Source organism: Crinia signifera, chromosome 5, assembly GCF_055691185.1.
Source record: "Crinia signifera chromosome 5, ASM5569118v1, whole genome shotgun sequence".
Taxonomy (NCBI): domain Eukaryota; kingdom Metazoa; phylum Chordata; class Amphibia; order Anura; family Myobatrachidae; genus Crinia; species Crinia signifera.
In genome coordinates, this window is record NC_139221.1 from 250,611,694 (window position 1) to 250,755,872 (window position 144,179).

A 144,179-nucleotide genomic window follows, 5' to 3' on the forward strand; every position below is an offset into this window, starting at 1 on the left:
TCCTACTTCTTTAATATGATTTGTTGTGATTATTTGATTATTTATAATTTTCAAATCTACATCCAGAAATGTAATGTGAGAAGGGTGAGATGTGAACGTGAACTGTAAATTATAAGAATTGGTGTTGAGAGAATTAGCAAATAATTGTGCTGAGTGAAGGTCCCCATCCCAAATAATAAATAGATCGTCTATGTACCTGCCATAGAGGACCAGGCTCGGCCCCCAGCCGCCTCCCCACACATGGAGTTCCTCGAAGTCCCCCATGTATAGGTTGGCGTAGCTGGGCGCAAACCTGGTCCCCATGGCGGTACCCATCACCTGAAGATAAAATGTGTCCAGAAATAGAAAATAATTGTGTTGTAAAATAAATTTAATAGAATCGTGAATAAAGGTTTGGGTCTCTACCCTCAGGTCATCATCCTCTTCCAATTTTTTAGCAATTGATTGTAATCCCAAATTATGGGGTATATTGGAGTAAAGACTTTGGACGTCTAAGGTTATAAATCTGTACGTGTCCTTCCATTCAATATTCTGTACCAGTCTTAAAAAGGCAGTGGTGTCCTTTATATGTGACCTGAGGGCAGAGACCCTAGGTTGTAAGAAGGTGTCAACAAAAAAGGAAAGATTGGACGTGAGGGAATTAATGCCTGAAATAATAGGGCGCCCGGGAGGTGAGGTGAGTGACTTATGAATTTTAGGTAAGTGATAATAAATGGGTGTGACTGGGTACTGGGAAAACAAAAAATGATATTCGTCTTTGGAAATAGTTCCCTCCATTTGTGCACTATCCAAGAGGTTTGCTAGTTCTAACACATATCCCGGAGTGGGGTCTTTTTTTAATTTAATATAAAAGGTCTCGTTGTTAAGCTGCCTGTTGGCTTCATCGATATAGTCACCACGATTTTGTATGATTAGCCCCCCCCCCTTATCGGCCTCTTTGATTATTAAATTAGTATCCGCCATAAGGGTCTTAAGAGCTCTTTTTTCATGTTTATTAAGATTTGATTTAATGGTATTTTTGTTGTTTTTGTTATCTGCCTGAATCTTGTCGCACATATTTTTAAAATCATATAGAGTAGTCTTATAGAATGAATTTATATTTGGGCCTTTACTTTTGATGGGGAAGAACTCTGATTTATTTTTGAACTTGTTCCTCCTAATATCATATATTTTTTTGAAGTCAATGGAAACTTCATTTTCTGGTTGGTTTTCGTTTTGTAGGTCAACCAGCATGTCTAATGCTGGTTGGTCAGTATTGTCCAAGAGGATATGGAGTGTTTGTGTCTCCTCTTGGTCTATATTTTTATTTGCGAAATATTTCTTTCTGCATAACGTTCTTACATAGCGATTAAGTTCAACAAAAAGCTCAAACAAATTAGGGGTTGAGGTGGGGGCAAATTTCAAACCTCTGGCTAGTAGGGATTTTTCTGCTTCTGTTAATTTTTTTGAAGAGAGGTTAAAGATGGTGGCTTCATTGAGTTTCTTATTAGTCTTCCTTAGTTTTTTTAATGTCTCCCTCCTGCCTCCTCTTCTTCCTCTACACTTTGTCTGCGTCTTTTTGGTGTCCCTTGGAATCTGTCTCGATTCGGCCGTGATGGAAGTGGGTAGCGTGGGCCTAAAAAATGTGTATCATTATAGTCAATATCATGGTGTCTGGTGTCTTGGTTCGATTCTCTGTCCTTAGGTCTGGCCCCTAGTTGGTCATTTCTCCCTTTGATCTCAGTCGGGTGTACTTTTTTGGGGGACCTTCTGGGGGATGTTTCATCTGGTTGTCGGTAAGTGGGGCGTCTTTCTGGTTTGTAACTGTCTGGTCTTTTCTGATACCTGGTGGGTTCTAGGGGATATCTGTCTTCCCTATAGCTGTCTGTTCTTTTGTGGTATCTGCTGGGTTCTGGGTATACTCTATCTTGAAATCTAGGTCTATAATCCCTTCTCTTTAGGTGGTGGGGTGTATTGGCTGCTCTTTCTTCGTAAGGTCTCGGTCTGGGGTTAAAGTTATTTCTCTTATCCTGGGATCTATAGGATCTAACTTGGTCGTTTTGATAGTCCTCTAGATCCCTTCTAAATTTTTTGCATTTGGCATCCAAAAGGGTCTGTTCATATTTATCCAGTTTTTCTGAGAGTATTTTATCTCTCTCCTGGAATTCCTTCAGTTCCTTCTTGGATGCCAAAGCGGTTTTCAGAGCCTCAATCTCCTTGACCAAGTTTTCCGCTTTTTCTTTCCTATAGCGAATCACCAGTTCAATGAGACTTACGGAACATCGATCCAAAATACCTTCCCATTCTAACTGGAAGAGTTCATCGTTTTCAAATACTGACTGCTTAAACATCCTAAGACCTCTGGGTATAATTTTAAGGTCTAGATACTTTTGTAAGTTCGTGCTATCTAGCCAGTGTCTCATTTCAGATTTTAACATATTCTCTAATTTAGAAAATTCGTCTCTTAGTTCATAATCAGGTTTTTCTAAATTAATATTAGTTGAAACATCCCATTGGGATAGATAATTTTGTCTCCTCCTCATCCTTTCATTAAATTGAGTGAAGCAGCTCATGTTTTGCAGCCCCAAAAAAGACTGGGCCGTCTATAGACAAAATGGAAAAAGAAATTGGGTTCCTCTTCTTGCTGTGAGGCAAGGGAGGGATACCCTAGGGGCGCTAGATCTGACCTGCTTCACTCAAGAGCAGCTGCAATAAAATCAGGTATGTCGGACCTGAAAATACAAAGAATACAAGACAACAAAAGGTTTGCAGCGCTAAAAATTAGAATTAATAAAAAACCAGTTGGCAGTTGGATTGACTTTACAGTTTTATATAAGAAAAATGATCATAACAATTTAATAGGCCACATGGCCACACATATACATAAAATATTGATAAAAAGCATGGGTTGGTAGCAGAATGGGGATAGACTGGGGTAACTGTCCGTTCCTATATTGCCTAGATTGGTGTTATTAGGACCGCCTTTAGTGACCAGAGCAAATAATTATAATTACCGTCCACTTTGCTCACTTGAGGGGGGGGGATGGATCCTGATGGAATAGAATTTCCCTTGGTATGTCCAAAGTCCCTTCTGAATCGAGCGTGGAGTGGGGCTTGCCACTTGGTGTTGAAGGAATGCTGGTATTCGGGTCCTTTTTAGGCTGGTTCGGGCAGTTGAATTGGCAGAAAAAGAGGAATAGGTAGAGCCAGTGCTCCTGCTTCTGCATCCAAGAATAAGTGTCCACCTGACGCGTTTCGCTTGAAACAAGCTTTATCAAAGGTATAATGGTTATGGAGAGGTAGGCAACTGGCCTGATATTTATACCCCCATGCATACTGGTTAATACATTGCAGCTGGTAGCTAATTAGTCAATCCAACATAAAAAATTATCAAAACGATTGTATATGAAGGTGAGGAGGAGACATACACAACAGCTTGTCAATAAATTGATTAGATATCTAAAACGATTTTTCATTCACAAAAAATAAAACATTAAAAGACGGAGTTTGTTTATTATAATTTCCGGATACACTGTAATTGGATAGTGCCTGAGCATGTGACTATGTGGAAACGAGTCTTGGCTTTAATCTGGCCATACATATATTCAATTCACATAGAGGCTTGGCTGTTTAGACGCAATGAGCGTCATGTGATCAGAGAGACCTGGCTGGCAAGCGTGACAAATGTCACATGATCAGGATGTGACGTCCGTACTATTAGCCTCCTCGGAAGAAAGCCTGCATTGTATATAGCAGGCGCTTCCGGGTGCTGACACGCAACTTGCGTTCCAGATGATGGATACTTCCGGGTTTTAATATGATGGATACTTCCGGGTTTTAATATATAACCTGCGCTCCAGGCACACAGGACGGAACCCCCGTCGTCATCTGTGTGTGTGGGAGGGGATTCCAGCGTCAGGCTCTGACGTAAATTGTGTGATGAGAGTTTCCTAGTGTGTTACTAGGAAACAAAAGATGCACCCGTACATCCCGCAGCCTGTATATATGGCTGCTAGGTAACGCTGATCCAAAAATATGCTAATATAGATTGAGACAGCGCTTAAGCTAGGATATTGTTAGTGACCTTCCCTATATAGTTTTTTTACGTAAATACCAACATTCTAAGTACACAAATATGCTTGTAGTTCTTTCTTCTACATACTTGAAACACAGAGGTCTCAGGATTATTTTTATATATATATATACAAGTCAGTAATTCTATAGACAGACCAGACATTAACCCCTGATGGTTTGTATAGACATTAACCCTTTGTGGTTAAATCATAGGTCCCGCAGACAGAGTATACATTAATCCTTTAAGGTTTATACTAGAAAATGAACTTAATATATCGGAATAAAAGAAAATATATATATAAATGTGTATTATGGAAGGGGAAAGAATCCCTATCATAAGATGTGTTACCCACATATCTTATCCCCTGTGATAAAACATATAATAGGTTTATAGTTATTAAGACTCATAACCAGAACAATCCACAAAGTCATAACGTCCTATAGTTTCAGTACATCCTATGCTTGCATAATTAAAGCTCTTGGAGATATACTAGTATGATTGTTTGGTCCTATAGATAAGGTTTGGGCATTCCTATCACTATTTTTCTTCTTTTCCTGATAATATAGGGGGGGGGGGGGAAAGGGGGGGGAGAAGTGTAAAGGGAAAATGGTTTTATGCTGATAGGTGGGGGGGAGGGGATTTTGATGATACAAAGAGGAAGATTCTTATATCACAGTATTAAACTCAAGTGCTTCGTTCAATCCATCTGGGTACAATGAACCAAGTTGGTGTATCCAGTATACCTCCTGTCTACACAGTCTTCTGTGTCTATCCCCCCCTCTCATGGTCTGTGCAATATGTTCTAACCCCAGAACTCTTAGACAATCTGGGTTGCCCTGGTGGTATTCAGCAATATAAATATTAGGCCAGTTGCCTACCTCTCCATAACCATTATACCTTTGATAAAGCTTGTTTCAAGCGAAACGCGTCAGGTGGACACTTATTCTTGGATGCAGAAGCAGGAGCACTGGCTCTACCTATTCCTCTTTTTCTGCCAATTCAACTGCCCGAACCAGCCTAAAAAGGACCCGAATACCAGCATTCCTTCAACACCAAGTGGCAAGCCCCACTCCACGCTCGATTCAGAAGGGACTTTGGACATACCAAGGGAAATTCTATTCCATCAGGATCCATTCCCCCCCCCCTCAAGTGAGCAAAGTGGACGGTAATTATAATTATTTGCTCTGGTCACTAAAGGCGGTCCTAATAACACCAATCTAGGCAATATAGGAACGGACAGTTACCCCAGTCTATCCCCATTCTGCTACCAACCCATGCTTTTTATCAATATTTTATGTATATGTGTGGCCATGTGGCCTATTAAATTGTTATGATCATTTTTCTTATATAAAACTGTAAAGTCAATCCAACTGCCAACTGGTTTTTTATTAATTCTAATTTTTAGCGCTGCAAACCTTTTGTTGTCTTGTATTCTGAGTATGCATCAGGGCCAGACTGGCCATCTGGCTCTTCTGGCGAATGCCAGAAGGGCGATGACCAGCTGTTCCGATTTTGTCCTAGTGCTAGTGTGTACTGACTGACACTCAGCAGCAGTGAGCACCGCTTCCTGGGCATCACTGTGCTGAGTGGACGGCGTCATAATTTGCATATGGCGTCATGACGCAGCTGCGTCATGACGCGCCCATATTGAGCCGTGTGGGATGTTGGGTGGGTAGGTGTATAGATAGTGAATCATTAGATAGACTGATAAATGGGCAGGTGGGTGGATAAATGATAAATCATTAGATAGATAGTTGGGTGGGTGAATCTCAATACCTGTAAAAAAATATGTGGGTGATCCCTCACTCCTTGTGTTATAGTGCAGCTCAGCCAGCAGGGAGTTGCTATCCTTTGGGCCCCACATATTTTTTCACTGAGCGCACTAACTGTAGATAGATAGATAGGTAGGTAGATAAATGGGAGGATTGTTGGGTAGGTTGGATAGCTAGTGAATCATTAGATAGACAGACAGATAAATGGGTGGGTGAGTAGATACATGGTAAATCATTAGATAGATAGGTGAGTGGGTGAAGCGCAATACCTGTAAAAAAATATGTGGGGGATCCCGCACTCCTTGTGTTATAGTGCAGCTCAGCCAGCAGGGAGTTGTTATCGTTTGGGCCCCACATATTTTTTGACTGAGCACATTATCTGTAGATAGATAGATGGGTAGGTAGACAAATGGGTGGGTTGTTGGGTGGGTAGGTGTATAGATAGTGAATCATTAGATAGACAGATAAATGGGCGGTGGGTGGATAAATGGTAAATCATTAGATAGATAGATAGTTGGGTGGGTGAAGCTCAATACCTGTAAAAAAATATGTGGGTGATCCCTCACTCCTTGTGTTATAGTGCAGCTCAGCCAGCAGGGAGTTGTTATCCTTTGGGCCCCACATATTTTTTCACTGAGTGCATTAACTGTAGATAGATAGATAGATAGATAGATAGATAGATAGATGTTTAGGTAAATAAATGGGTGGGATGTTGGGTGGGTAGGTGTATAGATAGTGAATCATTAGATAGACAGATAAATGGGCGGGTGGGTGGATAAATGGTAAATCATTAGATAGATAGTTGGGTGGGGGAATCTCAATACCTGTAAAAAAATATGTGGGTGATCCCTCACTCCTTGTGTTATAGTGCAGCTCAGCCAGCAGGGAGTTGTTATCCTTTGGGCCCCACATATTTTTTTCACTGAGCGCACTAACGGTAGATAGATAGATAGGTAGGTAGATAAATGGGAGGGTGGTTGGGTAGGTCAGATAGATAGTGAATCATTAGATAGACAGATAAATGGGTGGGTGAGTAGATAAATGGTAAATTATTAGATGGATAGGTGAGTGGGTGAAGCGCAATACCTGTAAAAAAATATGTGGGTGATCCCTCACTCCTTGTGTTATAGTGCAGCTTAGCCAGCAGGGAGTTGTTATCCTTTGGGCCCCACATATTTTTTCACTGAGCACATTATCTGTAGATAGATAGATGGGTAGGTAGACAAATGGGTGGGTAGGTGTATAGATAATGAATCATTAGATAGACAGATAACTGGGCGGTTGGGTGGATAAATGTTAAATCATTAGATTGATTGATAGTTTGGTGGGTGGATTTCAATAACTGTAAAAGAATATGTGGGTGATACCTCACTCCTTGTGTAATAGTGCAGCTTGGCCAGCAGGGAGTTGTTATCCTTTGGCACCCACATATTTTTTCACTGAGCAAACTAAATGTGGATAGATAGACAGATAGATAGGTAGTTAGATAAATGGGAGGGTGGTTGGGTAGGTGGATAGATAGTGAATCATTAGATAGACAGAAAAATGGGTGGGTAGATATATGTTAAATCATTAGATAGATAGGTGGGTGGTAGAAGTGCAATAGCTGTAAAAATATATTTGGGTGATCCCTCACTCCTTGTGTAATAGTGCAGCTCGGCCAGCAGGGAGTTATCCTTTGGGACCCACATATTTTTTAACTGAGCGCACTAACCATAGATAGATAGATAGATAGATAGATAGATAGATAGATAGATAGATAAATGGATGTGTAGGCACATGGATAGTAAATCATTGGATAGACAGATAAATTGGGTGGATAGGTAGATAGATGGTAAATTATTAATTAAATAGACAAATCATAGCTAGAATAGTTCATAAAGTAGAGGCATGGATAAAGAGGTGAGGGATCCCTCTAATTTTTCTAAAGCCCCATAAACGCTACTCAAAAAGAAAAGTTATCGCTCAGAATGGCATTTTTGAGCGATCTCTTTTCTTTAAAACAAATCTGTAATATTGATATTCTCAATATAGTTAATGATGTGTGCTCCCGCGCATCCTTAATGACCACCCTCCTGCCCCTTCACCTGAACATACAGGTCATCTTTGGCCATATAGCCTATGACCCGCATGTTCAGCAGTTCACTGGGACATCATTGAATGATATCGGTAACAGATTTCTTTCAGTGTGAATAGTGGAACCACAGATATAGTTGACTATATAGATGGTGCCCCTAGACTCCCAGTGTGTACAGGGCTTTAGGGTCAATGTATACTGAGAACATATTATCATGCCTATTTCCATTTTTTAGGTGAGAATTCTCCATAAAACATATGATGAGGTCATAACAGCTGACTACTGCAAAGTGACCTGGACTGCAGAATCCTCCTCAAGTCAAAAAACAAAGATTAAGCACAGCAACAGGAGACCGAAGTCAGGTAATTAATGAAAATTAATTACTGATAATATGTTTTTGGTATACATTTGGTCTTCACAAATAGGACTTCTAGCTATGAACTCTTCTATTATTGTACTTTGTGATTACTTAGTGTACAGTTAAATAGATAGAGATAGGTAGAGATAAATAGAAAGAGTAAAAGATAAACTGATACCTTCCTCCACTGTCCGCTAAGGCAGCTTAACGGACATGGGGGTGGGAGGGAAGTCAGTAACCCACTTTTTTTCAGTCAGCAACTTTCTTCCCTTTGTAATGTTGCAGCTTGACCAGCAGGGAGGGTGAGATATGTGGGTGATCCCTCACTCCTTGTGTAAAAGTACAGCTCGGCCAGCAGGGAATTGTTATCCTTTGGGACCCCTTTTTTTTTACTGAGCACATTAACTGTAGATAGATAGATAGATAGATAGATAGATATATGGATAGATGGATAGATGTTTAGGTAAATAAATGGGTGGGATGTTGGGTGGGTAGGTGTATAGATAGTGAATCATTAGATAGACAGATAAATGGGTGGGTAGATAAAAGGTAAATTATTAGATAGATAGGTGGGTGGGTGAAGCTCAATACCTGTAAAAAAATATGTGGGTGATCCCGCACTTCTTGTGTTATAGTGCAGCTCAGCCAGCAGGGAGTTGTTATCCTTTGGGCCCCTCATATTTTTTCACTGAGCTCATTAACTGTAGATAGATAAATAGATATATGGATAGGTAGATGGTTAGGTAGATAAATGGGTGGGATGTTGGGTGGGTAGGTGTATAGTTAGTGAATCATTAGATAGACAGATAAATGGGCGGGTGGGTGGATAAATGGTAAATCATTAGATAGATAGTTGGGTGGGTGAATCTCAATACCTGTAAAAAAATATGTGGGTGATCCCTCGCTCCTTGTGTTATAGTGCAGCTCAGCCAGCAGGGAGTTGTTATCCTTTGGGACCCCTTTTTTTTTACTGAGCACATTAACTGTAGATAGATAGATAGATAGATAGATAGATAGATATATGGATAGATAGATAGATGTTTAGGTAAATAAATGGGTGGGATGTTGGGTGGGTAGGTGTATAGATAGTGAATCATTAGATAGACAGATAAATGGGTGGGTAGATAAAAGGTAAATTATTAGATAGATAGGTGGGTGGGTGAAGCTCAATACCTGTAAAAAAATATGTGGGTGATCCCGCACTTCTTGTGTTATAGTGCAGCTCAGCCAGCAGGGAGTTGTTATCCTTTGGGCCCCTCATATTTTTTCACTGAGCTCATTAACTGTAGATAGATAAATAGATATATGGATAGGTAGATGGTTAGGTAGATAAATGGGTGGGATGTTGGGTGGGTAGGTGTATAGTTAGTGAATCATTAGATAGACAGATAAATGGGCGGGTGGGTGGATAAATGGTAAATCATTAGATAGATAGTTGGGTGGGTGAATCTCAATACCTGTAAAAAAATATGTGGGGGATCCCTCACTCCTTGTGTTATAGTGCAGCTCAGCCAGCAGGGAGTTGTTATCCTTTGGGCCCCACATATTTTTTCACTGAGCATATTATCTGTAGATAGATAGATGGGTAGGTAGACAAATGGGTATGTTGTTGGGTGGGTAGGTGTATAGATAGTGAATCATTAGATAGACAGATAAATGGGCGGTGGGTGGATAAATGGTAAATCATTAGATAGATAGATAGTTGGGTGGGTGAAGCTCAATACCTGTAAAAAAATATGTGGGTGATCCCTCACTCCTTGTGTTATAGTGCAGCTCAGCCAGCAGGGAGTGGTTATCCTTTGGGCCCCACATATTTTTTCACTGAGCGCACTTACTGTAGATAGATAGATAGATAGGTAAGTAGATAAATGGGAGGGTTGTTGGGTAGGTTGGATAGATAGTGAATCATTAGATAGACAGACAGATAAATGGGTGGGTGAGTAGATAAATGGTAAATCATTAGATAGATAGGTGAGTGGGTGAAGCGCAATACCTGTAAAAAAAATATGTGGGGGATCTCGCACTCCTTGTGTTATAGTGCAGCTCAGCCAGCAGGGAGTTGTTATCCTTTGGGCCCCACATATTTTTTCACTGAGTGCATTAACTGTAGATAGATAGATAGATAGATAGATAGATAGATGTTTAGGTAAATAAATGGGTGGGATGTTGGGTGGGTAGGTGTATAGATAGTGAATCATTAGATAGACAGATAAATGGGCGGGTGGGTGGATAAATGGTAAATCATTAGATAGATAATTGGGTGGGAAAATCTCAATACCTGTAAAAAAATATGTGGGTGATCCCTCACTCCTTGTGTTATAGTGCAGCTCAGCCAGCAGTGAGTTGTTATCCTTTGGGCCCCACATATTTTTTTTCACTGAGCGCACTAACGGTAGATAGATAGATAGATAGATAGATAGATAGATAGGTAGATAAATGGGAGGGTGGTTGGGTAGGTCGGATAGATAGTGAATCATTAGATAGACAGATAAATGGGCGGTGGGTGGATAAATGGTAAATCATTAGATAGATAGATAGTTGGGTGGGTGAAGCTCAATACCTGTAAAAAAATATGTGGGTGATCCCTCACTCCTTGTGTTATAGTGCAGCTCAGCCAGCAGGGAGTTGTTATCCTTTGGGCCCCACATATTGTTTCACTGAGTGCATTAACTGTAGGTAGATAGATAGATAGATAGATAGATGTTTAGGTAAATAAATGGGTGGGATGTTGGGTGGGTAGGTGTATAGATAGTGAATCATTAGATAGACAGATAAATGGGCGGGTGGGTGGATAAATGGTAAATCATTAGATAGATAGTTGGGAGGGGGAATCTTTATACCTGTAAAAAAATATGTGGGTGATCCCTCACTCCTTGTGTTATAGTGCAGCTCAGCCAGCAGGGAGTGGTTATCCTTTGGGCCCCACATATTTTTTCACTGAGCGCACTAACTGTAGATAAATAGATAGATAGGTAGGTAGATAAATGGGAGGGTTGTTGGGTAGTTTGGATAGATAGTGAATCATTACATAGACAGACAGATAAATGGGTGGGTGAGTAGATACATGGTAAATCATTAGATAGATAGGTGAGTGGGTGAAGCGCAATACCTGTAAAAAAAATTTGTGGGGGATCTCGCACTCCTTGTGTTATAGTGCAGCTCAGCCAGCAGGGAGTTGTTATTCTTTGGGCCCCACATATTTTTTCACTGAGTGCATTAACTGTAGATAGATAGATAGATGTTTAGGTAAATAAATGGGTGGGATGTTGGGTGGGTAGGTGTATAGATAGTGAATCATTAGATAGACAGATAAATGGGCGGGTAGGTGGATAAATGGTAAATCATTAGATAGATAGTTGGGTGGGGGAATCTCAATACCTGTAAAAAAATATGTGGGTGATCCCTCACTCCTTGTGTTATAGTGCAGCTCAGCCAGCAGTGAGTTGTTATCCTTTGGGCCCCACATATTTTTTCACTGAGCACACTAACTGTAGATAGATAGATAGGTAGATAGATAGATAGGTAGATAAATGGGAGGGTGGTTGGGTAGGTCGGATAGATAGTGAATCATTAGATAGACAGATAAATGGGCGGTGGGTGGATAAATGGTAAATCATTAGATAGATAGATAGTTGGGTGGGTGAAGCTCAATACCTGTAAAAAAATATGTGGGTGATCCCTCACTCCTTGTGTTATAGTGCAGCTCAGCCAGCAGGGAGTTGTTATCCTTTGGGCCCCACATATTTTTTCACTGAGCACACTAACTGTAGATAGATAGATAGATAGGTAGGTAGATAAATGGGAGGGTGGTTGGGTAGGTTGGATAGATAGTGAATCATTAGATAGACAGACAGATAAATTGGTGGGTGAGTAGATAAATGGTAAATCATTAGATAGATAGGTGAGTGGGTGAAGCGCAATACCTGTAAAAAAATATGTGGGTGATCCCTCACTCCTTGTGTTATAGTGCAGCTCAGCCAGCAGGGAGTTGTTATCCTTTGGGCCCCACATATTATTTCACTGAGCACACTAACTGTAGATAGATAGATAGGTAGATAGATAAATGGGAGGGTGGTTGGGTAGGTTGGATAGATAGTGAATCATTAGATAGACAGACAGATAAATTGGTGGGTGAGTAGATAAATGGTAAATCATTAGATAGATAGGTGAGTGGGTGAAGCGCAATACCTGTAAAAAAATATGTGGGGGATCCCTCACTCCTTGTGTTATAGTGCAGCTCAGCCAGCAGGGAGTTGTTATCCTTTGGGCCCCACATATTTTTTCACTGAGCGCACTAACTGTAGATAGATAGATAGGTAGGTAGATAAATGGGAGGAAGGTTGGGTAGGTTGGATAGATAGAGAATCATTAGATAGACAGACAGATAAATGGGTGGGTGAGTAGATAAATGGTAAATCATTAGATAGATAGGTGAGTGGGTGAAGCGCAATACCTGTAAAAAAAATATGTGGGTGATCCCTCACATCTTGTGTTATAGTACAGCTCAGCCAGCAGGGAGTTGTTATCCTTTGGGCCCCTCATATTTTTTCACTGAGCGCATTAACTGTAGATAGATAAATAGATATATGGATAGATAGATAGATGGTTAGGTAGATAAATGGGTGGGATGTTGGGTGGGTAGGTGTATAGCTAGCGAATCATTAGATAGACAGATAAATGGGCTGGTGGGTGGATAAATGGTAAATCATTAGATAGATAGTTGGGTGGGTGAATCTCAATACCTGTAAAAAAATATGTGGGTGATCCCTCACTCCTTGTGTTATAGTGCAGCTCAGCCAGCAGGGAGTTGCTATCCTTTGGGCCCCACATATTTTTTCACTGAGCGCACTAACTGTAGATAGATAGATAGATAGATAGGTAGGTAGATAAATGGGAGGGTTGTTGGGTAGGTTGGATAGATAGTGAATCATTAGATAGACAGACAGATAAATGGGTGGGTGAGTAGATACATGGTAAATCATTGGATAGATAGTTGGGTGGGTGAATCTCAATACCTGTAAAAAAATATGTGGGTGATCCCTCACTCCTTGTGTTATAGTGCAGCTCAGCCAGCAGGGAGTTGTTATCCTTTGGGTCCCACATATTTTTTTTACTGAGCGCACTAACGGTAGATAGATAGATAGGTAGGTAGATAAATGGGAGGGTGGTTGGGTAGGTTGGATAGATAGTGAATCATTAGATAGACAGACAGATAAATTGGTGGGTGAGTAGATAAATGGTAAATCATTAGATAGATAGGTGAGTGTGTGAAGCGCAATACCTTTAAAAAAATATGTGGGGGATCCCTCACTCCTTGTGTTATATGGCAGCTCAGCCAGCAGGGAGTTGTTATCCTTTGGGCCCCACATATTTTTTCACTGAGCGCACTAACTGTAGATAGATAGATAGATAGGTAGGTAGATAAATGGGGGGGTTGTTGGGTAGGTTGGATAGATAGTGAATCATTAGATAGACAGACAGATAAATGGGTGGGTGAGTAGATACATGGTAAATCATTAGATAGATAGGTGAGTGGGTGAAGCGCAATACCTGTAAAAAAATATGTGGGGGATCCCGCACTCCTTGTGTTATAGTGCAGCTCAGCCAGCAGGGAGTTGTTATCCTTTGGGCCCCACATATTTTTTCACTGAGTGCATTAACTGTAGATAGATAGATAGATGTTTAGGTAAATAAATGGGTGGTATGTTGGGTGGGTAGGTGTATAGATAGTGAATCATTAGATAGACAGATAAATGGGCGGGTGGGTGGATAAATGGTAAATCATTAGATAGATAGTTGGGTGGGGGAATCTCAATACCTGTAAAAAAATATGTGGGTGATCCCTCACTCCTTGTGTTATAGTGCAGCTCAGCCAGCAGGGAGTTGTTATCCTTTGGGCCCCACATATTTTTTTCACTGAGCGCACAAACGGTAGATAGATAGATAGATAGATAGATAGATAGATAGATAGATAGGTAGATAAATGGGAGGGTGGTTGGGTAGGTCGGATAGATAGTGAATCATTAGATAGACAGACAGATAAATTGGTGGGTGAGTAGATAAATGGTAAATCATTAGATAGATAGGTGAGTGGGTGAAGCGCAATACCTGTAAAAAAATATGTGGGGGATCCCTCACTCCTTGTGTTATAGTGCAGCTCAGCCAGCAGGGAGTTGTTATCCTTTGGGCCCCACATATTTTTTCACTGAGCGCACTAACTGTAGATAGATAGATAGGTAGGTAGATAAATGGGAGGAAGGTTGGGTAGGTTGGATAGATAGAGAATCATTAGATAGACAGACAGATAAATGGGTGGGTGAGTAGATAAATGGTAAATCATTAGATAGATAGGTGAGTGGGTGAAGCGCAATACCTGTAAAAAAAATATGTGGGTGATCCCTCACTTCTTGTGTTATAGTACAGCTCAGCCAGCAGGGAGTTGTTATCCTTTGGGCCCCTCATATTTTTTCACTGAGCGCATTAACTGTAGATAGATAAATAGATATATGGATAGATAGATAGATGGTTAGGTAGATAAATGGGTGGGATGTTGGGTGGGTAGGTGTATAGCTAGTGAATCATTAGATAGACAGATAAATGGGCTGGTGGGTGGATAAATGGTAAATCATTAGATAGATAGTTGGGTGGGTGAATCTCAATACCTGTAAAAAAATATGTGGGTGATCCCTCACTCCTTGTGTTATAGTGCAGCTCAGCCAGCAGGGAGTTGCTATCCTTTGGGCCCCACATATTTTTTCACTGAGCGCACTAACTGTAGATAGATAGATAGATAGGTAGGTAGATAAATGGGAGGGTTGTTGGGTAGGTTGGATAGATAGTGAATCATTAGATAGACAGACAGATAAATGGGTGGGTGAGTAGATACATGGTAAATCATTGGATAGATAGTTGGGTGGGTGAATCTCAATACCTGTAAAAAAATATGTGGGTGATCCCTCACTCCTTGTGTTATAGTGCAGCTCAGCCAGCAGGGAGTTGTTATCCTTTGGGCCCCACATATTTTTTTTACTGAGCGCACTAACGGTAGATAGATAGATAGGTAGGTAGATAAATGGGAGGGTGGTTGGGTAGGTTGGATAGATAGTGAATCATTAGATAGACAGACAGATAAATTGGTGGGTGAGTAGATAAATGGTAAATCATTAGATAGATAGGTGAGTGTGTGAAGCGCAATACCTTTAAAAAAATATGTGGGGGATCCCTCACTCCTTGTGTTATATGGCAGCTCAGCCAGCAGGGAGTTGTTATCCTTTGGGCCCCACATATTTTTTCACTGAGCGCACTAACTGTAGATAGATAGATAGGTAGGTAGATAAATGGGGGGGTTGTTGGGTAGGTTGGATAGATAGTGAATCATTAGATAGACAGACAGATAAATGGGTGGGTGAGTAGATACATGGTAAATCATTAGATAGATAGGTGAGTGGGTGAAGCGCAATACCTGTAAAAAAATATGTGGGTGATCCCTCACTCCTTGTGTTATAGTGCAGCTCAGCCAGCAGGGAGTTGTTATCCTTTGGGCCCCACATATTTTTTCACTGAGCACACTAACTGTAGATAGATAGGTAGGTAGATAAATGGGAGGGTGGTTGGGTAGGTTGGATAGATAGTGAATCATTAGATAGACAGACAGATAAATTGGTGGGTGAGTAGATAAATGGTAAATCATTAGATAGATAGGTGAGTGGGTGAAGCGCAATACCTGTAAAAAAATATGTGGGGGATCCCTCACTCCTTGTGTTATAGCTCAGCCAGCAGGGAGTTGTTATACTTTGGGCCCCTCATATTTTTTCACTGAGCGCATTAACTGTAGATAGATAAATAGATATATGGATATATAGATGGTTAGGTAGATAAATGGGTGGGATGTTGGGTGGGTAGGTGTATAGCTAGTGAATCATTAGATAGACAGATAAATGGGCGGGTGGGTGGATAAATGGTAAATTATTAGATAGATAGTTGGGTGGGTGAATCTCAATACCTGTAAAAAAATATGTGGGTGATCCCTCACTCCTTGTGTTATAGTGCAGCTCAGCCAGCAGGGAGTTGCTATCCTTTGGGCCCCACATATTTTTTCACTGAGCGCACTAACTGTAGATAGATAGATAGATATGTAGGTAGATAAATGGGAGGGTTGTTGGGTAGGTTAGATAGATAGTGAATCATTAGATAGACAGACAGATAAATGGGTGGGTGAGTAGATACATGGTAAATCATTAGATAGGTGAGTGGGTGAAGCGCAATACCTGTAAAAAAATATGTGGGGGATCCCGCACTCCTTGTGTTATAGTGCAGCTCAGCCAGCAGGGAGTTGTTATCGTTTGGGCCCCACATATTTTTTCACTGAGCACATTATCTGTAGATAGATAGATGGGTAGGTAGACAAATGGGTGGGTTGTTGGGTGGGTAGGTGTATAGATAGTGAATCATTAGATAGACAGATAAATGGGCGGTGGGTGGATAAATGGTAAATTATTAGATAGATAAATAGTTGGGTGGGTGAAGCTCAATACCTGTAAAAAAATATGTGGGTGATCCCTCACTCCTTGTGTTATAGTGCAGCTCAGCCAGCAGGGAGTTGTTATCCTTTGGGCCCCACATATTTTTTCACTGAGTGCATTAACTGTAGATAGATAAATAGATAGATAGATGTTTAGGTAAATAAATGGGTGGGATGTTGGGTGGGTAGGTGTATAGATAGTGAATCATTAGATAGACAGATAAATGGGCGGGTGGGTGGATAAATGGTAAATCATTAGATAGATAGTTGGGTGGGGGAATCTTTATACCTGTAAAAAAATATGTGGGTGATCCCTCACTCCTTGTGTTATAGTGCAGCTCAGCCAGCAGGGAGTGGTTATCCTTTGGGCCCCACATATTTTTTCACTGAGCGCACTTACTGTAGATAGATAGATAGATAGGTAAGTAGATAAATGGGAGGGTTGTTGGGTAGGTTGGATAGATAGTGAATCATTAGATAGACAGACAGATAAATGGGTGGGTGAGTAGATAAATGGTAAATCATTAGATAGATAGGTGAGTGGGTGAAGCGCAATACCTGTAAAAAAAATATGTGGGGGATCTCGCACTCCTTGTGTTATAGTGCAGCTCAGCCAGCAGGGAGTTGTTATCCTTTGGGCCCCACATATTTTTTCACTGAGTGCATTAACTGTAGATAAATAGATAGATAGATAGATAGATAGATAGATGTTTAGGTAAATAAATGGGTGGGATGTTGGGTGGGTAGGTGTATAGATAGTGAATCATTAGATAGACAGATAAATGGGCGGGTGGGTGGATAAATGGTAAATCATTAGATAGATAGTTGGGTGGGAAAATCTCAATACCTGTAAAAAAATATGTGGGTGATCCCTCACTCCTTGTGTTATAGTGCAGCTCAGCCAGCAGTGAGTTGTTATCCTTTGGGCCCCACATATTTTTTTCACTGAGCGCACTAACGGTAGATAGATAGATAGATAGATAGATAGATAGATAGATAGATAGATAGATAGATAGATAGATAGGTAGATAAATGGGAGGGTGGTTGGGTAGGTCGGATAGATAGTAAATCATTAGATAGACAGATAAATGGGCGGTGGGTGGATAAATGGTAAATCATTAGATAGATAGATAGTTGGTTGGGTGAAGCTCAATACCTGTAAAAAAATATGTGGGTGATCCCTCACTCCTTGTGTTATAGTGCAGCTCAGCCAGCAGGGAGTTGTTATCCTTTGGGCCCCACATATTGTTTCACTGAGTGCATTAACTGTAGGTAGATAGATAGATAGATAGATAGATAGATAGATAGATAGATAGATAGATAGATGTTTAGGTAAATAAATGGGTGGGATGTTGGGTGGGTAGGTGTATAGATAGTGAATCATTAGATAGACAGATAAATGGGCGGGTGGGTGGATAAATGGTAAATCATTAGATAGATAGTTGGGTGGGGGAATCTTTATACCTGTAAAAAAATATGTGGGTGATCCCTCACTCCTTGTGTTATAGTGCAGCTCAGCCAGCAGGGAGTGGTTATCCTTTGGGCCCCACATATTTTTTCACTGAGCGCACTTACTGTAGATAAATAGATAGATAGGTAGGTAGATAAATGGGAGGGTTGTTGGGTAGGTTGGATAGATAGTGAATCATTACATAGACAGACAGATAAATGGGTGGGTGAGTAGATACATGGTAAATCATTAGATAGATAGGTGAGTGGGTGAAGCGCAATACCTGTAAAAAAAATTTGTGGGGGATCTCGCACTCCTTGTGTTATAGTGCAGCTCAGCCAGCAGGGAGTTGTTATTCTTTGGGCCCCACATATTTTTTCACTGAGTGCATTAACTGTAGATAGATAGATAGATGTTTAGGTAAATAAATGGGTGGGATGTTGGGTGGGTAGGTGTATAGATAGTGAATCATTAGATAGACAGATAAATGGGCGGGTAGGTGGATAAATGGTAAATCATTAGATAGATAGTTGGGTGGGGGAATCTCAATACCTGTAAAAAAATATGTGGGTGATCCCTCACTCCTTGTGTTATAGTGCAGCTCAGCCAGCAGTGAGTTGTTATCCTTTGGGCCCCACATATTTTTTTACTGAGCACACTAACTGTAGATAGATAGATAGGTAGATAGATAGATAGGTAGATAAATGGGAGGGTGGTTGGGTAGGTCGGATAGATAGTGAATCATTAGATAGACAGATAAATGGGCGGTGGGTGGATAAATGGTAAATCATTAGATAGATAGATAGTTGGGTGGGTGAAGCTCAATACCTGTAAAAAAATATGTGGGTGATCCCTCACTCCTTGTGTTATAGTGCAGCTCAGCCAGCAGGGAGTTGTTATCCTTTGGGCCCCACATATTTTTTCACTGAGCACACTAACTGTAGATAGATAGATAGATAGGTAGGTAGATAAATGGGAGGGTGGTTGGGTAGGTTGGATAGATAGTGAATCATTAGATAGACAGACAGATAAATTGGTGGGTGAGTAGATAAATGGTAAATCATTAGATAGATAGGTGAGTGGGTGAAGCGCAATACCTGTAAAAAAATATGTGGGTGATCCCTCACTCCTTGTGTTATAGTGCAGCTCAGCCAGCAGGGAGTTGTTATCCTTTGGGCCCCACATATTATTTCACTGAGCACACTAACTGTAGATAGATAGATAGGTAGGTAGATAGATAAATGGGAGGGTGGTTGGGTAGGTTGGATAGATAGTGAATCATTAGATAGACAGACAGATAAATTGGTGGGTGAGTAGATAAATGGTAAATCATTAGATAGATAGGTGAGTGGGTGAAGCGCAATACCTGTAAAAAAATATGTGGGGGATCCCTCACTCCTTGTGTTATAGTGCAGCTCAGCCAGCAGGGAGTTGTTATCCTTTGGGCCCCACATATTTTTTCACTGAGCGCACTAACTGTAGATAGATAGATAGGTAGGTAGATAAATGGGAGGAAGGTTGGGTAGGTTGGATAGATAGAGAATCATTAGATAGACAGACAGATAAATGGGTGGGTGAGTAGATAAATGGTAAATCATTAGATAGATAGGTGAGTGGGTGAAGCGCAATACCTGTAAAAAAATATGTGGGTGATCCCTCACTTCTTGTGTTATAGTACAGCTCAGCCAGCAGGGAGTTGTTATCCTTTGGGCCCCTCATATTTTTTCACTGAGCGCATTAACTGTAGATAGATAAATAGATATATGGATAGATAGATAGATAGATGGTTAGGTAGATAAATGGGTGGGATGTTGGGTGGGTAGGTGTATAGCTAGTGAATCATTAGATAGACAGATAAATGGGCTGGTGGGTGGATAAATGGTAAATCATTAGATAGATAGTTGGGTGGGTGAATCTCAATACCTGTAAAAAAAATATGTGGGTGATCCCTCACTCCTTGTGTTATAGTGCAGCTCAGCCAGCAGGGAGTTGCTATCCTTTGGGCCCCACATATTTTTTCACTCAGCGCACTAACTGTAGATAGATAGATAGATAGATAGATAGATAGATAGATAGGTAGGTAGATAAATGGGAGGGTTGTTGGGTAGGTTGGATAGATAGTGAATCATTAGATAGACAGACAGATAAATGGGTGGGTGAGTAGATACATGGTAAATCATTGGATAGATAGTTGGGTGGGTGAATCTCAATACCTGTAAAAAAATATGTGGGTGATCCCTCACTCCTTGTGTTATATGGCAGCTCAGCCAGCAGGGAGTTGTTATCCTTTGGGCCCCACATATTTTTTCACTGAGCGCACTAACTGTAGATAGATAGATAGATAGATAGATAGATAGGTAGGTAGATAAATGGGGGGGTTGTTGGGTAGGTTGGATAGATAGTGAATCATTAGATAGACAGACAGATAAATGGGTGGGTGAGTAGATACATGGTAAATCATTAGATAGATAGGTGAGTGGGTGAAGCGCAATACCTGTAAAAAAATATGTGGGGGATCCCGCACTCCTTGTGTTATAGTGCAGCTCAGCCAGCAGGGAGTTGTTATCCTTTGGGCCCCACATATTTTTTCACTGAGTGCATTAACTGTAGATAGATAGATAGATGTTTAGGTAAATAAATGGGTGGTATGTTGGGTGGGTAGGTGTATAGATAGTGAATCATTAGATAGACAGATAAATGGGCGGGTGGGTGGATAAATGGTAAATCATTAGATAGATAGTTGGGTGGGGGAATCTCAATACCTGTAAAAATATGTGGGTGATCCCTCACTCCTTGTGTTATAGTGCAGCTCAGCCAGCAGGGAGTTGTTATCCTTTGGGCCCCACATATTTTTTTCACTGAGCGCACAAACGGTAGATAGATAGATAGATAGATAGATAGATAGGTAGATAAATGGGAGGGTGGTTGGGTAGGTCGGATAGATAGTGAATCATTAGATAGACAGATAAATGGGTGGGTGAGTAGATAAATGGTAAATTATTAGATAGATAGGTGAGTGGGTGAAGCGCAATACCTGTAAAAAAATATGTGGGTGATCCCTCACTCTTTGTGTTATAGTTTACAGCTTAGCCAGCAGGGAGTTGTTATCCTTTGGCACCCACATATTTTTTCACTGAGCAAACTAAATGTGGATAGACAGATAGATAGGTAGGTAGATAAATGGGAGGGTGGTTGGGTAGGTGGATAGATAGAGAATCATTAGATAGACAGATAAATGGGTGGGTAGATATATGTTAAATCATTAGATAGATAGGTGGGTGGTAGAAGTGCAATAGCTGTAAAAATATATTTGGGTGATCCCTCACTCCTTGTGTAATAGTGCAGCTCGGCCAGCAGGGAGTTATCCTTTGGGACCCACATATTTTTTAACTGAGCGCCCTAACCGTAGATAGATAGATAGATAGATAGATAGATGGATGTGTAGGCACATGGATAGTAAATCATTGGATAGACAGATAAATTGGGTGGATAGGTAGATAGATGTTAAATTATTAATTAAATAGACAAATCATAGCTAGAATAGTTCATAAAGTAGAGGCATGGATAAAGAGGTGAGGGATCCCTCTCATTTTTCTAAAGCCCCATAAACGCTACTCAAAAAGAAAAGTTATCGCTCAGAATGGCATTTTTGAGCGATCTCTTTTCTTTAAAACAAATCTGTAGTATGTATACTCAATATAGTTAATGATGTGTGCTCCCGCGCATCCTTAACGACCACCCTTCTGCCCCTTCACCTGAACATACAGGTCATCCTTGGCCATATAGCCTATGACCCACATGTTCAGCAGGTCACTGGGACATCATTGAATGATATCGGTAACAGATTTCTTTCAGTGTGAATAGTGGAACCACAGATATAGTTGACTATATAGATGGTGCCCCTAGACTCCCAGTGTGTACAGGGCTTTAGGGTCAATGTATACTGAGAACATATTATCATGCCTATTTCCATTTTTTAGGTGAAAATTCTCCATAAAACATATGATGAGTTCATAACAGCTGACTACTGCAAAGTGACCTGGACTGCAGAATCCTCCTCAAGTCAAAAAACAAAGATTAAGCACCGCAACAGGAGACCGAAGTCAGGTAATTAATGAAAATTAATTACTGATAATATGTTTTTGGTATACATTTGGTCTTCACAAATAGGACTTCTAGCTATGAACTCTTCTATTATTGTACTTTGTGATTACTTAGTGTACAGTTAAATAGATAGAGATAGGTAGAGATAAATAGAAAGAGTAAAAGATAAACTGATACCTTCCTCCACTGTCCGCTAAGGCAGCTTAACGGACATGGGGGTGGGAGGGAAGTCAGTAACCCACTTTTTTTCAGTCAGCAACTTTCTTCCCTTTGTAATGTTGCAGCTTGACCAGCAGGGAGGGTGGGATCCTTAACTGGGTAGGTAGGTAGATGGTAAATCATGAAATAGAAAATGGCTAGGTGGTTGAAGTGCAATATCTGTAAAAGATATGTGGGTGATCCCTCACTCCTTGTGTAAAAGTACAGCTCGGCCAGCAGGGAATTGTTATCCTTTGGGACCCCTTTTTTTTTACTGAGCACATTAACTGTAGATAGATAGATAGATAGATAGATAGATAGATAGATAGATATATGGATAAATAGATAGATGTTTAGGTAAATAAATGGGTGGGATGTTGGGTGGGTAGGTGTATAGATAGTGAATCATTAGATAGACAGATAAATGGATGGGTGGGTAGATAAAAGGTAAATTATTAGATAGATAGGTGGGTGGGTGAAGCTCAATACCTGTAAAAAAATATGTGGGTGATCCCTCACTTCTTGTGTTATAGTGCAGCTCAGCCAGCAGGGAGTTGTTATCCTTTGGGCCCCTCATATTTTTTCACTGAGCGCATTAACTGTAGATAGATAAATAGATATATGGATAGATAGATAGATGGTTAGGTAGATAAATGGGTGGGATGTTGGGTGGGTAGGTGTATAGCTAGTGAATCATTAGATAGACAGATAAATGGGCGGGTGGGTGGATAAATGGTAAATCATTGGATAGATAGTTGGGTGGGTGAATCTCAATACCTGTAAAAAAAATATGTGGGTGATCCCTCACTCCTTGTGTTATAGTACAGCTCAGCCAGCAGGGAGTTGTTATCCTTTGGGCCCCACATATTTTTTCACTGAGCGCACTAACTGTAGATAGATAGATAGATAGATAGGTAGGTAGATAAATGGGAGGGTGGTTGGGTAGGTTTGATAGATAGTGAATCATTAGATAGACAGACAGATAAATGGGTGGGTGAGTAGATACATGGTAAATCATTAGATATATAGGTGAGTGGGTGAAGCGCAATACCTGTAAAAAAATATGTGGGTGATCTCGCACTCCTTGTGTTATAGTGCAGCTCAGCCAGCAGGGAGTTGTTATCCTTTGGGCCCCACATATTTTTTCACTGAGTGCATTAACTGTAGATAGATAGATAGATAGATAGATGTTTAGGTAAATAAATGGGTGGGATGTTGGGTGGGTAGGTGTATAGCTAGAGAATCATTAGATAGACAGATAAATGGGCGGGTGGGTGGATAAATGGTAAATCATTAGATAGATAGTTGGGTGGGTGAATCTCAATACCTGTAAAAAAATATGTGGGTGATCCCTCACTCCTTGTGTTATAGTGCAGCTCAGCCAGCAGGGAGTTGCTATCCTTTGGGCCCCACATATTTTTTCACTGAGCGCACTAACTGTAGATAGATAGATAGGTAGGTAGATAAATGGGGGGGTTGTTGGGTAGGTTGGATAGATAGTGAATCATTAGATAGACAGACAGATAAATGGGTGGGTGAGTAGATACATGGTAAATCATTAGATAGATAGGTGAGTGGGTGAAGCGCAATACCTGTAAAAAAATATGTGGGGGATCCCGCACTCCTTGTGTTATAGTGCAGCTCAGCCAGCAGGGAGTTGTTATCCTTTGGGCCCCACATATTTTTTCACTGAGTGCATTAACTGTAGATAGATAGATAGATGTTTAGGTAAATAAATGGGTGGTATGTTGGGTGGGTAGGTGTATAGATAGTGAATCATTAGATAGACAGATAAATGGGCGGGTGGGTGGATAAATGGTAAATCATTAGATAGATAGTTGGGTGGGGGAATCTCAATACCTGTAAAAAAATATGTGGGTGATCCCTCACTCCTTGTGTTATAGTGCAGCTCAGCCAGCAGGGAGTTGTTATCCTTTGGGCCCCACATATTTTTTTCACTGAGCGCACAAACGGTAGATAGATAGATAGATAGATAGATAGATAGGTAGATAAATGGGAGGGTGGTTGGGTAGGTCGGATAGATAGTGAATCATTAGATAGACAGATAAATGGGTGGGTGAGTAGATAAATGGTAAATTATTAGATAGATAGGTGAGTGGGTGAAGCGCAATACCTGTAAAAAAATATGTGGGTGATCCCTCACTCTTTGTGTTATAGTTTACAGCTTAGCCAGCAGGGAGTTGTTATCCTTTGGCACCCACATATTTTTTCACTGAGCAAACTAAATGTGGATAGACAGATAGATAGGTAGGTAGATAAATGGGAGGGTGGTTGGGTAGGTGGATAGATAGTGAATCATTAGATAGACAGATAAATGGGTGGGTAGATATATGTTAAATCATTAGATAGATAGGTGGGTGGTAGAAGTGCAATAGCTGTAAAAATATATTTGGGTGATCCCCCACTCCTTGTGTAATAGTGCAGCTCGGCCAGCAGGGAGTTATCCTTTGGGACCCACATATTTTTTAACTGAGCGCCCTAACCGTAGATAGATAGATAGATAGATAGATGGATGTGTAGGCACATGGATAGTAAATCATTGGATAGACAGATAAATTGGGTGGATAGGTAGATAGATGTTAAATTATTAATTAAATAGACAAATCATAGCTAGAATAGTTCATAAAGTAGAGGCATGGATAAAGAGGTGAGGGATCCCTCTCATTTTTCTAAAGCCCCATAAACGCTACTCAAAAAGAAAAGTTATCGCTCAGAATGGCATTTTTGAGCGATCTCTTTTCTTTAAAACAAATCTGTAGTATGTATACTCAATATAGTTAATGATGTGTGCTCCCGCGCATCCTTAACGACCACCCTTCTGCCCCTTCACCTGAACATACAGGTCATCCTTGGCCATATAGCCTATGACCCACATGTTCAGCAGGTCACTGGGACATCATTGAATGATATCGGTAACAGATTTCTTTCAGTGTGAATAGTGGAACCACAGATATAGTTGACTATATAGATGGTGCCCCTAGACTCCCAGTGTGTACAGGGCTTTAGGGTCAATGTATACTGAGAACATATTATCATGCCTATTTCCATTTTTTAGGTGAAAATTCTCCATAAAACATATGATGAGTTCATAACAGCTGACTACTGCAAAGTGACCTGGACTGCAGAATCCTCCTCAAGTCAAAAAACAAAGATTAAGCACCGCAACAGGAGACCGAAGTCAGGTAATTAATGAAAATTAATTACTGATAATATGTTTTTGGTATACATTTGGTCTTCACAAATAGGACTTCTAGCTATGAACTCTTCTATTATTGTACTTTGTGATTACTTAGTGTACAGTTAAATAGATAGAGATAGGTAGAGATAAATAGAAAGAGTAAAAGATAAACTGATACCTTCCTCCACTGTCCGCTAAGGCAGCTTAACGGACATGGGGGTGGGAGGGAAGTCAGTAACCCACTTTTTTTCAGTCAGCAACTTTCTTCCCTTTGCGATGTTGCAGCTTGACCAGCAGGGAGGGTGGGATCCTTAACTGGGTAGGTAGGTAGATGGTAAATCATGAAATAGAAAATGGCTAGGTGGTTGAAGTGCAATATCTGTAAAAGATATGTGGGTGATCCCTCACTCCTTGTGTAAAAGTACAGCTCGGCCAGCAGGGAATTGTTATCCTTTGGGACCCCTTTTTTTTTACTGAGCACATTAACTGTAGATAGATAGATAGATAGATAGATAGATAGATGGATAGATAGATAGATGTTTAGGTAAATAAATGGGTGGGATGTTGGGTGGGTAGGTGTATAGATAGTGAATCATTAGATAGACAGATAAATGGATGGGTGGGTAGATAAAAGGTAAATTATTAGATAGATAGGTGGGTGGGTGAAGCTCAATACCTGTAAAAAAAATATGTGGGTGATCCCTCACTCCTTGTGTTATAGTACAGCTCAGCCAGCAGGGAGTTGTTATCCTTTGGGCCCCACATATTTTTTCACTGAGCGCACTAACTGTAGATAGATAGATAGGTAGGTAGATAAATGGGAGGGTGGTTGGGTAGGTTTGATAGATAGTGAATCATTAGATAGACAGACAGATAAATGGGTGGGTGAGTAGATACATGGTAAATCATTAGATAGATAGGTGAGTGGGTGAAGCGCAATACCTGTAAAAAAATATGTGGGTGATCCCTCACTCCTTGTGTTATAGTGCAGCTCAGCCAGCAGGGAGTTGTTATCCTTTGGGCCCCACATATTTTTTCACTGAGTGCATTAACTGTAGATAGATAGATAGATAGATAGATAGATAGATGTTTAGGTAAATAAATGGGTGGGATGTTGGGTGGGTAGGTGTATTGATAGTGAATCATTAGATAGACAGATAAATGGGCGGGTGGGTGGATAAATGGTAAATCATTAGATAGATAGTTGGGTGGGGGAATCTCAATACCTGTAAAAAAATATGTGGGTGATCCCTCACTCCTTGTGTTATAGTGCAGCTCAGCCAGCAGGGAGTTGTTATCCTTTGGGCCCCACATATTTTTTTCACTGAGCGCACTAACGGTAGATAGATAGATAGATAGGTAGATAAATGGGAGGGTGGTTGGGTAGGTCGGATAGATAGTGAATCATTAGATAGACAGATAAATGGGTGGGTGAGTAGATAAATGGTAAATTATTAGATAGATAGGTGAGTGGGTGAAGCGCAATACCTGTAAAAAAATATGTGGGTGATCCCTCACTCCTTGTGTTATAGTGCAGCTTAGCCAGCAGGGAGTTGTTATCCTTTGGGCCCCACATATTTTTCCACTGAGCACATTATCTGTAGATAGATAGATGGGTAGGTAGACAAATGGGTGGGTAGGTGTATAGATAGTGAATCATTAGATAGACAGATAACTGGGCGGTTGGGTGGATAAATGTTAAATCATTAGATTGATTGATAGTTTGGTGGGTGGATTTCAATAACTGTAAAAGAATATGTGGGTGATACCTCACTCCTTGTGTAATAGTGCAGCTCGGCCAGCAGGGAGTTGTTATCCTTTGGCACCCACATATTTTTTTCACTGAGCAAACTATATGTGGATAGACAGATAGATAGGTAGGTAGATACATGGGAGGGTGGTTGGGTAGGTGGATAGATAGTGAATCATTAGATAGACAGATAAATGGGTGGGTAGATATATGTTAAATCATTAGATAGATAGGTGGGTGGTAGAAGTGCAATAGCTGTAAAAATATATTTGGGTGATCCCTCACTCCTTGTGTAATAGTGCAGCTCGGCCAGCAGGAAGTTATCCTTTGGGACCCACATATTTTTTAACTGAGCGCACTAACCGTAGATAGATAGATAGATAGATAGATAGATAGATAGATAGATAGATGGATGTGTAGGCACATGGATAGTAAATCTTTGGATAGACAGATAAATTGGGTGGAAAGGTAGATAGATGTTAAATTATTAATTAAATAGACAAATCATAGCTAGAATAGTTCATAAAGTAGAGGCATGGATAAAGAGGTGAGAAATCCCTCTCATTTTTCTAAAGCCCCATAAACGCTACTCAAAAAGAAAAGTTATCGCTCAGAATGGCATTTTTGAGCGATCTCTTTTCTTTAAAACAAATCTGTAGTATGTATACTCATTATAGTTAATGATGTGTGCTCCCGCGCATCCTTAACGACCACCCTCCTGCCCCTTCACCTGAACATACAGGTCATCCTTGGCCATATAGCCTATGACCCGCATGTTCAGCAGGTCACTGGGACATCATTGAATGATATCGGTAACAGATTTCTTTCAGTGTGAATAGTGGAACCACAGATATAGTTGACTATATAGATGGTGCCCCTAGACTCCCAGTGTGTACAGGGCTTTAGGGTCAATGTATACTGAGAACATATTATCATGCCTATTTCCATTTTTTAGGTGAGAATTCTCCATAAAACATATGATGAGTTCATAACAGCTGACTACTGCAAAGTGACCTGGACTGCAGAATCCTCCTCAAGTCAAAAAACAAAGATTAAGCACCGCAACAGGAGACCGAAGTCAGGTAATTAATGAAAATTAATTACTGATAATATGTTTTTGGTATACATTTGGTCTTCACAAATAGGACTTCTAGCTATGAACTCTTCTATTATTGTACTTTGTGATTACTTAGTGTACAGTTAAATAGATAGAGATAGGTAGAGATAAATAGAAAGAGTAAAAGATAAACTGATACCTTCCTCCACTGTCCGCTAAGGCAGCTTAACGGACATGGGGGTGGGAGGGAAGTCAGTAACCCACTTTTTTTCAGTCAGCAACTTTCTTCCCTTTGTAATGTTGCAGCTTGACCAGCAGGGAGGGTGGGATCCTTAACTGGGTAGGTAGGTAGATGGTAAATCATGAAATAGAAAATGGCTAGGTGGTTGAAGTGCAATATCTGTAAAAGATATGTGGGTGATCCCTCACTCCTTGTGTAAAAGTACAGCTCGGCCAGCAGGGAATTGTTATCCTTTGGGACCCCTTTTTTTTTACTGAGCACATTAACTGTAGATAGATAGATAGATAGATAGCTAGATAAATAGATAGATATATGGATAGATAGATAGATGTTTAGGTAAATAAATGGGTGGGATGTTGGGTGGGTAGGTGTATAGATAGTGAATCATTAGATAGACAGATAAATGGGTGGGTGGGTAGATAAAAGGTAAATTATTAGATAGATAGGTGGGTGGGTGAAGCTCATTACCTGTAAAAAAATATGTGGGTGATCCCTCACTTCTTGTGTTATAGTGCAGCTCAGCCAGCAGGGAGTTGTTATCCTTTGGGCCCCTCATATTTTTTCACTGAGCGCATTAACTGTAGATAGATAAATAGATATATGGATAGATAGATGGTTAGGTAGATAAATGGGTGGGATGTTGGGTGGGTAGGTGTATAACTAGTGAATCATTAGATAGACAGATAAATGGGCGGGTGGGTGGATAAATGGTAAATCATTGGATAGATAGTTGGGTGGGTGAATCTCAATACCTGTAAAAAAAATATGTGGGTGATCCCTCACTCCTTGTGTTATGGTACAGCTCAGCCAGCAGGGAGTTGTTATCCTTTGGGCCCCACATATTTTTTCGCTGAGCACACTAACTGTAGATAGATAGATAGATAGATAGATAGATAGATAGATAGGTAGATAGATAAATGGGAGGGTGGTTGGGTAGGTTGGATAGATAGTGAATCATTAGATAGACAGACAGATAAATTGGTGGGTGAGTAGATACATGGTAAATCATTAGATAGATAGGTGAGTGGGTGAAGCGCAATACCTGTAAAAAATATGTGGGGGATCCGTCACTCCTTGTGTTATAGTGCAGCTCAGCCAGCAGGGAGTTGTTATCCTTTGGGCCCCACATATTTTTTCACTGAGCGCACTAACTGTAGATAGATAGATAGGTAGGTAGATAAATGGGAGGGTGGTTGGGTAGGTTGGATAGATAGTGAATCATTAGGTAGACAGACAGATAAATGGGTGGGTGAGTAGGTAAATGGTAAATCATTAGATAGATAGGTAAGTGGGTGAAGCGCAATACCTGTAAACAAATATGTGGGGGATCCCTCACTCCTTGTGTTATAGTGCAGCTCAGCCAGCAGGGAGTTGTTATCCTTTGGGCCCCACATATTTTTTCACTGAGCGCACTAACTGTAGATAGATAGATAGGTAGGTAGATAAATGGGAGGGTGGTTGGGTAGGTTGGATAGATAGTAAATCATTAGACAGACAGATAAATGGGTGGGTGAGTAGATAAATGGTAAATCATTAGATAGATAGGTGAGTGGGTGAAGCGCAATACCTGTAAACAAATATGTGGGGGATCCCTCACTCCTTGTGTTATAGTGCAGCTCAGCCAGCAGGGAGTTGTTATCCTTTGGGCCCCACATATTTTTTCACTGAGCAAATTATCTGTAGATAGATAGATGGGTAGGTAGACAAATTTGTGGGTTGTTGGGTTGGTAGGTGTATAGATAGTGAATCATTAGATAGACAGATAAATGGTCGGTGGGTGGATAAATGGTAAATCATTAGATAGATAGATAGTTGGGTGGGTGAAGCTCAATACCTGTAAAAAAATATGTGGGTGATCCCTCACTCCTTGTGTTATAGTGCAGCTCAGCCAGCAGGGAGTTGTTATCCTTTGGGCCCCACATATTTTTTCACTGAGCGCATTAACTGTAGATAGATAAATAGATATATGGATAGATAGATGGTTAGGTAGATACATGGGTGGGATGTTGGGTGGGTAGGTGTATAGCTAGTGAATCATTAGATAGACAGATAAATGGGCGGGTGGGTGGATAAATGGTAAATCATTAGATAGATAGTTGGGTGGGTGAATCTCAATACCTGTAAAAAAATATGTGGGTGATCCCTCACTCCTTGTGTTATAGTGCAGCTCAGCCAGCAGGGAGTTGTTATCCTTTGGGCCCCACATATTTTTCACTGAGCGCACTAACTGTAGATAGATAGATAGGTAGGTAGATAAATGGGAGGGTTGTTGGGTAGGTTGGATAGATAGTGAATCATTAGATAGACAGACAGATAAATGGGTGGGTGAGTAGATACATGGTAAATCATTAGATAGATAGGTGAGTGGGTGAAGCGCAATACCTGTAAAAAAATATGTGGGGGATCCCGCACTCCTTGTGTTATAGTGCAGCTCAGCCAGCAGGGAGTTGTTATCCTTTGGGCCCCACATATTTTTTCACTGAGTGCATTAACTGTAGATAGATAGATAGATAGATAGATAGATGTTTAGGTAAATAAATGGGTGGGATGTTGGGTGGGTAGGTGTATAGATAGTGAATCATTAGATAGACAGATAAATGGGCGGGTGGGTAGATAAATGGTAAATCATTAGATAGATAGTTGGGTGGGGGAATCTCAATACCTGTAAAAAATATGTGGGTGATCCCTCACTCCTTGTGTTATAGTGCAGCTCAGCCAGCAGGGAGTTGTTATCCTTTGGGCCCCACATATTTTTTTCACTGAGCGCACTAACGGTAGATAGATAGATAGATAGATAGATAGATAGATAGATAGATAGATAGATAGATAGGTACTGTAGATAAATGGGAGTGTGGTTGGGTAGGTCGGATAGATAGTGAATCATTAGATAGACAGATAAATGGGTGGGTGAGTAGATAAATGGTAAATTATTAGATAGATAGGTGAGTGGGTGAAGCGCAATACCTGTAAAAAAATATGTGGGTGATCCCTCACTCCTTGTGTTATAGTGCAGCTTAGCCAGCAGGGAGTTGTTATCCTTTGGGCCCCACATATTTTTTCACTTAGCACATTATCTGTAGATAGATAGATGGGTAGGTAGACAAATGGGTGGGTAGGTGTATAGATAGTGAATCATTAGATAGACAGATAACTGGGCGGTTGGGTGGATAAATGTTAAATCATTAGATTGATTGATAGTTTGGTGGGTGGATTTCAATAACTGTAAAAGAATATGTGGGTGATACCTCACTCCTTGTGTAATAGTGCAGCTCGGCCAGCAGAGAGTTGTTATCCTTTGGCACCCACATATTTTTTCACTGAGCAAACTAAATGTGGATAGACAGATAGATAGGTAGGTAGATAAATGGGAGGGTGGTTGGGTAGGTGGATAGATAGGGAATCATTAGATAGACAGATAAATGGGTGGGTAGATATATGTTAAATCATTAGATAGATAGGTGGGTGGTAGAAGTGCAATAGCTGTAAAAATATATTTGGGTGATCCCTCACTCCTTGTGTAATAGTGCAGCTCGGCCAGCAGGGAGTTATCCTTTGGGACCCACATATTTTTTAACTGAGCGCCCTAACCGTAGATAGATAGATAGATAGATAGATAGATAGATGGATGTGTAGGCACATGGATAGTAAATCATTGGATAGACAGATAAATTGGGTGGATAGGTAGATAGATGTTAAATTATTAATTAAATAGACAAATCATAGCTAGAATAGTTCATAAAGTAGAGGCATGGATAAAGAGGTGAGGGATCCCTCTCATTTTTCTAAAGCCCCATAAACGCTACTTAAAAAGAAAAGTTATCGCTCAGAATGGCATTTTTGAGCGATCTCTTTTCTTTAAAACAAATCTGTAGTATGTATACTCAATATAGTTAATGATGTGTGCTCCCGCGCATCCTTAACGACCACCCTTCTGCCCCTTCACCTGAACATACAGGTCATCCTTGGCCATATAGCCTATGACCCGCATGTTCAGCAGGTCACTGGGACATCATTGAATGATATCGGTAACAGATTTCTTTCAGTGTGAATAGTGGAACCACAGATATAGTTGACTATATAGATGGTGCCCCTAGACTCCCAGTGTGTACAGGGCTTTAGGGTCAATGTATACTGAGAACATATTATCATGCCTATTTCCATTTTTTAGGTGAGAATTCTCCATAAAACATATGATGAGTTCATAACAGCTGACTACTGCAAAGTGACCTGGACTGCAGAATCCTCCTCAAGTCAAAAAACAAAGATTAAGCACCGCAACAGGAGACCGAAGTCAGGTAATTAATGAAAATTAATTACTGATAATATGTTTTTGGTATACATTTGGTCTTCACAAATAGGACTTCTAGCTATGAACTCTTCTATTATTGTACTTTGTGATTACTTAGTGTACAGTTAAATAGATAGAGATAGGTAGAGATAAATAGAAAGAGTAAAAGATAAACTGATACCTTCCTCCACTGTCCGCTAAGGCAGCTTAACGGACATGGGGGTGGGAGGGAAGTCAGTAACCCACTTTTTTTCAGTCAGCAACTTTCTTCCCTTTGTAATGTTGCAGCTTGACCAGCAGGGAGGGTGGGATCCTTAACTGGGTAGGTAGGTAGATGGTAAATCATGAAATAGAAAATGGCTAGGTGGTTAAAGTGCAATATCTGTAAAAGATATGTGGGTGATCCCTCACTCCTTGTGTAAAAGTACAGCTCGGCCAGCAGGGAATTGTTATCCTTTGGGACCCCTTTTTTTTTACTGAGCACATTAACTGTAGATAGATAGATAGATAGATAGATAGATATATGGATAGATAGATAGATGTTTAGGTAAATAAATGGGTGGGATGTTGGGTGGGTAGGTGTATAGATAGTGAATCATTAGATAGACAGATAAATGGATGGGTGGGTAGATAAAAGGTAAATTATTAGATAGATAGGTGGGTGGGTGAAGCTCAATACCTGTAAAAAAATATGTGGGTGATCCCTCACTTCTTGTGTTATAAAGCAGCTCAGCCAGCAGGGAGTTGTTATCCTTTGGGCCCCTCATATTTTTTCACTGAGCGCATTAACTGTAGATAGATAGATAAATAGATATATGGATAGATAGATAGATGTTTAGGTAGATAAATGGGTGGGATTTTGGGTGGGTAGGTGTATAGCTAGTGAATCATTAGATAGACAGATAAATGGGCGGGTGGGTGGATAAATGGTAAATCATTGGATAGATAGTTGGGTGGGTGAATCTCAATACCTGTAAAAAAAATATGTGGGTGATCCCTCACTCCTTGTGTTATAGTACAGCTCAGCCAGCAGGGAGTTGTTATCCTTTGGGCCCCACATATTTTTTCACTGAGCGCACTAACTGTAGATAGATAGATAGATAGATAGGTAGGTAGATAAATGGGAGGGTGGTTGGGTAGGTTGGATAGATAGTGAATCATTAGATAGACAGACAGATAAATGGGTGGGTGAGTAGATAAATGGTAAATCATTCGATAGATAGGTGAGTGGGTGAAGCGCAATACCTGTAAACAAATATGTGGGTGATCCCTCACTCCTTGTGTTATAGTGCAGCTCAGCCAGCAGGGAGTTGTTATCCTTTGGGCCCCACATATTTTTTCACTGAGCACATTATCTGTAGATAGATAGATGGGTAGTTAGACAAATGGGTGGGTTGTTGGGTGGGTAGGTGTATAGATAGTGAATCACATACCCGCCGAGCTGCACAGCGCCTAGGCAGCCATCAGTGGCGCCGCTGATGGCTGCCTAGGCGCTGTGCAGCTCGGCGGGTATGTGTTACCCACATGTAATGTCTTAATGTAATGTATGTAATGCCTTCACCCCCCCACCTTCATCCCTGCTTGATGCTGCACTGTAAATCCACAAAAAATTCCTAGTGTGCGCAAGCATACATGGCCAATAAAGTTGATTCTGATTCTGATTAGAAAGACAGATAAATGGGCGGGTGGGTGGATAAATGCTAAATCATTAGATAGATAGATAGATACATAGATAGATAGATAGATAGATAGATAGATAGGTGGGTGGGTGAATCTTAATACCTGTAAAAATAACTACGTGGGTGATCCCTCATTCCTTGTTTTATAGTGCAACTCGGCCAGCAGGGAGTTGTAATTCTTTGGGCCCTACATAGTTTTTCACTGAGCGCATTAACTGTAGATAGATAGATGGGTAGATAAATGGGTAAGTTGGTGAGTGGGTAAATGTATAGATAGTGAATTATTAGATAGACAGATAAATGGGTGGGTGGATCATTAGATAGATAGGTGGGTGGATGAATCTCAATACCTGTAAAAAAATATGTTGGTGATCCCTTACTCCTTGTGTAACAGTGCAGATCGGCCAGCAGGGAGTTTTTATCCTTTGGGATCCACATATTTTTTCACTGAGCCCATTAACTGTAGATAGATACAGATGGAGCCGGGCTCTTCTTTGCAGGGGATGGCGATGGCGACGCCATCCGACATCCCCCGCCACCCGCCATCTGTATTTGCAAAAGGGAAAGCGCGCGCACGAGATGCGCAAGCATCCCCTTTCGACGGCTTCCCCCCGGGGTCCCCGCCGGCTCGTCGGCGGTCACCCGGGGTCCCCACCGCCTCCCCGCACCCCTTCCAACTTAAGCGGAGATGGACAGGGTCCCGTTGCCCCGGCGCACGGACACACACACACCATCTCAGTCAGATGGCGGATCGACAGCGGTGACGTTCTGGCGATTCGCCAGCAAAGATGAGCCCGGCCCCATCTGTAGATGGGTAGGTAGATAAATGGGTGTGTTGTTGGTTGGGTAGGTGTATAGATAGTGAATCATTACATAGACAGATAATTGGGCGGGTGGGTGGATAAATAGTACATCATTAAATAAATAAATAAAAAGATAGATAGATAGATATATAGGTGGGTGGGTGAATCTCAATACCTGTAAAAAAAATATGTGGGTGATCCCTCACTCAATGGGCGGTAGTCAATGAGGCTGATTCGCCATGTTTTTATGGCGATTTTGTGCTGTAAGGCGAATTTTTGACTAAAACGGTGAATCACCCTATTCAATGACCAGATGGCGAATACATTTCAAGGTTTTTTTCGCCATGATTCACCGAGTAGCAATCGCTATCTTTTTATGGTGAAGTGGAATGTGAACTTTTAAAATAAAGTGTTTTGTTTTTTACATTTGGTGTAAAAAAATCAGGAATTTTATTCTGAGGAGGGGCATGCTATTTTTATTCATGTGCTGTAAGCACATGAATATATATTTAAAAAAATATATATATATTTTTTTTTACACAGACCAGCCAGCAGGGGGCCGGAGCTGAGCCGCTCTTTAGATATTCATATATTCACTGCACCCGATCATTACATATGCATGATCGGGTGTAGTGAATATACCCGGTCCCCTGCTGGCACCCCCAGGGGGCAGCCTGTGCTGCCTGGCACCCGGGGAGCCCACCTCTCCCCCACAAACGTTCTGGGGCAGGCAGGGAGACTTCCATCTCCCTGCCTGCCGCCGTCCTCAGGCTCCCTGCGGCATCGCCGCAGGAGTTAAAATTCGCCAGTCAGGGGCAGTGAGCCCCTGACTTGTTGAATACTGGAGCCGGCGAGGCTCCGGAACGCAGCGAGCAGTGGCGAATGTGCAGCGAATCCTAAACAGGATTCCCTGCACGTCGTCAGTATTCTCATTGAATACTGCCCATTGTGTAATAGTGCAGCTTGGCCAGCAGGGAGTTGTTATCCTTTGGGTTCCACATATTTTTTTCACGGAGTGCATTAACTGTACGTAGATAGATCGATAGGTAGGTAGATAGATGGATAGGTAGATAAATGGGTAGGTTGCTGAGTGGATAGATGTATAGATAGTGAATCATTAGATGGACAGATAAATGGGCGGGTGGGTAGATAAATGGCAAATCATTAGATAGATAGATAGATAGATAGATAGATAGATAGATAGATAGATAGATAGATGGGTGGGTGAATTTCAATAGCTGTAAAAAAAATATGTGGGTGATCCCTCACTCCTTGTGTAATAGTGAAGCTCGGCCAGCAGGGAGTTGTTATCCTTTGGCACCCACATATTTTTTGACACACCCCTTTGCTTGAGGCCATGCACGCCTGTCCCTAAGCTCCGCCTTTGGCATGGCAGGTCCTGTTCAACAATTACAAAAGTTGGTAGGTATGGCATATTAACATATATACACTCAGCTTCTAGGGCAGGCATGTCCAAAGTCCAGCCCGGGGGCCAATTGCGTCCCGTGCTGTCATTTCAAGCGGCCCGTAGCCTCCAGCCAAAAGCGGGTGGAGCATCAGATGCGGAACACACAGCACTAAAGGTGGGGCCCTGGCGAGCGTGCCTTTACCTTACCGGCAGCAGTGAGGAGGTACCGGCCGCCACAGTGAGATGTGTTTGGCGTCTTTTGGGTGAGTATGCATCAGGGCCAGACTGGCCATCTGGCTCTTCTGGCGAATGCCAGAAGGGCGATGACCAGCTGTGCCGATTTTGTCCTAGTGCTAGTGTGTACTGACTGACACTCAGCAGCAGTGAGCACCGCTTCCTGGGCATCACTGTGCTGAGTGGACGGCGTCATAATTTGCATATGGCGTCATGACGCAGCTGCGTCATGACGCGCCCATATTGAGCCACCCTCCGGCTTCCAGTGTGAGCAGCTCCGGCTTGAGTGGGGAGGTGCCGAGGCAGAGCTGATTGGCGTCAGGGCAAGGGCAGAGCTAAGAGGCATCTGTGGACATCGGACTGACCATCTGACGTTATGGCGCAAGCCGCTGCACGCCGCCTACCTTCAAAGTACCTTAAGTGTGGAAAGAGGTACTTTGCCCCATGGAGAAGACCCGGACGACCACTGCTGTAGGGAGAGTGCTGCCGCTTTGCCTGAGGAATGGAAAACCCCACCACCACTGACACACTGTGTGGGAGGTAAATTTGTCAGGGGTAGGGGATGAACTGTGTGTAAAAGCAGGGGTAGTGCACTGTTTAAAAGCAGGAGGCAGAGCAGTGTGTGTGTATTTGGGGGCTGGGAGGCCTTTTTGGAAGAGCTGTGTGTGGGGGGATTTTGGCCCCACTGATGGGACTTGTAGTTCTGCTGTGGGATAGCATTTTTTTAATTCTATAGAGTGACTGTGGTCCCCTAAAGTGTTATTCAGGAGGATTTGCATGTGTATTAACGATATATATCCATGATGAACCAGGAATTATTACCTTAAGTAGATGCACAATGCTTAATGGGCATGCATTTTAAAGTGTGTGCCACCAATGTGTAACGGGCATAACGAATTGTGTAGCCTTATATGTAATGGGCATTACAGTATGTGTCATAATGTGTAATGGGCATAACAGATTGTCATATTCTGTAATGGGCATTATGGTGTGTTCCATAATGTGTAATGGGCTTTATGGTGTGTTCCATAATGTGTAATGCCTCCTTTTTCTAATGCCATGCCTCCTTTCCATGAGACCACGCCCCCTTTTTGCTGCGCGGTCCCACCTACTGCATGTGGGCCAGTGTGCTCAAAATGCTGGGCCCGATTTCTGGTCCCAGTCCGGCCCTGGTATGCATCCAACCCCTGCAGCTACAATTGTAAATCACCCTCCTCCGCAATCACAGTGACAGCAGTGTGTGGGGAGGGGGTGCAGCAAGGGGGAAGCTTGCTCCCGTAACATGCAGAGTGGAGGGGGGCGGTAGCGGGAGCCCAAGCATCTCCTGTCCTTGGAAGAGCCAGAGGACGGAGAGGGGGGGGCAGTCTAGGAAATATACAGTGAAGGGGCAGGCTGGGGGACATAAAGTGAATAAGGGCAGAGTGGGGGACCATTCTGATGCAATTAATAATTCAAAGAATGTCAGGCTGAATGGTCGGCCAACCGCATTTTCACCTCACCAAAACTGGCCCTCATCGCAAAAAGTTTTGACATTCCTGTTCTAGGGTTATATGGTCATTTCTACTGTGTCTGAGTAATGATACAAATTAATTTATTTACATTTTCTAAATAAAAATATACAAATTCTAAAAATTAAAAATCTAAAATGTTCCAGCCATATGTGGCTACAGTGTAGGACTTTTTCAAGGTGTCCCACTAGTTGCACATAAGCTCCTTAAATACCAGAATAATTCCCGCACCGCAGCTGGACTCCTAATCAAAGCAGAAGACTACAAGTCCCATAGTCCTATGCTTTGGCGCAGGCTTCCTGTTACGCCATTGTCAAGGCCTTCCAGGGTATCCACGGCAACACCAGCCTCTGATGCAGCAGAGCGCTGGGTGCCGATACGTCATACCCGGTCTGGCGTCTTCCTAGCTGTATATGCGCGGCGTCTCCAGCCTTTTGTTGTAACTAGGCACAAAGTGCCGATACGTCATTTCCGGCCTGGATGTAATGGGAGTAATGTTCTTAGCTTCCCTATATTTGGCCGCCGCATCACTTCCTGATTACGTATATTGTATACTTGGTTGCTAGGAAACGCGTGCCGGACTTCTCAAGTAATATCCATAGATCTATACAGAGAATAAACCAGTAAACAGATGGTTATATGGACAATGTATTTGAATGGGTAATAAACAGATGACAAATGTTTACAAGAACCACTTAATCTTGAAATCGGAGTTGAGGCCAGCGGGGATCATAGTATTTAATTCATATATTGTCTGCATTTCTGCTTTGGCCAATTTTTTGGCCAATCCCTGCTGTCTCCAATTCTCCTTCACTTGTCTCAAACCACAAAACCGTACAACTCCTGAAGGGCAACTATTATGTTTAACTCTGAAGTGCTCAGACAACGCATGCGTCATCACACCTTTCCTTATGTTCCTCCAGGTTTTAAGTTGTCTGGACATACGTCCCACATACCACAGATCACATTTGTACCCTATAGAGTAGATGACATTGCTACTATTACAAGTGACAAAATCTCTCATTTTAAAGACTTTGTTATTATAGTCACTTCATTAATTTTGGAGGAATCTCCTGGGTTCCCTCTACAACCCAAGCATACTCCACACCTGAAAAAACCTTTTGACTTTATAGTCGTCATGGACTTTGCAGGTGGGGCAGCACTTTTTACCAGGCTAGTCCTGATGGTTGGTGCTCTTTTGTAAATACATTTGTGTCGTTCTGGTATTGGTGTGATTAGTGGATGGGAACAAAAGAAGCGCTGGACACATATACATACATTTTTTTTTGCCTTAAAGTCTGATTTGTGCAAATGTTCTAAACAGGGTGTGGCCACGGCAGGGCGGGAGTGAGGAGACGTGGAAAGGAGAGCTCCCTGGATGTAATCCTGCAAAGCATATCGTTGCCCAGAAAAAACTAACCTTGTGGGGGGTGATGTTGGTCCTAGCCTGCACACGCTGATCTTCCATTGCTGTCGGCCGTGTGTGAGGCTGTTACTCCCTTGCTGCTGCCTGTGCGAGATTGGAGAGGGAGCCGGAGTGTGACGTGAGCCTCCCTGATGTGCGGTGGAAAGCGCCGCTAGAGCCCGGGCGCCTAGAGGTGACGCGAGTGGTCGTGACGCGGTGGCCTGCTAAAGCACGCACCGCCGAGAAGCCGGAGTGTGCCTCCCTGACACGCGGCGGAAAGAGCCGCCAGGGCACGGGCACACAGTGAGGACGTGAGTGGCCGTGACGCAGTGGTCTGCTGCGACACACACTGCCGAGAAGCACAGGAGCGCTGTGCAACCCTTTGGAGAGAGCTGCCAGTGGGAGAGGAGGTCCGGCGTTTGCGCCAGGAGGAGGACAGCAGCAGGAGAAGGGAGCCTGTCTGTGGGGGCTCCTCACTGGCCTCAGGCGGCCTGACCATCTGGGGAAAATATCCCCTTGGAAAAAGCTCTGGAACCGGGGTGCCGGAGGGAGAGACCCCATGGTATAAAAACCCCACAGGGACGATTGCTGGTCAATAAATTCTCAGGTAATATCGTTTTATATCACCTGTTCTGACTTTTGTGGGGACTGTATCACCAGAGACATTTTTCCAGCCATAGTTAATAAAAAGGAGATAAAGGTGGTGTTAACACCTGCCAGGCCAAGGAAAAAGAAACACACTAGGACCTTCCCCTGTGCGCCCTTATTTTTGTATACCACTGAGCAGTTGTTCTTGCACCGTAAGCAGGCACCATATAAACTGTCCATACGCCTATACACCACTATCTGAGATGGGCAAAACCGGGAACGCAAGTGCGGCAGCCCGATTAAAAAGGTATGCCCGCTCTCAACATACCACAAAGACCCCCACAACTACCCCTATGTCAACTCCGGTAAAAAGTAGTAGCTCGCAGGAGGAGCATGAAATTACACTACAACAATAAATGGAGGCCATAAAAGGCTCTGAGCAGAGAATTATGGAGAAGGTCTCAGACATCCAAACAGATGTGGCCAACATAAGGCAGGATTTGAAAATAGTAAAAGAACAAATAAAAGAGGCAGAATCCTGGGTATCAAAGCTGGAAGATAGCAGCAACAAAATGGAGGTGAAAATTGATTTGTTGTCCAACCAAATGAGAGAAATGAAAAATAAAATCTCTGATTTAGAGGGGAGGAGTCGTAGAAACAATGTGAGGATTGTTGGACTGCCCGAAAGGGAGGAAGGCACCGAGCCTATAAAATATATGGAACAATGGTTAAGAGAAAAGTTTGGAGCTGAATCTTTCTCCAAGTTTTTCTCAATAGAAAGAGCTCACAGGGTGCCCCTTAGGCCATTACCTCCAGGTGCCCCACCAAGAACGATGATAATCAAAATGTTGCACTTCCAAGACCGCGATACAGTAATTCGACTTGCTAGAGTAAAAAGCCCTATTGAACATATTGGGGCTAAAATATCAATCTTCCCTGATTATACAGTCGAGATACAGAAGGAAAGAGCGAAATTCATTGAGATAAAACGTAGACTACGTGAAAGAGGCCTTAAGTATTCTATGGTGTACCCCGCCAAGCTGAGGGTGGTGGCGGGTGGGGAAACCATATTTTTTGTGAATCCAAAAGAAGCAGCATGTTCGATCGATAAATGGGCTCCAGGAAAGCATCAATTGGCAGACAGCGAGACTTTAAATTAATTAATGATGTTTCAGGGGGGCTCCCCGCCCGTTGGTGGCTAAGTGAAGTTAAGCCCCTAGGGAAAAGAGCAAAGGGAAGGGAATTTAAGTATACCTTGGGGGGGGGGGGGATTGGTATACAGGGAGGGGGAGGGCGTACGAAAGGGATGGGGATTTTTGTGTATGTAAGTGTTAAGTGTTGTGTAAATTTATTTGTCGTCGTGTGTGGGTGCTTAATTTGTATACAGCTGGTTCGCTACAGGGGAAAACATAAATCGTACATATTGGTAGTATATTGGAGGGGCTCTGTGGGGACAAGGAAGTCCCAGGCCCGTTTTATGAGAATAGTGATGGGAAAGTACAGCTATTATGCCCTCAGGTTTGATTAAAGCACTCGCGTGGAATATCCGCGGGATAAATGATAAGATAAAACGTTCCCTTGTATTGAACCAGCTTAAACATTATGGGCTGACATTATATGTCTATCTGAAACTCACCTAGAGGGGAAGAAACTCCTGGCCCTTAAAAAATCCTGGATCGGCCATGAAAAAGACACACACTAGGACCTTCCCCTGTGCGCCCTTATTTTTGTATACCACTGAGCAGTTGTTCTTGCACCGTAAGCAGGCACCATATAAACTGTCCATACGCCTATACACCACTATCTGAGATGGGCAAAACCGGGAACGCATGTGCGGCAGCCCGATTAGAAAGGTATGCCCGCTCTCAACCTACCACAAAGACCCCCACAACTACCCCTATGTCAACTCCGGTAAAAAGTAGTAGCTCGCAGGAGGAGCATGAAATTACACTACAACAATTAATGGAGGCCATAAAAGGCTCTGAGCAGAGAATTATGGAGAAGGTCTCAGACATCCAAACAGATGTTGCCTTTTCTAGGATTGACCTGATGTTGGTTTCCATGGAGTTTGCGCCAAAGGTCCGCAAGATCGAGTATAAAGCGCGGGGTATATCGGACCATTCCCCAGTGTGTATGGAATTTGAGGCATCTAATGAAAGGGGAAGTAACTTTTGGAGATTTAACCCCATGTGGTTGCGCAGTATTGATCAAAATATTGATCTTGCGGCCCAGTGGCAGAACTTTTGGGAGAGCAATGAGGGCTCAGCAGGCATTCCCATAGTTTGGGATGCCTTTAAGGCGTATATAAGAGGCACCCTCAGGAAGTGCATTGCTGAAGCCAAAAAAAAAAGTAGAGATGGTATCTTGTCTTTAGAGAAGAAATGCGTGGATTTGGAAAGGGAATACTGCATAAATAATTCAGAGGATGCATATAGGGACTGGCAGGAGGCCAAAGGGAAATGGCTAGAGGCGATTAAGAAGGTCAACCAAACTATTATGATGCATAGGGCAAATTTGAGGTACCAGAATGAAGACCGAGCAGGGAAATATCTTGCCTTTTTAGCGCAATGTGAGAAAACATCCAATATTATATTGGCGGTTAATAATCAAGAAGACACGGTAGTAAATACCGCCTCCCAGATAGGGGAAGCATTCGCAACATATTTTAGGCAACTATATGCTAGTAAGCTCCAGTTTAGCGAAGTGAAAATAAAACAATATTTGGATAATATTAAGCTCCCCAAATTAGACGAGGCAGGTACAGTATATGGGAACTGAAGGCCCATTTGAAGATGGAAGAAGTCATCGAGGCAATAAAATCATTACCCTCAGGAAAAGCCCCAGGCCTGGACGGTATACCTGGCGAGGTCTATAAACAATATATTGATATCCTGGCCCCTTTTTTGTATAGAACCCTCGGGGAGGGATTTGCCACGGGGGCTATCCCAAAATCTATGTCTGAAGCCAAAATTATACTGATTTTGAAACCAGATAAGAACCCATTAGATATGGATTCATATAGGCCTATTTCACTTATCTCTTTTGAGGCCAAAGTGATTGCTAAAATATTTGCCAATAGACTCAATAAACATATTACTAAACTAATTCATACCGACCAGACAGGTTTTATTCCCGGGAAGGAGACGAGTATAAATATCCAAAGGCTCTACTCGCATCTGCAGCTGAGGGGCGCTGATGAGAGCAAAGGGGCAGTGGTCTCATTAGATGCCATAAAAGCCTTTGATGTGGTGGAATGGGCCTATCTATGGCAGGTCCTCCGGGCATATGGATTTGGTCCAAATTTTTTGAGGTGGCTTCAATTGTTATATTCCGAGCCACTGGCTCGAGTATCCGTTAATGGATGGACATCACTGCCCTTCAGTCTCGGTAGGGGAACACGGCAGGGATGTCCGTTATCCCCGGCCCTGTTCGCCCTGGCGATAGAGCCGTTGGCCTGTCTGATTAGGCAATATCCGGAGGACATAGGCTTCAGGGTAAAAGATCAAGGGGAAAGGATAACGCTATATGCGGACGACTTGTTAATATTTTTAAAGGAATATAAGACATCCCTCCCGTTGATTTTGAAGATGATAGTGGAATACGGAGATTATACGGGCTTTAGGATAAACTGGGCAAAGTCAAGTGTCTTTCCAGTGGGTAACCTGGGCAATTACATACAAGTATCTTCATTCCAACTGAAATGGGTGTCCGTCTTCAAGTATCTTGGAGTATATATATCTCGAGACCCAAAGGAATATATAGATTTAAATATACGCCCCCGATGGAGTGGTTAAAAAAGAAAATAAAAACATGGAGTAGATTGCCCCTGATAGCCACTGGAAGGATAAATTTGGTAAAAATGACTATTCTTCCGAAATTTCTGTACATATTACACCCTTCGCCGTTTTTTTTACCCAAATCTCTATTTAGAAAACTTAACAGTATAGTAAGTTCCTTTATCTGGAATGGTACCCGTTCAAAGATCAAAATAAATGATCTAATGATTCCAAAATCAAAAGGCGGGTTAGGATTGCCGGATTTCAGGCTATATTATATAGCAACACAATTGGCACAATAAAGGCCGTGGTTTAAGGAAGAGGAGGCTAATAGCCATTTGATAAGTGAACTGGTAAAGGTCTCTACCCCAAATACACCCCCAAAATTCAGATTAATTCAGTGCAAAAAACACCTGGGGGATTTACCATTGGTCGTGCAGGCAGTAAAAATATGGCAGGAAGCAAATCAAATAATGGATAAAAAATTACCTTGCAGTAATAAGTAGACACACAAATTAAAGTTAGAAAGTAATTCCGGTAGTTCCGGTGGGCGGAGCATCGCGATGGCCGCATTTTAGAAAGCTCTCCAGCTCCCACACCAAAAATCCTCATCCATCCACCCTCTACCCTAGCAAAAAAAGGGAAAACTCAACAACACCAAATAGAGGAAAGTCTGACCTCTCCAACAAGAGGTCTACTGCAGAGATACAAGCGGAATAACCACCGGAGCCTGGCCTGCACGTTTCTGAGGCCTCCACGCCGACAGAGACAGAGACGCCATTACCACCGGCGCCTAAAGCAATACCAACCCCCCGAGGCGAACCCTCCCCACCCCGGTGCCTCCTTGCAGCAGCCGTGAGAAGCCGCCGAAGACCTCGACGGGACGCTGCCGGAGCACTCTGAGCGGCGCCCACAAACACCAAACAAGCGGGGACCGCGGCGCGCACGGGAGAGACCAGACGCGGAGATCAGAACAACGCTGCAGATAGATGCCAGCGGACTCCGCATACCAGCCGGTGACGCTGGTTAACACCTCAAGGAGAAGCCTGCACCCGTTCTGGCCGTCTACATCACCGCTGCACAAACAGCAACAGGTCTGAGTGAGTACAACTGCCCCCCACAAAACTGCCAGGTGACGCAAAACCCCCTGGACGACCCGGGAAGGGGGCGCTGGGACGGGGAGAGAGGGTGCTGAGACTGCACAGGGGAGACCGATACAGAGGCCTGGCTCCCAGGTGCGGTGCCTGAAGGACCGCAAAGTGTACCACTGGGCGCCCTCACCTCAAATAGCACGCCAGCCATAAGAACTGCCCTGACAAATCCAGCGCCCTTCCCCCGCTGCACATTCCCCCCTGCCACCAACTCCACAACCTGCACAAGGTGACCAAAATTGTCTCAAGAGACGGAGAGAGATAGACACTCCATATAGCACTGAACATCAGACTTGCTATAAACCCAGTGGCTTGATACACCTACAATAAATCTGGACCCACTGGAGGACAGATAAAACTACTGCCCCCCTATCTCCGCTGTACTCCTACAGACACCCAACATCTGGCTTGCCACTGCAAAATAACCAGGCTGAGACAACATCGGACAGAAACTAAGACACTCAAAGGACAAACCCTGTATATTAAATCAAAACAGCCCCATAAACGGTAAAGCATTCGATCCAACAAGCTCAACTGTACCAAATACCTCTACCACTCTCCCCTCCCTGCCCCGCTCCCCCCTTTCAACATATAAAGCACAATGTACCATTGATATTGGGGTCTGTACCTTTACTGCGAGCTCTGTGACCAGGAAAACACACTGGGTTATAGCCTACACGCCACTACCATCTAGTGGTCAACTCGCAACGGTGCACCTGCTTTAGCCTCAGCTAAAAACAGACCTTCTGTTTCCTTTATAATTCTATGTGTCGCACCACCAGGACACCCATATAGAAGTACTAAAACCAACATTTTGGGCTCCTCCACAATATTGAATCACTTACTCACCCTTTAAAGAAACGCATACACTGATAAAATAAAATGTAGCAAATGACTTGCTGACCATCCAATGTTCCATTGAACATCATACCAGTCTACATGAGTGCCACAAAATGCTCGCTGATATAGAAGAGGATCTAAACTAGCCTGCTAGCAATCAAACCTACAAACTCTCGCTCTCTAGGGTATGGACAAATTCATACAGAAACCATATCACATACCTCAAAATATGGTTAAACCAAACAAACCAGGTCCCAAACCACAGCTCAAAAACCCACTAGCCCAACAAACCACTACCACGGAAGAACCACACTCTCCGTCTCCAGGACCAGAACCTACCTCAGTACAATCTGATTCCCCTACCCCAGAAATGTCATTCTTCCAACAACTGGAGAAAAAAACTGGACACTATGCAAGCCTCTACAGATGCAAAGTTGAACTCGATTCAAACATCTTTGGACTCTATTGTCTCCAAGATCGACAAAAACACAAAACGCATAGTAGATCTAGAAACCAGAATAAGTGACTTGGAGGACACTACACTTTCTCTCCAAAACACAATAGACCCCATCTCAGCGGCGCTGGAAGAAATGGCGCTTAAAATAGATGAACTGGAGAATCGCAAAAGAAGGTGTAATCTACGGTTTGTGGGAATTCCCGAATCAATTAAGGGAGGGGACCTACAAGATTTACTGAGCGTAGATCTAGCACATGCCCTAAAAGTTCCAACACCCAATGGAACCATTCAAATTGAACGCTCACATCGCATAGGACCGGAAAGGGCGCCAAACACTTCAAAGCCCAGACAGGTCATAGCAAAATTCCTGGACTTTAGAGACAAAGAGAATGTCCTTCGCCTCTACAGGAAATCCCGCACACTAACACTCAGAGAATTTCCAGTGCTGATATTTCAGGATTTCTCTGCAGCAGTATCAAACAAGAGAAGAGAATTCAGCCCTATATGCAAATTTCTGTATGAAAACAAATACAAATTCACACTACAGTACCCAGCAAAGCTGAGAGTTCTGATAGATGGAAAATCCCTGCTGTTCACTACTCCCCAAGAGGCGAGAGAACAACTCAACCTCCCCCCAAACGACTGAAATACTCACGGCACAATTGTAACTCAAATATTTAATGGTTCAGCCGACTGGGGCACAAGCAGGGCCGTCTTTCCCATTGGGCTGAATGGGCAGTTGCCCAGGGGCCCAAGGATTGTAGGGGCCCAGCCCACTGGGGAAGACGGCACTGCTCTGGGGAATGGCGGTGGGCGGCTGGGATGCGGTCAGCGGCTGTCAGCGTCGACTCAGCGGTGGCGGCGGTGATCCAGGCAGCGGGGGGCTGGGATCTTGATGTAGCAATCTGGGCGGCATATGTCGGGGATGCTCCGGGCAGCAGCTGTCAGCGTTGTCCATACAGGCAGTGGTGACTCAGACCTTGCTGTAGCGCTATTTGCCGCCGGGCGGGAAGCGCTGCTGATTCTGAAAATTCTGGCCGGACGTTGATTGGCCGGACGCTCAGCCAATCAGTGTCCGGCCAATCTTTTCAAAATCTGCAGCGCTTCCTGCCCGGCAGCAAATAGCGCTACATCAAGTTCTGAGCGAGCTGCCTGGACAGACAACGCTGACAGCTGCTGCCTGGATCCCCACCACACACCGCTACATCAAGCTCCCAGCCCCCCCCCCCCCCACTGCCTGGATCACCGCCGCCACCGATGAGTCGCCTAGACAGATGCCGCTGCCCGGATCCCCGCCACACAACTCCCAGCCCTCCTCTGCTGCTGCACATAGGTGGGTGGAGGGGGGCCCTAAAAATTATTTTGCCCAGGGGCCCAGTAGATTGTTAAGACGGCCCTGGGCACAAGGGTTTATTTCTAGCCCTGCCCTGTTGGATGTTTCCTTTCCAGGAACATATGGTCGGCAGGTTATGGTTAAAGTGTTTAGAAAAATATGTATGCACCTTGGTTAATTGTTTTTATGTTTACCTTGTCTCTCCCACTCTATCCTTCCTTTTTCCCACCTTTACTTTCTGCTCCTTGCGCTGGATCTCTGGGGCGAAGCTACATAGAAGAAAAACAGGAACATCTGGCTTGCTGGGACCAGGTGTCTCCTTCAACACACACAATAGAATTGTCAGATCGACATCGAAAATCAGGTATCGGATAACACACCATACACACCAACAATGACTAACACACTACAAACTAAACGAGACTTCCGCATCCTATCATGGAATGTGGCGGGGTTAAACTCGGCTATAAAACGCAAAAAAGTACTAGCACATTTAAAATCTCTTAATGCAGACGTTATCCTTCTACAAGAGACGCATTGGATTGCAGGGCCCTTTGCTAAATTAGCAGGACCCTGGATAGGAGAATGCATCGCAGCACCATATACAAGCAAAAAGCGAGGAGTCGCGATACTCATTCATAAATGCCTGCAATACGAGATACTAGACACAGACATTGACCCTGACGTATGCTACATACTACTATCCCTAAAGATACACGGAGAAATTTTCACTATTATGAATATATATGCTCCCAACATATCATTTTACACCAAAATCTCCAACATATTATTGGCAAAAAACACACAAAACCTCATAATAGGGGGCGACTACAACCTTACCTACGACTCCACACTAGATAGATCCCCACCACTCCCACAACGCACCAATAGGAAACGGGACGGAATAACTATATTAACGTCCACACATAATCTAATCGACCCTTGGAGAACACTGCACCACAAGGAGAAGGAATATACATTTTTTTCCCACGTGCACCAACTCTTCACGAGAATTGACCACATACTCATTAGAGACTCCATTCAACCAAGAGTTACGGAGGCAAAAATTGAAAATATATTAATCTCTGACCACGCCCCTATCCATTTAAACATAAACTTCCAGAACCCTATAAACTCGAACTTTACTTGGAAATTCCCTTCTTATCTATACAAACAGGATGACTTTCGTAAATTCCTAGAATCAAAGTGGAGTGAGTACTCTACAAATAATGATTGTCACAAAACAAACCCTATCCTCTTTTGATCTGCCTCAAAGGCAGTTATGAGAGGGCATATTATTGCCTACATATCCCGTAGAAGAAAAGAAAGGAGAAATAAACTCCTAAATCTTTCTACAAACCTAAACAAAGCTTATCGAGCTTATGTAGACGGACCAACAGAGGATAACAAAATGGAATATTCCCGACACAAAACCCTCATGGAAACCTATTTAAACCATGAAGCCCAACTGAAAGTTGACTACAGCAAACAAAAATATTTTAATTGGGGAGGAAAATCTGGTAAACTACTGGCATATATGGTCCGCCAACAGCATAGAAAAAGATATGTAACCTGCCTAAAAACACAAACAGGTTATGACACTTCTCATACAGTTATCGCAAACCAATTCCACACATTCTTCTCAAACTTATACTCACCGCCCCACGCCCCCACATCCCCGCCATCTCTTCTCTATGAGGAGGCTGGACTCCCAAGGCTATCGGAAGAGCAGATATCACTCTTAGATGCTGACATATCAGCAGAGGAACTAAGCTCAGCAATAAAAATCCTAAAACTAAACAAATCTCCGGGACCAGATGGGTTCAGTGGAGAGTACTACAAACTTCTAAAACCCGATATAATGCCTACCCTTTTGGAGTTGTTCCAGCTTCTCCAGAGAGAACACCCAAACTACCCAGACTTCAATGAAGCACACACCATTTTACTCCCCAAACCAAAAAAAAGACATGGAAAAAGTAGACTCCTACCGCCCCATAACACTGCTAAACCAAGACTTTAAACTGCTGGCAAAAATAATGGCGACTCGACTACAATCTTTAATGCCAAACATAATAACACATTCCCAATTAGGCTTCACACAAGGCAGACACTCCGTCCAGGGAGTGAGATCTGCAATAGCGGCCATAGCATCTGCTACAGCCAACAATCAAAAACATAACATCTTATTAAGCCTTGACGCAGAAAAGGCATTTGACAAGATAACTTGGGAACATCTGTATGGAGTATTAGAGCACAGGCACTTTGGCACGAGGTTTGTAAATACCATACGACTTTTCTTTTCTATGCTTTAACCCGACCACAAAACTAATAGTTAACGACCTAATTGGGGAACCAGTCTCTCTACATAGAGGCACCCGCCAGGGATGCCCCCTATCACCCCTCCTTTTTAACCTTTCCCTAGACCCCCTACTAAGACTTTTGGATGGCATGCCCGAATTCCAAGGAATAAATATTGGCAACAAATCACTCAAAACCCTGGCATTCGCAGACGACCTACTGCTGTTTTTCGGTAATCCTGAGACCAGTCTACAAACTGTGATCTCAAAAATAGAACAGTTCGGATCTGTCTCAGGCTTCTCGATAAATGTACAGAAATCTACAGCCCTATCCCTCTCAAACCAGACTTGCCCCGCCTGGGCAAGACCACTTAAACTAACATGGGCCACGACCAGCATCCCCTACTTGGGAGTCCAGCTCCCTAAAAACCTAACCCTACTTTATAAACTAAATATAACGACAATAATAGAAAAAGTCATCTCTGAATTACGTCACTGGCAAGACCTGCAACTATCCTTTCTGGGACGAGCTCACCTCATAAAAATGATATCATTTCCAAAGCTTCTTTACCCCCTCCAACTTCTCCCAATTATACTATCAAACAAAGATGAATCTCAAATCAACAGTGCCTTTAGCAAATTCATATGGTCAGGCAAAAAACCCAAGATGAGCCTAAAAATCCTCCAAAAAAGTAAGAAAGAGGGAGGCATAAACTTCCCACATTTAGCACTATACAACCAAGCGGCAATATGCAGATATATAAAAGACTGGCTAAACTCCACAAGCAGCTACGCCAACTCAGCATTAGAGCAGCAATTACTACCAAATATACATCTTATAGCTTTCCTACACATAGATAAAAGAAACATTCCCCCCTCAATACAAGACAACCCTTTCTTGATGTCCACCAGAACAATATGGTTTAAAATCCGTAAAAGCTGGAATTTAAACCCCCAAAAATCCCTGCATCTCCCACTTTTACGTAATCCAGCGTTCCAAGAGGGAAAGTCAGGCCCCCCGTTCAACAGATGGACAAAAATGGGATTATCTTCTATAAAGCACCTCACTAACACCAAAACACTAAAACCTCTCAACATATCCCAGATTACAAACAAGTATACATTTACCAGTTCACATACACTAGCAATGCATCAAGCACAACACTATACACAAGCAGTCCTTAGGGACCTAACAAACAGAGACTATTCTAACCCACTAGACGCATGCTTTGCACTACCCACCGATACACCCAAACTCATATCTCTCTTCTACTCCATCATTAAGACACCCCTATTCTCAAGAAGTCACTCTACAGGTATACATAAATGTATTGAAATTTTCCCACATTTAACCTACCCAGACATACTGGAATCACTACAACAATCTTTCCAAAATATGCCAAATATCTCCTATAAAGAAATGACATATAAAATATGTTACAGAAGCTATATTTCCCCATCAAGAGCCGCCCAAATAGGCATTACCCCCTCACCCTCCTGCCCTAAATGCGCCCATACACGTGCAGACCTAAAACATTGCTTCTGGGATTGCCCTAAAATACAAGAATTCTGGACAAAAATCACCGCTTTTATTAACCACACAATGAAAATACGGTTCACCAGCTCCCCAGAATGGGCGATCCTAGGGGTTACAAAATCCTACCTACACAATAGCCCAGAGGAAAAAAGAATCCTCTCTATACTTGCTGGCGTGGCTAGAAAATACATCCTGCAACTATGGCTATCCCACCTCCCTCCCTCCTTACAAATTTTCGAAGATAAACTTTTCATGTTCTTTAAATTGACGTGGTTGGGAAACCACACAAGCACCCAACATACCCACGTAAAATTCCTCAATTTATGGGACAACTACATCAAATCACTCTCCCCATACGTAACACATCAACTACGCATATGTATACCCCAATAACATACACACCCCAAACAATTCCAGATACCTAATCAAAACAGACATAATTTACCTCAAGTCCTGGCTGTAGTGGAAGACTCCCGGGACAAAAACTACTGACACAAGTCCTGTGGCTCCCCTGGAGACCCAGCGCAACACCTCTCCCTCTCTACATCTTTCTTCCTCCCCCCTTTCTCTCTCTCTCTCTCTCTCTATTCTCTCCCCCCCCTTCCCTCCCTCATTATCTCTCAATACTACACATACCCCCGCTACCCCACACCCCTCCCCTCTCCCATGAATCAACTCCCGAACCCGTCCTTACAACCCCCTCGCTCTTCTACCTTTCAACCTACAACCTCCTAAGTAAGCTTAACTGTAATCTTTTAAAAAATGTTATCTGTAATATTTTTGACACAGAAAGTGTTTGTGTGTAAGTCAAAACCTGACTATATCAAAGCGTATACCCACACGATAAAGAAATCTCACACACTACGAAACAACAAAAAAGAGAACGTGCTCTGCTGTGTCATGTTAACAAATGTTTATTAATGTTAAATGTTAATTGTTAATTTCAAAAACTCCATTGGTATATGCATGACCTTGGATCACAACTGATTTGTCATGCACAAGACTGAGTACAAGAACTTTCTGTGAAACTTTCACTACACAGATGAAACGAAACTACTAAGAAATGGTTAAAGTGATAAATCAACTCTGTTATTTTACATGATGTACTACCCAACGTGTAATGTACTCATACAACCTTTGTATCCAAAAAGTTTGTAAACAGATAAGAAGTATTACCAAATAAAAATTCATGATTATAAAAAAAATAGAAAGTAATTCCACGTTAAGGTAGAGTAAATAAACACTATAAATGTAAAAGTATATATAACTGTGACACTACGAAGGTGTTCTTTAACTTAGGAAATTAATATTATTTTTTTGGGGATTGTTGTTTGATATCCCTGTAATGGTGTACGCAATGGAAAAGAAGTTATCCCTTGATATTATATGCCTTAGATGGAGGATCCAATAGGGGAGAAGCAATTGAATATAGATGAGTCGACAGAAGGAGATAAAACTGCAGATGATCATAAAGATAAGGGCAGAATGGTCAGCTATAAAGAGGGGAAAAAAAAGAGTAGTGAATACGGCACATAGCACTTTAATAAGATGTTAACACAGGTATGATTGTTCTTGTGTTGGATTGTCTGTACCATGTTGTATGTCTAATGTAATGTAATGTAAGGTAATGTTGTTTGTAAGCATTTATGAATGTAACAAAATGTCTGTAGAATGTATGTAATATAAAACTTAATAAAGAATTTAAAAAAAAAAAAAACAGCAGATGTGTACATATGGAGGTGAATCAATGCAATGTAAAGACATAGCACACAGCACTGACTGCAGCACTGATGATGTAACAGAGCGTGTAGCAGTTATTCCTGTGACATGATGCAGAGTGACAAATACACACAACATGACACTGGCCACAGCAATTACACTCTTAGTGATGTCACAGACACAACTACTGGGACACCAATAACAGGTCTGATAGTGACACTATGAAGGTAGACAGCAGTGATGCAATGCACAGTGTGGCAGTGATACTATGCCCCATTGCAGAGCGACAGCCACACAACCATACTGTACCTCCCAATATGACCCTCTCCAGGTAGGACACAATTCTCTATTCCTAGATTTCCATTTTAATGTATGATTGCCATCACCTGTGTCGAAGCACCTTTCTTAGAAATGAACCTGTTTAACACAGGTGATGGCAATCATACATTAAGAGGGAAATGCAGGAACAGAGCATTGTGTCCCTCCTGGAGAGGGTCATGTTGGGAGGTATGACACAACCATAATACTGACATAGGCAGGTATTTAATGGGTAGAATTGCAGCCAGCAGCGAATCCTGTTTAGGATTCGCTGCACTTGTGCCGCAATTCTCCCTTCAGGGAGATTCGCCTGGCAGCCACCCCTCCGCCCTATTCAACGCCTCAGGGGCTCTCTGCCCCTGGCTGCAAATTTTAACCCCCCTGGCGAATGCCGCCAGGGAGCTGGGGGACGGCTGCAGGCAGGGAGATGGAAGCCTCCCTGCCTGTGCCGGACACTGTGGGGGTGAAGGAAGGCTGTCGGGGACACAGGGAGAGCCCCCCAGAGCTGGCAGGGGGCTGTGTTAGGGAGCCGCTACACTCACTGGTCCCGATCGTGCATATGTAATGATCGGGACCAGTGTGCAGTGAATAAATGAATATTAATGAGCGGCTCCCGCCCCCTGCTGGCGAATGTGTAAAAAAAAATTGTTTCAAAAAATTAGATCATCAAGATATCTTGCGGCCTCTTATTTATTTCTTAAGGTGCGTACACACTTACTGATTTTTCTGTCTGATCTATCTGGTGGGAACAAAAACCTGGAAATGTATGCATATGACAATAAAAAATTCCACCCAAATGCAGGAAAACAGAAAAAAATATATGCTTTGATAAACTTGTTATATCAGAATGATTTAAACAATTTGACTGATCACTATCTGTTTTGAAGCGTTTGGGAACTATTTTTTGATTGTCATTTGTCCATACTTGCCAACCCTCCCGCATTCAGCGGGAGGGTCCCGCTCTTTGCTTGATACTCCCGCTGCCCCGCAAAGCCCCTCATACCTCCCGGTTTCTGGGATTATTTTCTGGACATTCGGACTGCGCATGTGCGCGTCCGTACTGGCGGGGGGGCGGGCCTGTATGGGGGGAGTCACAGCCGGCCACCGCGGTGTTATGGGTAGCAGTGACCAGCTCCTGTGAGTACAGACCGGAAGTCTGTGCATCAGGTCATCTGGCACTGCAGTCGGGGCTTCCCTGAGGCTGGGCCCGCCCCCACGCTCAGCTCCGTGTTACACAGACCAGCTCTTCCTGCCTCTCCACCTCTGCCTCCCTTCTTCACCACATGGCTGGTTCCCTGCAAGTCCCTGACATGAGCAACAACACAGCCAGGTGAGTGCTGTGTGCACTGAGGAAATGGGGGCTGGTGTATTATGTGTGTGTACTGTGTAGAGTTTTATTTTGGGGATCATATATCTCTTAGCCCAATAATAATTATTGAGATTGAGATATTATTATATAAAATATATTTATTATATCTTGTATTGATATAACACATATATTTAACATCTGCAATTATATTCTAATACTTGCAATAACCCGATTCCCAAATATAAGAGTTCATGACTTGTAATTTTAGCTCCAATTGGAGGATTTTATTTATAGGCAAAACAAACCATACAGAATAATTTTAACACAGTAATTGATGTATATGCTATTATATATATATTTATATACACCTCCTTGCTTATATTACATAAAACGACATTAAACAATTGACAGACAGACTGCTACAATACTGACATAACTTATACCTCTACCCATTCATAACTGCCATATTTACTGTCAGTCTCTCACTCCAGCCCATTGCTTCGGTTCCGTTCTCTCTCCTGCTACTGTCTCACATCTCTCCTCCTGACTCACTGAATGGGTTTCTTGCTGACTGTCCGTGTGTGTCTGTGAGTGAATGTCTACTCTATCTCTCTCCTTATATCACAAATACATGGATTGAAGTTCCCTGTTCTCATGACGTTATTGAATTTATGGATGCTAATGGTGACAGGGTCTCCTGCTTGTCTGGATGCTAGTGGTAATCTCCATTGCGAGATCTCCTGTTTCTGGTCTCTCCCTGTGCATCAATCTATTTTACACTCCTGTTGTCAAAATACAATAGTGTCCTGTCCTGCAATGTAACTTGGATGATGTACTAGCAGTCTACATTCTCCAGAAAGGAAACCAGATGGCTGGAGTCTGGCCCATAGTGTCTATATAATATTGCTTAATTAATAAATATAGATATATCTGGGGAGGGTAGCAACACTCTATCTGCTTAATAGTATGCCTTAGACATTTTGTCTCCTAAATGAATTCAGTTGCATTTGATATGTTACAAAGTGGTCATTCATATTATTTAGTAAACCCAAAAGCTATACTACGATGTCTAAACATTAAACTCTGATGTCCTAATTATTAAGCTATTCCTATTTTTATATACACATACATAATATATACTATGGTTAAAATCACATTACATTAATGATGGTATAAAACAATATCTATATGCCTATATGGTAACAACTGGGTGTAATATGGGGCTGCTATGTATAATTTAATATGTTGTGTGCAATGTGCTGCATGTACTAGCTGTGTGTAATGTATTATGGTGTTGTGTACATTATGCTTTGTGCACAGGGTGTAATATGGGGGGGGGGTGCTGCTGTGTATATGTAAATGGATGTAATATGGGGGGAAGCTGCATGTGATATACTATGGTGTTTTATACAATGTGCTGTGTCTACTGTGCAGGGTATAATATGGGGGAGGGGGTGCTGTGTATATGTAAATACGTGTTATATGGGGGGGAATCTGCATGTAATATACTATAGTGTTTTGTACATTGTGCTGTGTGTACTGTACAGGGTGTAATATGGGGGAGGGGGTGCTGTGTATATGTAATGGGTGTAATATGGGTTGAAGCTGCATGTGATATATTATGGTGTTTTGTAGAATGTGCTGTGTGTACAGGGTGTAATATTGGAGGGGAGTGCTGTGTATAATGTCTTATGATGTGTGGCTGAGTACCCCGGTGGCCTGCAAATTGAAGCGCAGCTCCAGAAATCCCCTAAGCCGCCTCCTTTCACAATATGGACTCTGCATGCACAAGTCAAAAACGAACAGGGACAGGCTTTAAAAGGAAGGCTGGTAGTACTGTGGGAAGGGACACAGCATGTGGCCCCCAGCCCAAGCACCATGTCTGTCACCATGTAGCTGAGATATCAGTGTGTGTAGCCAGTACTGCACTTTGTACTTTACTTTTTACCTGCCACTGCGGGGCACACCCCTGAGTGACAGTAGACACACCCTTTGGGTAAAATGTGGTACGCCCCCTCAACTGCACTCCACACGATGCCCTACAGTGTGATCTATAATCTCCCTGAAACGACTTTTCAAAAGTAGGCAAGTATGCATTTGTCCCATACATTTCCAGGTTTTTGTTCTTACCAGATAGATCAAACAGAAAAATCTGTACATGTGTACGCACCTTTTTTTAGAAATATGTGTTTATTGATTTCAATAACATAACAGTACATGGAGGTAACATAAATTTGTCAGGTCTCCGTAAGATAAGCAAGGACATGTGGAGTTGAACAATGTACAATAGTTAAACATTTCAACCAGTATTCATAAACATCAGCATATACATTATATCTCCTAAACATGTCAAGGGTGATTGAGGTCTATGAGTTTTTTATTTTTATTTTTATGTTTTATTTTTTAGGTTTGCTAGAATGGTGGGTGGCCCATCTGTAGGGTGGAGATATTGTACCACGTTGTTAGGTATACTGCTTGCCTAATTTTGTCCTTCTCTGTAATAGTTAGAGTATTTAAGTAAGGTAGCCATATATCAAAGAATTTTGACGATCTTGATTCGGCGTCTAGCAAGCAGTCAATCCAGTCCATCTGGAATATATATTTTAATTTGGACCACATGAGTTGTATGGGTACCCTCTCAGGGTGTATCCATTGTGTCAAAATAGTTTTCTTGGTGGCCCCTGCAATCTTAGCCAGTAAACATTTGTTAGAGTGGGTTAGTGTGTTTGGGGTATTAGAGGGATGAATATTCCAGAGTGCCCAAAGGGCGTTCACAGTGAATGATATTGAGAGAGTGTGGGTGATGTATTGTTCTATCTCCAACCAAAACACTTGTATAATTTCACATGACCAAAGGCAGTGGTAATGTCAGCCTCTGGAAGGGAACATTTAAAGCAATTTGAGTTATCTGTGGCGCCTGTTAGAAAACTGAGCTTCAGTGTATAATAGGCCCTGTGTAAAATTTTTAGCTGCATTTCCATAAAGGAGGCAGAAGTGAGTTGTTTAGTTAACGATACTGAGGCCTTTACAATAGTTTTCAACGGGGTGTCAGGGAAGGTCTCGCCCCATCTGGCAATCCCCTTGGTGATCTTTGAGAGGTCTAGGTTAGATCGGGTATAATTGTATAGTGCAGAAGTGGGGGTCTGTCTTCCCTTCAGATTGAGTATCATAATGTCAAAAGATCTATCAGAGTTGGTTGTTATCAATTTAGGGAATATTTTTGATACATAGCTCCTCGTTTGAAAGTAGGCGAATAATGGTATTTGTAATTGTGGGTGTCTTTCTCTCAGTTGATGGTAAGGGGGCCCTGTTTTCTTCATTTAAAATTTGGTGTATAGAACTAAGACCCCTATGATGCCAGCTAAAGAAAATGGGATCTGGTTTTCCCTTCTGAAATTCACTGTTATGAATTAGTGGTAGATGAAGTGATATATTGGTCGGTAGCTGGAGCTTTTTACGAGTGTTTTGCCAGGCCCGATATGGTGAGTATATTAGAGGATTGTTTTTAAGGTGTCTTGGAATGACTGATCAATAGAATTGGAGGTCTAATTGTCTACACCTCCTATCCAGTCCCATGCATATCTTAGATTAGATGCTTGGGCATATTCCTGGATACAGGGTAGATTGATGCCTCCACATAGTGGCAGTTGTTGCCGTTTCAACAGTGATATACTGGGTCGTTTGCCTGCCCAAATGAACTTCGTAATTGCTCTGTTGATATTCAGTGTATCCTGTTTGGATAAAAGGAATGGGAGCATCTGTGTTACATAAAAAAGTCTTGGGAAAGAGACCATCTTGAAAAGATTTGAGCATCCTATATAGGAAAGTGGTAGATGTTTCTATCTGTTAATATCTGTCAACATCTGGGAAATACAGTGAGAGTAATCGGTACTTATGTATTATCTGGGCTGCCGATTTTTTGATTGTATGCCTTAACTTGAGGCATACAATCAGATGCGATGCGATGAGATATCGCATCGCATCGCATATGGCCATATCGCATGTGATGCGATGCGATGCAATGACCTGATTTTTCCATAGGATTCAATGTTAAAATGGACTGAGTCCATTTTAACATGGAATTCAATGGGAAAAAGGGGTCCTTTTCATACCCCTACTATCCAAGTGGGCATGGAGCTGAACATAAACCTGTGGCGAGCGTAGCGAGCCACCGAGCCCGAAGCGTGGCGAGCGAAGCGAGCCCCGCGAGGGGACGGTATTCTGTGTCCCCTCGCCACGCTTCGGGCTCGCCACAGGTTTATATCCAACTTCATGCCCACTTGGATAGTAGGGGTATGAAAAGGACCCCTTTTCCCATTGAATTCCATGTTAAAATGGACTCAGTCCATTTTAACATTGAATCCTATGGAAAAATCGGGTCCATCGCATCGCATGCGATATGGTCAGATGCGATGCAATGCGATGGACCCGATTTCAAAATCGGCAGCCCAGTTAGTACATAAGTACTGAGTAATTTATTGAGTAGAGGTCGTAAATATCCCCAGAGAATCGAATGCCTTGATATTTTAGTTGCCCCTGGGTCCATCTAAAGGGGAAGGAGGTTCCCCATCCACTTTGAGCTTCGCGGTAGAGGGGTAGAGCTTCAGTTTTTTGGCAGTTTGTATACGCACCTTTAAGGTGCCCATACACTGAGCGATTTGCTTTGTGTATTTTTAACTAGATTGCATCTAGTTCAAAACGCATTCAATGTGCTACAGCAGTGTGCGTTTTATACTAGATGTGATGCGATCTAGTAAAAAACAGGTGGGCGTGGCCTGACTGCCGAACAGAGCGGACGCAGCATAGTGGAGCTCCCGCGGCCCGGAGCTCTTTCCCACCGCTAGTGGCTCAGTGTGCACCGGAGCTTCACTAAACGGCCTCCCTGCACTCCCCGTCGTCCTGTACAGCGGTGCCGTGGAGCCGGGGGACGTTTTAGGACGTCCCTGCGGGTTGCGGACGGGCGAAGCCGGGGCCTCAATTTGTGAGCTGTGCCCGGAGCAGGTGCCGCGTCCATAGTGGCGGTGAACGCCGGGCCAGTGACATCAGGGGAAGGAGAAGCCTCTCACCTGGAGGTGGTGGATCCCTGCTGGGCACAAGGAGATAGAAGAGGAGGGCGAGCTGTGGCACCGGAGCTCTCTACTGGAGAACCTGGTGAGCTGGGGTCCACGGGGAGGAAGTGGCAGCCATCTTAGAAGATAGCCTAGCAGCTTGCTACACGCGGAGGCTGGCACAGTTACCCCCTCCTGCCTAGAAAATCGGGCCAGTCATCTAATGTACACAGTAAGTGGGTTTAGTCCCTCCACTATAAATTTCCTGCTGTAACTGCTAATGTGTCTGCATTGGCAGTTTGCTCTCTTATTGGGACACTGACACAAATCAGCTCTGTGGAGGAGCTTACTACCTCTTGCTCCTATCCCCCCCCCCCCTGGGGTACTATGTTTGCCTGACCTACCCCCCTTATTGGATTTGACATGTTGGGAGAGTGCAGACCTAAATAGGATACCCCTGGTCCTGTTTCAAAGGAATACCTCCCTGCAAAAGATCCCACTAAAAGGGAGACATTTCTTACCCTGTTATCACAACCCTGGTCCCTACGCTCCATCTTGTGGACAATTCTGTCATTGCAATTCAAATCTTAACCCACAATTTCTCATTACTGTGTGGCGCCAGCAACTGAACAGAGAATCATTCACCCAAAGACATTTATCTTACTTATATCCATGCTTCCTGTGTGACGATACCTTTTGCGAGTCTCTAAGGTCTCACGTTCTAGTGCACATGCCCTTGGGGGCAGCTGTGATGGGCGACACCTCCCTTACCCGCAATAAGTCCAAGATGACAGTAATGGATGGACATTGCTAATATACTGCAGCCCATTACCCCCTAGCCACCCACTTGTATGGGGGAGTGTGGCCACTGGTTTCCCGCCGGGCTCATGTGAAATCTCTTCTGGGTTGGTACTATCCAGTGTCTGAAGTTGCTCTCCTACTTTTTCTTATTGTACGACCTGTCTACACATGGGGAAGACTAAAAAAGGCTCGCAGACGCCTATGTCTAAGCACCCGGGAGAGGGCCCCTCCGGGCCTACAATATTTCAGTACCTCGCTCACAGCTCTGGAACCAATGTAGAGGATACTCAGGAATCTTCAGATTGCTCGCAATCACCTAGAGACCCGCTACAAATGGATTCCTCCTCTGGTCCCTCTATCCCGCAAAACCCAGAGACCACGTTGACGGAGGTCCTGGCATATCTTTGTACTTTACCCACTAAAGCAGACCTCCCTTCCAAAAAAGATTTCCTAGACATGGAACAGACGCTACATGAAACGATCAAAATGGAAATCTCATCAGTTCAATCTGAGTTAAGCCAAACGACGCAGCGTGTTTCGGAGCTGGAAGATCTCACTGACGAAGTGGTTAGCTATCAAGATAAATTATACGAGACAGCATCTACTCACGCTCAAGAATTGAAGTCCTTGCAGCGGCGCCTAGATGATATCGACAACAGAGGGAGGAGAAATAATCTACGAATCAGGGGTCTTACAGAAGACATTCAGGGACCCGGTATTGTCGACGCTCTCACAAAAATATTTAATGAGCTAACAGATGCTGCACCTGACCACACTTTCCTCTTTGACCGTGCGCACCGTGCTTTGAGACCCATAGGTCTTCAACTTGAGAAGCCTAGGGATATAATTTGCCAGTTGCACTATCACAGAGAGCGTGAAGAAATCCTGAGTAAGGCCCGCAAGCTGGAAGCCATTGAATTCAATGGAGAAAGAGTGCAAATATTCCCAGACTTGTCTTGGAGCACTCTCCAACAAAGGCGTATGCTTAAACCCCTCACGGATCACCTTAAACAGAAGAACATCAGATTTCGCTGGGGCTTCCCTTTAATTATTCAGGCATCCCATGAAGGTAAACTGGTGACTTTACAGACTCCGGAAGACCTAGATTCGTTTTACATATAAAGGAGGGTTTGTCATACTATAATGGTTTTCTCTCTATTATTATATTGCAACTTGTGGATGCCTTTTCCCCTTCCTGACTCCCCTGAACGTGAAGGATCCATTGTCGCCCACACCCAACCACTGCGCGGTCAGTGGTCCATAGATTGGAAGTCTATTTGTTATGGTCCATTTAGTATCATAACCATAGATCCCAGGCGTGGGTTGTAGCTCAACATAACCTTTATTGATCACAAATTTCTTTCACTTCTAGATAGATTATCAGCTTTATTTAAAGTGTTTTAAATACTACTTCATTTTTTTTTTTATTGCTGGGTGATAAGACTATTTGATACACCTAGTAACCTGGGACCCCCTAATTGGGTTCTTCCCTTGCTATTTACTATGGAGTTACTGAGTCAGGTTTTGAGGGACCTACCTCTTTGCCATTACCGCAGTAGTGTAATTTGTTTCTTGGTTAGAGGGGTTTCCTTACCTTAGATTTTAATAATCAGACCAATGGGATGTTGTCTTCCTGGGTGGGCCCTTCATACCTGGGGATAATCACCTTCCCGGGAGATAGACAGCTGTCAGTAGATTTGGTTATAGTAATAGTACTGACCCTTTGAAATGTTGAAAAGTTTTTGGCTTTATGTTTACCTTAAACTATCCCACGCCCGGTGGGAGATGTGGTCACCACCCCCAGTCAGGGTGAACCACGCTTCTTTTGGATTATGATGCACCATAGTTGCATCATTAAGTCCAACAGTGGTTTCATATTGTTCTTGCTGAAAGTTTATATTACTCTGTTTTTTTTCTCATGTGCAAATGTCTTTTTCTTTGCTCTCTTTTTATTTTCTTCCTTTTCCCCCCTTCCTTCCTCCCCCTGCCCTAGGACTACTTTGTAAGTACCTACTTGTATCTGCCACTGATGTGCCAAATGTAAGTGAGCCTTTATTAATCCAAATATGCCATTGCCAAATATGACGTCACTTAAGTTGTGCTCTCTAAATGTGAAGGGGCTTAATGTCCCCGAGAAAAGGCCCACTTTGGTCAGAGAACTTAGATCCAATAGGGTTGATGTTGCTTTTAAGAAAAATAGGGGGTTCAGTTACCGAAGTAACCGGAGGGGCGCCTGTATGAGTGGTTTCAACCAGCAGCTGTCAAAAAAGGGATTGTCAGTCCCTACAGAAAACAGAAAAAAGGATGGATAGACTGCGCTTATTGATGACATAGTGAGGATATTTAAAGCATAATAGATTTTAATGCTATAATAACATAAGTAAAATACAGGGTAAATACACAATAAATCAGGGGGGGGGTAGGGGAGGGGAATAAAAGAATAAGCTGCATCCACTGTAGATGAATATCACCTTTTAGTATGTCCACAGTTCAATGAGAACCCATATGCTGGTAAGATCCTTTGTGCTTGAACACAGCGGTGCTCTGTAAAACTTTAACCAGATGTTGTGTGGGGGTAGCGAGCCTCCCAATTGGAAAGTTAGGTCGAGACGTCCGCTGGGTGACACTGGGTGGGTGTTAGATAGGTGGCTTGCCTTCAAAAGGAGAGTGCCTCACTCCAGGTCAAATTTGCTGATGATGTTTCGCAGCTTAAGGATCTCCAGTGATGATGGGTGGTGGATATTGGTGGTGAGGAGCAGCGTATTCAAGGGGGCCAAATTGCAGCCTGGGCCAACGCGTTTCGCTGCAAACAGCAGCTTTTTCAAGGTGGTTTGAGACAGGCAAGGGAAGGGGTATATATACCAGTGTTGCTCAGGTGAATTGTGTGCACCTGTGCGCAGGTAATTAATTCTGCATGGCATAAAAAACATGTAAAATAACACCTCATAATGAGCAGGAGACAATACTTGATAAACTATTTATATATAAAGTAAAAAACGAGTGTTATCTCAAACAGAAAACATTAAAAAACATTCAGGAGAACACAAGGTCAGAGCACAGCGCTATGTCACTTCCGGGTATATACTTCCGGTTTAGTGAATGAAACGCATGTGGAGCGCATAGCGCTGTTAGTGCAGCGCTATGTAGATATGAGTTGGCAGATGATTATAGATGGGGCTGGTGATAAAGAGCCTGATACATATAGGCATATATAAAGCAAAGTTGCGCTGACAGTGGAGGCATATAACAATATGTTTCCACGTTACACCACGTTACTTCCGGGTATAGACTTCCGGATTTTCGAATGGAACGCATGTGGAACGCATAGCGCTGTCAGTACAGCGCTATGTGAGAATCATTTGGCATGTGATTACAATGAGTGATGTTTGAACAATTAAAGAAGAGAAAGGCACCAGTACATATGGTATTGATCCCTGATATTATGGGGCATAACTATAAAGAAGGCTGTACTTATTATTGCATATATACACACAGGATGTACATAGTGCAACCCACAGAGGTCTCCCTCTTATAGAGGAAACAGGGGAGGTTTATAAAAAGGGCCTCTTTGGTACTTGAGGGCTATGAATAGCTAGTATACACATGCGAGCCATTCAAAAAACCAATATTATGTGTATATAGCATTAATTAGACATGGGACAATAAGGGAATATGTATTGGTTTATACAAATATAAAACAATTCTAATAAAGCAGGCAATAATTATAAACAGTAAATACAGTGAGGGTTTATTAGGTAGGCATATCCAGCGTTGTAGATAAATGAATTAATAATGTAAACAGACAAAAATTAATAATAAATATTAATAATAATAATGAATTTGCATTAGTATAAGAAGTTAAATATTATTTCATATATATATATATATATATAATGGTTGTAATATGTAAAATGGTGTAACAATAATAGAGAGGGGTTCAGATATAGAACCATAGGGATACAGACACTAAGGCGATACAATAAGGTGGATATCTAAGGATGATATTCAAGGCAGAAGGGGAATAGAATATTCATTTGTACATAATGGACCTAAGTGTTTACGGTGATTCATAGTACAGAGTTTAGCTCTACTGCCTCGTTGAGGCCTTCAGGGTGGATGGTATGGAGCTGGAACATCCAAAACACTTCTTGCTTGCTCAAGAGCTTGAATCGATCACCACCTCGATGGGTCTTAGATATCGATTCAAGGCCCATTATACTCAGGCCCTTGGGATCTCCTGCATGGACTTCGGAGAAGTGTCTAGATACACTGTGCAGAGGTGACTGCTTCTTGATATTTCTCCGGTGTTCCAGAAAGCGCACCTTCAAAGCACGGGTGGTACGGCCTACATAGCCTAAGCCACAAGGGCATTGTAAAAAGTATATTATGTATTTTGTATTACAATTTATGAATGTGTCTATTGTATACACTTTTCCCTCTCTGTTTTTAATTTCAAAATTTGATTTTTTGGTGATATGGCTGCACGTGATGCATCTACTAGCCCCACATTTGAAGAAACCATTTTGTTTGGTTCCCAGCCATGTGGTTGTGAGTGGTTCTTTTGAAACATCTTTAAGGGGTTTAATAAAGCTGGGTGCCAACAAATTCTTAAGGGAACGTTTTTTTTTAAAACAAAACGAGTTTTTTTGGGAAGTAAATCAATCAGCAGGGGATCTTGTTTGAGGATGTTGTAATTTTTATCCACAATTTTCCGGATTGTATTGGAGTGTGTATTATAAGTAGAAATATACATGACTTGGCTCTGAGTTTGGTAAGAATTGTCATTTTTTAGATTTTTATTTTGATATTTTAAGAGATCTTCTCTCTCCATTGATGTTACTTCGGAGAGAGCTTGATCGATGAGTACTTTAGGATAGCCCCTTTGTAAGAAAGACATTTTCATGTCTTCCGCTTGCTGGAGGAAGATCTTTTTATCCGAACAGTTTCTATACAGCCTGATAAATTGTCCCTTGGGGATGCCCTTTTTCCAAGGGGGGTAATGGGCACTGCTATAATGCAAGTACGCATTAGCTCCAACCTCCTTGGTGTAGTTGGAAGTGATGATTTTGTCTCCCTCTACTGAGAGGGTCACATCCAGGAAGGAAATCCGCTTAGAATCAAGGTGGTGAGTGAAGGTTAAATTATACGTGTTGGAATTGAGGTGTTCAACAAAAGAAAGTGCTGCAGAAGGGGTCCCATCCCAAATAATAAATAGATCATCGATATAACGGCCATAGAGGACCAGGTTCGCCCCGAATGGGCTGTCCCAAATAAGATGTTGCTCCACCTCCCCCATATAGAGGTTGGCGTAACTCGGAGCGAACCTGGTCCCCATGGCCGTCCCCATCACCTGCAGAAAAAAAGTGTCTTGAAATAAGAAATAATTGTGCTCAAGAATATAACTAATAGAATCTGTGATAAAGCGTTGGTGTCTCTCCCCCAGGTCCCCATCAGACAGAAGTCTTCTGATTATAACCTCTTTCCCCAATTGATGGGGGATGTTCGAGTACAAACTCGCAACATCAAGAGTGAGGAAGGAATATGAATCTCTCCATTTGATATTTTGGATCAATTGGAGAAAATGAATGGTGTCTTTGATGTGGGACCTGAGGGTAGAGACCCTTGGCTGAAGGAAGGAATCAACATAAAAGGAAAGGTTGGAGGAAAGTGAATTGATACCAGAGATAATAGGGCGACCCGGGGGTGTAGTGAGGGATTTGTGAATTTTGGGAAGGTGATAATAAATGGGGATAAGAGGATGTTCACAGAAAAGAAAGCGGAGTTCGTCCCTGGAGATGACCCCCTCACTAAAGGCATTCCTCAATAATTCAAAAAGAGTAGCACTAAACTCCTTAGTGGGATCTTTATCAAGGGTTGTATAGAAATTGGGGTCGTTAAGTTGCCTATTGGCTTCTATGATATAATCCACACGATCCTGAATAATGATACCCCCGCCTTTGTCGGCCTCTCTTATTATTAACGTGGTATCCTTCATAAGGTTCCTAAGGGCCCGATGTTCACTCTTTTTAAGATTGGATTTTTTTAATTCCAATTTGGGGTTGATATTTTGACACATGTTCTTAAAGTCACCCAATGTAGTCTTATAAAATGATTCAACATTAGACCCTTTTGATTTAAGGGGAAAGAAATCAGATTTTAATTTAAATTTATCTTTACTGATGTCAAAGATTTTAGCGGGTTCAGGATTTTTTTTATTGTCTAATTAATGCTATATACACATAATATTGGTTTTTTGAATGGCTCGCATGTGTATACTAGCTATTCATAGCCCTCAAGTACCAAAGAGGCCCTTTTTATAAACCTCCCCTGTTTCCTCTATAAGAGGGAGACCTCTGTGGGTTGCACTATGTACATCCTGTGTGTATATATGCAATAATAAGTACAGCCTTCTTTATAGTTATGCCCCATAATATCAGGGATCAATACCATATGTACTGGTGCCTTTCTCTTCTTTAATTGTTCAAACATCACTCATTGTAATCACATGCCAAATGATTCTCACATAGCGCTGTACTGACAGCGCTATGCGTTCCACATGCGTTCCATTCGAAAATCCGGAAGTCTATACCCGGAAGTAACTTGGTGTAACGTGGAAACATATTGTTATATGCCTCCACTGTCAGCGCAACTTTGCTTTATATATGCCTATATGTATCAGGCTCTTTATCACCAGCCCCATCTATAATCATCTGCCAACTCATATCTACATAGCGCTGCACTAACAGCGCTATGCGCTCCACATGCGTTTCATTCACTAAACCGGAAGTATATACCCGGAAGTGACATAGCGCTGTGCTCTGACCTTGTGTTCTCCTGAATGTTTTTTAGTGTTTTCTGTTTGAGATAACACTCATTTTTTACTTTATATATAAATAGTTTATCAAGTATTGTCTCCTGCTCATTATGAGGTGTTATTTTACATGTTTTTATGCCATGCAGAATTAATTACCTGCGCACAGGTGCACACAATTCACCTGAGCAACACTGGTATATATACCCCTTCCCTTGCCTGTCTCAAACCACCTTGAAAAAGCTGCTGTTTGCAGCGAAACGCGTTGGCCCAGGCTGCAATTTGGCCCCCTTGAATACGCTGCTCCTCACCACCAATATCCACCACCCATCATCACTGGAGATCCTTAAGCTGCGAAACATCATCAGCAAATTTGACCTGGAGTGAGGCACTCTCCTTTTGAAGGCAAGCCACCTATCTAACACCCACCCAGTGTCACCCAGCGGACGTCTCGACCTAACTTTCCAATTGGGAGGCTCGCTACCCCCACACAACATCTGGATAAAGTTTTACAGAGCACCGCTGTGTTCAAGCACAAAGGATCTTACCAGCATATGGGTTCTCATTGAACTGTGGACATACTAAAAGGTGATATTCATCTACAGTGGATGCAGCTTATTCTTTTATTCCCCTCCCCTACCCCCCCCCCTGATTTATTGTGTATTTACCCTGTATTTTACTTATGTTATTATAGCATTAAAATCTATTATGCTTTAAATATCCTCACTATGTCATCAATAAGCGCAGTCTATCCATCCTTTTTTTTTATGTTGCTTTTATACAGGAAACACACTTTAAACAGGGGGCATCACCAAGATTGAGCAGTCATTACTATCCATTAGCCTACTCTAATTGTAACTCCTCAGGGAAAACCCTAGGTGTTGCCCTATTATTCTCCCGTCGCCTACACCCCACAGACATATCCCATCATTCTCTAATAGAGGGTCGTTGTCAGGTCTTACAGTGTACAATTTATTCACAGAGATACACATTCGTAAATGTCTCCCCAACACTAATCAAAGACAATTTTTTAATAGGTTTTTGCGTTTGATTGAACCCTATAGAGAGGGCTGCCTTGTGATAGGCGGAGACTTTAATTGGTCACTAGACCCTCTTTTGGACTGTACCCCGGTCCCAAGTTCACTGCGTAGTAGAGACCATCGTAGAGTTAAACAACTTCTGCACGAACATCAGTTGATAGATGTCTGGCGGATACTTAATCCTACGATGAAAGACTATTCCTTCTTCTCTCCCCCTCATTCGACATACTCACGTTAGACTATTTTTTAGTGGATCATAGGTTCCTGCAAAACTTTACACATAGTGAAATTGGACAGATCACATGGTCCGATTATGCCCCTGTATATGTCACGGTTGGTGTCTCCTCCCCTTCTCCGCGCCCTTGGAATTGGCGATTCAATGAGCTTTTATTATCTGATGTTAGATTTAAAAAAGATCTATCTGACACAATATTGGAATACATTTCTATTAATGACAACAACCAGACATCTCCGATAACTACTTGGGAAGCACATAAATGTGTGCTTAGGGGGAAGTGTATTCAATTGGGATACCAAATGAAAAGGGAGAAGGAGTTGCGGAAGAAGGCATTGATTGCTTAGATAAAATCTTTAGAAACCTCCCATAAATCTACCCTCTCGCCGGACACATTAAAAGAACTTACTGAAGTCAGAGTCTTGCTTAACCAGTTACTGCTTGACAGAACTAAATTCGAACTTCGTAAATGTAGACATAAATTTTATCTATGGGGCAATAAACCTAGCTCAATGTTGGCAAGAGCTTTGAGAGCCCAAAGAGTACAAACCTATGTCCAGAGTATTATGGGGGCTGATGGGAAACGGGTGCACACCTTCACCCAGACTGCGAAAGCTTTTGAGACTTACTACACGTGACTCTATAATCTTAGGGGAGACATTTCTCAATCCGACAGATCCTTATTTAAACAAGAGATTAATGATTATCTAACCTCGGTCCAATTCCCACGACTCTCAGAGTTTGAACTGGCGGCACTTGAGCAACCCTTCTCCATAGAGGAATTAGAACAGGCCCTCTCAAGCACTCCCTCCGGAAAAAGTCCAGGCCCTGATGGCTTTACGATAACCTATTATAAGGCCTTTCGCTCAGCACTCATACCTCTTTTCTTGAAGGCCTGTAATGCCATTTCTAAAGAAAAGATCTTTTCCCCACAAAGCCTTGCGGCTCATATTTCCATAATCCCAAAGGAAGGAAAGATCCCGGCACAGTGCTCGAGCTATAGGCCTATCTCTCTCTTAAACACTGACTTGAAGCTATTTGCTAAACTCCTTGCACTGAGATTAGGGCGCCTCCTGTCTGGGTTGGTACATGGGGACCAGGTGGGCTTCGTCACAGGAAGAGAAGCTAAAGATAACACAACCAAAGTGATTGACTTAATTAATTTCACAAAGCTCGGCGGGGCTCCCGTGGTCCTCCTGTCCACCGATTCGGAGAAGACCTTTGATAGGGTAAATTGGAGTTTTATGGAGACCCTCCTTGAACATATTGGTTTGGGCCAGAGATGCTACCATTCCATTTTGGCGTTATATATCTCTCCCTCAGCACGTATCCGGGTGAATGGAGAGCTTTCTGCTTCCTTTAGCATTTGGAATGGCACGTGCCAGGGCTGTCCATTGTCACCTTTAATTTTTGTATTAGGCATGGAGGCACTGGCGCGTGCAATACGAATGAATGAAAATATTAGGGGAGTGGAGGTAGGTAGGAATGAACACAAGCTTGCTCTATACGCTGATGACCTATTAGCCTTTCTCTCTAGTCCTACTACCTCGCTGCCGTCTCTCATGAAGGAATTCGAAAGGTTTGCATATTTGTTTTAAAATTAATTTCACCAAATCGGTCACACTAAACGTTTCGGCCCCAATTGATCAGGTGGAAGCACTTAAAGGAGCTTTCCCTTTTCATTGGCAGTCAACACACATTAAATATTTAGGGACTTTATTTACTCGAGACAATATGGACCTTTTTCAACTTAACTTCGTGCCCTTGCTCGCTAGCTTTAAAGCCTCTTTCTTAAAATGGTCCACACTCAAACTGTCTTGGCTAGGAAGGGTCAAAACGATAAAGATGAATATACTCCCTAAGGTTTTGTATTTGCTTCAAGCTCTTCCAATCATGATACCCCCCTCCTTTTTCAGAGAGTTGCAAGGCATGGTGGGTAAATTTGTCTGGGCTAATCGTAGGCCTAGGCTCTCCCAAAAGATCTTGATTGAGAGCAAAGAAAGGGGAGGTCTTCAGCTCCCCCACTTTATTGACTATTTCCATTCGGTATACATAACTAGAGTGGTGGAGATGTCTCGGCCTGTTCAATCAAAACAATGGCCAGCCATTGAAGGCCACTCGTCGGGTATATCTCCCCGAGTCATTCCCTGGCTCCGGAAGACCCCGACAGTGCGACATCCAACCTTAACTCCAACACTCTTGTTTTGGAGCAAGTATAAAAATCTCCAGTACTTTAACCCTGGCATATCACTTCTTACACCATTAGTTAATAACGCCGAATTCCTCCCGGGGTTTGATTTGCAAAATCTTCCTAGTCGATTCTCCGTTGACATGTCTTATCTAGGTCAGTTAGTGGACGGATCTGGATTACGTTCCTTTGAGGATTTGTGAGAGGAAACTGGTCTACCGGTCTCTTTTGGTTTTACCTTCAAATCAGACACTATGTTGCCTCGATGTCCAAGCGTACTCAACCCTGGGAACCGACTCCTTTCGAGTCACTTTTTCTCTCTCAGGAACCCCCAAAACACTTAATTTCTAAACTCTATCAAATATGCCTAAACTCCCTCCCCGGCTGGATGCCCGGTTGGCACAGTGAGTTGGGGCGGGACCTGTCGGAGGACCAGTGGTTGCAAATATTTAAATTTATTTCTGTCTTCTCTTCCTCAGTTCAGACACTCGAGACCCAGTATAAGGTACTGTCCCGTTGGTATAAATGTCCATCCATATTACATAAAATAAACAATACTATACCGGACCTCTGTTGGAGATGTGGTCAGTCTTCGGGTTCCCCATTACATATATGGTGGGTGTGCCCTGACATCCAAGAATACTGGCACCAGGTGCATTGTAATACGGAAAAAATCACTAATTCCTCACTGCCTTTTACCCCAGAGTTTTGGCTGATCAATCTTACAGATATTCCGATTTCTCAATTTAAGAAATCTTTACTTAAACATCTAATGAATGCGGCTAGGGCAGTTATTCCTTGCCATTGGAGGTCTGCGACACCACCCCCTATATCACACTGGTTTCGTAGAGTAGATTTATACATGTCAATGGAGGACCTGACCTCTTTCTTGAAAGACCCCTCCCAGTCTTTCACTGCGACCTGGCTGAGTTGGATCACTTTTAAGGAATCTGCAGATTACTCCCAATTGGTTACACACACAGGCCTCAGAGACATAGGCGTCCATCGGCACAACTCCTTCCCCCCTCTTCCTCCCCATTGCTCCTGCCTTTTTCCCTTCTTCTTTATCTCTTCCTCTCTCTTGATGTTACTTATATATGTTATATGTTTTGCATAATCATACAGTATGTATCTTTTTTCTTACTACATGTGAGAGATAATCCTAGTGTTTTTATGTTCTATTTGATATTCTAACTATTCAATGTCCTCAATCCGGAAATAACGCACACAATGTCTGTAATTATTTTTCTTGTAAATTATTGCTTCTTTTTTTTTTTCTGACAGTGCATTACATTGTAACATGTTGAGGATGTTTGTACTCTTAATAAAAAAAATTTGCATAAAAAAAAAAACAGTATGTGCTGCACATACTTTACTTCTTGTACTGTGGGATGTGATGCATTGCATGGGCATAGCGCACCGTGAATGGGCACATTTCCCCAGCATCAGGCGATGCCACTGCTCATACGTGTGAGCTGCTGCTGTCTCTTGAGTCCCTGGTCGCCACTCACCAATTGATGCAGGGAGGCTGCTGGCAGGCCAAGAGTCTTGCAAAGGGGGAGGAAATGGTGTTGGCTTCCACTTTGCATTCAATTACTGCAGTGATTTTCAACCTTTTTAAAGTCGCAGCACACCGTCAAGACTTTAAAATTGCCAAGGCACGCAATCAGTGTCCTATGTGAAAAAGCCCAGACAAAGTGGCCCACATAATGATTAAACATATTTAATAGCCCCCACAGTAGTACAAACACAATGGCCCCCTCAATAGTACATTGACCCCAACAGTACTAGAAACACATTGTCCCGGGCTTGACCGAGTGCAAGTGCAGACGTGTCTGGCGTGGGCTCCGCTATTATCCTGCTAGAAATCCTCTTTTAAGGGTGGTGGATCTCCCACTCCCCTCCACTTACCATCCGGAGCCTGCACTGCCTCTCCTGTACCCTCAGTGGCACTCCTGAGCATCCTGTGAGACCTCCTGCAGCTGCTTGGGCCTTCTCATCATCGTGCTGCTGGGCGCCATTTTGGCTTCTCCACGAACGGCAGCTCCCTGATTACCGGCGGCGTCTGCGACTGATCACGCTGTTAAAGCGGTCGTTCTCCACGCTGTGTGCCTTATGCGGTGTCCACGTTCTCCTGTGTGCTGGAGCTAAGAATACCCTGCTGTTGATATCTCCATTGCTGCGGCCTCATCACTCCTACCTAGAGACCAGCTCCCTGCCCCCCGGATGGTCAAGCGGACTGAGCTGACTTGCATTGGTGACCTCCCTGGATCAGGTTAGCGGGGAAAGCGTCTAGTGGTCTTTTTCTTGGGACTTGTTGCCGCGGTCTGCACGGGGAGAGCTGTTGTGCTTGGCTCGCTGGCTGCCCAGCTGTGTTGCTGGGCAAAGGTTTCTTTTAATTTACATGGTCCCAGCTGATACGGGATATTACCGGTCCAACTATCGAGGTTAGGTGCAGGGGCAACTCCTGACGCCATTTCAACTTTAAACAACGTGCACAGTGCTGACTGGCCATTATAAATAAAGACTTACCATTGAGGTGCTCCAACTTATTACCTACACTCCAGTTTCTGTATCCTTTTCCTAACAATAAACATAGAGTGCTGCTCGCAGATCCTCCAAATATTTATGCGGTGTGCTAGCCATCGCCAATCTCCTGTGTGGCCATTATATAGCTGACTCGTTTTCTGGTGACTTCTTGTTTGCCGTTTTGTACATTGAATCATGGAATCTGCCGTCCAGCAAATACTATGTGCAATTTATGCCTCTACTGAACGGCTCCTCCAAAAGATAACTGAGACAAAGAATGACATCCTGTTTTCCAACTGCAACCCTGTGCGGAGTCCTGTCGTTGATGTGGTCGTTTTGTCTACACCTTCTGAATCTGAGCCTATAGTTACTTCTGTACCGACTCATGCTTTGGACTTATTCTCCTATGGGGCCGAGTCCAGATTTGAGATCATCTGCTGTCCCACAGCTGAGCCCTCTGTTGACATCAAGACTCACTTACTGATCCCTTCATCACTGCAACTGGGAATGTATAGACCATGGGATAGCTTGAGGAGTCATCCTGGATGCTTTCCTGTATATTCTAGCGGGACTGGGGTTAGGTTTTATGAGCTAACTCTGCTTTATGGAGGGGCTGACAGCTGGCCGGACTAATGTTTTTGGAGTTGCTTCAAATTAAGGTGCCCCATGTACCTGTGTATGGCTCTGTTTTGTGTCAGTGTATTCTGTTTAAATATGCTTCTTTTGTCACACCATTTTTTTTATTGTTATTTTGTCAACTGTGGCTGCCCCATTATACTGATTTAGCAAGTTCCATTGCTGTTGCCGCAGCCGTTTTCTTGTTATGTGATCCTATATTATATATCCTGCGTAAGAATTACTATAAAAAATTGATGGGAGGGGTGGATTTGGTTCCGCCTCCACTTGTGGCCCAGGAACATTGCCCTGATATATATATCCTTGATATGACATCCTGACTTTGGGGGGGGGGGGGATTAGATAGTAGTATAGTTAGTAGGGGGGTACTGTTAAGGGATCCAGGTACACCTCAGTTGGGGGTGGATAGTACAGGGTGGGGGGTTATAGGGGTGGTTTGCTTTGGTCATTTGGGGGGGGGGGTTGTTTTGGGTTTCTTGGTGGTATACAGGGTGGGTTATGGGGTAGGGTTGCTTTGGGGATTATTATTACTATCCTTTTTTTTTTAATTGGTGGCTCAACAGACAGTTTGTAGGACAGAAACATTTAACTATTATAATTCCTATCAATATCTGATTACTAGAGTGTATACCACGTGGTAGTATGGTGATTTTCTGTTCTATGTACCATTTTCTTAATTATTCTTTGTTGACTTTCATATAATGCTACCCGATTGGTGCCTTCGGGTATCAAAACATCCTGTACTGATGTAAAGTTATCTGACTTATTACAAATCATCCTGTTCAGCATCTCTTCTTTTGAATGTCACCATGCTCTACATCAGGCTTGTCCAACCTGCGGCCCTCCAGATGTGCTAAAACTACACATCCCAGCATGCCTTGCCACAATTTGGCTATTAGGGAATGCTAGAATGATGGCAATGCATGCTGGGATGTGTAGTTTTAGCACATCTGGAGGGCCGCAGGTTGGACATGCCTGCTCTACATGTTTCACTGCAATAATATGTTCGCTACTCTGTCCACCTATAATATATTTGTGGGTTGTGTTGATGTTAATATGCAAAAAATGTAATAAAAATGATTGAATAAAAAAAAAAAGAACACATTGTCCCACACAGTAGTACAAACAGATTGCCCCCCTCAATAGTACATTGACCCCCAGAGTACTGGAAACACATTAGCCCCACAATAGTACAAAACACATGGACACTCCCCAAGTAATTCCACACATTGTATGTATTATTTTAACCACACCTTCACCTCCTTACATAGCACTTATGTGCTTCTTATTAACCCTTACTAATTTTCATTTGTGTGCTGCCCTGGAGTAGTCAGCCTGTGCCGGCATATTGGGGGCCCACACCCCAGACCCATACCCAGTGTTAGGGACCCCCAGTGACAGAGATGCCTTGACGTACGGCCTGTGGGCTTAGCCCTATATCTGCAGATATATGCAACCAAGATCTCTGTATTATCTGATTATTATATGTATATTTCTCATTCAGTGTGCAATTGGGATACAAACTGTTTTTTTCTAACCAGAATTACCCCTCCCTTTTGGCACCTGAATGACACACCTCTGATTGAGCAGCTTACCAATAAAAGTGTAATTCCACACTTTGCCTACCTCCCCCCAGTAATGCCACAAAAATCACTTGCATACCTAAAATGCCGCAGTACAGAGCAGTAGCATGGAAGACGGAGCAGCAGCATGGAGGAGGACCAGCATGTAGAAGCAGCAGTGGGTGATTCCTCCAGGCGGGTAGGACGTGCCCGGCGCTTGTTAAGCACAGGATGATCATCACGGGTGACGGCGGCTCCACAGGACTGTGCCACGCGTGCACACAGCAGCGCAGAGCACAAACCTGAGCCGTCCCCCCCCGCATGTCACTACAGTGACTTTTACAGCACTGCCACAGAGGAAGGATTTGAAGACTCGCAGTGCTGCTGCAGCCTGGCGCCACATCTGACAACTGCTACTGTGCAGCAGGACACCAGTTGGAAATGACTGCACTAGTGGAATGCAAATCTGGGAAACATGGCTGCCAGCAGGCTGTTTGAGCCAGCCAGCAGGTGGTGTATGCTAGCTGCAATACATTCCTGATACAAGTTATGAGGGTATGATGGGACCTGTAGTTCCCCTGTCCTGCCTGTCAGACCGTCATGCAGCTCAGGACATACATACATGATCTCTGAGGCTGGCTGCATTAAACACAGGAGAGTTTAACCACCTGACAAGCATTATGAGCCCAGCAGGGAATAAGGCACGTAATTACTGGGGAGAGTCAGACCACCCAGCCCAGCCCCGTTATACTAGCTATTCCTAGCCCTAGCTGAAACATTCCTCCTGTCCTCCTGAACAGCTCCTCCGAGTTAGGGATGGCCATCGACCATCGATGATTCAAAATCATCGATGGTTCATGGCCGATGTTGAATACTTTTGCCATCGATGGGGCAGAACCAGATGGTTTCCCTCCATCGATGGAACAGCAAAACGATATTTAGCTTTTTTTTTAAGTGGCGGGACACGGAACATAGCTCCGCCCCCCGACACCCACGAAGCCCCACCCCCATGTTTTGATTGGCCCAAAGGCCAATCAATCAAACACAATGTATGTGTAAAAATATCGATGGTCATCCATTGCATAGTTAAGCACTATCGATGGCCAGTTGCAGAATTGCCATCAATGGCAACAATGGCATCCCTACTCCAAGTTCAGTGCACCAGCGAGTGGCTGACAGCTTGCAGCATGGTGTCCAAGCTGACCAGCGCCCTCTGCTGGCTGGCTGACTATTTGGACTTCTGCAGTATATAGTAATTGCCCGCCCACCCTGCTGACTATCTGCTACCGCAGATACTACGGAGCCCTAGCTGGGTGCACACTCCACTTCAATTCATGTTTCACCCTGCAGCACCAACAGGAGCAGCGGCAGCCAGCAACAATAGCTGTCCAGAAAGGCAGCTGAGTAGCAAAGCAGGAATGGCGCCTCTCCAGCACAGCGCCTCCCTGCTTTGCATCTGCTGCTGAGCGGCTAGTGCCAGCCATGCCTCTATATTGCTAAGACGGCTCTGGCTGCCACCGCCCACCAGCCAAGGGGTTGTGTATACCTCCCAACATGACCCTCTCCAGGAGGGACAAATTGCTCTGCTCCTGCACTTCCGTCATAAATTATAATTGCCATCACCTGTGCTGAAGCACCTTTCTTAGCAATTTACCTGTTCAGCACAGATAAGGGTAATCATGCATTATGAGGAAAGTCCAGGAGCAGAGCATTGTGTCCCTCCTGGAGAGGGTCATATTGGGAGGTGTGGTGGTGCATGATATTAGGGTATGTGAGGGAGTAGCAATGCCTATGCATGGAGGGAGGAGGGACTTCAATCAGTGGTGCCCTGCCGGGTTCAGTGCCCATAGTGTACTTACACAGAGGGAGGCAGTATGTAGCTAAGCCTGCAGTAGTGGTCCCGGCTGCGCTGATGATTCATGTGGCACGGCCCGTCAGCGACGCAGCTCCGGCACCCGTCCAGACCCAACTCCCTCTGCACTGGTGACAGACTCACGTTGTGTGCAGATGCCCCACTACACAGACATGCCGTTGATCTGCTACTGTCAGCTGCTCCTGTGCTCAGACACTGCTGAGTTCTCCAGCTTGTCTACTCAGCAGCGGGGAGCATACAAAAATGGTGCCCTGCAACTCCATTACAAATCGTGCAGCGGGAGGAAGGCAGTGGCGAGCTGGGTGGCCGGAGATTGGACGGCGGAGATGGCTGTGTGACTGGCCGGTCTGGCACCTTCAGTGAACGCTCAGAAGGCCACCACACAGCAGAAATGTGCAGGGCCTTCTGAGCGACCACTACCAGCAGGTCAGTTATGGATTGGGTCACACACACAATGATATTCAGCCACTTTCTGAGCGAGTTAGTAAAATTATGTAAAATCGCTCAGAAAGTGTCTGAATATCGCTTTGTGTGCAGGGCCCTTAAGTGTGGTGTATGGTGAGCAACAGTGATTTATTCCCTTTTTGTTCAACTCAATATTAGTACGTACTCACCTTATCAGATTGCAATATGCGCTTTTAAAATTATAGCTGGCATACATGATCACTCCTACTAAGCGGGCTATTGGAACTTTTGTCATACCTATTTGGAATATAAACCTCTATCTACATCCATCATTACTCAAGATTCCAATGCTAAATGGAACTTTCTAACTGAAATACCTTATAAGAAAGATTAATTACATTATTTCTGCTAGGAACCAAGATCTAATCCTTGCATTAACTTACTTGAAATGTTGGAATAATAATTTATGTCATGAATATTTTTTTTATATATGCTTAGAATGAGTGGCGTAGCTTGTGTAAGGCAGCCCCTGCCACTGCTTGGGCGAGCGGGGACTGCGTGGGCACCGGCTCCCGCCCGGCGCACTGAGTGACAATGCGCCAGAAGTGTCATTCACAAATAAATGACAATATATACATATGCTGCTGTATGTCAGTGTGGCTGCTGGCGCGCCGCCTGCCGCTACCGCACAGGTGCAGCCATGACAGTCTGACTCACTGTCAGTTTGTCACATTGCCCTTACTTGATGGGCGGGGTGGCTGTCCAATGGGAGGTCGGGCTGGGCAGCTGTCCAATGGGCGAGCGGCTGTCCAAATTGGCTGTCCAATGGGAGGGCGGGTGGCAGGAGCGCCGAGTGCTATAGAGCCAGCAGCGCAGTAGAAGTTCTCGCCGGAAGCAGCAGGGCCAGTCCGGGGAGCAGCATCATGGGTGGGAACGGAGCCGGCAGCCGCAGCAGTAATCCAAATGCAGGATCAGCGGGCACACCAGCCAGGGAAAAGGCATGGTAAGGTGCCTTTTCCCTGGCTACCTGTAGTCAAACCCCACTAAAGGTGACCTGGGGAGGGTAGAAGATATTTATATATAGACAATGGATGGATGTATATACAGGTTGAATATCCCGTATCCGGGCATCCCTTATCCGAATTATTCCAAAAATCATGGGGTTTTTTGGGGGAATAATTACAATTTTATTTTTATTTTTTTTACCCCCCTAAACCATTTTTTATACTTACCAAGTCCCCGGCTTCCACGGCAGGCCTTCAGCATCCTCTCCGTCGTCTTCAGCGGTCCCAGGAGTGCATTGCGTGAGTGTGTGTGCGCGTACGCCAGTGACATCACCGGCGCGCCTGGGAACTCGCGCAATGCACTCCCGGGACCGCTGGAGATGCTGGAGACAGTGTTGGAGGCCTGCTGTGGACGTCGGTGGACAAAGTGGATGCAGAGGGACCATCGGGGCACCACCAGGGGACAGGTAAGTATGTTTAAAAAAAAATATTCCAAAATCTGGAAAAATCCCTTATCCGGAATACTCGTGGTCCCGAGCATTTCGGATAAGGGATACTCAACCTGTATTTGAAAAGACATTGGGCAGTATTCAATTAGGCTATTTCGCCATGTTTGACGGCGAATATGTGCTATTTTCGTGTTGGAAAGCTATTTATTTGTGTCAAAAAGTGAATCACCCTATTCAACGTGCACTTTTCGCTGTCGGCGAACAGTGAATGACGGACAATTTGCCGTCTGATAGTCGCCACAAATTGCCGTGCCTTGTCAGTAGGGTTTTCCATTGAGTATCGCCGTGATTCTCCATGAGTGTATTCAATGAGAAGATGGCGAATATATTTCTAGGTTATCGCTGTGCTTCACCGTGTATCACTCATCATCTTTTCATGGTTCACTGGATTCTGAAATTATGAACTTACTTCAGTAATTTTATTAACGCTGCAAGTGTTATCTTTTATTTTTTGATGGCCCTTTATGATATTATTGTTGTACAAGTGCCTTATAAATATATATATATTTAATATTTTCAGTTATTTTTTTTCTCCCAGAATGCATTATTCTACCCATGATTCACATCTCCACCTCACTCCTTCATTTGGCCTTTGAAGAGATAACACAGCTTTTGCAGTCTGCTGTTTTGGAATCGTTTTTTCAGGGTAATTTGTGTTTTTTTGCATTTCTCTGCAATCACTTTACACTGCCTACAATAATGGAGCTGTTTAAAGACACTATTGCCATGTTTAAGCTGAATGCCTGCGTGGAGGAGGATGCAGATATGGACGATGGCACTAGTGTTCCGACGATAGCTCCATTTGGTGAGTCAGTGCGGGTCTCAGTCCCACGTCCACGCCAGTTTCGTACTTGGCGTGAACTGGGTGATCTCACCGAGGCGGAGGTGATATCTGCCTTCTGAAGAAACCGCTGCTTACCCACATAGCGGAGAAACGCGTTATATTCTAAGGAATCGAGGTCTGCTAATTATTCTGAGTGTGCTATTGACATCTACCAATTTCTAAGTTCATTTAAGGAAAAATTTAAAGGACAATTAGCTGTCTACTACAGCCCCTAAAATCTTCAATAGGAGTGTGTGCGATCATATTGATTCTTTTAACTTTTTTGTATTTTTATGAGCTTCTATTATGTATACAATTTTATGGTGTGTTATTTCTATATAAATAAATTTATATTGATTTCATCCGATTGTGGCGCTCTGTAGATATATGCAAATTGTCTTCCTACAAATCTACCTATTTGTATTTGGGAGCAGCCAATTATTTCTATATTTAGTAAAATATTTAAATTTCTCTGTGTAATTCCCTTCCCACCCCTCCCCCCCTTTTTTTCCTATAAAAAGGTGTGGTCACTATTTGCGCCCGATTGGTTTGTTCTCCCCAAACCATAGTTGTTTGATATCTAATTATCGCCTTTCGTCTGAGGCAATCCACATGCTGTATGATCTCATGGAGCCAGACCTGGTCGCATTGAAACGGGGCAATCAGGCACTCAACGGTTTCCAGAAACTGTTGGGTGCGTTGCATTTTTTTTGCATCGGGCACATTCCAGCCCACTTTGAGCCAAACCTGCGGTTACTCACAGCCGACCCTTTTGCGCTGTATAGGCCAGTTCATTAAGGCATTCCGCAAATTGATGACCCAGTTCATTAATTTTCCCGATCAAGACAGTGGATGGAATGAGATCAGATTTGGCTTTTATTTAAAATGGAAGTTCCCCAATGTACTGGGCGCGATCGACTGCATTCATGTGGCGTTCAGACCACCACGTGATTCCGAGGAATGTTTTCGCAACCGAAAACACTTTCACTCGATGAACGTGCAGGTGGTCTGCGACCACCAAATGAAAATTACCAATCTTCTTGTGGGTTTTCCTGAGTCGGCACACGACTCGATCATTTTAAGCCAGTCTGCCTTGAATGCTGATTTCGAGCACAGCCGAATGCCGGATGTCTGGCTGTTAGGTAAGTAGCTTTTTTTTTTTTTTTTACCAAAATCTCTCTAATTGTAATGTATTTATATTTTGTTTTTTACGTAGGTGATGGTGGTTATCCCAACAAGGACTGGCTCCTGACCCCATTGTCTGATCCAGTGGGCGAAGCTGCAGAAAACTGCCAAAAGGCTCACACGACATTGAGGGCAATAATTGAACGAACCTTCGGTGTCCTTAAAAGCCGGTTCAGATGTTTAGACAAGACTGGTGGAGCCCATTTATACTCACCGGCAAAGGTTTGCGGTATAGTCAATACCTGTTGTGTGCTGCACAACATTTGTATTACAAACCGTTTGCCGTTGACTGTAGATGCCACGGTTTTCCGGCATGGGGACCTTTCTACAGCTTTGAACACCGGTATGAATGAACGAGATGATGCGAGAGCTCGACTTATACGGACGTTTTTTGCCCGCTGCGAGTATTTTATTTTCCATTGTTTCCTATTTGCTTTTTATGTTTTTTTTTTTAAGCTATTTTATATTTTTCAGAGTTCTGTGGGCGTGAGCAGTTACTTTGCATGTTGCCGTATTTGGTTACGTGTTGGATCTGTTGTTCTCCCAATTTTGGTTCTGCTTTATGATCCGCTGCTCCCCCGGTTTTGGGTCCGTGTAGGATATGTTGGTCCCAGTTGTCTGTGTTTTGATTTGGTGCTCTTCTGCAACTTTGGAGCATTTCTCCGGTAAGTGTCGCTCCATTTGGGTGAGGGGGGTGGAATTGGGCCCTAGGTAATGTCACTAAAGCATGTTTTTTTCCTTGCAGCTACTTCCTGCGGATTACCTTTGTGGGACAGCTCTGTGAGACAAGATCTGCTGGTTATGGCTTGAAGTGATTGAACCCCTGCTTTGTTATGACTGCAGACCGGTGTGTGCCTGCCTCCTTTCATTGGACTTGGAGCTGTTACCTGGTGGGTATTGCTCCACTTGGGGTAGAGGGGAAGAATTGGGGCCTGTTAAATGTCACTTACACCTGTTTTTTTTCTTGCAGCTTCTTCCACTGGAATTTCTTTGTGGAGATCTGCTCTATTTGGACTGATGTGTTCACCCCCTGCAGTGATGTGCCGAAAGACTCAAGTGTGTCTGCAACTTAAACCTTTGAATTGAAGCATTTACCCTGTGACTATGGTGCCATTGGAGGTGGGTAATCTTGTGTTATGGCGTGGGGGTTAAACAACGGTGATTGTCATAAAAAAAACAATTGTCAATGTTTAACCACCGCACTGTGAAAACACTGCATTCCTCTTTGAAGCTTAATCAACACTGTCAGAGGACAGTGTTGATTCCTACAACTTGTTCAGTGACACTACTGCCTCATACGTCGTTTCCTCTTTGTAACAAATGGAGCAAGGGGGGATTCTGTATATGCAGGAGTGTCAGTGAATTTCTGATCCTGTCAGCTGTGACTGCAAACATGCACCGATGCTTTGTCACAGCTTGTCTGCAGTTTAAAATACACCATATCCATAACAATTTAACTTACACTGTAACTTTTTCCTTATTACAGGCTTTTCAACATCAACTGGGACTAACACCTTATTATGAAAACTCTGCAAGCAAAACCCCAAAATTAAAGTTTAATTTAAAAATTTTATTGAAATTTTGGTACTTGTGTATTATCATGGTGCCCGATTTCATCTAAATCGCATATGATATCGTATACGATTTTGCGGCTGATTCGATGCGATTTTGCTGCTGATCTTTGGCTGATTTTCCGCGATTTCCTGCCGATTTGCATGCTATTCCATCCTTGTTCACCCCCACTATCCAAGTCAGCCCGAAGCGTGGCGAGCGGACGCGATACGCATCCTCCCGACCTGTTCATACCCCCACTATCCACGCCGTCGTGGAGTTGATTTTCTAAAGTGTGGCGAGCCACCGAGCCTGAAGCGTGGCGAGCGCACGTGGAATACACGTCAAGTAATCGGTGTCTCCTCGCAGGGGTCGCTGCGCTCGCCGCGCTTTGGGATCGTTTTACGCGTCACCTCGCGGGGCACGCTTCGGGCTGCGCTCGCCATGCTTTAGAAAATCAACTCCATGCCGGCGTGGATAGTGGGGGTATGGACAGGTCGGGAGGATGCGTACCGCGTCCGCTCGCCACGCATGAGACAAGGTTTTTTTTAAAAAAGGATATATATTTGTTTTGCTTTTAAATTATTCGCAGTTTTAAATGATGAATTAAGTTACATCTTATTCTAAGGTATACTGGGTGACATTTATTAGAGATCGATGTTGGGTTTTTGGCGATTTTTGTCGGAAAAACGGCCGTTTTTTTTTTTTCAGTTTTTTTCCCAAATCGACTACTTAAGGGGTGGCGATTTGCGGCATAAATCACACTTTTTGCCGCTAATTCGCACTTTCTGAAGTGGCGATTTACAACATCGCATCCAGATGTTTTCCCATTGCAAAAGAAGCAAATCGCTAATTTAATGTCTGCCGCATTTGGAAATCGGCAGCAAAATGCGATTTTTTTCCCCAACAAAAAATAGACCAAGTAGAGGGTGGCGATTTGCTCAAAATCGCCTGCGTTTGAGCGTAGAAAAGGTTAAATCTCTCACAGGTGACCCACATAGCACTTACTAACTCCCCTACATATACCCCCACAGGATTCAGTATTGAATCCCGGCGGTCGGGATCCCGGCGTTCAGAATCCCGACGCCGGAATCTCGACAGCCGAAATGCCGACAAGGGGGGGACGTGGATCGCCCCCCCTTGCAGGCTCGCTGCGCTCGCCACGCAGCAGGCCTGGTGACTCGCTACGCTCGGCACACTAATTTATTCTCCCTCCAGGGGTGTCGTGGACACCCACGGAGGGAGAAAGTGTCAGCATTTCGGCGTTCGGGATTCCGGCGTCAGGATTCTGAACGCCGGGATCCCGACCGCCGGGATTGTAACTGTATCCCCCCCACATGATTATGGACACCTGTGAGGCTGTTTGTGATGGAGATTTTGCAGAGTGGACTGGAGGTGCTAGTGTGTGAGCTGGGGCGTTTGGAGGAGCTACGCAGGAGAGATGATGCTGCCCACCAGATTCAGGTACCCTGACCACTCCGTGCTTCTCGTCGGTACCGTGCTAGGGTGTACCTGGACTCCCTCTCTGATCAGCAGGTGGTGGACATGTTTAGGTTGAACCGACAGAACCTGTTGAACTTATATGAGCAGATGAGAGATGATTTGGACCCTTGTGGGGGGCCAACTATGCAGTGTCTGGGCTGCAGAAATTAATGTGCGCCCTCCACTTGTTTGCCACAGGTTCCACTCAGTCTGTGAGCTCATGGGCCTTGGGGGTGTCACAAGCCACTTTCTCTAAACATTTTTCTCAAGTGTTAAATGCATTAAAGAAGCTGTGGCGCACATATATCACATTCCCACGTTGTGAGTCCGAGTGGCAGGACCTGAAGGAGGCATTCTATCGGCTCTCAGCATTTCCAAATGTGCTGGGAGCCATAGACTGCACCCACATTGGGATTCGGGCCCCGCACGTGAGGGAGCATGTCTATGTTCGCAGGGGCAGACATTCCCTCAATGTGCAGGTGGTCTGCGATGCCAACCTCAGAATTCTCAGTGTGGTTGCAGGCTATCCCAGGAACTGCCATGATGCCTATATCCTGCGGCACTCAGCTCTCTGGGACCGTTTCCACAACCACACCATGCCAGAGGGCTGGCTACTTGGTAAGTCACTTACCACTGTTTACATGATGTTTGCTAACCTATGTCTTTCCCTTTAACATCCATGTGTGTAACCTTATATTCAAGAGTCATTTCTGTTGTAATTGTTTATACCAGCCCAAACAATATAGTATAGGCTGCTACTATTATGTGCAAATTACCCACATGATATGTGACCACACAAATCCCTTTACACGTTAGGTGACTCAGGATATGGGTGTCATTCGTGGCTCATGACACCTCTGCGGAACACAGGTAATTTTTGTGTGTACAATGAATAGTAAAGGGGAACCTGTAACACACATACATTGTTAACATTACATTTTTCCCTGTCCATGTTAATTGCCCAGAAGCAGACCAACAATAATGGCCAACACCTGCAAGCTACCCCACCACAGCATACTTTATGCCTGGCAACATGATAACACCTATAACAATGTCAAGTAAGTACTGTAGTTTTCTGTGTGTAAAAATGTTTGCAAATACAAATTAACAAAGGCTTAATGGATGGAGGTGACATGGATCATTGATCTGAGGTGGTTGAAATGTAGCAAAACAAGTGGCGCCTACATACAGTATGCAATTCCCAATGCTTATCCCCTTCAAATGTGACTATTTCCTTAAAATCCCATGACAAATAAGCACACACAACCCAAAGTCCCGTGTCTGCTAAAATGTCACTAGTTGACAATACATAATAGAACAGTGTGGGTAATCATTTGTAAAGAATGACAACAAGTTTGCTGGATGCAAATAATTTTTACTTGCTGAAACATTTAGGCATAGCCCATACCATATAAAAATTTTACATGAACATTCACTGCATGAGTGAAGGAAAAAAAGAAAGAACATGATACACATGTAAATGCAAACAACATTATTCATTTTTGACTACAGGCCGGGTATTAGCACCCTTACCACTAGTGGCACCACCACCCCTAGTACGGACACTACGCCGTGGGGGAGTAGTGGGGGACCCACTCATGGGTGTGGAGGACACACTACTACTTTGGGTAGATGTGGTTTGGTGCTGACCTAACAAACTAGTTGCACTGAGGCTGAGTTGCGTTTGTAGGGACATCAACACAGTTGTTTGCCCATTAATAGCTTGGGTCTGTTCAACCATATTGGCATTTAGTGCTCTAAAATTAGTAGTTTGGCCCTGAATGGCTTGGCCAATTTCTGATAAGCGTGTGTCTAATGTGGAGACCAGACGAATTGTGTCCCTACATTAGCACGCACACTTTGAGAAATTCGTCTCATTTGCAGAGCTATGTTACGCACATACCCCTTAACGGTTTCTAGTTGGGTGGCCTGCACCTCCATAAAAGCTATTTGTTTCCCCTTGAAAAGATGGATGGATTGCGCCAACTCCTCCGCACTAGTGGGGGTGTTGGTGGCTGCAATGATTGGGGGCTGCTGCCTATGTGACTGCGTATGGGGGGCCTCATTGACTGGGTGTTCTTGGTTTTGTGCAGGTTCCAACGATGGCACCGTCTCAAGGATGATTTCACTCATGTCGTCCATATTTTGCATGGGATCCGTAGGTTCAGGCATCTGTTGTGAAGATCCTACAAATGAGAAAAGAGTGGTAAGTATGCTATGCAGATTGGTGTATGGTGGGTCATGTTACCTTAGTTGGAATGGTGAGGTGTTGCTCATGCATTATGCATTGGCACAGGCTACTGTGGTGGGGCCAGCCATGTGTGAAATGTGCAATGTGTTTGTGTAACAGTATGATATCTCACCTGCAGACTGGACAGTGTGAACAATCGGATGTGGCTGATGTTGCTCAACAGCAGGCTGGGACTCCAGAGATGGAGCTGTTTGAAAGAAGAAGACATTTTCCATAATGATCATTTGCACCTAACTGGCACTTTTTCAAATATGCTGATAAAAACTTTACCAAAATCAAACATTTTTACTCTGATATGATTACATAAGGAATGTGATGACTTTGAACTGAAGTGGTTATTTCAGTATTATGACTGTGAACGATATTTTTAATCCACTTGCTAATAACAGAAAAGACCAGCAGATTACACATGTAAAAGTGACTGTAAAGTGCTTTTCCAACTACCCAGAGGATTGATATGGATTAACAATCAAGTACACTGCAGCCCTACAGTGATAAGGACAGCACACATTAATTGGATCTGTGGAACTACATAACCCAGCAAAATGCACAGTCCATTATTTAGCAATGCAACCTAGCAAAATGTGATTTTGCTGGGATATGTAGTTCCACACACAGCAATCTTTTGGACACATAAAGCATACCACCATAATAGCATGCGCACATGACATAGCAAAATGTTAAATTGACATGTGTGGACACTTACCAGTTGGCGGTGGAGTGGGGGGCCTGTCTGTGTCGGCAATGTGGATGCCGGGAAGCACCTCCGGTGGGATGATTCAGCGTAGCAGCCTCTCATAGGCCTTAAAGCGGACTTCCTGCCTAGGGCCACCTCCTGTGCGACAGGCCTCTTTCTTCTCCAGGGCAAGCTTGGCTTTGAGGAGGCGCTTGATGTCATTATATTGTTTTTTGACGTTGCGCACACTCCTCTTGTGTGTGCTAACTGCATTTACCGTGGAGGTGATATTGTCCCACATCCCCTTCTTTCTTGCCACACTTGTGCGGTGATGGTGAGGACCAAGTAGGCGGTCATACAGGGGCAAGAGTGCACGCACCAGGGCCATATTCTCCTCATATGAGAACCTGACTTTCCTCCCACTAGCTGTACGAGCTGCATCATCCTCCTCCACATTTTCAGCCTCACCCTCTTCCTCCTCCTCCTCCTCCTGTCCTGCTTCTTCCCCCAGCACCTCCAAGTCTGCTTCATCTGCCTCCTGCACAGGCCAGTCCACCTCTGAAAAATCACCCTCTTGCAGCTCCTCCTCTGTGTGCCTGGCACTCTGTTCCTTCTGTGAGGACACATGGCTTGTGCCTGCTTCCTCCTCATCCTCCATAGCCACCTGCTCAGCTTCCACCATGTGGCCTCTCCCTGGCGCAGCTCTTGCTGGGAGCATGCTGGCTCTCCCTGTCCTGCCTCTGGCAGTGCTGCCTCTCACTCCCCTACCTCTCCCAGTGGTTGGGGTATTTGGGCCCAAGCTGCCTGTCCCTCTGCCTCCTCTGCATCTTATCACTGCTCCTCTCCTCTCCATCTCAAACGCCTTACTCCCTTTCAAAGGGTAAAATGGCCTCTGCACCCCTTTATATAGGGGGTGTGATGCGTATTGCAAGGGACTAAGGTGGGCCAATAGGTTAGCATGTTGTATGGGCTGATCAGGTGTATTGGTGTAAATCGCATTCCGGTTGGCCGCAAATACGCACATGACCTAACCCGGAAATCGCACTTTTATGGCATATTACATCGACTCAATTCGCACCATATCGCCATCTATAGCCATCTATCGCACTTTTCATGCGGCATTACGCCAGCCATTCAATACGCGATTTGTGGAAAAAATGTGATTTAAAAAAATGGCGATACAGGGCGATTTGAGCAAAAATCGCATTTTCGGAAAAACGGTAAATACAATAAATCTCGCCCACTATTTCTTCTTTACATGCACCACCCACGAAAGTTCTTTTCTTTCTCCTCTTTTTGCAAATTCTCATTGTCCGGTGGTAGCACACCTCAGTTATATTCGAATATTCAGTTATATGATGAGGTAACTTGAAAATATTTATTTTGATACCCTAAATCCTGTGTGACTGATAAACTTGTATGCCGGCTCAAGAGCTCTGATAGGCTGATGGTGGCCCAGTCACAGGAATACACACTGAGGGGAAGGAGAGACACGCGATGCGCTCTCCTCCCCTCTGAATTAGCGGCGGCGAATCACACTGGCAAGGGAGTGAGTTAGAGAGATGGGCGGGCGGCAGTGGTCGAGCCACCCAGATCGCTTCCGTGAGCTACCAGTTGCTCGCGAGTGACGGGTTGGTGACCACTGACCTAGACCATGTCGATCTAATGCTTGCGTCGACCTATGACCTAGACCCGTGTCGACCCAATGCTTGTCGACCAACTTCTTGTAGACCAAATGATCCCAACCCCTTAATAGAAGTGCTGTAGTAATATTATTTTGCTCCTTCATCAATAAACAATGGTTTTCTTTATTAAAAGTGTATTGTGAATCCACAGCTGATTGGCCACATAGACGTGGCAGATTTGTGGCATTGTTTTTTGCCAATAAATGAAACAGCAACTTTTCATTTTTATTTGAGGAGAGTTCTATTGTTCTGTATGTTGGTACTAGGGTTGCCACCTCACTCGTCATGAATTCATGGAGATTCTCCCCCCCCCCCCTCCTTGTCCAAATGCGTGCGCCCCGGATAAGTGGGCGTGGCCTCAAAGTGGGTGTGGTCTGTTAAGAAAAGAGGGTGTGGTCTCCGCAAACTTCGGTTTGCAAATAAGACTGGTGTGTGTGTGTGTGTGTGTGTGTGTATGTATGTATATAATATATATTCAATACTGAAACAGGTGCGCTGACACCTGCTACTACAAAATGCCACAATTTAGTAGGCAATCAGTGATAAGTCTCATTCATAAAAATGCACTTGTCTGTTTCTTAGACCACAGCTCCCTTTGTTCAACCCTGATTCCTGCAGGGTCACCCAAGACAATCTACAACACAGAAATGACAGAAGGGGTGCTTAATAGTGCAGTATCCTTTTAGTAAAATTTTAATAATTAAAAATCTCAACTGTACGGCATGTGTACCACAGTGATCATCAGTGGTGGACTTCAAAACCACATGGTATAACAATTTCCACACTGGCAAGTCATGAACTTGATATAATGCTGGTGACACACACTCACGGACACAGAGGGAAGCACCGCTCGGCTCTCAGCACGTCTCTGTTCACCGGTGCTTGGATCCGCCCATCACACAGCTCCTGGTTCTTGGTTGAGTCAGTTAGGCCACGCCCCTACATGTTTCATCACAGACTTCGTCAGTGGGGTGGCCTAACTGACGCTAGAGCAACCTTTTATTCAATCCTCCATACACAGAGTGTTCTAAAATTTACATATATTATAATTACATATTGGGGGCAATTAATGATTGCTTCCTTCACTAGGCAGGATCAAATTTCCAATTGTGGATGTAAAATAAAATGAGGATTCTTTAATCCATTTTTTTCATATTCTAAATAAATGCTTTCTATCCATTAAGCGTGGGACTTAAGGGTGGATATGTAGAAAAAGGTAGGTGAGAAAACAGTTGCGCTTAGAGCAGCTTAGGTAATAGAGAAATGAAAGGTTACACCAACCCTCCAGGCAAAGACACAGATTAAAAAAAAAAAAAACCCCTACACCTATGTGAAAGCGCTAATAAATAAATAAAATGTTACTCTCCTGATCTGTATAATTATTGACTCTTCGTTTTCCAGTAGTCTCTTCCCTTTTATTTGGGAGACTAATGCATGGGGAGAAAAACACAGAGGTGCCACAATCTCTAGTGTAATACTGTTACGATATAGAAGTGTTTCTATAACAGACACTTGTGAAATCTTTGAGTGAAAGATTGGAGTAGAAATAAGTTCGGGGATCCCCCCCTTACAAACTACTCACAATGGTAGAATGAATGCAGGCGTATCAAAGGTTATTTTTAGATGTTCATTTGTCCGATAGATCAGATGACACATTCACTAGGATAAATTAATGGCTTTATTGGTAAATTATACAAGTAATAAAAAAAAGGGGAAGTGAGTTACTGTACTCATCTTAAAAAAACAGGGCCCCGTTCATAGGCAGCTGTTACTCCTTCCTCCAATAGGATGCAGGTCCTCACTCCGCTACAGTCAGCACCAACGCGTTTCGATCGGTAAATGATCTTTTTCAAGGTAAAAGCTGACTGATCCCTAGCAGGGTTTATATACCCTCCTCCTAATGAGGATTCTCCTCAGATGTGTAAAAAGTCCCGTCCTGTGTAAAACGTAAATATGTCCATAGAGTAACATACAGTGTTATGATTAATTCAGGTTCCCGGGTGTGTTGTGATTAATTCTGGTTCCCGGGTTTGTTATGATTAATTCTGGTTCCCGGGGGTGTTATGATTAATTCTGGTTCCCGAGTGTGTTATGATTAATTCTGGTTCCCGGGGTGTTAGGATTAATTCTGGTTGTCTGCGAAAATGGCCATGGATTGTCGATCTGCGGCCCGGATAACGACAATCCACGGCCGTTATCGGCAGAACGGGCCCGACAGCTTCTGAAGTCGGGCCCGTTCTGCCATGATCCTGCATCAATGCTGTCGCTAATGACAGCATTGAATAGGGAGCTGCCGCTATTTCCCACGTTGGAAATAGCGGCAGCAGATTGCATACCCCCTACCCCCCTTAGTGTTTGTTTGGAATTTTTTTTTGTCTGAAAAACTTAAAAATTATTTAATTAAAATACCTCTTCTTTTTTCCATATCAATATTGATCATTCTACTGCTCTCACTACTTAGAGGACCTATATGTTTTTTTTTTTATTCTTAACCTTTTACAATTGTAGCTCTAGCAGCTTCCATTAGAACAGCATGGACTGTGAATGGTTCGCATTACTGCCTCACAGCGCTGAGATATAAGCCAACCTGGGAGACTTGCCTACTATTATGGGTGGCCGGGAGAGTCAAATGTTTTTCAGGAGATTACGAGAGAATCAGGTGCGCCAAGGTTGTAATGTGGAGACGTAATTTCAGTTTCCTGACTTAAATGCATAAAAAAATAAATCAATAACCTTTCATCTGGATTCTACAAGGTAAAATTGTGAGGGTAGTTTGCAATTAATTGTACATAGTGTAACACTAGTAGTTGTCGTACTCTTTAGTATAGCTATGTTGAAAATGCCATTAAAGGCCCCATATATTTATCTTTATAGTTTAATCCAGTAAATGCAACTCTAGAGATCTTACCAGAGTTGTATCCTGATTTGGCCTACAGTAGTAAACATTTTAGCTAATTTCGTCAATAAAGTAATTTTACAACAAATTACTGCACTATCGATACCCAGCAAGATACCATTATCGTCATTTGATGGGCATATCCCCAGGGACCTAACTTGCATGTCATGCATGAAAGCACAATTGTTCCTTGTGTTATATTGACACAAGGGGGAGCGATGGTGAGCGACTGTGCATATACTTTTATGTGCATGTGCAGCCACTTAGTGCGGCGAACTGCTTGTTCGCCATCCCGTTCGCACCTAGCTGTGTGGGTGGGGGCATGGGGCGGCGGCGAGGGGCTGCATGCATTGGAAAGACCAGTGTTTCATGGGGGTCGCCATGAATATGCTGGGCGTTCCCATGTAAATTCGCCTGTGAAGTGGAGGGGGGGGGGTGTCAGCGGATGTCAGCTGCCCGCCCGCTTCCCAAACAGGGTGCCCGGAGATGTAAGACACCAGAGAGGTATCTTACATCTGCGAGCACCTGTAAAATCATTTGATGGTTGGTAACCATGAAATTTTGTCCCCGCATGCAAGGATACGAATGGATGTTTATGCTAAACATCCATTTGCATGCACGCAAGGATATTCGTTGTGCGGGGGAGTGGCCATTCATGAATTTCGCAGCTTTGCGCATCAAACAGAATGAATTCCATGGTGGTTCTAACAGGTTGCAGTGTCTGGAGTCCCGTCACAGAAGTGAATACATCGCAGGGACCCTGTTCCTGTGTTTTCTCTTTATACTGTATACTGTATGTGTGGTTGGTGTAACTGCATTGTATGCGCTAATATTACACTGTTTGGGAAACGGTGCTCTAGACTGCACACACTGGGGTCAAATTACGGAGATAGGTGTTCTATTGAAGATGGGATGTTGCCAATAGCAACCAATCAGATTCTACTTCTTTTTTTTATTTAGCATCTTCTAGAAGACAATAGACCCCTGGGAATGCAGGTCGGCGAACAGTGGTGGAAATAAAAGTCACTTTTATTTCTGAATGGGAGAGAAATAATTTAAAGGTCGGCAACCACCAAATGATTTCTCTTCCCTCCGGCCCCTTGTGAGGCTATGTGTGCCTGGACACATCCCCCGCATGTTATCGAGCGGATGCAGGTGGTGGTGGTGGTGGGGGGGGGGGGCGGGAATTCAGCAGGACGGCCTTTTACCCACTCGCTAAGCAGCGAAAGTACGCTGCTTAGTGAGCAGGTCTGAATCAGGCCCCTGGCCTGTTACTTGACTAATTGACACTGGTTATACATCTCTGCTGTTAATAAGCTACATTTACAATGAATGAAGCAAAGAAAAAATGTACAGATGTACAGCACAAATCCTGCCGTATATGGCTTTAAAGCGGCTTTGGGAACGTTTTCTATTTGTTATCTTGGAAAAGTACAAAAAGTGAAAGTGTAATTTTCTGTGGTAGTTTCTTACTTTCTTTATTTCCATCAAACTTTTCCATGGAATAGCTCCCTGGACAATGGGCAAATATTGGCGGTGGTAATGGTGGGCCACAATGTACTGTTATTGTGGGAAGGGGCTTCACCACTAGAATAATAGTTTTACACACAGGGGACAAATGTAATAGTGTGTGAGAATCAGAAAGTGAGAGATTTGGGGAGAGTTTTCCCAATTTTTTTTAAACCGGCAATCATTTACGCTGAAAAAAACAGCTGGATTTTGCCATAAAATGATTGCCGTTTAAAAAAAATGCCACCTGATGGTGAATGAGTGATCCCATGCTACATCATAGCATGCAGGTTGGATCACTACTGTGGCAGAATGCGTCTACTTGCAATAGATGCCTGATGCTGCATTACCACATAGAGCAGTAGTTCCCAACCTGTGGTACTAGTAACCCTGGGGGTACTTGAAAATAATATTGGTAATGGCGGAAGAAGAGCAAGAAGTCTCTCAATGGTGGATGAAGTCTTCCGTTGCCATAGAGATGAATCACATAAAGTCACTTCCAGATCCCTCTGCAGCATCATCCGCATCTCCTCGTGCTTTTGCCCACCCAAAAATCCATTGGGAGCTGCCCTCACACATCAGTGTTCATCTGCTCCACGCTGACACGGGTGGAGGAAGCAGCGGCATTAATCCTACAAGCGTTAGCAGGAACCCCAGAGACAGTTTACAGCCAGCTGCCAGACACAGAGGGTCCCGATTCCTGACTGCACACTACTCCTCCTCCGCTACTTATATTTAATATGAGGACACACATTCCGCTCTCTTCCACTCCACTCATAAATGCTGTGGATATTTAAAATTGAGAGGAGTGGGTACTCTTAAATGAAAAGCCTAATTAAGAAGTCGGGAAGAGAAAAAAGTTTGGGAAACACTGATATAGAGAGTCCACTTAAGCAGCAGCAGGGATAGCAACTACAACCATATCTGAATCAGGCCCACTGTCCCAACATGAGTTGTAAGATGGCAGGGCTGGCAGAAACATAGGGCCTTATTCTAGTTCATTCTTTCTGACAAAATCCTTCTTAGATGGACAAAACCATGTGCACTGCAGGTGGGGTAGATGTAACATGTGCAGAGAGAATTAGATTTGGGGGAATTATTTTGTTTCTGTGCAGGGAAAATACTGACTGCTTTATTTTTACACTGCAATATAGATCTCACTTTGAAGTAAAACCCCCACCCAAATCTAATTTTCTCTGCACAAGTAACATCTGCCCCACCTGCAGTGCACTTGGTTTTGTCCATCTAAGAAGGATTTTGTCAGAAAGAATGAACTAGAATAATTCCCATAGTGAGGAGCGTAGTATGATCAGTTCTCTGCATCAAAAAGAGACACGAACAGCTGAAATCCATCATCAACTTGTTGAGGTGTACAGTAATAATGTTATGTCAGAGAAATAGTTTGGATTTGGGCCATACTCAGCCAACTGCACGTGTGAGTTATTATGGCACTACCATTGGGAGATACTGGGTTATCCTCCATACAGCCCTGACCTGGGTTATCCTCCATACAACCCAGATTTGATCGCAGTACAAATTTGTTCTCAAAATGGGCAAAACCATGTGCACTGCAGGTGGGGCAGATGTAACATGTATATAGAGAGTTAGATTTGGGTGAGTTATTTTGTTTCTGTGCAGGGTAATTACTGCATTATTTTTACACTGCAATTTAGGTTTCCGTTTCAACACATTCCACCCAAATTTAACTCTCTCTGCACATGTTACATCTGCCCCACCTGCAGTGCACATGGTTTTGCCCTTTTTGAGAACAAATTGGTACTGTGATCAGATCTGAATAAGGGCCCTGGCCCCGAGTGATTACCTCACCGTGTTTGGACTGACTCAAATGACATCATCCTTTGCCAGGTCCACTGCAGTGTCCCCACAGAAATCAAAATTCACCATTGCGGTAACTGCTTGTCACTGGGAATTATTTTATGCTTTTAAATCGTCTTAAATTTGTAGGTGCAATATTTATTAAAACCTTTTGTTTTACCATTGATTTATGTTTTATGATGATATGTGATTCCCTCTGGATGGGAAAAAAAGACCATTATCTTTCAGAGCCTGCGTGAAATCCTCTGATTCCCGGAAAAGGGAAAATCCATTTCAGCAGGTCTATGTATTTTTATTAATTTCACACTTGTGGTTATAATTGATTTGGGGCAGACGGACAGGGTGTAAGGTTGAAGTAGTGGTGCGGAGCAGGGGGGGGGGCATATTTGGAGTATAGGTGGGAAGAAGTCAGCAGGATTGGAGTGAAAGGGATTAATTCCAACTACTGTAAATAAAACCTGTTCTTTATAGCTCCCAAGTCACAGCATCCATCACGCCATTAACTGTGGCAGTGCTGACAGCAGGCTCACACAGGAGCCAGGACAGACAGCTGGAAATTATTATGCCTCCTATTTGCAACTTTGAGTATCATCCGTACAAAAGCTCACCTCTGCTCTAGACGGTCCCAGGCAGCAGGATGGATGGGTGGAGGAAACTATGCTAGTGCCACAGCTCCTTTCTTCCCAGGCTCCTGGAGCAATCCATATAAATTATATAAATATATACCCACGACAGCATTGCTTGCTGCCCAGGACCTTGGTGCCCCTCATAACATTGAGACCAGTATGGGTGTCCCCTTTGATCCCCCTGTCGCTGGACCAGGGTATATGGAGGCCAATCCTGGGTTATTTTTTCTAAAATCCCGGGATTATCAAGGTCACTGCAAGTCGCCCCTGGATGCCATGCTGTACTGGAAACTGCTGTGTAGAGGTCCTTAAGTGGGAGGGAAGAGGCAGGAGGGCACAGCAGAGGTGCGGGCAGGTGTTTGGCTGCGCAGCATGACCTCTAACATCATGGCACGCAGCCACAGAACCTGGCAGCTGGTGCTCCCCTAAATGCTGTCTGGTAAAAATCAAATACGCATGTGCATTTTGATTCAGAGATCCCGGGATTGGAGGCTCCAATCCTGGGACTGAGATCCTAGCAATTCTTATCCTAAATCCTGGGAACCCGCTGATCCTGGGATTGGCATCCATATATCGATATACAAACATCCAGTTGTGTGTGACCCAGCAGTCTATTACTATAAGTAAAAAAAGAAAAAATGCAGATGCCATCTTCCAGATTTACCAACCAGCCAAAGGTGCCCAGATAACCTGTTGTACCCTTTATACCCACAATGCACTTGGTTTAATGGTAATACAAATGTTTACCAGACAAACAGTGATTGTCAGCTCGTGACCTACCTACAGTCAGTGGTGTAACTACTGTAAGGCAGCCCCAGCTGCCGCTTGGGGGAGCAAGCCACAGTGGGGTCTATGTGGGCACCAACACCCGCTGGATGCACTGACATGCTGCTGCCTGCCACTGCCCGCTGGCTGAGCACCGGGGGCGAGTAAGCCGCTGCGCGAGTGTGGCCATGGCAGAGACGACAAACCCCCAGCACTGATTCAATTGAATGTACACAGAGCCGGCTATTGGCTACTGTGTACAGGATGGGGGGCAGATGGGCGTGCTGGGGCGGCCTGGGATGCGTCGGAGCTAAGGGAATCAGCAGTGTCTGCTGGTTTCTCATCCTCTATCCTGCTTCAGCTTCTCCACTATGTGTGTGATCACGTCACACGCTGGAGAGGAGCCAGGGGGGGGGGGGGGGCCACAAACTTTTTGGCAGGGGGGAGCAAAATTTATAGTTACGCCACTGCCTACAGTAGTTTTGTGCCTGATACCAGCTGTATATGCCCCTTTCAGACCGCACTTTGTAAACGGTCTGAAAAGTGACTTTCTGAAAATGGCTGCCCCCATACGAAAGACAGTTTTTTAAAACTGATTTTCCTATGGGGCAGCCATTTTCTGAAAGACGCTTTTTTTCATAAGTGCTTCCCCGACCAACTGCAGTGCCGGATCACGCAACGGAGGTACTGGCTGCACAGGGGGGGGGGGGGGGGTGTTAACCCTGGGGTGGGGGGGATTTGGGGGTCTTAACCCCCGGGGGAGGGGCGGCACGCGCTGAAGAAAAACGGGTCTGCCAGTGTAAAAAAAAACGCACTTAAACGGTAATATACCGTTTAAGAGATGCGGTGTGAAAGGGGTTTTACCTGGTAGACCCGTTTTTGGAAACGTTTCCAAATACAGGGTCAAAGCCAGTTTTGCGGTCTGAAAGCAGCAATAGTGAGTCAACTGGGAATAGATATTCCACCAGGATACATGCTTAGGTGCTTTAGACCAGGGGTAGTCAACTCCAGTCCCATGTCTCCTTACAGAATCACAAGTGAAGTATTTAGCTCCACCTGTGGATCTTTTAAAATGTGTCAGTCAGTAATGAGTGCACCTGTGTATCTGTGAGGTGAGTTGGAAAACGTGAACTGTTGTTAGCTCTTGAGGACTGGAGTTGGCTACCCCTGCCATAGACTATCAGGGCAAATGTTGTTTTAAAGTTTCTGCAGTGCCCTCTAGATAGTAAATATCCCATAAGCAGTGGAGGCTCCAGAGGAGAGGCTGCAGCACAGTTCAAAATTGAAATAGGGGACACAAGCTGCCCATACATGCTGCGATCCCGGCGTGCGTTCCGGGCTTAAATAGCATCCATCACATCGCATTGCATGCCTTGTGCATGCAATGCGATGCGATGTGATGAAAAGCAAGTACAAAAAGTATGTGCAGAACATACTTTTTGTACTGTGCGATGAGGTGCCGCGGGAGCGCGCACCTCAAAGCACACATCACCTCGCCGGGAATCGCAGCGTGTATGGGCGTCATCACACCCACTGCCAGCAACTGACATTCCTAATTGACTCACTGTCAGTTGGTGTTTCTCCCATAATTGAATTTTGAGCTGTGCTGCAGCCCCACTGCCAATGAGTCATCGTTATCATACATTTCCTGTTGCATGTACTAACCGGCATATTTGCACATAATTGCAAGTATACATGATCCACATTTCTGTAAAACATACAGTACCCTCACTGAACTCTGACTACATGGGAATGTCCTTCCCAACCATTTTATGCCTTGCTGGTCATAAGGATAAATATGTGCAGAATATGTACAACTCTGCAGTCACTCAGTCTTATGTGCATTCACATGTAGGGCTAGTGTTGTAGAAGGGACACATTCTCTGTGCTCCTACTTGACCTCTTCACATAACATTTGACTTTTACTGTGTGAGGCATAGGCTTTACTCACGTACCGTCCCTTGTCCAACAGGGTACAACAGGTGCAGGGATGGAAACGTAGTTACAATAAATGCTATAATGTTATATTCTCCCAATATAGCTCACCTGTCATCAATCACGAGTTAGTGTGACCCTGGAAGTTTTGTCCATATTCATTTCAACACTACTGTATGTAGTGTCTATTCCCCTTATTCATAAATGCTAGGATCAGTGCTTATGCTGGCCACACATGCTGGCCAACTAGTTGGTTGGATGTAGGGATGTCAATCCAGGGGCATTTTTTCAATCCCGGGAATCGGGATTGAAAAATGCTCAATCTCGGGATCCCCGGGATTGGCCTCTCCAATAATTTTCTTTTAAATGACCCCTCCCCCTAAACTGCCCGACCCGCACATGTCATTATAAATCCCTACTAAACCCGCCCCCAACCCCAGACAATCCCCCCATCCCCCTGTAAGTGACGGCAGTGTCGGACTGGGGCATGAAGGGCCCACTAGGGAAATGCACTCACAGGGGCCCACCAAGGGGCGTGGTCTTTTTGAAGGGGTGTGGCAACCTGACCAGAGAGGAATGGCTACACACTATGCGATTTTGGGCCAATTTCATCCGATTTCCGCACTTTGGACCAATAATTGGGCAAAATCGGAGGTGTGTGACATCTGATCCATAAATCCACCACCCTGATAATAATGCACATAGGTCCCACAGAGAATAATACAGCAAATAGCCCCCCCAGATGATACAGCACATAGGTCCTCCACACACAGATAATAGTACAGCACGTAGGTCCCCGCACATATAATACAGCACATAGGTCCTCCCCACACAGATCATAGTATAGCACATAGCTCCCCCACATTTAACATACCTCCTAACAGTCCCGATTACAGCGGGACAGTCCCGATTATCAGGGCCTGTCCCGCTGTCCCTCCCGCGGCCGGCAGTGTCCCGCGGTGAGGGGGGGCTGTTGGGAGTCCCCCCTGTCTGCTGCTAAGCAGCGGGGAATAATCGTTTTTATTGTCTGTTTTATTTGTATATCATATGGAATAAACACTTTTTTACGGAGTATCCTGAGTGTGGAGATTCTCCTTCTGTGGAAGAAGACTAAAGAAACTGCTCTGTGAAAATAGGGCCTCATTTTGAGGTGAGTGTTGGTCCATCTGAAGTCCGATGTTTTATGATTGATGAATACGGGGTGTTGAGTGATATTGAAGATTAGGCTCCTGGTTTAAAGATATCTTTATGTGCAAATAGGGCATTTTATACAGGTCAGTAACGTATACATTCTGCATGTGAAGACGTGTGGTGGCAGCAGGATTAGAAGAGAGACTGACGTTTGAAAAACATAAAGATACCTTTATGTGCCTATAGGGACCCCTTTGGGGGTCAGTAGGAGTTCTTAAAATCCTGTCCAGACCATACTTGGACACCAGTCGGTCCAGAGATCTACAAGCAAGTTAGATGTGCTGTAGCTTTATTCTATTGGGATAGCGCTAAAGTGTATCTTCAATTTCTTTTGGTGTATTTGTGTAGTGGGAGTGTAGTGACCCACAGAATATACACACAGCAGCAATCCCGGGTGCAATCACCTACCTGTTGAACCAGTTTTTTAGCATAAGATGCACATTACAGACTAATGTGACTGCATGTCATGAATGCAAATTGACCAAAATATTTATTAAAATAAAACAGTGGAGCAGTTATTAAACAAGCAGTTTAACTTACACAGGCAGCGGTGTAGCTAGGTGCCGTGGTGCCCGGAGCAGGGGCATATTTCGCGACCCCCCCCGTAATGAATTGGGGGCGTGGCTAACATGTGTTGGCATGTTACATTTGAAAAGAAAAAACTTAAAAAATAAGACACTATATAAGACACTAACGGAATCTGCTGCGCTATATAAGACACTGTAACGGAATCTGCTGCGTTATATAATACACTGTAACGGAATCTGCTGCGCTATATAATACACTGTAACGGAATCTGCTGCGCTATATAATACACTGTAACGGAATCTGCTGCGCTATATAATACACTGTAACGGAATCTGCTGCGCTATATAAGACACTGTAACAGAATCTTCTGCGCTATATAAGACAGTGTAACGGAATCTGCTGCGCTAAATAAGACACTGCAACGGAATCTGCTGCGCTATATACGACACTGTAACGGAATCTGCTGCGCTATATAAGACGCTATAACGGAATCTGCTGCACTATATAAGACACTGTAACGGGATCTGCTGCGCTATATAATACACTGTAACGGAATCTGCTGCGCTATATAAGACGCTGTAACGGAATCTGCTGCGCTATATAAGACACTGTAACAGAATCTGCTGCGCTATATAAGACACTGTAACAGAATCTGCTGCGCTATATAAGACACTGTAACGGAATCTGCTGCGCTATATAAGAGGCTGTAACGGAATCTGCTGCGCTATATAAGATGCTGACAGCTGTAAATAAATATACCTGGGGTGACAGCAGCAGCCAGAGAGATTCACCCACCCCCCCCCCCCCTCGCCCCTTCCCTCCCCCCCTCCCGGCCCCACGAATCCCTCAAACCACAAGTTTATTACTAAGTTTTTTTTAAATTATTAATTAGCTTTAAATAAAAATAAAATAAATCACCTTGAAAAACTTCTCCTCCTCTAGGCCACAGCCAGCGTTTGGGAAGGCTGTTAAGTGTTCACGCTGCTGTAGCCAGGGAGAAGGGACTCAGGTGACAGGTGACTGGTTCTGGGAGGAGTCGAGTGCTGCTGCGCTGCGCTGCGCTGCCCGGAAGCCGGACGCAGCAGCAGCAGCAATTTAGACAGGAGAGAGGAGTGGACTGGAGTCAGCCGCCCGGACGGTGCGCTTGGCGGCAGGGAACGCCGGGCGAGCAGGGCAGGAGGCAGGCGCCGGGCAGGGCAGCTGCCGCGCACGCTGCCCGCTGCCCGCCGTTACCACTATTAGTATGATCCTTACGCAGGGATCATTTGCGGAGGGGGGGCGGGCCGGCGGCGCCATTCGACCAATAGCCGCCCGGAGCATAAGCTCCGGTGGCTCCGCCCTCCCTACGCCTCTGTACACAGGGGCGTAACTAACTATTCAGCGCCCCCCGCCGCACGTTTATTCGATGCCCCCCACCTAACCTGCCCCCCCTTCTTACTCGCGGTCTGCGTCGTCTCGCCCGGCTCTCAGTCGGGACCTTCCTGACGTCACGGCCCCGGCCGGCTCCTGCTGCTACAATGAAAACGGACTCTTAGAAAATGGCTGCCCCCATACTGCAGACAGAAAACTGTCTGCAGTATGAGGGCAGCCATTTTCTAATTGTCAGTTTTCATTGCAGCAGGAGCCGGCCGGGACCGTGACGTCAGGAAGGTCCCGACAGAGAGCCGGGCGAGACGCAGACCGCGGGTAACTATAGCCCCGCAGCCCCCCCGGCGGCGCCCCCAATTTCTCTGCGCCACCGCGGGGGCTGCGGAGCTATAGTTACGCCACTGAACTTACAGTATATCATTTCCTACGCTTGATTAAATTATATTCAGTAACACCAGTGAATATCAAAGTGTATAGCCAGGGGAAGACACAGGATTTGCAAGGGGGGGGGGGGGGGGGGTCCAGAGAGGGTTGGAGAGATGCATGGGGTTGAGACTGAGGTGAAACGGTATATACCTGGTCCATTAAACAAGTGTATATTGATATAAAAATTATATACGTAGTGCTGGGCAACAAATACAATGCATCGCATTGTTGGTGCCGCTTACCAACATGCTCGTGGCCAGGGAACCATGATCGTTGCCAGGGGGGATTACATGCTTGTTGCCAAGGGGATTACATGCTCGATGCCAAAGTGGGTTACATGCTCATTGCTATAGGGTTTACATGCTCGTTGCCTTAGGGAGTTTACATAACAAAAGCAAAAATAAACTGATATCTCAGTGCTATTCTTTAACTAATTCAGCCCAGGGTGACACCAGAAGAGCCTTCACCAATCTAGCTCTAATAGCATACACAAGTCCAAAGAAGGAAATTTTACTAAAAAATGTCTAGGAAGTGTTGTGTGCAATGTACACTAGCAGCCTGGTCTGACATACATTATGTGCTGCTGGTGCGCCGCCTGCCGCTCCCGCACAGGACAGTCGACCGCAGCACGGGCGCAGCCATGACAGACTGTCACATTGGCCTTGATGGGGGGGTGGCTGTCCAATGGGAGGGTAGGCGGGCGTGCGGCTGTCGAATAAGAGGGCGGGTGGGTGGCAGTAATGAACCCCTGCATTCGCAGCAGTGCAGCTACAGTCCCCCGCCTAGCCTCTGTGACCGTTCCAGCAGCTACACCTGTTTGAAGGGAGAATTCTGTACCCTATAAAGCTGCACCTCCATTTTATATAAGATTCAGTCTGGGCCTGGGGACTTCTGGTAGGCAGACCTACACAGCAGGGTGTGGCCTGGCACGGAGTGACAGGTTAAGCATACCTCCCAACTGTCACGATTTTAGAGGGACAGTCCCGATTTTCGGGTCCTGTCCCGCTGTCCCACCTGCGGCAGGCATTGTCCCGCTGCGGGGGGGTGGCAGTTGGGATACCCCCCAATCTAGTAGAATAGACGCTGTGCGCATGCGCACAGCGTCTATTCTCGTATGAAAATGAGGTCGCGGCTAATTAGCATAAGCCGTGCCCTCATTTGCATACGCTCCGCCCCCTTTTCGGGCGCTCGCGCGACTTCGCCGCGCGAGTGTCCCTATTTCCTCAGGTCAAAAGTTGGGAGGTATGGGTTAAGGCAGCAGCAGTGACTGCTGGTTACTCTGCCTCAGCTTCTCCTATGCGTGTGATGTCATCACGTCACACACTGGAGAGGTCACTGGCCAGACAGAGGAGCCGGAAAGCTGAGCAGGGAGGGAGCCTCAGGGAGTCCCAGTCCACCCAGACCCAGTCTTCACTCCTCAACAACGAAAACCTGACTTGTAAAAGAAGAGGTGTGTTTTTATTTGCACCTATATAAAGAATTAAATTTAAAAGAAGTATATGTGTATACAGTATATATTGTATATGTGTGTGTGTGTATATATACATATATAGTGTGGGTGTGGGGGGCGCAATAAATTTTTTGGCAGGGGGGAGCAAAATTTATAGTTACGCCACTGCAATCATGTGTACAGCTAAGTGTTTTAGGAGGCTATGACTGCTACCTGCACTTTGCCGTCAATCATCCTCAGCACTTCCTCAATATCTGTGTAGTGCTTCTCAGCGACGGTGTATATCAAGATCCACCCGGGTCTCAGCGAAGTAACCGTCCAGGGATGTGGCAGCCTGCAGGTGCTATGATGGCTGGGAGCGTTGTTTGCCGTTCAATAGCGTTAGCTACACAGAGCTGAAGGTTCTGGCTGCCTCTTCTCAGCCGGGAATCGCCGTAGCACGTACTGCACATTCAGTGATGCCGGCGGTCTTTCCAAAAGTTAGCCCCCAAGGTGCAGTAGAGAGTTAAATGGAGTCCTTTGATACATGTTTCACAGCACACAGGGCGGCTTTATCAATCAAGAGTGGCTGGCAATGAGTCTTTTATACCCTTTTACACCAACGCATAACGCAGGTTGGACCCAGGTCAGCATTGGTGTAAAAGGGGCCAACCCAGGTCCAGTAACACTGATCTCCTACCCAGGTCCTGACCAGGGTTGAACACTGGTTGGACCTGGGTCGTGTGCGGTGTAAATGGTCCCAACCCAGGTTGGGACATCCGGGTAATGCTGAAAGGATATCAGAAGTGCTGGACGCCTTTCCACAGTGCGCTGCAGTGGCAAAAGACAGCAGCCAGGAATGATACGGGCAGTGCACACAGAAATCATAATTGGATGCAGTATCATATATATTATTTTTTTTTGGGGGGGGGGGGGGGGGGGGCACATGGGAGATTCAGTCTGCTGCTGCAGGGGAAGGGGACTGGAGGGAGCACATGGGAGATGCTGCACTTTTATACCGCTATGTGTGCTTGAGCACTGAATAAAACTTTTTTTTTTTTAATTTACAAAATAAACAAACCAACATTTTTCAATGCTAACTTGTCATGTCTTTTAATTTTTATTTTAAATCATTGAGGGAAGGTTGGCTGGCAGTTTATCAGTCCTAAAATGGACATTTTTTATGTCAACCATAGGGAAAAGCAGGGCTGACCCAGGTTCAGTGTAAACGGCGCAGACCTGGGTCACAGTGCTGTGTATGAATCTGGGTCCAACCCTGGAAACTCCTGTGTTCAAAGACCAGGGTCCGAAAAGGGATTTTGGTGTAAAAGGGGTATTACTAAATTTATTTCCGTTTGGTCTGTAGTACAGCTGTTAAATCAGGCTCCGACCAAACTCAGGTCTTTTCATAGTTGATCAGCAACTGAGCTGATTCACCTGATTCCATTGTTCAAAAAACTACTGTATGCTTTTATTATAATGGTGCAAATAAATGACACAAAAAGGTTTTTAGATAACTATACCTTGTTAAATCTAAAAACATGTATCAGAATGCAAAGGAGATTTTGAATATGGTAAATGGACATAGTTACACACGTAATTGCAAGAAAATGATGGAGATGCTTTAATCTAAAATAGTATATACATATGCATATGGTTATTCTAAACTTTATTGTGATAACCATAAAACCATATTATCAAAACACACAAAAGGCTAATTATTTAGAAAAAGCACTAGAATTTATACATCGTTTGGTACTTCTATCAATCTTTTATTGGGAACACTGCAGGTACTTGATCTAATTGGTATACACCAGTGGTTACCAAACTGTGTGCCTAGGCACCCTGGGGTGCCTCAGGACACTTGCAGGGGTGCCTTGGATTGGTGGACCAAGATCAATTCATATTATTTATGGACAATGTACCAGGCAAAACCAGTGCTTGTGGCTGCCAATCATAATATATGTGGACAAACAGAAGCAAATCCTGTCCCTCACCAGATAACTGTGACATATAAACACAATGCACTTCATTTAAATTGTTTTTCTGAATTTCTCGATAAGAAGCATTTGGCCTAGGGGTGCCTTGAAAATATTTTGATGCTCTAGGGTGCCGTGATTCAAAAAAGTTTTGGAACCACTGGTATACACAGTAATTCTATGTTTCACAAACCAGTGATCAGATAGACATCTAAAATGTCATAAGTTCCCAAATACCATTTTACTGTATTCAACTCTTTTTATCTTCTAGCCAATGTTGGCTGATCTTGAGGGAAAAAAGAATATATGGAGGGAGAGGACCAGAGGCAACTGTAAAGGAACAAATAAGGAACCAAAAAAGAGCAAATTGAATTAAAACAGGAGAACCATATGAGGGGGGGAGGGGGGGACAGACTATTAGTCTGTAATCTAAATGAATTCAAGGTCGATAGTCTCATTGGCCCTTATTCTGGTTGGTGCGTACTTTCCCGTATTCTTTCGGATAGCATTTTTTAGCCGTCTGCGCATGCGTGGGGAACGCCATGCGCATGTGCCACGCATGGTCTACGTACTTGTTCTCACTAATACCGTACAGAAATGTGCACCGCAATCACTCTGGAAATATGGGCGTGTTATGGGCGTCATTCGGAATGACACAGGGGCGTAGTTTCAAAGTGGGCTAAACTGGGCGGAAACATGGGCGGACACGGGGGAGTGCACTTATTTTGGTAGGCGTGCATTCGGATAGCACGCCGAATGCACGCGAACAAAAAGGGAAGAAATGTGCGGTGTCCATAAGCAAGTATTGCTTGGCGGACACCACTCGGTCATGTGCTAGGCAATCGGAACGCCTAATCAGGACGGACGCACCTCAACCAATGTCAGCTGAACACAATACAATCACCTAATTTACTCATTACTTGTTAATTACACGCTTCTCACTGCTTCAATTGGAACCATTGCAGCTTAAATGGACCATTACTAAACACACACATATATGCTGCAGTTTTCACACACTTTTACACTGCAAATAATGACCACAACTTCATATGAATAATACAAATACACATGTCACTTCTACATGTATCAATTAAACCACACATTTGGGGGACAAAAATAACATTTATTAAATGAAGTAATAAAATAATTTCTAAACCGTCACAAAATAAATGGTAGCATAGCAGGACTAAAAGTAAATAATATATAATAAATACATGTATTATAGACATACATAGCCACAGCAGAATCATTAGGAACACATCAGGTGGCTTCACAACAAAAGTATAGCACCAACACTTCAAGTACAGCACACAGTAATGCTAGCCGAAACAGGGCAACAGGGGAACCAAACATGACATTTGAACCGAGGGCAAATGTGGTGACCCTCTGCACGGAATTGGACACAGGATGCTGACACACACAGCTCAATGGAAGATTTGGGAAGACATAAGGGTGGAGATTAATGTGGACACAAGTTCATTTGCGGGCACGTTTGCCCCTGGCAGGCTCCTTGCCACGTGCAGCAGCTCTTCGCCCACGGCCACGGTCAGATGGTGGGTCACGTGGAGCACATGCTGGGGAGGGGGTGGATCGTCTTCCCCCTCTGGCAGCAGGGAGTGCTGATGGTGGTAATGCACCAGAAACGGGTGACATTAGGACCCTATTGGTGGCAACTAGCTCCACCATAAGATCATTATGGCGGAGGAGGAGTTCATTTTGCCGCAGGGCTTGATCAGCCAGCACCTGCAGGCTAGCAGCAATAGATTGCTGGCTGGCACTCATAGCCTGCAGGCTCGCAGCAATACTCTGCTGGCTGGTGGTCAAACCCTGCAACACCTCCTCGGCCCTACGCACCCGCTCTGATGCCGACTCTCCCTGCTGCACAATATTTTCAAGCACATGCCCCCACGTGGCCAATTCAGCCGCGGACATTGGCGGCTGCTGCTGCACGGGCCTGCTACTGGGGCCAGGTGGCACAGACTCCACAACCTCCTCAAGAGATTGTTGACCAAGCGGTGGGGATGCTGTTGAAAGAGAAAATTCCAATTACCACACATTCCATGCAAAATTCGAAACATCTACTTATGGCATGGCAAATAATTACCTTCAAGCAAAGAAGCCATGACTTCCGCTGGGGACTCGCTGTCCATGGTGCTCACCCCCCGGACCTCCTCCACTGCAATGCAGCACTCTGCCATCTGTTCCAGGGGGGTGAGCTGCAGCTTTGAAGGCATGGGGCCAGCCCCAGAGGTGTGGCTGTGTTCCCACCGCTGGGTCAATTTCTTTTTGAGGTTCCCTTTGAAGTCGTGCCACCTGCAATCAAAGTGTACATATTAATACATGTCACTCCTCATGTTTGCTGTAGCACCCATTGCAATCTGAAACATAATACAACATGTACCTCCTGACACCAAACTTACATTATATTAATTCTGAAAAACAACCCTTAGAAGATACAATCACACTCACCCTACAATAACTATCAATTCAATGACATGGCAAACATGTCTGTGGCTTCAAGCAACGTCACCGCCCATTGATCAACTCCATCTAATATCTAATGTAAACATTACTGGACTTGTACTGCTCAAATGTAACACACATGAACTTGCCTCTTCTTAACGTGCTCCGCCTCACGAACTTGTGGAGCCACCGTATTAATCTCCGCCGTTATGTCCTCCCAGATCTTCCATCTCCTTGTGTGTGTCAACTTTTCCGGTGGGCACTCGATCAAATCCCGTGCCCGGGTCACCAGGATGGCAAGCTCCTGCGGTTCATATGCCATGTTTCTGGTGGTTGGTTCCTCTGTTGCCCGATTGCGGCCACGACCACTGGCACCGCCACTGCCACTGGCACCGCCACTGCCACGGCCACGGCCACCGGTTGCTGTACTTGAAGTGCTGGCCAGGCTTCTCTGTTGGGAAGCCACCTGCTGTGTTCCCAATGATTCTGCTGATGCTGAGGATGGGCCAGCTGCAGATTGGCGTGATGTCGATGGCCCATCTGGCTGCTCTTCCCCCAATGGCTGTTCAGGGTTGATGGGGACATAGGTGGTGCTGGAGTCCATCTGAGCAAATAGGTCCTGCAACTCCTGCTCTTCCTCAGATGCAGATGCAGACATGTGTGCAACCACATTGCATTTGGCAAACACACCTTTATATACTATTTCTGTAATCGGCGTACATCAGCGCCACCCTGCGTTCTGTACGGCCGCGTTCCGTACGGCAGCGTCAACCGTGCGGCGCATAGGCCACGCCCCCTGCTGCGGGCAAAAATTCAAAAAAAAACAGGCAGACTGAGTAAGTCTGATTTAGTAGGTAAATGCAGATTAGTTCACCAATCACCAAATAAAACTGAGGTCACACATGAAATGTATATGTGAATGTACATCTGTACTGTGCACTTCTTTGGTATGTAGTAGAAATGACAATACCCATTCCATATGTAAATCCAGTCAACCACTTAGGCACAAGTAATCAGTGCTAGCATCCAAATCACATGTGAAAGCTCTCCAAATTCAGCCTTGATGCTAGCTACTTTTCATTCCACCTCTCTAGTATGGCCCATTAGAAGGTAAGTGTACACATGGCAGCATGGCCTAATTTTGGGAAAAGTTCTGCCACTATTTGCTATGTTTCTGCTGCATAGCTTTCATTATAAAATAGCTGTTTAGTACCTTGTTGAGTTAGGTGTAAGTGGCTAGTGATGCAGACTATTTCACCTGTTGCTTATACCCATGTTTGGTGATTGTTATAGATTATATATAATGGGTTCCCATCTTATTTTACACTGTCTGTTTAGGATGGTGTGCTAAACTATGCAAAGGAACAGCAAGTGTGGGTGTGCGATGCAATGGGTTAGCCGTCTGTTCGGGCGCATACACGCTGTTAGTGTAAAAATGAACAATAAAGTTAATACCAAATATCACTCTGATCAACCAATGACAGCACATGTTTGCTTGATTTGTGCCATTGCTAAGATGGCGGCATATGGAAGAGCAGCACCCTTTTCAGCTGCGGAGCTCAGGACACTGGTCTCCGTTATGGAGACCAGGCTGGGGCGGGCGGGCCCATTCATAACCAACCGCCAGAAGCGGAATGCGTATGCGGTGGCCCGCCGGCGCATATTCGCCCGCACACAGGTGCGGCGGACCATCGCTCAGCTGGAGCGGCGGTGGTCTGACCTGAGGCGTCGGCAGCCGGATTTGCTCCAGCAAATCAGGGGCAGTATTGCTAGATGTGAGTGTTTCTACATTAAATGTCCATTTGTACCTGATTGCTTAACTGACATTATTTAAGCCACTAAGGTCACCAGCCTGATCATGAGTTAAACATGGCATACACTATATGTGTGCTACTTCCTGTTTGACACCCTGTAATGGTCATACAATATGTTATTGGGGAGGATTAATGCTTGTGATGCTTACAATGAGCCAAATGTCACAGCATACCTGCCATGTTACAGGCTGTGTTTTGTAAAGGCCACTAAGGAGCTGTTTGCCTGTACAATTATCTGTACTTATAACCTTTGCATTTATAGCTTGATAAGGCTTAATACAAATGACCACTAATTGGCAATTTTTTGAATTTTCCCAAACACAGCACGTGATCGAGCAAGACAGGCCCGGGAGGAGGCAGAGGTGTGCCAGGAGGAGCTTGCCCAACCAAGGGCAGAGGAGGTGCTTCCTCAGGAAGGGAGGCCGGAGGAGGTGCCCGAAGAAGTGGAGGAGGAGGAGGGGTGGGCTGTGGAGGCGCTGCCACCAGAGGAGGAGGTCCAAACAGAGGAGGAGGTGCCACCAGTGGAGGCCCCTGAGGATGAGGAAGAGGAGGAGGTTGAGGCCTGTGAGGTCGTCCAGGCAGCCGAAATTGGTATGTATACATAAGGATTAATTTATCCTTTTGTCATCTACTATTTGCTATGTAGCACTGGTGATTCAATTGTTTTTTTCAATACTATAAAGTAATAAAACAAACTGGATAGCAACAGACACACTTTGGGGTTAGAGAGGGTGGCCAAACCATCCCTTTCATCCTGGACACATATTAATGACACAGGTTGTGAGGATGGCTTTCATGTCGATTTTAAGTGCCACTGAACCTGTGTAGTTAATCTGTATCCTGGAAGAAAGGGATGACTTGCTCATGTAAGGGTTACATGTCCCTGCTGCAAGCATACAGTCTGTAGCCTCATATAGGTGAGTAGAGTTTACTGGTGATTGATCTTTGTAAACTAGATTCAGTATGGCAAAAATGGAGTATGGACAGGCGTGGCTTAAACTGGAGTAACAAGTGGTCAGTGCCCCTGGGCCCTCCTGTAGCTAACCACCCCCTGCGGTCTGCATGTATGTTTGGCAACATAATTGTGTGTTGCTTTGGTCTTATTAATGATTCTGAGCATGGGAGTGGGTTAGTGCTGCAGCTTCCCCTAACTGGCATTATGACAATGATTTCTGGAGCAGACCATCAGCAGGCAAGCCATGCTTGATTGCACAAATGTACTGAGCATTCCTGAGAGTTGAGTAACTCCCCTGCCACGCTCCATCATATAACAGACACTGAACTTTTTTTGCAGATTTGGGATTGGTGCAGCGCGTGACATGCTTCTCAGAGCTTAGTCATGGGTGGGTTTGGATTGAGAAGGAGCACTATGACTGTGAGGTGTTCTACAGAGTAAAGGGTAGAGGGGAAAAAACAGACTTTCCATGTAGTATGTATGCATGTATGTATAGCTGTATGTGTCATATATATAGTTATATATGTGTCTATATACACACCTGTCACGGTGCATGTTTAAAATTTAGGCATGACTATGTGAAATGTATGCCTGAATATCATTAATCATTTTTCAATTTTGATTTGGTCCACAGGTGAGCCAGCACAAGCACAAGAGGGTCTCCGTGGGGCCCTCTTACGGATAAGAGGCCACTTGCGGCAGGTGCTTAATGAAATCGACCAGCTAGTTGAGGGGGATTTGTAATGTGTTATTTTTTTTGCAGTTTAAAAAAAAAAAGTTATGTAAATAAAGGTACTTGTTTCCTAGCACGGCCACACCAATTTACATCGGGGTGGTCGTGTCGGAAAAATCGGGTCGATCGCATCGCATGCGATTTGGTTGCATGCGATGCGATCGACGCGACCGACCCGATTTTTGACCCGATTTTTTGATTGAATGAAATGTAAATCGGGTCCCTGGGACCCGATTTTACATTGGATTCAATGTAAAATATTCCCTAGACCCCCAAATTTAACGACGTAAACCCCACCCCACGATAGACGCCAACCCGAAGCGTGGCGAGCGCAGCGAGCCCGCGAGGGGCGGCGGTTCGCGTCCTCCGACCTTTTCATGCCCTACTATCCCCGTCGGCGTGGAGTTGAGAATAGAATAGTGTGACGAGCGCAGCGAGCCACCGAGCCCGAAGCGTGGCGAGCGCAGCGCGCCCCGCGAGGGGACGCGGATACCTTCACAGTTATACGCGTCCCCTTGCGGGCTTCCCAGGTGTCCATGGCGACGCGGACACCTGGGAAGCCCGCAAAGGGACGCGTTTACCTGTGAAGGTATCCGCGTCCCCTCGCGGGGCTCGCTGCGCTCGCCACGCTTCGGGCTCGGTGGCTGGCTGCGCTCGCCACACTATTCTATTCTCAACTACACGCCGACGTGGATAGTAGGGGAATGAAAAGGTCGGAGGACGCGCACTGCCGCCCCTCGCGGGCTCGCTGCGCTCGCCAAGTTTCGGGTTGGCGTCTATCGTGGGGTGACGACGGGGACATCTATAATGTGAAATGGGTCATATTGGCCCATTTCACATTTTTCACATTTTTTTAAAGGTGAGATGGACTTAATCAAGTCCATCTCATCTTGTGCCATTATAATGGCACAAGACCAACGCGATCCTCACGATTTCAATGTTAAAAAATATTTTAACATTGAAGCCTATGGGGAAATCGGGGGCATCGCGTCGGTCGCGTCGGGACCAATGTTAATGGTCCCGACCGACGGGATGCCCCCGATTTTGTACCTTTGCCGGCAAAATGGACCTGATTTCAAAGGAAATCGGGTCCATCGTGTGGATCGTGTACCTTAACTTAAAGGTACACGATCCACAAGATTGTGGCCGTGCTAGGAAACAAGTACCTAAATAAATTGTTAATTACAGTTCGAAGTTGTCTGTGTGTTTATTTAAAATGGGAAAGTATATGTGTAACTTGTTTAAAATCTTTTAAATAAGAAAAATGTAAATAGTGTATATAGATGTATGTTAGGGTCACATGCTGTAAGGGTTAATGTGTGTAATGAATGTACTAGGAATGTGGTTTAGTATAGATTAGGATTTAATTGATTGAAATAGATAACAATCCCTTTTTAATGAGGTTGCCTAATTGCCTAAGTGGGTCATGTGATCGCTGTGTGTACTCAGTAAAAAAGTGTTGTATTGAGCGTAAATACTCCGCATCGGTGCGTACGGCCAGCTTTCCGTCCGTTCTAATGCGGTAAGACCGTGCTTACGTGGTAAGACCGTGCAGAATCTGTGCGTGTCCACCGCACACGCAAGTTTTTTTGGTCGTCCGTACACACGCCCTGTTCTTAAAGAGTGAGTCCGTCCGAATGCGGAGGACCCATGGGCGTTTCTACGGACGATGTCCGCACGCCACCGCACAGCGTTGCGTGCGGACAGCACCGTAGGAATTCGGGAAAGTACGCACCGATCAGAATAAGGGCCATTGAGACCATGAGGTTGAAGGGTTTGTAGCCTAATGGGCCCCACACTCAACACAATTTTCAGGCATTTTCTGATCGATTTTACTAAATCCCTCAGAAAATGCCTGAAAATGCAAATTTATTTTATTAAGTTTATATAGGAAATTACTGTCTATACCGTATAACATTATTATTGTGATGAAGTGCAGTTTTTTACGTCACTTTCTGTGACAGTTGTGACAGATTTGAAATCTCCCATGCTGAATCTCCCATTATGAATCTCTGACACAAATCTCTCTGTATGTGGCTCATTATCTGAGAGAGTGAAATCTCTCATGCTGAATCTTCTGTTATGAATCTTTGGCACAAATCTCTGCCAATGTAGGGCCCTTAAGTATCCAGACTGCCTCCTGGCGGTATAGGTTCCTAAATCTGTCCCCCCCCCCTCTACTGGTGATTTTTATGTGTTCAAGTCCCACTACTCATTGGGCCTTATTCTGGTTTGGTCGGTGCATGTATGGTCCGTTTCACCGTACGTTTCCCGTACACGGACGGTGAGCGTAAGTCCTCCCACAAAACATCCGCATACGGACGGTCACAAACACCGACAATGAGGAGTGGCGTACCCTTGAGCGTGCGCCACCGTATACGGATGGGTCTCCTCTTAGACACCGTTAACTGGGGTACAACAAGGCATATGCCACCCTATACGGACGGGTCTCGTCCGTTTTCACACTGACATCTTCTGTATATCGGAGAATACGCCACAGTGCATGGACGGGTCTCACCTTTTTTTCAATGGAAAACTCAGCGTGTGTCACCGATCGTGAGGGTGAGCATACGTCCGTGCACGGTGGCACATATATGGCACTGCAAATCTTCCCTTTCAACTATAATTAAGACATTTAATTAATTATTCTAATTGTTATTCAATAATTATTTTCTATTAACTCAATTGTCTACCTTAATAAACACCCTAATAAAACAACATTTTAACTCTCATTACATGTATATTTATTATGTTCTAATGTTGCATTTTAATCACTATCTATGTGTCCCCACATTGGTTTTACATTTAAATAAAGTTGTTGGTGTTACAGTGAAAAAGTTGACACATGTCAACTTCTGTGAATTGAGTGTCATGCTTTTTAAAGTATACAAAAACACTTACTGAATGGGTGTAGATGGCTATAAAATAACTACCTTGACATATATAAGCAGGTCTTAGAATGAATCTTACCTAAAATTAAAACAACCTTTACATGTAGAGAAGTGTAGAAAGATATGCTTCCAACGAGTTTGAGGGCTGTGTGTGGCTTGCAGCTAGTGAAATCTTGGTTTTCACTTAATAGTCTGCAGCATTGCTTATTACATTCAGGTGTAGTAATCAGCTTTAATTAACAGACCCAGGCGTCAGCTCTCATACGGTATCTCTAGGGGTGGTCTGGAGCTATCTTTGGCGTCCACCTGTTTTTGGCCCAAAATGCACGGTGCGTTCGCCGATCGAGCAGTTGTAGCACCGTACATTTTTGGTGCACACCCCCGTGTACGCCCATGTTTACGCCCAGTTTTCCTCATTATTCCGGCCGCTCCCATAAAAACGCCCCCATGCCGCCCACAATGACCGTACTCTTGCGGACAGGTTTTTTCGCACGTAGAGACCCGTCCGTGAGCGGTGTGAGGTCGCCACACATGCGCATAGCGAAAGCTACGCATGCGAAGATGAAAAAAAAAACAGATCCGCCCATATACTGTCCCACCGTACCAAGCAGAATAAGGCCCATAATCCCTTGGGGTCACCAGCATGACACTCTGCAAAATGTCTGGGTACGCTGTGCGTAGTTAACTTTTTTACGATGTTCCTCCTACAGTATGTTCTAGTATTCTAGTCTTGAAAGGGTGGGAAGTATGTCCTACACAGTAGGTTTCACAGGGACATATCAATAGGTATATAACATAACTAAAGGTGCAATTGATGAATGATTCCATTTTATACCTTTTCTTTGATAAAGTTGCTGTAACTTCCTGTGTTTTGTTACATACATGCAGAGCCACCAAGAGGGGGGGAGGAGCAGGAACAGTTTACTAGGGCCCAGGCCTGTCAGGGGGGCTCGGGTCTGGACACACACAGTTCTTTTTTTGGTGGCTGGGTACTCTGTGCCTTATTCTAGTTCACTCTTTCTGACAAAATCCTTCTTAGATGGACAAAACCATGTGCACTGCAGGGGGGCAGATGTAAAATGTAATATGTAAGGTGTATGGCATAATGTGTACTGGGCACTGTGGTGTGTGGCATGATGTATAATGTTCATTATGGCATGCATTATAATATGTAATGGGTGTGTGACATGTGTAATAGGAATTACGGTGTAAATTTTGGGTGCGCGTCTTAGGCGCGCACTGTCCCTGTATGCCCTTTGAAAGCATCGTTATAACAACAGGTCCGCAAACCATGCAATAGCTTGGGGGAGGCAGCACCAGCAGAGTGCGGGAAGCTCTGACCATGCGGGCCCATGGAAATTGTTTTACCGGGGCCCAGGATTTCTCTTGGCGGCCCTGCATACATGACTGCATGTAATACATTTGACATGATTACATCATGTCCTTTAGGACGTTAGGGGTCTAGTATCTGAAGGGTCTAGTTTTAAAGGGTCATCTTAAAATTAATAGCAGCGTTATACCCGCGTTATATTATTTATAACTTCCTTGGATATCGATTGTGAATTGACTCCTCTCTATATTCCATCAACAGGTAAACCTACTTCAGATTTCTACTGCAGAACATCGCAGCTGTTTGCACTGATTTAAACGGGGTAAACCTACTTCAGATTTCTACTGCAGAACATCGCAGCTGTTTGCACTGATTTAAACGGGGTAAACCTACTTCAGATTTCTACTGCAGAACATCGCAGCTGTTTGCACTGATTTAAACGGGGTAAACCTACTTCAGATTTCTACTGCAGAACATCGCAGCTGTTTGCACTGATTTAAACGGGGTAAACCTACTTCAGATTTCTACTGCAGAACATCGCAGCTGTTTGCACTGATTTAAACGGGGTAAACCTACTTCAGATTTCTACTGCAGAACATCGCAGCTGTTTGCACTGATTTAAACGGGGTAAACCTACTTCAGATTTCTACTGCAGAACATCGCTTTAAATCTGTAAAAGCTGCTATTGTGGTTTTATCTGTGCTATGTGAAGAACTTAGAAATATTGGGATAGTGCTACTGCTCTTACATTGGTTTGGTCTGATTAGCACCTTTTGCTGGTGGGGGAGGTGTATTGGGAGGGGCAGCTAATTCAGGATGGACATATGTTTGTTTTAGGCTTATATATTGAGTATAGTTTGGGACGTCAGTCCTTTAGGACGTTAGGGGTCTAGTATCTGAAGGGTCTAGTTTTAAAGGGTCATCTTAAAATTAATAGCAGCGTTATACCCGCGTTATATTATTTATAACTTCCTTGGATATCGATTGTGAATTGACTCCTCTCTATATTCCATCAACAGGTAAACCTACTTCAGATTTCTACTGCAGAACATCGCAGCTGTTTGCACTGATTTAAACGGGGTAAACCTACTTCAGATTTCTACTGCAGAACATCGCAGCTGTTTGCACTGATTTAAACGGGGTAAACCTACTTCAGATTTCTACTGCAGAACATCGCAGCTGTTTGCACTGATTTAAACGGGGTAAACCTACTTCAGATTTCTACTGCAGAACATCGCAGCTGTTTGCACTGATTTAAACGGGGTAAACCTACTTCAGATTTCTACTGCAGAACATCGCAGCTGTTTGCACTGATTTAAACGGGGTAAACCTACTTCAGATTTCTACTGCAGAACATCGCAGCTGTTTGCACTGATTTAAACGGGGTAAACCTACTTCAGATTTCTACTGCAGAACATCGCTTTAAATCTGTAAAAGCTGCTATTGTGGTTTTATCTGTGCTATGTGAAGAACTTAGAAATATTGGGATAGTGCTACTGCTCTTACATTGGTTTGGTCTGATTAGCACCTTTTGCTGGTGGGGGAGGTGTATTGGGAGGGGCAGCTAATTCAGGATGGACATATGTTTGTTTTAGGCTTATATATTGAGTATAGTTTGGGACGTCAGTCCTTTAGGACGTTAGGGGTCTAGTATCTGAAGGGTCTAGTTTTAAAGGGTCATCTTAAAATTAATAGCAGCGTTATACCCGCGTTAACCCGAAGGAAACCAGAAGGCAAAGAACAAACCATCATTACTGCTGAAGGACTGCATTATACCCAAAAAATTCAGGAATATCATGTGGCCTCAACTCCCCTTTGCCATGAGTGGACCAGGCCCACCACCCCTACGGCTGAGAACACCTGGACTACCACCAGCCCTACCCCTCATGGTGAGCATGGAGCTGTGAGGGGAAGCAGCAGGGTCAGCCTATGCACCAACACTTCACCCATCAATCCCTTGTAAAAGTGTCAGTCCCCTGCAAATGTGTGTTCATGTCTTTTCTCTCCCCCCCCCCCTCCTCTCCTGCAGCACACATCAACCCCACCATGTGCTTTTTCCTGTAATGTGTACCTCCGCAGATTGCACACCCTGCCAGCGCTGGCCTATGCAGTGCACCAAGCTGGTTGCCTCAGAGGGTATCTCCGCGGACAGGATGTGGATCACGTGGATGTTTCTGTGCAGGGTTTATCATACTACTACAGAAGTATTTGCTTTCCAATATATGCATTGGGTCCTTGTATGGCTCGCCCCTTACAGTGTAACCTTCGTAGTGCGCCCTTCATGGCTGCCTCATCTGGTGCACTTGTGAATGGGATGAAAAATACATGGACCTGAGTATACATTGAAATCATCCATTTTGGGTAGTTTCTTTTAGGGGTAATCTATTTCACCCTGGGTAATTCTACGCAGAGCACCTAAAATGGCTGCCGCACTTGGTACCTTGTCAGGGTGGAGTACACAACCCATGGAAGTTATTATCCAAAATACTGCACCACTCCTGCATTATGCTTACTGTGTGCTCAGGGGCTTTTGTCTGTGACATGTCTGTTACTGTACCTCCAACATCCTCTGTATTATGTGCATTGTTTTTTTTTAATGTCTGTAAGCGCCTTGAGTCCTGCTGGAGAAAGTGCGCTATATAAATTTTACTTACTTACTTACTTACTATAAAATCCAAGTACCTAAAGGGCCTACCAAGGTTCTTTGTTCTTTAGTCAGTTTTGATCTTTCTGTCCCTTTAAAGAAACTGGGGGCCAAAACATTTTTAAGATTTTGCGATTTTCTGAATTCATCAATTTAGTACCTCTGTTTGTTCTTTGAACTTAATATCTGATGTACAATTTCGCCGAATCCTGTGTATTTGACTTTTCGGGACATTTTTTAACCAGCTTTTTTTATGGTTACTGGAGTAGGGGATGAAGTTACAAACGTCAACCGATTTCTTATAACCCATCACTGTAGTGACTCCCTCCACTACCTCCACCGTAACGTCAAGAAAATTAATTTGTGAGGGATGGTGCGTGACAAATCCAAAGAAGTAGTGACACCTACTGGCGAAAAGTTATATTACATGTAACAAACTTACACAATGGTATTTGCTGAAAGGTGGGGATGATGTAACATGTTCAGCAAATACCATTTTGTAAGTTTGTTACATGTAATATAACTTTTCGCCAGTGGGTGTCACTACTTCTTTGGATTAGGGAGTTTACATGCTTGTTGCCAAGGGGGAGTTAAATGCTCATTGCCCAGGGGGAGGTAAATGCTCTTTGCCCAGGGGGAGGCAAATGCTCATTGCCCAGGGGGAGTTAAATGTTTTTATTGTGGGGAGGAGCAGCACTGCGGAGGAGCAGAGTCTCTGACAGCATTAGAGACCCTGCACCCCAAAGGAGAAAGTCACTAGAGTTCCTCCTGCACCTCTAGTGTCTATGAGTGTGACAGACACTAGAGATGCCGGAGTACCATTTAGCATGTCTTCTCTGTCAGAGACACTGAGCCTCCGCAGCGCCGCTCCCCACAGCTCGTTAACACATTCACGTGTTGATGTGATAATACTGCATTATTCTGCCCAGCAATAATATATATATATATATATATATATATATTTATTTAAATATATACACATACATATACACTTTATTTACATACAAACTTTAGGCAGTGGGCAGCAGTGGCAGTGTCAAGTACTTTTGGCAGGTTACCTGTTTTCTTCACAACCTGCTATTCATGGGTGTTTGAAAAGGGGGTGGGGCTAATTTTCGGGGCAGGGCTTAATCTCAGGCCACGGCAGTGGGTTTAAAACCATTTAAAACATTTTTTGTCTGTCAGGGGGGGTTTCTGGTTACCCAGAAACCCCCCTGTGTGTGCCACTGCTAGTACCACCGCCTGGGGGAAGTGCTGGATTACCGTAGGTGGGTGTGATGGGTCAGCGGAGAAGGCAGAGAAAGGAGAGATAAGCATACTAATACTAGAAATATCATATGTACTGTACTTTGTTAATATCAAAATAAAATATCTCTTACGTGACATATCATACAGTAAAAGATAAACCCATCCTTTTACTGTGGATTATTTATGTGAAATAGGTACGCACTTTGTCACTCTGCAAATACATAAACTCACCTATCCTCAGATAATCCGATCAGTAGACACTTTGTATATTAGGGAGTCAAGGTTCATAATTTTTAAACAGAACTTTCTAGAATACCAACCACTGGATTGAATGTCTCAATGACGTTTGAAGCAAATTATCAGCTAAGCTCCTGAATACACATTATTGTATTCCGAAAGGAATAGGAGACTGCGCTGTTTTAATGAAATAACCTCTACCTTGCCATGGATGATTTCAGATGATCAGAAACAATGGAGACTGTTTGTATTTAAAAGCAAATAATTAGCAATTTATTATATAAACATTAAATATAGACAATACATCTAAATAGGCGGCTGTCACACCAGGGGTCTGAGTCGACGAGACTGAGACCTCTGGTGGGGACCTGGACCGGTACCTGAACCGGGGAGGTTGGAGAGGACCCTTACGCATAGAATGCGTGACAGTGCACCCGAAGCCAATAAACAGTCAGTGATAAAATACAACCGAGTTTTATTTAGCAGATGGTTGTAAATGGACAGGCAGTAAAGTATGCAGGAGATAATACAGTCTATGCAGATAGCTATACTTTACAGCTGGATGATGATGGTATGGTTTCGATGATGGAACATCGGATCCGGAATATCGGATATGGAGTGGAGACTGTGGGTCCGGAATGATGGACGGAAACTGGAAACAGGAGATCCGGAATATCGGACTTTATGGATGATGACGGAACATCGATGGTGAGCGATGATGGAACATCAGAAGGACCAGAGTCCCGGAGCTAGGCTTGAGTGCTGGGCTGTAGAAGCAGGATCACAGGAGATGGAATAACCTGGACTTCACAGGAGATGGAATGCCTGGAACACACTGCAGCACAGAGGAGACAACACCAGCAGGAATACACTTGCACGGAGACAGCTGACCATACACTGGAGACAACTGAAGCACTAGCAATGGTTCTGAGAGCTCCCTGCATACTTATACCCACTGGGTGGCCAGGATTGGCCGGGCAGGTATGACAGGGAGATCAGAACCATCAGGATTGGACAGAGCAAACATGTGACTGTGAAAAACATGGCAGCCCCCATGTCTGCTATGGCGGGAAAGTGTGTTTGTGCACGCCATGCTTGTGGCTGGGAGCAATGGCGGCGGACAGACGGATTGCCGTGCACTGGGTACTGTCACTGGGAGACAGGAGAGGGGTGCGCCGCGCAGCCGCGGACTCAGCAGCGCTGAGAGGACTGGAGGATGGCAGCAATGATGGCGCACGGCAGACAGGACGCCGGCAGGGATGACACTTGAACCGCAAGCTGAACCTGCGGAGGCACTTAGCCGGTAAGAAAGTCTGTCTGACAGCTCGGATCGTGACAGCACCCCCCCCTTTAAGGGTGGCCCCAGGACACCTTTTAGGCTTGCGGGGAAACTTGGAGTGGAACGCCCGGATGAGTCTGGGAGCATGGACATCGATGGCATTGGTCCATGATCGTTCTTCGGGGCCGTAGCCCTTCCAATCGATCAAATACTGCAGACGACCATATCGGATGCGAGAGTCCAAGATTTTACTGACCTCATATTCTGTTCCACGCTGGGTGCAAACCTTAGGAGCCTTGGGGAGCTTGGAATGAAAGCGATTCAGAACCAGCGGCTTGAGCATCAGAGGTGGTAGAGGCTAAGACAGTAGAACAATTTAAACATGCTTGGGATAGGCATATGAATATCCTTACAAAGAAATAAGGATTAAAAAGGGTTGAGTTTACCTGAAGGGTAAAAAAGGGGCAGACTAGATGGGCCAAATGGTTCTTATCTGCCGTCAAATTCTATGTTTCTATGTTTCTATGTTTCTATGAGCAGCGAAATATGGAATGTAGCTGGCACTTTCAAATAAGGCGGCAACTTGAGCTTGTAAGCCACAGGATTGACGACTCGCTCAACTGGAAATGGACCAATATATCGGGGAGCGAACTTCATAGATGGCACTCTCAATCGAAGATTCTTAGTTGACAACCAGACACGATCTCCTGGACGGAGGGCTGGCACAGCTCTGCGTTTCCTGTCGGCAAATTTTTTGTACCTGCTTGAAGCTTTCAGGAGTGAAGAACGAATGAGCTTCCAGGATTTGATGAATTGCTGGATGGTCGTGTAGACTGCTGGAACAGAGGACACAGGTTGCAGAGTGAAGTCAGGAACTCGAGGATGGAACCCATAGTTGGCAAGAAATGGAGTGACATTTGATGAAGAATGATATTGGTTGTTATGGCAGAATTCTGCCCACGGAAGAAGTTGAGCCCAGTCATCTTGGGAGGAAGAGACATATGTGCGGAGAAATGCTTCAAGATCCTGATTCACCCTCTCCGTTTGGCCATTTGTTTGAGGGTGATAGGCTGTGGAGAACTTTAACTTGATTTGAAGCAGGGAGCACAGGCTTCGCCAGAATTTGGCCACGAATTGGACCCCTCTATAGGAGATGATTTCAAGAGGCAGTCCATGAAGCTTGAATATCTCTTTAATGAAGAGCTTGGACAGCTTGGAAGCTGACGGAAGACCGGTGAGGGGAACGAAGTGAGCCATCTTGGTGAACCGGTCAACAATCACCCAGATGGTTGTGAACTTGTCAGACTCTGGAAGATCAGTTACAAAGTCCATAGAAATATGCGTCCAAGGACGATGTGGCACTGACAGTGGCATCAATTGCCCAGGAGGAGACTGGCGACTGGTCTTGTGCTGGGCACATTTAGCGCAAGAGGAGACAAAGTCCTGTACATCCTGTTTGAGGGACGGCCACCAATAGGACCTGGTGATAAACTCGTAAGTTTTCTGAATGCCTGCATGGCCAGCAAATTTTGAAGAATGCGCCCAACAAAGCAGCTTCTTCCTTAGGGCTGGCTTTACATATCTTTTCCCTGTAGGGGGCGTGAGATTTGAAACTCCCGTTGCGGAGAAGGCCACTGGATCAATAATAAAATGTCGACTTGTGGACTTTGACTCACTATCTTGCTCCCATGAGCGGGAAAGGGCATCAGCTTTCCGATTTTGTGTCCCTGGACAGAATGACAGCTTGAAACGGAACCTGGAAAAGAAAAGTGTCCATCTGGCTTGACGGGGGTTTAAACAATGAGCAGATTTGAGATACAGAAGATTCTTGTGGTCTGTGATTATTGTGATCTCATGGACAGCGCCCTCTAGAAGATATCTCCATTCTTCTAATGCCAATTTGATGGCAAGGAGCTCTTGATCGCCGATGGCATAGTTACGCTCTGCAGGCAGGAACTTACGAGAGTAAAACCCACAGGGATGAAGACGTCCATCGGGCGCTTTCTGCGAGAGAACTGCCCCAACACCCACGGATGAGGCGTCGACCTCGAAAATAAAGGGCAAGGTGGTGTCAGGCTGTCTTAACACAGGAGCTGAAGTGAACCTCTGCTTCAACAGATGGAAGGCTTCGATGGCTTCTGCCGGCCACTTCGCTGGATTAGACCCTTTTTTTGTTAGGGCAGTGATAGGTGCCACAATAGAAGAGAAGTTGCGGATGAATTTTCTGTAATAATTGGCGAAACCCAGGAAACGTTGAATACCTTTCAGCGAAGAGGGAATTGGCCAATCTTGGATAGCCTGCAGTTTTCCTGGGTCCATTTGTAGACCAGAACCAGAGACAATGGGGGAAATTTACTAAAGGAAATTTGTAAAAAATAGGTGTATTTGTATTCAGAAATTCACTTATTTTTGACATTTACTATCCTGAAAATACGGCAATTCGTATTCGTATTGATAGCACATCATTACGAATACGAATTGCCGTATTTTCGGCATAGTAAATGTCAAAAATAAGTGTATTTTTGGATACAAATACACCTATTTTTTTACAAATTTCCTTTAGTAAATTTCCCCCAATGTACCCTAGGAAGGGTATAGACTTCACCTCGAAGACACACTTCTCCAGTTTGCAGTAGAGATGATTAGCTCGCAGCCGGGACAGAACCTCTTTGACCCAATAACGATGTTCTTTGATGTTATTGGCGTAGATTAAAATGTCATCGAGATATACGACTACATGTCGATACAGAATGTCCCGAAAAATCTCATTGACATAGTGCTGGAACACGGCTGGGGCATTGCTGAGCCCGAAGGGCATGACGAGGTACTCATAGTGGCCGTCTCTGGTGTTAAACGCCGTCTTCCACTCGTCGCCCTCTCGTATGCGGATGAGATTATATGCGCCCCTCAGGTCGAGTTTCGTGAAGATGGTTGCACCGCTGACACGGTCAAACAGCTCGGTAATGAGGGGCAACGGATATCTGTTCTTTACTGTGATGTCATTGAGGCCACGATAATCAATGCAGGGACGTAGGCCTCCATCCTTCTTCTTTACGAAGAAGAATCCTGCGCCAGCAGGAGAAGTCGAAGGACGGATGAATCCCTTTGCCAGATATTCCTTGATGTAATCGGTCATGGCCTGAGTCTCTGGAAGAGAGAGGGGATAGGTTCTACCTCTCGGTGGTTCTTTGCCTGGGATAAGGTCGATAGGGCAATCCCACGGTCTGTGAGGAGGTAGAATATCAGCGCCAGACTTGCTGAATACATCTGAGTACTCTTGGTAGGGAAGAGGCGGAAGGTCTGCTGCATCGGCTGAAGAATGACGAGCTGGGAGTACCTTTTGGAGACAGGTACCGGAGCAGGAAGGATCCCAGGAAAGGATTTCGGATGTCTTCCAATCAAGGCGAGGATTGTGAAGACGGAGCCGGGGTAAACCCAGAACCAGAGCATGAGTGGCTCGGGGTAATACCAGGAAGGACAAGAGTTCAATGTGCAGGACTCCCACTTTCACTGTAAGTGGCAAAGTTCTGCGGGAGACTGTCGCATCAGGAATCCTACTGCCATCCACAGCAGTAAGGAAGACAGTCTTGGAAAGACTTTCAGTGGGCAACCCCCACTTGCGAACCAGTTCAGCAGTGACGAAGTTGCCAGCGGCACCGGAATCAAGAAGTGCGGAGACAGTCTTGAAATGCTGACCAACTTGCAAAGAAACTGGAAGTACACAATCGGTTGCTGATGGAGAGGACTTAATTACTCCTAGCCTACCCTCTCCTTGACGGGCTAGGAGGAGGAGTTTTCCTGACGCTTTGGGCATGCAGAAATTTGATGTGCAGGATCGGCACAATACAGACAGAGCTGTGCCAATCGACGACTTCGACGTTCTCCTGGAGACAAACGGAAGCGATTTATCTCCATTGGTTCTTCTTTGGAATGAGCCACTGGAGCAGCAGGTAAAGAAGGCGGAGGAGTTGGCACTTTAACTGGAGTGCTCTTGTGACGTTCTACAGCCCTTTCTCGGAAGCGTAGGTCTACTTTGATGCATAACGATATAAGGTCACTTAGACCTGAGGGTAAGTCTCTGGTAGCGAGTTCATCCTTAATACGGTCGGATAGACCATGCCAGAAAGCTGCGTATAAGGCCCCATCACACCAGGAGAGTTTAGACGCCAGAATCTGGAATTGGACCAGATATTGCCCGACGGAGCGGGAACCCTGTCTGAGACGGAGGAGTTCAGTGGAGGCAGATGCTGATCGCCCAGGCTCATCGAAGATGCGCCGGAATGTTGACACAAAGTCTTTGTAGTTAGACAAGATGGCATCAGATTTTTCCCATAAAGGGGACGCCCATTCTAACGCTGCTCCACAGAGGAGGGAGATGATGTAGGCGATCTTGACCCTTTCAGTAGGGTAGTTACTGGGTTGCAGCTCAAAATGAATCTCACACTGATTGAGAAAACCTCGGCAGGTCTTGGGGTTCCCATCATACTTAGTGGGGACAGACAGATGAAGGCGAGGTGCAGCAGCCATTACAGGAGGATGAACTGGACTTGGAAGTTCACTGACAGGCTCAGGGCCACTGAGAGTGGTCTGTAGTTTATCCAGCCGGGAAGACAGATCTTGGAGACAATGAATCACTTGGCTCTGCGCAGCCTCTTGCTGATCCAAGCGAACAGCCAGTTGCTGTACAGGGCTGGATGGTGATGCTTGGCTTGCGGCTGGATCCATTTGGCTAGTGCTTACTGTCACACCAGGGGTCTGAGTCGACGAGACTGAGACCTCTGGTGTGGACCTGGACCGGTACCTGAACCGGGGAGGTTGGAGAGGACCCTTACGCATAGAATGCATGACAGTGCACCCGAAGCCAATAAACAGTGATAAAATACCACCGAGTTTTATTTAGCAGATGGTTGTAAATGGACAGGCAGTAAAGTATGCAGGAGATAATACAGTCTATGCAGATAGCTATACTTTACAGCTGGATGATGATGGTATGGTATCGATGATGGAACATCGGATCCGGAATATCGGATATGGAGTGGAGACTGTGGGTCCGGAATGACGGACGGAAACTGGAAACAGGAGATCCGGAATATCGGACTTTATGGATGATGACGGAACATCGATGGTGAGCGATGATGGAACATCGGAAGGACCAGAGTCCCGGAGCTAGGCTTGAGTGCTGAGCTGTAGAAGCAGGATCACAGGAGATGGAATAACCTGGACTTCACAGGAGATGGAATGCCTGGAACACACTGCAGCACAGAGGAGACAACACCAGCAGGAATACACTTGCATGGAGACAAGGACAGCTGACCATACACTGGAGACAACTGAAGCACTAGCAATGGTTCTGAGAGCTCCCTGCATACTTATACCCACTGGGTGGCCAGGATTGGCCGGGCAGGTATGACAGGGAGATCAGAACCATCAGGATTGGACAGAGCAAACATGTGACTGGGAAAAACATGGCAGCCCCCATGTCTGCTATGGCGGGAAAGTGTGTTTGTGCACGCCATGCTTGTGGCTGGGAGCGGACAGACGGATTGCCGTGCACTGGGTACTGTCACTGGGAGACAGGAGAGCGGTGCGCCGCGCAGCCGCGGACTCAGCAGCGCTGAGAGGACTGGAGGATGGCAGCAATGATGGCGCACGGCAGACTGGACACTGGCAGGGATGACACTTGAACCGCAAGCTGAACCTGCGGAGGCACTTAGCCGGTAAGAAAGTCTGTCTGACAGCTCGGATCGTGACAGCGGCCATCTAGAGCAATATATGTACTAGTACATTATATCAATATGTGTACACAAAAAATACATTAGAAAAAATACATAAAAAATATATATAACAAAAATATTATAAACACTTTGAATAATGGATAATGAAAATGAACCAGGTGACTTCCAGCAGATATTTGTATACTCCGTATTGGATATTTTATAATTTCAGGAGAGCAGGTTTTAGCCCGTTAATTGCAGATGGGAGTCAAATGGCCACAGATAACAGAGGAATAATTCCCTCACCAAAGGAAAGTCACTGTTTTATGTGGGTTTGTATGTAATTGCGTGCATTTAGCATGTGTATCTCACCCTTGGCGATCCGATTGTGGTAATGTGAGGAGTGTCCCGCTGGGAGGAGAGGGGTAGTGGCAGCGTGTTGGTCCGTGCGGTGGAAGCGGCGAGCGGGTCTCCCACACCCGCTGCTGCTGGCTGCTGGACAGGCGCTGACGGCGACGTGCCGTATCTCTACCTCCCGCCGTTCTCCGAATTGATGTGGCTTGTGCTGCGGCTTTAGGTCAGCGTGAAAAAGCTCGAAGTGGCGTGGGTGTCACGGCCTGAGTGGGTTGTATCCACAGAAGATGTAGGGTGACTCAGGCTATGTCGACACTTCCAAACAGGTAACTGATTCCAAATTCTAACGCGTTTCGCCCGACTGGGGGGCTTTTTCAAAGAAGCTCCTGAATACACACCTATGCAATTATTGGATTGCATACGTTCTTCATTACCATCTACATATCTGGGGATTGCAGTATTACAGTTTGTGATCTTCTGGAGCGGGCCAGGTATTTATTGCCCTGTGTAAGGGGAGGAGTTACATAGTTACATAGTAGGTAAGGCTGAAAAAAGACTTGCGTCCATCTAGTTCAACCTGGTATAGATATCCATTGCTGATTTGGTAGGTTCTGGTATTTTACAGACAAATTATATTTCTTATTTGTACCCATGGATGTTTTTCTCCAGTAAATGTTTGTCCAACTTTGCCTTGAACGCATTTAATGAGCCAGCCGTTACCACCTCTCTGGGAAGAGAGTTCCAGAGTTTGACTGTTCTGACCGTAAAGAAATTCTTTCTACTAGCTGAATGAAATCTTTTTTCTTCTAATCTATACTCATGCCCTCGCGTCCTAGATTCCTTTCTAGTAGAAAATAGGGTGTGTGACAGTTCCTTATATTGGCCCTTGATATACTTGTACATGTTGAGCATGTCCCCCCTTAAATGTCTCTTTTCTAATGTAAATAGTCCCAAATTGCTTAATCTCTCCCCGTAGCTTAAATTCTCCATTCCCCTAATAAGCTTTGTTGCTCGCCTTTGGACTTTTTCTAATTCTATGATGTCCTTTTTATAGTGTGGGGCCCAGAACTGTACTCCGTACTCTAGGTGAGGTCTCACCAATGCTTTATACAGTGGCATAATTACCCTTGAGTCCCTAGTTTCCATTCCCCTCTTAATAATGTTGGCCTTTTTTGTAGCTACATTACAATGGGCACTACATCCTAGATTGCTGTCTATTTGGACTCCTAGATCCTTTTCAAGTATGGAATTACCCAGTTCCTCTTCGCTAAGGTTGTAACTTGCACACTGGTTGTGTCTCCCAAGGTGCATAACCTTACATTTATCTACATTGAACCTCATCTTCCATTTTTTTGCCCACTCATCTAGAATTGCAAGATCATTTTGAAGCATGGTGACATCTTCTGGTGATTTGATGACTTTGCTAAGTTTTGTATCGTCCGCAAAGATGGATACATTGCTGAGTAACCCTATCCCAATATCGTTAATACAAATGTTAAACAAAATGGGCCCCAAAACCGAACCCTGGGGCACTCCACTTAGTACCGGTATCATATCTGATACGGCACCATTCACAACCACTCTTTGTTCTCTATTACATAGCCAATTCCCTACCCATCTGCAGATATTTTCACCCAATCCTAGGTTCTCCATTTTATTAATCAATCTCTTGTGTGGGACAGTATCAAATGCTTTAGCGAAATCTAGGAAAATCACATCTACAGCATTTCCATTATCGAGGTTTTTGCTTTGGGTTGGTTTTGCTTTCAGTGGCTATGCACTCTTCATATAATATTTTAGCTGCTTTGATTACCCCTTTACAAGTTTTGTTTGATTCTTTGTATTTTGCGAACGCCTCCTCATTCAAGTTATTTTTATAGAATTTAAAGGCTCTGGTTTTATTGTTGATAGGAGTGCCGGATCAGTTGTCTCAGTCATATATGTATATATATATATATATCTATTTGGTGGTAAAACTTCTGCGCCTTCAGTGTTGACAAGGAATAAAACTGTGACAATCCTTAATAAATTTTCTATGTGCGTACCACAACAAATAAGCAAATTCACGTGTAGTGGTGTCTTTCACTCCCAGATATTCATCCCTTTCTCCTTCCAGAATCCGCTGGAGGCGTGGATATGTTCATGCGTTTGTATAAAAGGATGATATCAGGGTTTCAGTGAAAGAATATATATAAATCTGCGCAAAAAAGTGCTGTTTTTCTCTAAAGTGCTTAGCGCATGAGAAAATACTTAAAAGGGTGAACAACGCCACCTTGTGGCTGTTATTGTTATCACACGTGTAATCACCCTGTGATAAAAAAGTTTTTAAAAAGAGATGGACTCACACTGGGGTTAGCTCTGTCCAGGTGTAGTTCCCATCAGGCTTGGTATAAAGGCCCTTAAAACCAAAGAACTCCCAACAAAGGGGAAAGCTGATAGCGTAATATTGTTTTTATAAAACACATTTATTTATAGCCCTATACTATACCTCTCCACTTCCGATGACTACAATCAGATAAGCTTATGATTTTATGTCAAATGTACGGGTCCATCTACTGTTTCTGTTTTTATTTATTATGCATATTGTTTTGAAATAAATGTGTTTTATAAAAACAATATTACCCCTGATGAAGTCAGTGTGACGAAACGCTTTAGGTGTTTCAATGTACCGTGTGAAAATGACTCAAACTTCAAACAAAAAGTTTTAATCTTTTTTTATTATGTATAAAATTACTAAAAATTGTGATAAGTGTTATTACAGTTTTTGTTCATTGGTGGTGGAAAGTTAAGATATTGGCGCACTCTGTCCTTTGCTACTATCCATTCCCACTTTTCCCCTGCTAACAGAGGGGACAAAACAGAGTTGCTGCCTAGAAAACATATCTGAAATCAGCGCATTGAAGGGGTATCCTCTTTTCATATCTCTTATATATTTGGCTACATCTGTCACTCATCCCCAGAGTGTCTATAACGCTGGGCGGGGTCACACACCACCCAGTCTTATAGACACACGCCAAATAGCCAAATATATATGAGGAAAAACCCTGTACGCCACACACTTAACCCCTGCAAAACAACATCACGCTCCCAGACCCGATATGACACACATTAGGCTTAGGCAAATGACACATTACGCAAATTCAGCCTGATACGCTCCCGGACAATCTGCCCCGGCTCCGGCACTCAGGGCAGCCTCGCGTCATCACAAGTCTCGCGGGACACAGACTGTGCCGTTACAGACGTGCGCCCGCTGCCTTCTGCTCCACAAACTCTGTGCTTAGCCCCGCAACGCCGCTTTGAGCCTGCACACGCTGCCTCACACCCCTGCCTGCCTGCGCCCGCAGCCTGCCACCCCCGCTAGCCTGCGGACGCTGCCTGCCACACCATCCGGACCCACAACGAATGTGGCTGATGCCTGCCACCACCTGCCGCCTGCACCCGCTGACTGACACCCCCTCCTGCCGCAAAACTACTCTGCCCGATGCCTGCCACCACAGCCCGCCTCAGCACGCCACCATTGCCCGCTGTGGACACCAACAGGCCACTTCCCTCTAAGCACCATGTCTGCCGACACCAACCCAGCACTATAACAACAATGGATAAAAGGTACTGTTGACACACAATTGTAACACCCCTTCATGCACACACTACACACACACACACTTTCTTGCCACCACTATAACACCAACCCATGCACTTTACACCTACCTACACTTACAACACAGCAACCAACATCCATAATACAACATACCCCCCACCCCACAACACCACCACCACCGCTACCATTAGCGCCCACAATTGCTTTGTAAACAAAAAATTTGTGGCACCTATGCATACCCGCATGGATGCAGGGACAGGGTTCCTAAAGGAGCCTCTCCTTGCGATGGACGGAGCATGGAGGTGTGTGCATGCACCGTTACGCTGTGAGCCACACCACTTCCACAAAACACCCTCACCACACTGCCCCTCGCCCACTGCCATGTGTACCCAGAGCCTACAATTGCCTATCCCCATCCCAGAATGACCATAGGCCCCGCCTGCTACGCCTCGAATTGCATTGTAAAATGCACACATTCTGCAACAATGTATAACCTGCTGGACGCAGGGACATGGCTCCTAAAGGATCTTGTCCGTGCAATGGACGGAGCCTCGCTTTTCGGAACATGCGCTCTTATGCGCTGACCCACCTACCTCCCCCAAACCCACTCACCGCACTGCCCCTCGCCTACTTACATGTGTACCCATAGCCTCAAAGCTATCTTTCAACCACTATAGCAACAACACCGACACTCTACAGCCAGGGAAACTAGCATACACCAACCCACCAAAGTCACCCACCCAACACATCACTTCCCAATAACACTATCGCCCACGTGCCACTACCCCACCCACAATACCACCAAGCACACTACCCCACACACAATACCCCCACACGCCCCCTCTACCACGCGCGGCATACTCAAGCCCGCCCATGCACCACCCACACCCCACCAGACTCACCCCGTTCCACATCACACCCACACCTTGACTGTCACCAACGCACACCACACAACCCCCACTCCTACGCCCTTCCCCAACCCACACACAACCATCCCCCACTCAACTCAACCACCATCGGCCACACACCAATAACAAACACTCTCCCCCACCTGCCGCAACCCCACACCTGCCAATAACCCCCACCTGTGGTACTAAAGCTCACACCCATGGCACCCCGAAGCAAGTCCTCCTCAACCTGCAGTACCCCCCTACCCAGCTGCACCAACATCGCATCCCCCACATGCAGTACCCATGCATCCATTCCTCCCCATACACACCACCCCCGCTCCTACACCCACAGCACGCCCCCGCACCTGCTATTCCACCACCCACACCACCCCAAGCACCCTTGCACCCGACCCTCACCTACCCACCGCACCCCCACCCGTAACAACACCGCCCCTACCCCTCCACTACCCACAGAACCCCCGCATCCACGTGCGGCAACACTGCACCCGCCCCTCTCCATCCTGCAGTACACCCACACCCTCCCCTACAAAAAGGGCCTCACGGGTTAAGGGGGCGGAGCCCTTTACGACGGCGTGAAGAGCGCCCGTAGGGCGCGATGAATCACCTAGTATATATATATATATATATATATATATATATAGACAAACCAATAAGAGGCGGCACTCCAAGGATTTTCAAATGGCTTTTAGTGATGAAACAAAAACACCAACGTTTCGGGGCTCTGGCGCCCCTTTGTCAAGGTGAATGCAAAGATGTCATTCACCTTGACAAAGGGGCGCCAGAGCCCCGAAACGTTGGTGTTTTTGTTTCATCACTAAAAGCCATTTGAAAATCCTTGAAATGCCGCCTCTTATTGGTTTGTCTGCATCGTCTGTTTGGAGGGCCCCGAGGTTCAGTGCATGGAGAGGGGAGAGTGCCGGACCGCACCCAGCTGTTATATATATATATATATATATATATATATATATATATATATATATATATATATATAGTTCCATGTATAGACCGCACTCACACTTAATTTCAATAATGCGGGGTGCCAGACAAAGGATACACGTGGTATTCGTGTGTCCAATAATAGTCCGGGGTGTGTCCACACCTATTGCGGTGTGGAATGTCAGTCACCCAGGGGTTTCCCTCCCCACCACCGTTGATATTGATGATCTTCGCTGTAAATAGCTCCTTGAAAAAGTTCCTTTTATGCAGCCGTTGATATTGATGATCAACCACCGTTGATATTGATGATCTTCGCTGTAAATAGCTCCTTGAAAAAGGTCCTTTTATGCAGGACTGAAACGTCGATTCCCTCCACATCACTGACCTGACAGAGGGGCTTTAGAGCATATGAAAAATCTGATTTACGTTTAGAGCATCCCACCTAGAGTTAGATAAGCTATTGCAGTATTACAGGCATTGTAAAGCAGTGGGCAGGACCACAATGCGATTGAACATGCATTCGGTCCCCATGGGGGGGGGGGGGGGGGCGTTGGAGGGGACATGACCTCCCTTCTCTGAGACCTAGGAGCTGGAACCAATTTTTGGGAGCCTTCTGGCTAGTTGGCAACTATGATATGTTAGGAACATGTACTTGTCACTGGTGGAATTGTGCTGTGCAGGTCTCCATCTCATTCAGCTAGGTTAATCTATATACCTTTATCATCCACAGGTATTGGTGCTTGCTATGCTGCCACGTGATGTCTGGCCAGACAAATTAACACAGAGCCTTTCAAAAGTACCACTTAACATGGAGTGCAGTAGGATCTACAGTATGGGGGTTATTTTGGTTCACTCACAAAGGCACAATCACTCTCTAATGGCACTGCAGGTGGAGATGATGTAACATGTGCAGAGAGAGTTAGATTTGGGTGGGGTTTGTATTTCAAACTGATATTTATATTGCAGTGTAAAAATAAAGCAGCCAGTATTTACCCTGCATAGAAACAATAAAACACCCAAATCTAACTCTCTCTGCATGTTACATCAGCCTCACCTGCAGTCAGAGTTGCCACCGCTCCCGGATGTCCGGGATTCTCCCAAATTTGGTGGCAACCCTCCAGGAGGCTTTTCCAGTCTCCCGGATTCTGCGATTCTCCCGGAATCCGGGTGAGTGAAAAAGCCTCCACAGCATTCGCGGGCCCGGCGTTGCCACTGCCCGAAGCCAGCAGGCCAATACATAGGAGGAGGCGGCTCCAGCAGTACCTTATGCCGGGTTTGTGGGCGGCGGTGAGTGGTGATGGACAGCGCTGCTGTCTATACACAAGCGGCTGGGCGGCGCTTCTCACCGGCTGGAAGGTACTCTTCCACAGGCTGGTACTCTTTCGGAGTTCCCTGCAGGCTGTAAATGGGCAGGGCTGCGCTGTCATCTCATTCTCTGCATAGACTTCACTTTAGGGGAGGGGGCACCGCCGACTCCCTCCTCTCCCCAGAGGCAAGGAGCATGATGCCGTCATTACCTGGTCTCCTGCAGAAGCAGCTCGCAGTAGCACAGACCCACCAGTACCCATACCCAGTCTCCCTATGGCATCATTGTACACATTTAAGTATATGTGCAGGTATGTTCTACATGTCTGTGTTTAAATGTATGCTGTGTGTTTATTGTATGTATGATGTGTGTTTATCATATTTATGTATGATGTGTGTTTATAGTATGCATGTATGCTATGTGTATTTTTATGCATACTATGTGTGTGTATATGTGTGTATTTACTGTGGCAGAATAATGGGGGAGGGCAGCAAGGCACTTGGGCAGACAGTTACCGCACAGTGCCCACAGCTCCTGCGCTCTAACTACTCCCTGTCGCCACCGACAGTCACTGTATGTTCACAGCTTACAGTCCAACTATCAGCAGCAGCGGAGTATACAACCAGATGGGAGCTACAGCTGATCCCTGATTGCTTTTCCGGCTGCTCACTTAGCTGTCAGTCTAACCAGCGCTGTTTACATGCCTGTATTAGAGACCACTCCCAATTTTCTGAAGAGGCCACGCCCATTTTATGGGGCCACGTCCACTTTTCCGTGAGCACGCGCACCTTCGGCGTGCGCATAAGGTGAAGGGGGGGGGCAATCTCCAGGAATCAATGATGTGTGAGGTGGCAACCCCACCTGCAGTGCATATGGTTTTGTCCATTAGAGAGTGATTGTGCCTTTCCGAATGAACCAGAATAACCCCCTATAAGTGTTTGGGCTGTTGGGTGAGCGTGTGTATCTCATACAGCAGATAACAGTTCAGGGCAGATGTGTTTTTTTTTTTTTTATAACATTAAATGCAGCATGGGATGATCCTGGATCCCTGTTCACTGCAAATATATAGTATCACACAAATATATGACTGATACCTGCTGTGATCCCTCCATTCCTTACTGCACGTGAAATCCCATAGATTTCTGTAGGAGATATGTGTGGTCAGGTTTGACAAAAATCCCAAATCCAAAGCATTCCGGAGTTTGGCCCCTGCAGTTAATGCTATATGTGGCATAATCAGCCAGTAGAGGGATTCCCAGGAAACCTGGCCAGCAGGGTGCCGGACGTGTTCCCGACAGTCGGGATCCTGACAGTCATTTACCCGATGTCGGGATCCCGACTGATAAAACGCGATAGCGGGTGCCCGACGGCCACCCGCGATTTTCCCTTGTGGCGGTCCACGACCCCCATAAAGGGAGAATAGAATAGGTGGCTCGCGTAGCAGTCGGGATCCCGAAGTCAGGCTAATGACTGTCGGGATCCCGAATGTCGGAGCCCTATACCACACCCAGCCAGCAATGGTCAGTGCACATGGGTGGTCGGAGCTCCACTCCGGGCATAGCACATAGACCAGCTCCTGGCCTGGCATGCTGCCAGTATCATTGCATATTGCATCACGATTTTGGCCCTTATTCTGATCGGTGCGGATATATCCGCGTGCGTTCGGCCCGCCGATGTTTTGTGTCTGCGCATGTGCAGAGGCGTCTCTGCGCATGTGCGAGCGGGGCGTACGGCCAAATTCCGCATGATATGTGAACACTCCGAACAGGGGGTGGAGAGGGGCGTGAAGGGCTATTTGGGCTCATTACCATATGCATACGCCCCACGTTTCATGGGAGTTCCCATGAAAACGCTGGGCGTACGTATGGTAATGCGGCCGTGACGCACGTGTAGGGGGCGGACATATGACATTGCCGGATGTCAGCTGCCCGCCCAGATCCCTGCTTTTGCACGGAAAAATGTCCGTGTGGTCTGAGGTTGCGGGTGCTGGTGGAGCACACGGTCCTGCATTCGATGGTCTGCGACCATCGAATGATGGGGGAGGTTCCCTTAGATGGAGGAGGCGTATTCCGTGAAAAATACACGTGCGGTCCGTTCGGCCAGCTTCTTACCGCGTACGGATGGAGTTGGCGATCCGTATGGAAGGCGGGGTTTCGCACGCACGGTCCTGGCCGCATAATCGGCTCCGGCCGCACCGATCAGAATAAGGGCCTTTGTGAGCTGGGGCACTAATATCGTACCCAGATCACAATGAAAACAAGATTATTGATAAGTGGGCCCAATAAACTCCTGAATAACACGTATTCTTTCCACAGATACGGCTCTGGTCCAAAATACCCCAGACCCGTGGGTTAGTTATGCTAACCACTGTTCTGTCCCCAAGATAAAGAGAATTCTTCAAGGAAACACCACTTTATCAAACCACTGTGGAAAAGATGCATTTTATAATTTATTCAAGATTTTGCAATGCTCAGGGATACAAATGTTCTGTTTATGATGTTGTTTCTTAGAAAATACATGAATATGATTTTTTTCTCTGATTTCTGTAACAAATAATGCAGTGCTACAATGTCTGAAGGAAACATGTTTAATGAGGTACATCAACTTATGAATCACTCAAAGTTATGTAGTGTATCATTTCACGACTGACCTTAAACATAGAGAACTCAATCAGAATAAACTCTTTGACCGCTGTTACTGGTGACATATTTGACTACTGCACTTTAGTATACATCAACTTTCCATTGTGACCTTACCATGTCTCGGAATGGCTTTTAAATGTAGAAAGCACCTGTTATGTCCTTGGTTGAAGTTCAAAGGGTCCTGCGTTCATAGTAAGCTATGCAAAATGTCCCCACATACAATCTGCAGACTATAAATAGCAGACATGTATAGCTGTTATGCTGCCTATACACTTGTGAGATATTGTATACAATCCTTCGATTTCGACCTCATCTGGCCGAGAAATCGAATGATTGTATGCACAAAATGTGTACCATTTTACGCGATGCGCTGGCACGCCGCTCGAACGTCGCGTCTCACGGTCTTATGTGCTGCACATAATATTTCTAAAATTGCATGTGCGGTCGATTGCTGTTTTGTGCGCATGCTATTTTTCTAAACGGCGACGTGCAATTCTTGGAGAGTTCTGGTCACTTCCTGGCCCTTCCTCTTGCCGCCAATTTTTTTTATCAAACGGTGCATTCTATAAATCGCATGATCGAATGCAAAATCGAATGTACTAAAATGCTATTTTTCATGCGATTTATCGAATGCTGAGCTTCAAGGGAAATCGAACCCGAGATCGCATCGAATGAAAACGCACAAGTGTATGGGCAGCATTGGTTTGGGCTCACTCCTTTTCTAATCTGCATATACTCTACTTCAAAATGCCACTCATAATTATAGGCATATGTGTGAACCTGTCAGTCATAAACACTGTTGACCCTTTACATGTCGACCTACTGACTGTGTCGACCTACTGCATGTCGGCCATATGGGGGTGGACCTATCACCTGGATACCCAACAGCATATGCATCTGGATTACAACAAACCATCATCGGTATCAGTGTGTAGCACCACCTCTATTGCAAACAAAAAGATCCAGGTAAGGATGTAAAGGTCTACAGTGGTGTGTAGGATGACAGTCGATAGGTCGAAATCAACAGTCGACCTTGACAAAAGGACAACATGGAAAAAGTCGACACAAGCAAAAGGTTAACATGAAAATGTTCGAAACATGAAAAGGTCAGCATGATTCTTCACATTTTGGACCCCCAATTAGTGCAGCGCATACACTCGCGTGGCATGGGGCATAGTGCCTTGCAGCACTACCGCTGCTCTCTGCACACTTTACCGCTCACAATCGGAGTCCATGGATAAAATATGAAAAAGTCCCTCTTTAACATTGTCGATCCAGTGCATGTCAACCTTGCATGTCAGTGCATGAAACGCTCGCATCTGGCCCGCCACTCCTGAGTGTAGCACAATTACAAGCGGCCCCCCACAATGAAGTTCCTGAACAGCAGAGGTCCCGCTGCCATGATACATGATCGCGCCATCCCCACACAGCACAGGGACTTTTTAAAGTGCCTTCGTTGCTGCTCTGTGCTCTCCTAACTAGTTCCACTGCCGCCGATGCACCGCGCCATCCCTGCACAGCACTACTGGGAGTGTGGGAGAGGACGCGGTCACGCGGTGGCCACACCAACCAATGGCGGGGAGGCGGCTGCTGCGTGACTGCATCCCATCCCACACTCCCAGTAGTGCTGTGCGGGAATGGCGCGGCGCTGTCATGCATCGGCGGCAGCGGAACTAGTTAGGACTGGAGAGCACAGAGCAGCAACAAAGGCACTTTAAAAAGTCAGGATCCTCCTGTCCTGATCAATCAGGGATCCATACTTGGTTGGAGACACTCGTCTCACCCTCTGGCACACATGGATGTCTCTCCACATAGTCCACAGGAGAGCTCTCACCTGACAACAGGTCAGTCATGTAATTTCACCTTGCACTAAAAATCTATTATTCTAAAATCCGGAGAGTGCCGCCTATTTCTTCTACTTGTTGCTCTCACAGCAGGGGGAGGTAAAAACCATTTATATATATATATATATATATATATATATATATATATATATATATGCAAAAGAAAAAGAACAATGCGCTGTAATAACAAGTCCAGAAAAACCTTGCAGTGTCCAACAAATCGTCCAATCCTTCAATTAGGATAGTCTGTAAAGGCACTTAGGATATTGGTCCCAGCTGCTCCGTCTCTCATGGGGCAAATGAACCTGTATCCAGCAGGTAAGAGATTTCTAGAGAAATAAAGATGGGCGCTTCATAGTGCATAAATGTCGTTTTTTTTTTAAATTTATTCAGACATATAAAAACATGAAACATAGGAATGGGTAAACGTACCAACGGTGGCGGTTCTTAATCACCGCGGTCAAACAGCTTATGAGTGGTGCATGCAAGCACCCACAGACTGGAGCCGGTTACCTCCGTTCCCGGACATACAGCAAAACAGCAAGTGGTGGTGTTCTCCTGTGCTAGGCCACGCCCCTACGCGTTTCGTATCAACTTCGTCAGAGGGCTGGCCTAGCACTGGCTCACCGCCTCCTTATACCCACTCACACAGCTAATTAGAAATAAGCAAATTCACATGTGCAAACTCTGCAATAGCTTTAAAGCTACAAGACATATAGTGCCGTGCTGGGCATAAAATAAACAGTCAAGTTTAACTGTACTACATTTCTTTAAAAAGTACTAATCATGTACATAATTAGATAAAAATTTCATAGATAAAAATTTAGTTTATAAAAAGTAGTAAAAAAGAGAACACATTGTATAAAGAACCCTGATAAATAAATTGCATTAAGATAAACACTCCATGAGTACACAAAACTAATTGATAGAGAAGCCAAGATTGTATTCAATGCGCATACACATGCGGCAATAGCTAAAAATGAGTATATAAAAACGAGTATATATATATATAGACATTGGAGGGGCTCTGCACACACTAAATTAACTGATAATAAATAGTGGAGATTTGGTTCATGAATTGATCAATGCATTTAAGCCTGCAGCCCCTTAAATGCATTGATCAATTCATGAACCAAATCTCCACTATTTATTATCAGTTAATTTAGTGTGTGCAGAGCCCATCCAATGTCTGTTTAAACAATGTGGTCACAAGCCATAGGGCACCCCAAAACTAGGAAAGGTGAGTGCCGATGTTAAGTGTATATATTATATATATATATATATATATATATATAAATATATATATATATATATATATATATATATATATACACACACACATATGTACATGGTTGAGCAGGGCCGTAACTAGGGGGGGGCTGGGGGGGCACGCGCACCGGGCGCTGGAGGCAGGGGGCGCTGGAGGCAGGGGGACGCTGGTGTGACCAGCGGCAGCAGCGGGGAGCTAGCGCCGCAGCCGCTGCCACATCAAAGATGGCCGCCCGCCGCCGCCCCCTCGTCTCCCCGCTCCCCCGCTGGCTGCCCTGCTCCCGTCCCCTCACGTCTCCCCCGCTGTGTATGCGGGAGAGACGTGCTGCTGCGGTGCTGCATATGCTGCTGGACCGCTAGCCAATGGCCGCTCGCGGTCCAGCAGCCACCAGTTGATTGGCTGCTGGACCGCGAACGGCCATTGGCTAGCGGTCCAGCAGCGGGAGTTAGAAATGTTAAAATCATACAGCACAGCAGCAGCACGTCTCTCCCGCGAATACAGCGGGGGAGACGTGAGGGGACGGGCAGGCAGGCACAGGCACACTGACAAGCCTGCCTGCCTGTCTGCCTCCCGCAGGCGGGGGAGGGGGGGGGGTTCTATCCCCCTTGGCAACGAGCACACTGGCATTCTATCCCCCTTGGCAACGAGCACACTGGCACAGATCAATCCCCCTCGGCAACGAGCACACTGGCACAGATCAATCCCCCTCGGCAACGAGCACAGAGGCACAGATCAATCCCCCTCGGCAACGAGCACACTGGCACATATCTATCCCCCTTGGCAACGAGCAGAGGCACAGATCTATCCCCCTCGGCAACGAGCACAGAGGCACAGATCTATCCCCCTCGGCAACAAGCAAATTCAGTCCACCTTGGCATCGGCATGAAGCCCCTGGCATTGAGCATATAGGTAAGTGGCACTTATGTGTCAAATGTGTATGGTGTGTTATACAGTATGTCATGGGCATTGCGTCGTGTTATATAGTATGACATGGGCATTGCTTAGTGTTATAAAGTATGACATGGGCATTACGGAGTATTTATTTGTAATGGGCATTGCGGTGTTATATAGTATGTCATGGGCATTGCGTAGTGTTATATAGTATGTAATGGGCATTGCAGTGTTGTATAGTATGTAATGGGCATTACGGTGTGGCTGGGGGCATGGCTAGAGGCTCACAGAGCCTCTGGGTCATGCCCCCATAGCGGCAAAATGGGGGCGTGGCCTCGCGGGGGAGCAGCGATTATAGGCCACGCCCCCAAATTAGGCCACGCCCCCCGAAAATTTCGGCGCGCCTCCGGCGCGCAGCATCACTAAGGTGGAGGGGGTGGGGGCACCAAAAGACTGCCTTGCCCCGGGCGCCGGAAACCCTAGTTTCGGCCCTGGGTTGAGTAGGTAGGGGCCAGTCCTGGAAGACGCTGGGTGGCTTGCGGGGCAGCACTATGCTTTGATTGACAGATATTTTGTGTGCGGCCCTTGAATATTTATTGGAAGTTTAAAGCGGCCCCCCAGCCAAAATAGTTGCCCACCCCTGCACTAGGGCATGGTGGGAGAATAAAAGTGTAGCAAGGCACCGAGCCTGAAGCATGGCGAGCCATGCGAGGATGCGCGGTGCACAATGTGAGCAATGCTGGCATTTTTAGTGGATATTTTGCACATCTCTGACAGAAAGGGTTAAACTAATAACTAGAGACAGGATTATATGCATTTGCATATTTGCATATGCATTTGCATATTTTGCCAATTCTCACTGGTTATGACATATTTTACCTAAAATCTAGTGATGGTGCATATTTTAGGTCCCGCCCTCTTCCCACCCGCGAGTCACAGCACTGCTTTGCCCTGCTGCTGCTGGCCAGGTAGTGGTAGTGTGCAGGCTGGGGCAATATGTGAACAGTGTGGGGAACCTTGGATGTACGCTATGTTTGACACTGCTCTAGGCTGCCAATCCATGTTGATAAAAGTCAGTCGGGCGGATGCCATTACGAAGCTCCTGAACCTTTGCCTGCCCCTGGACTGTGACTTTACCCCAAGAGAAAGACTTCTGCAGCAGAGGAGGCGGGTGGAAGGGTTGTGACATCACGCGGCGCGGAGGAAATGCCGTGTCACAGTGAGTATGCGGCGCAGGGAGGAAGCCTTCCACTGCACCGCCCTCACACGCTATGCTGACATTGGATCCATCGGCGCTGGAGATGAGGGTCCGTGTAGTTGATGCAAGAAGAGCTTTAGACGCTGCAGTCTGCTGTAGCAGCCACGGAGAAAAAAAATCATGTGTACAGCACTAGACATCTGCAGATGCTGTGGGCCTATTTTTGAGGTTTATTTGCAACTAATTGTATGCTGATTTTTAAATAAATAAGGTAAAAATTACTTTTTTTTATTATTTAATGTAGCATATTTTAACGCTTTTCATGCATATTTTAAGTATTTTTCATGCATATTTGCATGCATATTTCAAGCTTTTTATGTTGCATATAATCCTGTCTCTACTAATAACATTGTTCACTTTAACGATTTTACTTTTACTATCTTGTTCAATTTAATTATTTTACAATTTGGAACGATTTAATTACAACAAACAAAAGGGAAATAATAAAATTGTACAAAAGAATAATAAAACTGGATTAATAATTAATTGGCAGAAAGATAATACCTGCAACATAGTCATTATCATGGCAACCTACTCCTCTTTACTGTGACTCCATGGTTACCAATATATTCCAGGGACACTTAGCAGATGAGCCATTGCATGAAAGTAATAAATGCATTAAATCGATCCCAGTGACCCATTCTTGTCATGCCATGTTTACTCACGCTGATTTTAACATATTTTTTGTACCGAGTAGATATTAAATAGTAAAACTGATAAAATAATGGAGCATACACATGTAGCAATTTGCACCAACAATTTAGCATTGGAGATTCTCCTTGAGCGTCCTCAAATCTAGATCACTCAGAAAGTGTCAGCAATGTGCCAGTGATGTGCGCCAGCGATTGTGCTAAGCGATTAAGCATAGGCGATTTCAGTTAAGCAAGGGAAAATGTAGATTGCTGATCGCAATCACTCGTTTCACAAAACCCGGGCGATGTGCAGTCTCTTGATAGATTTTTTCCAGCTTGCTGGTTCTATCTCCCAGCGATATCGATGTGCGAGGCTACGGTTGGTTTTTATTTTGCCTTTGCAGCCACATGCGGCTGGATGTGTAATCATACACATTCACTCACAATGCAAATGTGGTGATTTGCATGGGAGGGGGCGTTTGGCAGGGCCGTGTTTACCCAATTCTCAAAAAAACTAATCTGGACCCCAACTCTCCATCCAACTACAGGCCCATCTCCCTCCTCTCTTTTGCCTCCAAGCTCCTAGAACGTCTGACCTATAATTGTCTCCTAAGCCACCTTACTTCTAACTCCATTCTAGACCCCCTCCAATCTGGTTTCCGCCCTTTACATTCCACTGAAACTGCCCTGACCAAAGTCACTAACGATCTACTATCTGCTAAATCCAAAGGCCTCTTCTCTATCCTCGTCCAGCTTGATCTGTCGGCTGCCTTTGACACTGTTGACCACCGTCTCCTGCTCAACACCCTCCGCTCCTTTGGCATCACTGGCACGGTCTTCTGGTTCACCTCATACCTCTCTGATCGCTCCTTCTCCGTCTCCACTCCGAGCTCCTCCTCTCCTACTACCCCACAGCCAGTCGGTGTTCCCCAAGGGTCAGTCCTTGGCCCTCTCCTCTTCTCCCTCTGCACCACCTCTCTGGGCACCCTCATCAGCTCCTATGGTTTCCATTACCA

General features: G+C 44.6%; 1 long non-coding RNA gene across 2 annotated transcripts; it reads left to right on the forward strand.

Annotated features, from left to right (window-relative positions):
• The first annotated feature begins 22,216 nt into the window (after positions 1-22,216).
• On the forward strand, positions 22,217-119,449 carry LOC146080990 (uncharacterized). 2 transcript variants are annotated; one of them, XR_014475044.1, is made up of 6 exons: positions 22,217-22,339; positions 25,611-25,737; positions 28,439-28,565; positions 32,950-33,076; positions 110,815-111,081; positions 112,080-112,149. It is a non-coding gene; the product is annotated as an uncharacterized LOC146080990 (long non-coding RNA). The 2 variants fall into 2 exon arrangements; XR_014475045.1 differs by lacking the exons at positions 110,815-111,081; positions 112,080-112,149 and adding an exon at positions 116,661-119,449.
• Positions 119,450-144,179: the final 24,730 nt, after the last annotated feature.